The 137,047-nt window shown below is 36.1% G+C and overlaps 4 protein-coding genes across 10 annotated transcripts; all 4 read left to right on the plus strand.

The window, feature by feature from the left end:
- Positions 1 to 416: 416 nt before the first annotated feature.
- LOC100119250 (transmembrane protein 242) lies at positions 417 to 71,693 on the plus strand. 5 transcript variants are annotated; one of them, XM_031928884.2, is made up of 4 exons: positions 898 to 1,047; positions 1,185 to 1,245; positions 1,341 to 1,522; positions 71,338 to 71,693. In XM_031928884.2, exons 3-4 carry the CDS (start codon positions 1,438 to 1,440, stop codon positions 71,649 to 71,651), a joined length of 399 nt encoding a protein of 132 aa, XP_031784744.1. In that variant the 5' UTR covers positions 898 to 1,047; positions 1,185 to 1,245; positions 1,341 to 1,437; the 3' UTR covers positions 71,652 to 71,693. The 5 variants fall into 5 exon arrangements, with proteins under 5 accessions (XP_008210768.1, XP_031784744.1, XP_031784742.1 ...); XM_031928882.2 differs by adding an exon at positions 31,352 to 31,452 and having other exon boundaries at positions 902 to 1,245; XM_031928883.2 differs by adding an exon at positions 31,352 to 31,452 and having other exon boundaries at positions 907 to 1,047; positions 1,185 to 1,522.
- Positions 71,694 to 81,249: 9,556 nt separating this feature from the next.
- Positions 81,250 to 84,468, plus strand: LOC107981020 (vitellogenin-1-like). 2 transcript variants are annotated; one of them, XM_031929180.1, is made up of 4 exons: positions 81,250 to 83,129; positions 83,270 to 83,629; positions 83,713 to 83,792; positions 83,888 to 84,187. In XM_031929180.1, the coding sequence occupies exons 1-3, from the start codon at positions 82,970 to 82,972 to the stop codon at positions 83,784 to 83,786; spliced, it is 594 nt and encodes a 197-aa protein (XP_031785040.1). In that variant the 5' UTR covers positions 81,250 to 82,969; the 3' UTR covers positions 83,787 to 83,792; positions 83,888 to 84,187. The 2 variants fall into 2 exon arrangements, with proteins under 2 accessions (XP_031785040.1, XP_016840361.1); XM_016984872.3 differs by having other exon boundaries at positions 81,255 to 83,129; positions 83,885 to 84,468.
- Positions 84,469 to 86,456: 1,988 nt separating this feature from the next.
- Positions 86,457 to 90,459, plus strand: LOC116417230. Of its 2 annotated transcripts, none has more exons than XM_031929286.2 (2): positions 86,457 to 90,027; positions 90,112 to 90,459. In XM_031929286.2, exons 1-2 carry the CDS (start codon positions 89,774 to 89,776, stop codon positions 90,359 to 90,361), a joined length of 504 nt encoding a protein of 167 aa, XP_031785146.1. In that variant the 5' UTR covers positions 86,457 to 89,773; the 3' UTR covers positions 90,362 to 90,459. Both variants share the same exon structure in this region; 1 of them encodes a protein (XP_031785146.1).
- Positions 90,460 to 120,509: 30,050 nt separating this feature from the next.
- LOC116417199 lies at positions 120,510 to 121,284 on the plus strand. The gene is made up of 3 exons (XM_031929124.1): positions 120,510 to 120,838; positions 120,926 to 121,112; positions 121,175 to 121,284. The coding sequence occupies exons 1-3, from the start codon at positions 120,681 to 120,683 to the stop codon at positions 121,280 to 121,282; spliced, it is 453 nt and encodes a 150-aa protein (XP_031784984.1). The 5' UTR covers positions 120,510 to 120,680; the 3' UTR covers positions 121,283 to 121,284.
- Positions 121,285 to 137,047: the final 15,763 nt, after the last annotated feature.

Consider the following 137,047-nt stretch of genomic DNA (forward strand, 5'->3'; position numbering starts at 1 on the left):
CTAACTCTTGCGCAATAGACTATAATGTTCTGCTGTTAAGGTCGGTGCGGTCTGAAGCTAGCCACTGGGTGCGTTTTCTGCACTTCTGGTCGCCAACCCTATTGAACAGACGGAACGGAACGCATTGTGTAGAAAGGCTCCTAGCGATCTTTGACCGAACAAGTTAAAGCCACTTTTGAAACTCGGAGTTTGGTCTCCTTCCCTATCTTACTCCGTGTAGTATGGGCCCCCGCACGCTAAAAATTTAATTTTAGGGGAATAGGAAATAAGGAGGAATAAGGGGGAATAAGGCGGAACAAGTTACTTATTCCCCTTATTCCTGCTTATTTCCAAGCTCGACGTAACCTAACCTGAAGGAGATTATTCATCAAGAAATTATTTGAAATTGAATTGGTTTATATTTTTCAATTAAAAAAAAATAATAATATAAAAAGCAGTAGTATTTATTCTCTTGTTTGAAGAAATCAGTTATTAAATTAATTATAAAACTACTTATTATATATATTTTGTTGAATTCGTTAAAAAAAAAATTACGTATAATTTACTTAACTGATTTCTTCAAACAAGAGAATAAATACTACTGCTTTTTATATTATTATTTTTTTTTTTAATTGAAAAATATAAACCAATTTAGTTTACAATCAGAGTTTAGAGAAACTGTCTATGCATGAAAATATTAATTAATAAAATTAATTGTAAAAGTGTGCGGTATACTCAAGGGTATACAGCTGTAGATTTATCCTCTTGTTTGTTGAAATCAATTAAATTAATTATAAAATTACTCATCATATCTCGTATCATAATATATATTTTGTTGAATTTATTAAAAAAAAATTATGTTTAATTTACTTAATTCAATTTCAAATAATTTCTTGATGAATAATCTCCTTCAGGTTAGGTTACGCCGAGCTTGGAAATAAGCGGGAACAAGGGGAATATAAGTAACTTGTTCCGCCTTATTTTCTATTATTACCCTGAAGTTAAGTTTTTAGCGTGCGGGGGCCGGGGGCCCTATAGCAACGAATATAGACTTGGTATAGAAGGAAGGTCAGTATTGGCGCCGGGGTCCCATTTTTAAATACACGGAGAGCCTATACTACACTATAGCTGTCCCCCAAGTTTTCGTCCCTTCAATTTAACCCGTGACCGTTCTTCTATACCAAGTCTATATTCGTTGCCTATAGTCAGGGACGTATAGTATACAAAATACCATTTCCAAACAAAAAACAATGAATTAAAGATAAGGTACAATTGATAAACTGCATTTCAAATGTTAATTTAAAAAATAATGATTTATAATGCAAATTACAATATATAGCCTATAATGTCATAATTTGCAGGCTACATTTTAAATTTAATAACAATAGCAGATACAAATATAAGTTATATAATAGCTGAAAAAACTATCAATGTTCATAATCACAACTATATTAAAACATGAGTAATAAAGAACGAGAAAATATTATTACTTTAAACAAAAACGTTTCTAATGAATCAAATCCAAATGATCATGATATAACAGGTGAGTTTTATCTTTAAAATAATTTTATTAAAAAACATTTTTTATCTATAAGTAGATTTTAGTTTTCAGTTCAAACACAATAGATGTCACACCTGTATTCAAAGTACCTCTTTTTATTGCAATCGTATCAATAAGATTATTTGTGTTTTTGATATTAATATGAGAACATAGTACATTGTGCAACTAGGGGAAAAATTGTATACACGGAAGTTACAATTTTCCTCCCAGCTGCCTGGAAAGAAATATGTATTTTCTGTGCTTAATGGTGTGAGCAAAAGTAGTATACATACCATGGGAGAAGATTTGGACAGCCCATATCTCTTGTTTGCCACTTTTGTCCTTGGCTCAGGTGGCAATTTTCATGAGATATGGACTGTCCAAGGTTTCTCCGCTCTAAACATGTAATATCCTATTCCTTTTTGTATGCGCTATTACACCTCACATTACTCAAATCTCCTTACACTTCTTGTAGTTAACAATTAAATGTTTTTATATTTCAAACTCTTTCTTGCATAACATACACATTCTTTCATTATCTTTTAACCAATACTTATTATTATTCTCAAAATGTTTCTATATAAGTCTCACTATAATATCTATCTCTATATTCTTTCTGTAATTTCTTAAACAAAACAATGTTTTGTCAATTACAATCTCACAATGTTTCATATTGTATTTTGCCTTGCATCATTTGATACCAACTTTTGTTTTATAATACATTTATCTCTTACAATCGTTTATTCATAAATCAATTCTTTCCTATCTCAACTTTTCAATTTGTAACTCACTAAAACCCAATCTATAAAAATACGCTTTTTACGTTTTTTTTCCTGCTTGGTCAAAATCTTTTAGTTTTTTTAACCAACATGTCCTTGTTAATCTTTCATTATCTAGTTTCCTAATCTGTAAAAAAGGCTATTGCACATTTTTTTTATATCAAACAAAAACATTATTGATACCTATTTTGTAATACTATTGACATTTAGCGTGCTCCACATGTGCAATATTATTATCTAACTATATAAGAGATAAATATTAAATATTAAATACGTAAATTTAAAATAATTCAATTCTGATAAAAATCAGCATCTGGATTATAAGATACAATCATTCTTCCTTAGTTACAAGTAAGGTAGAAAAGCTAAAATAATAGTATATTACGATACTAGCGCAGTAAAGTAGTTTCACCCTTGTGGGGACAATATCGCCCGAGCGAAGCAAGGGTGATAAGTCCCTACGAGGGTGAAATCTCTTTATCCCCCTAGTATTATACGATATTTTATGAAACAACGTGTATAAACCGAGATTTCGCGAGTGCGTGTTTGCACAAGCGTAACTTGATTCGAGGTTTATGCCACGGCGTGTCATAAACATGTTTATAGCACTGTGTGACATAAACATGTTTATAGCACTGTGTGACATAAACATGTTTATAGCACTGTGTGACATAAACATGTTTATAGCACTGTGTGACATAAACATGTTTATAGCACTGTGTGGCATAAACATGTTTATAGCACTGTGTGACATAAACATGTTTATAGCACTGTGTGACAAAAACATGTTTATACCACTGTGTGACATAAACATGTTTATACCACTGTGTGACATAAACATGTTTATACCACTGTGTGACATAAACATGCCACTAGTATTGTAATGTACTAAAAGGTAAATTTGGGTCGATCAGTGTATATTGATTTTAATTAATGTCTTATATTGGACATTGAAATTGGATTTAACCTTTTACCAAAAGGTAAATTTGGACCGATCAGTGTATATTGATTTTAATTAATGTCTTCAATTGGACATTAAAATTGGATTTAACCTTTTACTACTTTAGCCAAATTTTCAATTTCTATTGTAACGGATTCTAAATCATTTTGAATGGGTGCAAAGTAATATTTTTTTGTAAAGCTGTTATAAAAAATCAATTTGTTCTCAAATAGTACATGTGTATACACCAAAACAAGGACACAAATTTATTTAAACAACTATAATTTTATATCTTACATTATTTCTTACGTTTTTTCAATAGCCTGTAGAGACTACGGCGCCCTTGACTCCCACTCGTGCTCAAGACATCATCCTCGTTAGAAAAAGCCAATTTTCCTCCTTAGTTGCACAATATACTATTTAATAAAGACAATAGTGAAATTTATGTTTCTGCAGTATAGTAAATCTAATGCAGTGTTTTGACTTTAAAAATTTTCTTTTCTGTAAACTTATGTGTGTGTTAGGATTTTAACAACAAAAGGCTGGTATTGAAGTCCCTACCCTACCAAATAACTAGCAATTTGATTGTTCCATCAATAGACTATAAGACAATGGCACAGCTAGTCTGCATTATTTTCTGATAACCACTTAGCTGATTCAAACTCAATAGCTAAACTTGAATGCTTGACATTTTTCAATTGATTTCATTACATTAACTAACGTTCATTTATAAGCATAGAGATAAGCTTTTGTAATTTGTAACGATTGACAATTTTTTCAATTATTTTATAATTTAAAGGAGAAATTTCAATCATAATATAAAGTTACAGATTTATGAAGGTAGAAACAAAATTTATAGTTGCTAATATTTTACATCGTAAAATGTGTGTTTCAAACCGATTTCGTACCTGTTTAAGGTAGATCACTTGTATTGGCCCAGTGCTCAATTCGAGCCCGAATAGAAATTTAAATCGTACGTTTTCGTTATATTACGGGACGCTGCTGTAGATTTTTGTACGATGCCCGGCTGGGAATCATCATATGAGAGCTCATATGAGTACTGATATGACAATCATATGAGTACTCATATAAGTCCTCATATGATAATCATATGATACTTTATCGCCCGAATTCTCATATGAGAGTCATGAAAGACATCTTATAAATATCAGAGAGCAATAGAGTACATAGTATGATTATTTTTATGAAAATTCGTGATATATCATGACTCTCATATGAGAATTCGTATAAAGAAAGACATCTTATAAATATCAGAGAGCAATAGAGTACATAGTATGATTATTTTTATGAAAATTCGTGATATATCATGACTCTCATATGAGAATTCGTATAAAGAAAGACATCTTATAAATATCAGAGAGCAATAGAGTACATAATATGATTATTTTTATGAAAATTCGTGATATATCTTTATACTGGTAATTTGTAAGTTGCTTAAATAATTTATTTTTAGATGAATATTGCAATGAAAAAAATCCACTCTTGTAGAGATTTGAATCATGAACCTCAAGATTATGAAGCAAGCGTTTTACCACCGAGCTATTGTGATTTTTGATGTCCATCACTTTAGTAAAATCAAATTGTCATTATAACTTACACATGCTTGTATGCTTTATTTATTATTAATCAATTACAATTAGTTTATATTATTAAGCATACTAATTGTAATTTATTATTACTAAATTACAATTAGTATGCTTAATAATATAAACTAATTGTAATTGATTATTATTACTAAATTACAATTAGTATGCTTAATAATATAAACTAATTGTAATTGATTAATAATAAATAAAGCATACAAGGACGTGTAAGTTATAATGACTATTTGATTTTACTAAAGTGATCGACGTCAAAGTTTTTTCATTGTTATATTTATGTAAAAATAAATTCTTTAAGCAACTTACAAATTACTAGTATGAAGAAAGACATCTAATAAATATCTGAGAGCGATAGAGTACTTAGTACGATTATTTAGTTTCATGAGAATTTGCGATTTATCGTATGACAATCATATGATTCTCATACGAAAAATCGGTCGAATGTATCATATAATTATCATATGAGGACTCTTATAAGTACTCATATGATTGTCATATCAGTACTCATATGAGCTCTCATATGATAATTTTCAGCTGGGTGTCGTATGTTCACGTACGTTTTGGTTGATATTCGAACATTTCATACAGCATTATACAGAAACGTACGCAAACGTACGCAGGCGTAGGTAAAAGTGTGAAAATGTAGTAAACTAAGAAAAATAATTATCGTTACAGACCCTCCTAGCTGGCGTTTTTTATCGCAAATTTTCTTGCAAGCGCTAAGTTTTTATATTGATAAGTATATACTTAACATTAGTAGCAACTTCTGGGGAAGCGTCATCTCGCTTCGCTTGTGCAAAAAGCATCACATGAGGTCAATAATCACCTTCTTCCACACCCGTATCGAAATATACAATCGCAAGGTTATAAAAAATCGCTGCTAATTCATTAGCACGTAGCTTCCTTCAACATTATGTATTGCTTTAATGTCAGAATTGTTTTTACTTAATATATAATCCTATAAAATTCTGGTACTTTTTCGTTTGATAGATAACATTATTTCGAATCAATAACATACACAATCAATTATAATTCTCTTATATCTTATCATAATTTTATAACCTTCGATAACCATTTTTTTTTAAAGTTCAATATTTAGTTTCCGAGTTATAATGGTTAGGATAGTTCGCGAAACGCGTCTAAAATTACTAGTCATCGAAAAATCGCCATGAAAAAAACGTACATACGTAACTGAAAATCTTATTTTTGTAACACCTTAAGGTAGTTTACCGGAATATTTATTTTCTTAGGATATCGCTCAAACTTTGTTTACATGTTCAATTAAGTGTCCTCTACAACGCGGTATTTTTTTTACCCTTCAAGTGACATTATTTTTAGAGATATTGAACCTTGAAATTTTGTATTTTAACCTGGGAAGCCTATACCAAGTCCGAATTTTGAGGACGTTTAGTTGAATTGCGAATTAAGTTTTTTTAGAATATTTTTAAAAAACTAGCCTGGTGTAAAATAGCAATACAAATCATACAGAAAAAGTTGAATAGGGCAAACGAATAGGAAGACCTACTTTTGACTCCGGATTTGAAAAGTGCAGAAAATTTTACGTTCAAAATGATATTTTGAACAAGGTCACGGAAGGTCATATGAAGGTCAAATTTACGAAAATTGTTAAATAATGTATGTTAGCTCGGAATAACGGTTGGAAACATCAAAATGTTTTTAAAAAACGTTGTCAAGGGTGGAGAGTTTCACTCTCTGGTTGCAATAACCTTGACCTTGAATTTGGTTCTCAAGGTTATGTCAAGATCAAAGTGATTTTTCAAGCGAGCACCCCTGCTTATGATCTCCGATTTGGTGACCTTGAACATCTGTCTAATTTTGAGGTAAAATTGGCCTAAAATATAAAAAAATTACATGAAATCCATTAATTTTTTTAAGACAAATCTTTCTCACTTGGTATTTTACATTTTTTAAAAGATAGAAAATCATCCTATTTAAAAAATGATCTTGACCTTGAAATGACCTTCAAAACCGCGTTCAAGGGCAAAGTTGTTGGTACCAAAAGTTGACCCCCTTTGACCTCTACAACTTTTGTCTAAAACATTTTTCTGTATCCAACCATAAATCTGAGATATTTCCCATAATAGATTAAAATGGTCCACCCTGTATATAGGTGCGCAGTGTTCCTCCCTCTTACAAGTTTTGAGAATATTTTATACTCTAAACAATTTATATCACCATTCTAATGTTTGATACTATGAATTGTAAAGTTTTGACATTAGATAACGCTGTATAATATCTTAAAAAAGGAATTTTCTAATAAAAATCCTAATTGAGCACCACTCCAGCCGGTGAGCTACCTTAAGTAAAAGTGCCACATTCTCTCCCGGCGCCGTAAATCGAATGTGGTACTTTTACTCAAGGTGTTACAACAAATAGCATATTGCCCTTGGGAGGTAAAATGGTGAGCCCATAGCAAGTATTTGCCACTTGCACAATTTACACTTGCTATGGACTTACCAGTTCTTTACCTACCTCGTGGCATAATATACTATTTTCACGAGTTGGTAAAAAAAAGAAAAAATAAGCATAGGTAGAAGAAAATCCATTAAATAGAAGCTAAGATCTAAACGATCCATTTTTCACTTATACAGAGTATACAGGGGAGAACAAAAAAATTTGAAGCGTACTATTTTTGAAACTAACTGGTTTTATGAACAGCCAAAAGATAGGGATCAAGGTGCTATATAATGCTAATTAAATCGAAAATTAGAACTTGATTATTTTTATTCCTTTTTACTCCAGTTATCGCGTCACGTAAAAAAGCGACTTTTTTTAGTTTTTGATATTTTTCTCAGGATCTGCCTCATGAAATAACTTGAAATTAAAGCGGTGTATAGTTCTAATAACCTTTAATAATCACTTTTTAGGCACTTGCCCCGTATAAAGAGTTTCGAAGAAACGTCTTAAACCCAGGGCGAACGCCTATTGGATTTGACAAAAAATGTGTTTTTTTTTCAATTCTTTTTAAGCCATTTTTTATAAAAAGGTTTTTTCTAGTTTATTCTAGTTATTTTGTAGAAAATTAAATTCTGAACAAATTCACAGTATTCAAAAATTCTAAATACCCAATTCAAAAAAGTCTTTCTAGTAGCGAAGGCTCATTCTCCAAAAATTGGATTCCCGTCCGTGCGCAGGACCTGATCTTCATAAGAAGTGACCTTATATTACACAACATACTTGCTCAAAACAACTTTTTTCAATCAAATTCACTATGTATATTAAATATACCATATTCTACATGATCACTATGTATATGCAACTTTCTAGACATACTTTTGTAGACTCAGGTGAGATTTTAGATGAGATATTTTTAAAAATCGAAAAAATGTCTAAAATGCTTTGAAACTTAGTTTTTTGAACTTATTTGGGGGGAGGCTCCTCCTTATAGGCGACTACCAATATTAAAAAACTCATTTTTGAATAAATAAGAAGATCCGGCAGCTTCCGAACCAAAATAACAGATGAGATTTTGACAGATCATTTGACATACACTCACTATATATAATGAATATACAATATTCTATACTACGCCTGGCCTAAATTTCTTAAAAAACCTTATATTACATGTCATACTTGCTTGAATCAACTTTTTTCACTCAAACTCACTATATATACTAAATATATACGATATTCTGCACAACGCCTAGACTAAATTTTCAAAATAATCTTATATTACACTTCATACATTCTTGAACGAACTTTTTGCACTCAAAGTCACTATATCCTAGTGAAAATAAAAAATGTAATAAAGTGTAATAAAATATAAGAATATGTAACAAATCGTACCATTTTGTACGTTTTTGTTGGATTTCGGACCTTTTTTACGTTTTATTACAGTTTGCTACATTTTATTACATTTTGTTACGTTTTATTACAATTTATTACAAATCCATTGATCCAGGATTTCATAGGGGTCTCTTCTTTGATAGGGCAAATGTAACAATACGTAAAAATGTATAACAATATGTAAAAAATTGTCTGTAAGCGTAATATTATATAAGAAAATGGCGACTTTTTAATTTTCTTACTTCTGCTTACATTCTTTTACTTTTTCTTACAATTTCTTATGCATTGTTACATTTTATTATAAAATTAATATTAAAAAAATATATTGACTATATTAGGCGGTAAAATAACATATGTAATAAAATGTAATAAAATGTAAAAAAAAGTTAACAAATCTGAAAATGTAAGAAAGTGTGCAGAAACGTATGAGAAAAAGGTCCGAAATCCAACAAAAGACTACAGTTTCTTACATTTTCTTACATTTTTTTTTTTTATTACAATTTATTACAATTTATTACACTTTTTTCCACTAGGATATATATTGAATATAATATACCTATTCTACACTACGCCTAGCCTAAATTTTTTTAAGAAGCTTATATTACATGTCATACTTGCTTGACTAAACTTTTTTCACTTAAACTCTACATCATGCCTACACTAAATTTTTAGAGTTTTCTCTTCTACTTTCTTTTACCTCTCTTCTAAATAAACCTTCTCTTTCTTCTGTCTTCGTGAATCTTGTAATCCTGTTACTTTCTTATCACTCCATTTATAGGTACGACCGCGACACGGAAGTGCCTTATCGTTTCGTGTGCGAAAAATGTGTGAGATGCGATATCTCACGCAATTTTCGACCGATCGGGCTGAAATTTTAGGAGAAGTCTCCTTTTGCAAAAGTTAAAAAAATATTTTTTTTATCCCGATCCTCTACGTCGTTTTGAAATGCGGGTACAATTTGTTCGATTTTAAGCGTTTTTTTAATAAATTTTCCTTTGATGCGATTATCTCGGAAAGACTTTAATCAATCGGGCTAAAAATTTGTGTGCGAACTCCCCTCGTAATACTAAGCTGACAGATTTATTTTGGGCTTGATCCTGCACGTATACGCAGAATGCGGTCACCTCCAAAAATCGCTAAAAACGTTTTTTTAGCTCTAAGTCGAATTCTAAGCATTCTACAAAAAGAAGTTAAACGGAAAAGTTATAGATCTTTGGAAAATACAACTTTTTCCCATTAACATCAAATCATGAAAATACTTATAACTCGAGTTTACAGTCCAAAATCGATTTTTTACAACTAAAAACCCAATTATTTACCATAAAACATTCCTTTATTTTCCTTTATTATTAAAAGCTGAAAGTTATATTTTGGCCTTTATCTCATACATATATACAAAATTAAACCACTTTTTAAATTAAATTATAAAAAATGCATAATTTAGGAAATACGTAATCGCCGAATAAAATCTGTGTAAATTGGCATTATATAACGACGTACGCTATATTAATTAAATCTTTTAAGCTGAATCAGTACAATTCACTTTCAAAATTGAAGTGTATATACTGAACTAGAAAAACCTAAACTCAATAAAGAAAATTGCTTAGATTGAAGAAAAGCTCTAAGTAACTTACTACATCCCTCTAAACTATGCTAAATACCTAAACAATCAATTTTCTAATATTCTAATTGCAATCCTACAAACGAAATATCATTCTTTTGTTTACTTCCTCTTGAAAACTGCGATACAAAAGTGTTGTATTATTTATCTGAAATTACAATAGAATAAAAATAAAATAAGATATATTTTAAGAATATCTACAAACAAAAATAAATAATTGATACAAATACAAATAAGTTACTAATTTTCCAGTAGTTTTGATGATAGTGTTGATGACCGCCAGAAGAATACCAATCAAAACTTTGTCAACAATATTGAAAAAAAAAACAGGATAACCTTGCGTACTGGCACGGGATTTAACCATATTACCCTGTAAAGACAAATATTCATAACTAAATAATATTATTAAAACAATTATCTACCTATTAGATAGACTTAGGCATCACCAACACTGATACTGCAAACAATTTCTGGTTTGCTGTATGAGTTACCTTAATTTTCTTTGCACCTGTAAACAAGCCAACTTTCAAAAGATTTGCCAAAGGTACAAGATTTATTGTCATCGAATTATTCCATCCTATTTGTTGGTGCGTTTATTTTTGCGCATTTTATAGGTATAAGTACTTGTCTAACTATTTGTAGCCGAGTGCAAGCCACGACTACGCATTAACCAACACCATAGCAAATTGCTCGGCCCGAGAATAATACCCTCCCTTTTTACAGGCTGGAATACGCGCGCGTTAGAAGCGATTCGGATTTAAGCACGCGAGACAACGAATTTGCGTTAATGGATTCGAATAGAAGAGTACACGTTCAAGCGTATGTGTCACTTTTTAAGTGGTGCACAGGCCATAGTGTGAGCTCTAACTGCAAATATTTACAAGAACGCCAGACGAGAAAGAACACTCTGTATCTGAATTAAGTTGCAATCAACGTGACGGTAATGTTAGTGCCTACAATGCAATTTACAAAGTAATAGTTACAGTAACATTAAAAACGCCTCAACGTGTAGAACATCTGATTAGCGAGCACTTCTTACTTATTTTCCCGACATTATGCGAGACGCCACACGTATTTGTCGATGAACGCAACTTAGTCAGCAAGTATACATTTATAAGGAAAAATTCGTTACCTCATGAAATTTTTCTTCAATATTACATTGTGCCAAAATTGCTCAAGTTGAATGAATGAAGAACTTCGCTGTGACCATTGAGTGAATGGAGATGGCTAAACAAATATTATGATTAAAATTCTATAGTAAAATTGCAAACCTTATCAGATTTTAAAATTTATGAATTATAAATCATCACTGATTTGAAAGATAACATTTCTAGACATTTCTCTTGTCATCTATGATGCACACTATTCTCAAAGACAATAGCGTATCAAGATAAAAAATACAACACAAGATGTAGTGTATCAAAATTTCATTCAGTATGATTAATGCATTTTTTATGCACCTTTGTCTCTAAGTCATTCAAACTACTATGCTGCTTATGCTACGTAGTTGAGTCATTTTTGTTTTCAAGACAAAGTTATTTAAATCATGAAATATAAAGCAATTTGCAGTTGTTTTATATTGCTGATTAGACATTGTAACGAGGAACAACGTCCCTCGCCACGCCGGTAATCGAGGCAGAATAGAGTGTGACGAAATAAGGCGGCATTAGCTCGACGTACAGAGCGCGCGCCTAGAGATCTCGGGAGCGCCGGATCGATTCTCGGTCCCGGCGTCTCCTTTTGTGATTTCCTCCACTCACGTCAAAGTCTCACCCCGTTACAACATTATCAATTAAACTAAATAATATAGTTCCTCACCTTATTCAAAAGTACCATCTCCATAGAATTCTTGACACATTTCACACAACAAGATTTGCAGAACTGAATGTTCAGTCATGCTATGCTTCTCTGCTGATGTAGAGTCAATGTGCTCATCGCATCCAGTGCAATACAGCCTAAGAAAACGGACGAAAGCAACATCTAGATAAACAAAGAACAGTTCTCAGTTATAAATCAATGTTACACATTAATTCTTCCTTGGAAAAATTCTGAAAAGAAATGTGCATTAAAAAGCTGCATTGTAAAGAATAATTGTCAGCAGTACGCAATGCTGACTATAAGCCATTAAAGTCAAATTCTCTGCGCCTGAACTTATCGCAGAGCAGATCAGAATCCCATATTTGACTTCGAATCATACATATCATCTTGCATTAGGTATCAATAATATGTAAGAATAAGCTAAGCCAAGCAATATTAAATTAATGCCAATAATAATTATATTACACCAATAAACACCAACTAAGGAACAAGCTACAAATATGATTCGAAGCAACACCTGTAAATAGCATCTACAACAATAAATTTAACTGCAAAATTTTCTCACTTCCAATCTCTGAACCTCACAATAGAATAATGCCAAAAAAAATATAAATCAAAGAATCAAAATTAACAGAGACAAGACTCAAAGCCATTCTCAAAAGCAACAAAAAAAAAAAAATTTCAATAATTTAATTACAGAAGCCAAGAAAAGTCGATTGGAATCAATGGAGTCGATAAATTTCATTACGGAAAACAATAATTGAAATCGATATTCAATACCAGTAATCGACCTTTAGTGACTTTAATAGTCATTTTCCGTATATAATTCTATATACTTATATCGATTCTATCAATTTTAATTAAGTTCGAATGCAAAAAATAGAATTAAGATATAAATTCAAATTCGATTAAAAATTAATCAACCTCTATTAACTGTTTCCAACAGGGATACTATTTTCATTCAGGTTTTTCAGTTGCCTCACCCATCGTCTTTACGTGGGTTATTGGGTTAAGCAACTCGACACTAAAACCGAGTCCAACTCACCCCAAGGGCAGTCATAGGGTGCCAGTCGTTGGGTTACTTTTTACAGCTTGCGAGTTTATCATTTAAACAACTCTGTAACAGAACCAACAGCAATACTGTATAAGCACCGATAAGCATTACGAACGCGAAGAGATGTAAGGCGGAAAGCCAACGCGGCAGTAAGGCCGCGCGTGGCGCGCTAGTTTTAAAAGCACACGCAATATACATAAGTATCTTGTAAGCCTGTGAACGGTAGAGGCTTGTCTTTGTCAACCACTACTTTGTCATGTCGTACACAAAATTTGTGGTGCCCTGCTATGGCTGCCAACAGCAAGTCACTTATATTGCTTTTATCACCATGTATGTACAGGGTGTTTCATTTTAATCCGACCACGACAAAAAACCATGGAAAAACTAATTTTAACGAAAAATGACCTTAACAAAAGTTGAAAGGGGGCCATCGGATGACACAAACACCTATGACCTTGAACTCGATTTTCAAGGTCATTTGGGGGTAATTGTGATTTTTTTAAATGGGAACCTCTATTTTAGACCTTGGAATCGGATAGAGCGGAAAAAATTACGTCGCAAAGGATATTTTAAGTTTGCTTTGGTGACCTTGAGAAGGTCAATTCAAGGTCAAATAGCAAAAAATCTGCTAAACAGCTGTTTGTCTGGTTTTATTTTACTGATGTCGAAAGATGACCTTAACAAAAGTTGAAGGGAGCAAAAGGGGCCATCTAATGTCACCAACACCTTTGATCTTGAACTCGATTTTCAAGGTCATTTGAAGGTCATTGTATTTTTTTAACGGGGACCCCTATTTTTTACCTCGGAATACGGAGCAGCGGAAAAAATTACGTCGGAAATGACATTTCAAGTTTGCCTTAGTGACCTTGAGAAGGTCAATTCAAGGTCAAATAAGAAGTATCAGCCTAAGATTGTTTTCCTTTCAATTTTTTCGTAGAATTATCATTTTGTTATTGTAATAAACATTAAGAGAATAATTGACTTAAAATGTGATTATGCTTTGCTGACTTTAAAGCCATTTTGTAAGGTCAAAAGTGCAAAAATGCAATATCTAATGTTATGTGGAGTCCATATTTATATCCTAACTTTAGCGTTACCCAGGAACAACGACGTGGACGTAATAGGATTGTGTTCCCTTTGGGGTGCTTGATTAGAATGAGTCCCCTTGCCTCTCACTTTTATTATGTACAGATTTGAATGTAGGTGCCCAAAGACACCACCATTTTTTTGGATTCTATTCAGTTCTTGGGATGTTTTCGTAAGCGAATTTTTATCCTATCTTTAGCGTTACTCAGGAACGACGTGGACACAATTGGCTACTAATTTTCCTCATCGAATGCACTGGACGTGGAGATTTGGGTGTTCGATGGCCACCGAGATCTCCAGATATGACATCACCCGATTTCTATTTGTGGGGGTATTTGAAAGATGTTGTTTATGAACATGAAACTACAACAAGGGAAGATATACAACAAGGGACTCACTCTAATCAAGCACCCCGAAAAGTGAGAGGCAAGGAGACTCACTCTAATCAAGCACCCCAAAGGGAACACAATCCTATTACATCCACGTCGTTGTTCCTGGGCAACACTAAAGTTAGGATATAAATATGGACTCCACATAACATTTGATATTGCATTTTTGCACTTTTGACCTTACAAAATGGCTTTGAAGTCAGCAAAGCATAATCACATTTTAAGTCAATTATTCTCTTAATGTTTATTTCAATAACAAAATGATAATTCTACGAAAAAATTGAAAGGAAAACAATCTTAGGCTGATACTTCTTATTTGACCTTGAATTGACCTTCTCAAGGTCACTAAGGCAAACTTGAAATGTCCTTTGCGACATAATTTTTTCCGTTCTATCCGATTCCAAGGTCTAAAATAGAGGTTCCTATTTAAAAAAATCACAATTACCCTCAAATGACCTTGAAAATCGAGTTCAAGGTCATAGGTGTTTGTGTCATTCGATGGCCCCCTTTACCCCCTTCAACTTTTGTTAAGGTCATTTTTCGTTAAAATTAGTTTTTCCATGGTTTTTTGTCGTGGTCGGATTAAAATTAAACACCCTGTATATCCCTTTTAAAAAAGAGATACGAGAAAAGTGAAGCCGACTAAAACGAGATTTGATTGGCTGCTTTTAAAAGGGCACGAAAATACATAATCTAGAAAATATTTACGAACTAAAATAAATTTAAATTGTAAATTTTTACAAAGTTATTTATGATATAAAAGAGAATTGAATAAATAATAAAACAATTAATACGTTAATTAATGAATTTTAATTTGATATTAATTGAAACAATATTTCTAAATTGAGAAAGTATAAACTTAAAACTTAAGACATGTCCAAAAAGCATACAAATAAAAGCAGTTGCTCGCGTGAAGCGCGCAAAATGTCACTAGTATGTATATACATTTAATATTTGCATGTTACTTCAAATCTTAAATTGGTGAATTTTTTATTATACTTTTGCGTCCACTAAACACTTACATATGTTTAGATGTGTATTACATACATATACAACTACCGCATATAAATACAAAGTCTAAAACGATACATCTTTAATCTTGCTTGCTCTGAACGTAACACTATGCCTCATAATTATAAAAATACATATAATTTATAAAAATGTAAATCATTAACTCAATGATATATGGTTACTGCATCACAGAATCGATTTCTTAAACAAATATTGAACAAGATACTTTTACTAAATTGTATTTTATGCATTGTATACATTAATTAAATTGTAACTAGATTATACATAGCAAATTATAACAATCATAAATAATAATCATTATTAATTGAAAAATTAATAATAATAATAATGAAAATTCAAATAAGAACAATATTTTAATTATAATTTTAACCGTAAACAAATTTTTATGCAATTTTTGACTATAATGAAATATTAATGACATTATACTAAAATTAAAAAATCATTTATATACAAGATAAATAATAATTTTAATAATTAAAAAATAATATACTTTACTAGTCAAGAGGATGATAGAAAAATTCATCTGCTAAAAACATCATAAACATTGAAGAACCTGTAACAATAAAATAAATACCACAAAGTAAATGCTCAATAGAAAAAAAAAGTTTTAAACAATAATCTTTGTTTTTAATTTATAATAAATCACATCTAATAATTTCATTGAAGTACTTTATTGAAGGCAGGATACACATACATGGAATACTTGTAAAATTCAACTGATTATATACATACACGCACATATATCACTAATAATTAGAGAAAAATAATATTATTATGCATCAACAATATATGCAATACAATTTATAATTTAAAATTGAAAAGTCAAAACAAACTAAAATCTAAAACAATAACTAAATATGGAGTGTGAACTTCAATATTAAAATTGGACAAACGATCCGAATCATAAACTACGTAAATGTAACCATAGAATAACACTATTAGTAATCAAAGGCAACTTCACTCCTACACAATTTGCTAGCATGACACCATAGCTTTTATGGAAAATCAGAAAATTATTAATTTGCTAAAATACATTAGCTTGTACTTTTAACGCACAGAATGATATAATTTGCTCCATAAATATAAATCTCATTTAATCGTAGTAACTGAATTGAGAACTATTTAGATAAGAACACATCTATTTCAGAAAGAGCACACAGTGGCGCTGTCGTCGTCCAGCAAGTCCCAAACTGTAGGCCTTAACAACACGATATAAACCGTCATAAGTGTCATACAACATGTCGTAGATGGCGGGACTGTCGTACGTTGCAGTGCCATTTCGGTTTCGGTATAGCCGTGGCTGCTAGACAGATAGAAGTTTTGCCACTATCGTGACTGAAGATTAGGCCCGTTACATGCAAAAAGGAACAGAAACAAATAAATACTGACCAACCATATTAAATAAGTATTATCCCGTAGTGCAGCATTTATAAGGAATAGTTTAGTCTGTTTCCTTATCTGGAATGGGCGAAAGGCCTTTTTAGTGTTTTTGTGTGTATATGTATAAATAAACACACCCAAACACACACATATACATATATCTTAAGGGGGCACACCAACTTTGAAATTAAAATCAAAATTTTTATTACTATTCTTAGACATAATTACCTTTATTTTGATGATTTAAGACCTTCTATATACCTCTATAATACCTATGTATAGTAGGGAGTCCATAATTCACTTACCGTAAGATTCCAAAGGAACGAATGGCCCAAATGAGCTCAAACTCTAGGATATTATTTAAAAGTACATTAGTTATGGTATGAATGAGGGAATTTGGTTTAAATTTCATAGAAAAAAGTTACATGATAGTTATGTTAAAATTAATCAAAAATTAATAAAAAATCCTTAATTAATATTAAAATTAATAAATAATATCCTAGAGTTTGAGCTCATTTGGGCCATTCGTTCTTTTGGAATCTTACGGCAAGTGAATTATGGACTCCCTACTATACGTAGGAATTATAGAGGTATAGAAGGTCTAAAACCATCAAAATAAAGGTAATTATGTCTAAGAATAGTAATAAAAATTTGGTTCATTTATATAAGTATTTATACATTTTTAATGAAAAATTTTGATTTTAATTTCAAAGGTGGTGTGCCCCCTTAAGGCGAAAGTGTTTTTTCCCTAGGGGCGAAAGTGAGCACTTTTAAATTTTCAAAATTTTTCTTTTTTAGGCAGGCCAAAAAAAAGGGCTATCGAGGACTTGATTATAAAAAACACGGTACATAACTAGGGGCGAATTGGCTTTCTTAGACTCGGATGATGATTGAGCCCTCGTGTCCGTCTTGGGCGCCTGCGGCGCCTTTGACTCCCACTCGTGCTCAATCATCATCCTCGCTTGAAAAAGCTAACTTCCGTCCCTAGTTGTGCAATGTACTATTATATTTTATTATCCCTGTCAAAAATATTTACATCAAATTTTACATCAAATTTTACATCAAATTTTATGTAAAGATTTTAAACTATTAGATATAAAATTTTACATGCACGAATAAAATTGTAAAACTCTATATTGATATGTCTGCAAAAATTATCTCAAATCCATATACTGTAAACTTTCTTTCTCTACTGAGAAAAGGTGGTGTTTAGAAACTCATGTAGTTACATAGGAATTCCAATCCTATTTAGTCACCGTCTTTATAAGAAAGAGAGTTGAAACAAAACAGCGATAACGTTCATAGGGAGTAGGGCCTTTCGAGCATAAGGCTTTCGACCGATCGCGTCAGTTTGAATCTGGCCGTACTATAGAGCACATAATAAATGGACTTATAAATTTATTTCATTGTGTTCTCTATCTTCACCTTATATCCACGTATTCCAACAGGTTATGGGCCCAGGCACATAGCTAAGGTGTATTAGTGCAAAGTGACAAAAACAATTTTTAGTTAAAAATTAAAGTGCATGTAATAAGTGTATGTGTTAAAATTTTAGTGCGAAAATGAGTGACGACACTAAAAAGAATAAAAGAAACATTAAGCCGTTTGTCGGCGAAAAATATAGCATCTGGAAATACAGAATTCGCTCATTGATAGCAGAATGAAAAAGCTCCGACTGACACTAAATTGTTAGATAATTGGAAAAAATGTGAAAGAATCGCCAAGGGAATCATTATCAAATATTTATCTGACTCAATGCTTAGTTTCTCGACTGAAGTAGATACGGCGAAAAGTGTCATGGAAAAGTTGGATGCAATCTACAACAGAAAAAGCTTAGCAACTCAACTTGCTATTGAGAAAAAGCTTTTGATGCTCAAATTCGACGAAACCACACCGCTGTCCAAACATCTTATCTGCTTCGATGAAATGATGGTCGATTTACAAGCCGCCGGAGCAACTATAAGTGAGATGAGTAAAATCGCAAGACTTTTATTAACACTGCCTAATTCATACGATGCACTTGTCACCGCAATCCAGACTCAAGTTGGCAAAGACTTGACACTTGCGTTTGTAAAGATTAAATTACTTGATTATGAAGTGAAATTACAAACTGAAAAAGGTGAGACAAGCGCAAAAGTGCTGCAAACAGAGACAATAGCCAGTGCTGACAAGAAAAATAAAAACTTCAAAGGAAATTTCAAAAAGAAGAATAACAACGGCTACAAAAATAAAAAGTTTAATAGGAACAATAAAAATAAACCGTGTGATCATTGTGGTAGAAGAAATCACGAACGGAAGGATTGTTATTTCTTAAAAAATAACACTACGGGAGAATACAATCAACGAACGCTGCATACGATTCAAACGCAAAATGAAGAACAAAGATTTGCATTTATGTCAGCCAACCAGTTTGAAAATAACGTATCAAGTGATTTGACAAAAGTTAATTTTGTAATCGATTCTGGAGTCACGGATAATGTAGTCAAAGACATTAACATTTTCAAGACGTTGTCCACGTTGGAAAAACCAATTAAAATATCGATCACAAAAAGAGGAGAAGTCATCAACGCGACGAAGATTGGGACCATTGAATTCAAAACAAATCTAGGCGTGACGGGCGTTCTTGAAAATGTGCTATGCGTGCCAAAGCTGCAACCAATCTCTTATCAGTACGCCGAATCCAGCAGGCCGGAATAAGGATCATTTTTGGTGAATCTGGAGGTGTTGTGGTAAAAATAGGTGGTATGACAATCTTCACTGGTAAGTCAGTAAATAATTTAATATGCGTAGTTTTTACGATAGATAAAAATATGCGTGATAAAGCATATGCAAATAATATCGTAGCTTTAAACGCATATAAAGTGTGGCATGAACGATTAGGCCACATTGAGAAATCTAAATTCATCAAAATGAAACAGCATAATTTAATTGACGACAAAAAATTAATTGAATTAATAAGTCCAACAAAAAATTTGTGTGAGGCTTGTATATTTGGAAAACAAGCACGTCTGCCTTTCTCAAAAGAAAGAGACCGAAGTCATATAACGAGACCTTTGTTCGTTGTACACTCTGATGTGTGCGGTCCAATCAAGCCTAAGACTATTGATAATAAAAATCAATGAATGTAAAAATTTTTTACATTCATTGATGAATTTACCCACTATACGATTGTTTATCTCATTACATATAAGTCTGAAGTATTTAAAATGTTTCAAGACTTTGTGGCTAAAAGTGAAACTCACTTTAATTTAAAAATCGCAAATTTAAATTGCGATAATGGAAATTAATATTTGTCGAAAGAATTCAAAGCATTTTGTGTACAGAAAGGTATCCAGTATAATTTAACTGTTCCATACACGTCACAACAAAATTCCATAGCGGAGCAAGTGAATAGGACGCTATTAGTAAAAGTCCGCGCCATGATTCACGGTGCTAAACTTAAAAAAGAGTTTTGAGGAGAAGCTATCTTAACGGCTACTCATTTAGTAAATATTACACCCACTAAAGGTATTGCAGAGAACAAAACTCCTTTTCAACTTTGGTATAACAGAAAACCAAAATTAAATCGTTGAAAGATTTTTGGTTGCACCGTGTATATTCACAATAAAAATAGACAAAGTAAATTTGATAAAATCTATTAAAAGAATTTTAGTTGGCTATGAGAACAATGAATACAAAATATCAAACGTGGAAACAAATACATTTGTTATAGCACGTGATGTGGTTTTTGACGAGATTAATTTTAAAAACTCGAGACCAGCCTCTGTACACATAAAAGATGACTTTGATAGCCTTCAGATAAAAAGACGTAAAACTGATGAAATAAAAATCAGTGAGAATCAAGAAAGCTAAACAAACGAATCTAATGAAAAGATCGACGCTCAAATTGATTCTCATGAAGGCGAGTTGCGACGAAGTGGAAGAATACAAAATAAACCTCAAATTAATTACGATGAGGAATTTGATCGTCATATTTATGCACTGTCGACAACTACTGACATTCCTAGCTCGCATAGTGAGATCAAAAATCGTACTGATAAAATTAAGTGTGAGAAAGCAGTTAATAGCGAAATCGAATCGCTAATGCAAAATAGAACGTGGAACATAGTGCCGCGTCCGAACAATAAAAATATAGTTGATTGCAAATGGGTTTTTAATATTAAAATTGATGAAAAAGGAAATCCATGTAAATATAAAGCAAGACTTGTCGCAAAGGGTTTTATTCGACAATATTTACAGGACTACAATGAAATTTTGCACCTGTCCCTGGTTTTGCACCTGTTTATTACAAGATTATTCTTTCTGTTGACATACAAGTTTTTTATTTGTATCGTTTTAACTGTTCCTGGGTGGAAATTCAAATTGTAAGTTTTTGTTATATTACGCTGCTGCAGATTTTTGTACATTTGTACAGCATTATACAGGAACGTCCGCGAACGTACGCAGGTGGAGGTAAATGTGCAAAAATGTAGTAATGATACGTCCTGCGACGTATTGCAGTTGAGCAATATTGCGAAGCCGAAAACTCAAAATCGATGAGTCAGAATAATATGTAGAACAGCGAAGTTAATGAGTACATATACTCTGTATACTCCGCGCGATCAGTTGTGTTTGTACATTCAACCTGGACTCTTTGGACGACGCTCCTATCCGTCGCTACCAAAGAGCTACCAGTCTTAAGCCGCGATTTCGGTCTTTATAGAAAACTTTGCCTTGAATAAATCGTAAGAATCAGCCAACTACAAGTGTCCTTTATTCGAATACACCCATCCTGTATAAGCCTGACTACAGCATAGCAGCAGCAATTCAGTCCAAGCAGTTGAACGCAAGTAAGTAAGGATAAATAAATAAAAGATCCATTTTGCGACTTAATAGTAAATTAAAAAAAATACTGATCGTTGCAGATCCGCCTCAAACATTAAGTCGTACAAGTGTGTGTTGAAAATTTCTGCAAACAATCTTTAAAATCTTCTTACACACATAATTATTCCGTCTTATACAGATAGCTTACTATTCTTAAACTGAAAAATCATACCAGTAAATTTTCTAAATGTATGCAGTTTTTAAGAGTTTTATAGTAATAAATATTTTTTAATACGAAAAACATCAACCCTTTAAGCAAATCTACACTATATTAAAACACTAAAATGAGCAATTATGTAAAAATTCACCGGAACTAGTAAATCATTCTAGTAGGATTATGTATTTATGTTTGTACCACATATCTATCGTAAAATAATTAAGAATTAAGTACACTTTTTCTATAAACAATGGTTCACAAAAAGTGACTAGGTCATGAAACATTTCACAAAAATTACATATAGGTATAAAAAAAAAAGATAAATATTTATATTTATGTGATTTCTTTTGGTAGTTAATTAGAAATAAAGTATATGTATACATATATCAAAAACACAGTAAGATTGGTCCAAATGTGTCGGATGCTGTAAATGATAATCTTTTAAAAGAAAAATGGCAAATATGTTTCTTTGTATTTATAATCTAAATTATTTTTTAAATCATATGCGCCACATAGATACATATGTATGTTTTACATATATCATTAGTAGTGATCTTAAGATTCGGTTCCGATGAAAGGGATGCTGCGAATAATCATCTGTGCAGATATGATCTGGTTTTTTGAAGGTATCTGTTTGTAAATGAGAAATGACGACTGCTTTATGTATTCACGCATATTACAAGACGTAATCTGCAAATTTGGTCCAGATGAAAGCGATGCTGCGAATAATCATCTGTGCAGATGTGAGCTGATTTTTCAGAGATATCTGTTTGTGAATAAGAAATGACGACTGATCTATGTATTCACGCATATCACAAGACGTGATCTGCAGATTTAGTCCGGATGAAAGGGATGCTGCGAATAATCATCTGTGCAGATATGACCTGGTTTTTCAAAGATATCTGTTTGTGAATTAGAAATGACGACTGTTCTATGTATTTACACATATTACAAGAGGTGATCTGCAGATTTAGGTCGGATGATGAGGATGCTGCGAATAATCATCTGTGCAAATAAGATGTGGTTTTTTGAAGATATCTTTTTGTGAAAGAAAAATGACGACTGCTCTATATATTCACGCATATCACAAGACGTCATCTGCAGATTTGGTCCGGATGAAAGCGATGCTGCGAATTATCATCTGTGCAGATATGACCTGGTTTTTCAAAGATATGTGTGAATGTCAAATGTTTGTGAATGTCAAATGACAACTGCTCTATGGATTTACGTATTTCACAAGATGTAATCAGCAGATTTGGTCCTTATGAATAGGATGCTGCGAATAATCATTTGTGCAGATATGTTTTTGTTTCATGCCTGTTTTTGTAAAGAAGCCTGGAAATGATACTATTATAAATGATTATTTATATTAATATTAGTTGTAAATTTGCTCTTTGCGTTTCGCAGGGTGAAGACTGTCGTCTTATAGGTATAAGACGATTATCGTATTATAATCGTATAAGCTATTGTTATCCATTGTTACAACAATAGGTTATACGATTGTGTAGAGTTTTACGGTGTAGTTAAATCAAAAATGCGTGTAGAGTTTTTGTGTGTAGTAAATATCTGTGTAGAGTTTTTTTGTGTAGCAAATATGTGTGTAGAGTTATTTTGTGTAGGGTGTAAGGTTATTTTTGTGTAGAGTTTGTACGGTGTCCATGATCAGATCATAATTTTTGTTCGATTAGTAGAGAAAGAATTAATTAATGTTTCTAAATTTTCACTATCTTTACATACTTGTAATTCGTTATTATATTCTTCATCATCGTAATTATTTTTAATACTAGATATATGGAAATCATTTAATCTCAACCCATGTAATAATAAAATACTTTCTATGTTTTTCGAAGCTCTTTGTTCTGCTTGAATCTTTGGTAATTTCGGGTCCATAAAGTGACATTTATATTTATCTTATAATTCTAACAAATTAATAGGTCTTTGAAATACAAGAATGTATGCAAATAATTCACACATGGATTTTGGAAACTTGCATACTGCAGCTCCTGCCAAACATTTATTTCATACTTTATCAGTACTAATAATACCTCTTGATATACAAGCATTTCCATATTTATCATAAATAATTCCATCTATAGTACGTATATCCAAAAATGATTTTGCACTACGTACATGCAATAATAAAAGTCGTAGAAAAAATGCTTCACGCTTATTTGGATTTACAAAATACATTCTACTGAGAGGTTTTATAAATTTTTTTCTTTTATTACAATTTTTTTATTAAAAACGTAATGGTCGGGATTTTCGGGATATAAATATTGCATTGCATTTTTATCTTCTTTCTTTTTTTTTTTACATGGCATTTGGAACTCGAAAGTTCATCGCCTCATCTACGCAAGCCTTCCACGCTGCCCTATCTTGTGTCAACCCCACCCAAGATGCACCTCTCCGATCGACACCCACCCGTCCTATTTCTACTAGATCCGCTTTTACGTTGTCCTCCCATCTACGTCTAGGTCTACCTAGAGGTCGCGTTACCATCGGCCTGCCCTTCATGACACGCGCTGCCGTACGGTCGTCTCCCATTCTCGCTACGTGCCCTGCCCATCCCAATCTGCGCGATTTTATTATTCTGTTAATATTTGGTGACGCGTACAGATTGTGTAACTCATCATTGTGTAGTCTCCTCCATTCCCCGGTTTCCTCATCTTTCTGCGGCCCGTATATTTTTCGCAAGACTTTATTTTCAAATACCCTAAAACGGTTGTCCGACTGCTTAGTGAGAGCCCACGTTTCGCACCCGTACAGAACCACCGGCAGTATTATTGTCCTGTATATTCTTATTTTAACGTTTTTAGACAACAGCCTCGACTTAAGTAAATTACTCACGGCGTAGAAGCAAGCATTACCCGAATGGAGTCTCTTATTTATTTCGACATTAATCTCGTTTCTATCATTTATGGTCGTACCCAGATACCTGAATTCGCTAACCTTTTCAAAAGTAAAATTCCCAACTCTGAGATCTTCCTCCCCTCTGCAGATGCCTAGCTTATCCACAATCATGTACTTTGTTTTCGATTCACTCACTTCTAACCCTGTATACTACACCGCTTTTATGAGGAATTCCGCGTTTCTTGCTACCGTTTCCCTACAATCCCCCAGTATATTCAAATCATCTGCGTAGCCTAGTATCTGCGTTGTTCCATTAAGCGTTGCGCCCAGCTGGCTAACCTACATTTTTCTAACGGCATACTCTAACGTTAAGTTGAACAGCACCGTAGAGAGCCCATCCCCTTGTTTTAAACCATCGCGTATCATGAAGGGTTCTGATACATTACCGCCTACTCGGACCTTTCCCATGCTTCCGTTCAGACATATTTGAATTAATCTCACGAGTTTTTTCGGTACACCGAGAAGTACTAGAATTTGATAGATTTTGCTTCGCTTAATAGAGTTGTACGCTTTTTTAAAATCTATAAATAGTTGGTGTATGGTTTCGCAAAATTCCCACTTTTTCTCTAACAATTGTCTTATGGTAAACATTTGATCGCTCGTCGATCTGTTGCGCCGAAATCCGCACTGATAATCTCCTACTATATCTTCCACGAATGGAGTGAATCTAGCTTGTATTACGTTTGACAGAACTTTGTAGCACGTTGCTAAAAGTGAAATACCCCTATAGTTATTGCAGTCTGTCTTATCCCCCTTTTTAAAAATCGGTATAATGATAGATTCCTTCCAATTTTCGGGTATTGTTTCATTTTTCCAGATGGCACATACTAGTTTATAGATTTTGAAAGTGAGCTCGACGCCCCCATATTTGAGTAACTCAGCTTGTATAGAGTCATTTCCCGCGGCTTTATTGTTTTTTAGTTTTTTAATCGTGGCCTCTACTTCTTGGTAGCTCGGTTCCTCCACGTGGGGTTCAGCAGTGTGAATTTCGTCCCCTAATTCCTCGCTATTTTCGTGCACGTTTAATAATTTATCGAAATAATTTTTCCACAGCGACAGTAATTCGTTGTCATTTGTTACGAGGTCCCCGTTTTCGTCCTTCATCAATTGCGCTCTACTCCTAGAACCCTTTCTGATGGCGTTAATCCCTCTGTACATTTCGCGGGGGTTATTTTCCTTACTGTTAGTTTCTATTCTCCTAATAAGATTCTTTTGATACTCCCACTTCTTATTTCTGTAGATCGCGCTCGTCTGTTTCCTTACGTTAGAATACTCTTTTACTGTCCTATCGCTTCTATTTTGTAAGCTATCTAATTTAGCCTTTTTGCGCCTTTCAAACCAGAGTTCGCACTCTTCGTCAAACCATGGTTTGCTCTTTGGCTTTTTCTTTTTACCCAGTACTTTGTTCGCGGCCTCTTTTACCGTTTTTTCGATGTCCCCCCATAAGCTATTCGGTTCGTCATTCCCCTCCGGCGATGTGTTTGCTTCTTCAAGTGCCTGAAACCTGTTATTAATTTCTATCTGGTACCTAATTCGCTCTGTTCTATCTCGTAGTTTCTCAATATCGAAGCTTTCTACCTTGTTTGCTCGCTTACTATTTTGATTCGCTACTAGTCAAGCTCTTAATTTGGCTACTACTAGGAAGTGGTCCGAGTCGCTATCTGACCCTCTGTAAGCCCTTACGTCAAGAACATTTTTATCTTCTTTATTTAATTTAAACCAAGATGTCAATGATCCTACTTGATAATAAACACATTGTTCATCTTCTTCATGAACAGCTAATCTTTTAATTACATAAGATTGCTCTTGTAGTAAAAATTCCCATATGCGATATATAGCTTCAGGTGCACATACATATCTGGTGAAGAGATATTGTGATATTTCATTAAATTTATATGTATCGTTAGTTTTGTTTACATTGTCTTCATTACCTGGATTATGTTCATTTGCAAATTTCACAAGAGCTGTATCAGGATTTTTATGAAAATATTTAAACAAATATTTTATAGCTTTAATCGTACTACAGATTTCTACATTAATATGACATTCTAAAAGTAATAATAAATATGGATTATATGGTACGACAAAACTGTTATCTGCAATCCTATGTTTTGAAAACGTAATTTTATTATTATTTTTTTTCATCGGTAAGAAAGGTAACCATCAGGATTATAGTGGGTTTAATTGACATAAGGTTATGGAAAATTTTTAGTACAACGTGTTTTACGTTCATTCATACAAACACAATTTTTATTTTGTGATCCACAGGGACCGTGTATCATATTATTTTTTACTATATTGCATAATCTTGGATATTCATTTTCATTTGGTATTTCAGCACTTATGATAGAATCAATTTGAGCAGTATCTCGAAATTTATCATTGATATGCAACCATAATAACATATGAATATGTGGTAATCCCCTTTTTTGAAATTCTATTACGTAAACATAACCTTTAATTTTACCAAAAATATTATTTTTTAGTAGTTCGGTTTTTAAAATTTTAACTTTTTTGTGGAAGACTCTTGAGATTAAATCAGGACGATCTATTATGCTTTCATACGGCAATAAATTCTCTTGAATTTCCTTCCAATTTGGATTACATGTCATTGTTATAAAAATATCTGGTTTTCCGTCGACTTGTAGTTAAGTCATTAAATCTAAATTATTTTGTTGTATTGATTTAGAACTACCTATATAAGATGATGGTAATATTACCATTTTTCCAATTCGAGAATTATCAATATTTGCCCGATTGGAAGCATAATCTATTAATTCTTTATACATTTCATTTCTTAATGAATGCAATAATTGTGCTTGGTGAGTACGTAAGTAATATAATCGACATCCTTCGACCCTTGTCCAAGCAACAACAATGAATTGTTGTGATAAATTTTACAAATTCATATAAGGATTGAAATCACCACGTATGCTTAATCTATATGAATAAAACTGTAGAGTAGATAGATTATTATTTTTATATTCTTTTTTTGAACATTTTATATAAGGTTACCATCCTGGATGACCAAAAGAAAATATCAAAGGATACGTCATTGGGTCAAGATGTTTACTGAGAATATTTATATGTTGTGGTTTTTCAGTTTTTGGATAAATACGTATATCACGGTCAAACAGAGGTTCGCCATAACTTCCTATATATACAACAGCAACTTCATTTTATGTTGCAAAATATTCTTTGTATGATTATCACGTGTTAATGACTATTTCAGGAGATGTTATATTATTATTATGAGCATTAATATTTTCTTCATTTTCTATTTCATACATCATTTTATATGCTTAAGGATTGTTTAAAGACAAAAAAGTATATAAAAATTCTAATATGTTTGAATCGGGTTTATCTATTTTATAGTTTTTTGCTGTATATAAGATACGTATATGCTGTTTTGCGAGTTATATTTATATGTTCACGTTTGATTGAGACAAAAATGTGTGAAGGTTAATTTTACACAGTACGTCAACAAGAATTAGCAGTTTAAAAAATACTTTTCATGCACCGAGTTACATAACCTACAAAAATGTGTGTTCACGGAATACTTATTTTTGTGAGGGTTAAAATACAATATTCGGGTTAAAACATGTTATACATAGTTATTGGGTTTATATAAGCGTTTTTCATTAGTTTCATAAGTTTTTTTTGGATAATTATGGGCCATTTTATAGGTATTTACTTGTTTTTACACTTGGCAGTCCTTGACCAGTGGTATGGGTAAAAATCTGACTCTAAAAATCGCATGGCAACTGGAGAGTCACTGCTGAAGTCACTGGCCAATTCACTTTGAACCGGGCATAGACTGGCGAGTCACTACTGAACATTTCTACCAGGGTAGACAGCGAAGAAACTAACCCTTCTTCACAAAAAAGTAACGTTTCAAATTTTTCCTTATCAGGTCGCTATTATAATAATAAAAACTGTTACGTCGTACGACGTATGCTTACTATTAGTAATATTTCTTTATGATTTGAACAATTCGATATGGCCTAAATTAAATAAAAACTGCTGAATCTCAATTTTCCAATGCGTCAGTGTCGCTTATGAGTTGAGTTCGCAAAATGCAAAATAATCACTTTTGTAATACGATTTCGATTTACCTTGCGAATCAGCGAAATGATAAATCAGCAATTCGTGACGTTGTAAGCGAGCGCTACTTTTTATGTATACATTTTCCGTAATTTTAAGTTTGTAAATATTGCAAAAGTTACGTTACGAACGAAGGTCTTAAAAAGCCTTATACGCACTCAAACGAGCAGTTCGTAGTCAGTCACGGGCTCCGTACGCGTCAGTTCGACAATTGGCGATATATTTGTGAAAGCAGTTTTCACTATAAATATCTATATCGCATTTCATTCCGTTATAAGCGAACAATATTGTAAGAGAATTTTATATAGCTAATTAAATAAACAATAGAGTTACAGTGGAATAGAATTCGTGTTTTGAAAGTTCTTTATAACTAAATCCTATCTATCCAGTACGAGCTTGAATCTGCATTCTGGCAACTAAGCATCACCGTACTCAAAGGTAAGTTTTCTCATTTATTTACTAACAGTGAGAGTGTTAGGTGCGGACTAATATTTATTACAGCCTTTGCCACTACACATATCATTACGTTCCTATCTATTCAATTTAGGATACTCAGGACGTAACATCTCAATGAGAATAAAGTGGCTGCCTTAGATAATTGTAGAGTTTCTCATAGGCCTTAAGTTTATATAATTGGTATGATAGCTGATGCTTTAGGGCATGATATTAACAAATTAGTAGTGAATAAAAGTTCATTTAACAGATTACGAAAAAATATACGTAAAGAGAAATCAGAGAATATAACAAAATTATTTAAAGATCAAAAGATCACTGCTGCTGTGATTCATTGGGATGGGAAAATTATCCCTGATAGTATTTTGTGTAAACAAGTAGACAGGTTACCAATCGTACCAAGCAATGGCAAAACTGAAAAACTCGTAGACGTACCAGCATTAGAAGATGGAAAAGGCCTTACCCAAGCTAATGCTATTTTTAGAGCTCCTGATGATTGGAGCTTGAGCGATAATGTTCAAGCTCTATGTTACGACACAACAAACTCAAATTTAGGCTGTAAAGCTGGTGCAGCAGTCATTTTGGAGACACGTCTAGAAAGAGATCTACTTTATTTGCCATGCCAACATCATATATTTGAAATAATTTTGGCTGCTTCATTTGAAGTGAAACTACCTGGTACAAATCGACCGAATGTTCTCTTGTTTAAGAGGTTTCAGAGCGTTTGGTCAACTCTAAATAAAAAGAATTTTGTAGATGGATTAAAAGACGGAAAGATTGCATCACCATTAATAACCGAAATAAAGAATATAACCATTTTTGCATAAAAATACCTAAATGAACAATTGCATCGAGACGATTACAAACGATTACTTAAGTTGTATTTAATTTTCTTGAGAGCAGTACCATCTACTGAAGTAAAATTTCCAAAGTCTGGTGCATTCCATCACGCACGTTAAATGGCCAAGACCATTTACTCTTTAAAAATATATTTGTTTCGAGAATCTTTTAAATTAACACAAAAAGAAAAAAAGAGAATCTTTGAAATTTGTATATATTAAAGCGTAGTATGCAGCAGCACTTGCTATTAATGCACCAAATAATGATTTAAAACTAATCAAGAAACTCATTGACTGTGAAAATGTTGATTTTGACACTGCAAAAGTAGCGTTGCAAAAACTGCAAAACCATTTATGGTACTTGGCCTCAGAGTGAAGTCTCATTTCATTTTTTAATGAAGAAATATTAATAGAAATAAAACGTAACATGGTCAAGGCTTTAGAGTATATTAAAGAAATAACAGATGAACCACCAAAACGATTTTACAGTAATTCTACAACCAATTCCAGAGACCTAAAAGAAAAAGAGATAGATTACTTTATTAACAATCAGTCTTTCCGTTTTTTGATAGATTTTAAATAAAAACCGATTTCCTAATCGATGATTGCATTACTTGGCAAGAAAATAAAAGTTACAGAGAAGGCCTAAAAATGTTAAAGATATGAGAGTTGTGAATGATACCTCAAAAAGTGCTGTTCATTTGACTGAAGAATATTTGAAAAATTTGACAAAAAAGAAAGATTAAGCTCAATATTCATTACAAATTGTTTCAGAATTTAAAAAGAAATTTACCAATTATAAAAAGGAAACTCTTTTAAAAAAGATTAAAATTTAATTTATTGTTTATTTTTCTATTATTATTGCCGAAAAATTATTACGATCATATTCATTTAAACACGTGAACATAATTGATTTATGTATGCGTACTTAGTTCTATTTTTAATAAGTATCTATATCCACCTATAATGTTGATCTAGCATGAATAACCAAAATTATACTCAATGTGGGTTGAATAGCACAGCAATATCTTCAATTGTTTGGCCTCTGATTAACAATTCGTCTCCACTGTTATTAGAAGGTAAGACAAAATAGTATCAAAAACTTAAAAATATTATAACAAATTCCTTTTTTTAACACGGTAAGCAAAAACATTTCCAGTATGAGATTCAAGTTTTTGCAAGTTTCAATATTAAATATTTAAACGAAAGCGTTTGTGAACGTTACAAATAATATTTTCGAAAAAAAATTTAGCTTTTATATGTTATGATTTTGTGGTTTTAAAGTTGGTATAAGTGGTCTAGTACCTACGATAATTGTATTACTCCATAAATGAGATATTTTCCATATTTTAACTAGTGCGCCATGCGTGGCTTAACGGCTGCGGTGTCTTACCGCCTTGCTTCATGTTTTGCATATAAGGAAAGATCGTACTGAGCTCACACTTAGCGTTCGTTTGACTGTCTAACGCTCGCACTTTGTTCCATTCTTTTATACGTTCATTTATGACAATTCTGCATTTCGCGGTGAAACTTTTATTAAATTATTCGTATCAAAAATCTATTTTAGGACTATGTCTTGCATATAAAGCATTTAAAAACTATATTTGCCACGGTAAATAGTTGTGTTTTAAAAAACTATTTTCGCTGTTCAGTGGCATAAGTGACGCTTTATTACACTGTCTAGATACAATTTTTTTATGTCACAGGCTATTGATACGTGAATAATGAGGACGGAAAATGTGTTTATACGTAAGAATCAATGGAAAATGTGACGAATTACTGTAGAAAGCCAGAAAAATGATAAAAATAACAGTAATCGTGATAACTTTTCTTATTACTTTTAGGTTAATTTTCGAGTTTTAGTTTCAAGTGCCATTAAGGTGGCAGCCTGGTATTTCAAATCCAAATTAAATTGAAATCAGTATTCATTCTAAACTAAAAAATAGTACATTTTAATAAATATGAAATAAATTGTTTATTATTAAGAAAATATTCTTTATTAAAATATTTTACATGTTTAAACACTAGAGCAACTTCACTTTCAAAGTTGAACTCATATAAAAAATCTGTGAAAACTACGAACGAATATTTAATTCTTACATACTTATTAAAACTTTGAAACTCATAAACTTGAACTCATAACTTTGAACTAATGCTTATATTGAATTTTCAATATTTAAAATCTAATATTACACTGATTTAATACGATGGACTTGTGTGAACCCCCTTCTATCTTGACATTAAACACAAGTTGTTGATCATCTCTATTGGCTTAGTTGAGTATAATCCAACATCCGGGTCATAAAATACTGGATAATTTAGCTTGAGTGTCGAATCAGAGTAAGTCTGGTCAGATATAATGTTAGTTATAATAGAATCTCCAGTAACAGTGATGTGTGGTTGTACCGCAATTTCAATGGATGTGGTTTCAGTGTCAACGATAGGATTTCTGCTACTGTTCCTGTTGAGATTGATGCAACGTTGCACTATTCCAATTTCAGTGGATGTGGTTTCAGTGTCAACGATGGAGTTTCTGATAGTGTTCCTGTTGAGATTCTGTAGTCCAACTAGATTTGTATACGGTTGCAGTACTTTTGGATGTTGTGTAGACAGTTTTTGAAGCGAGTAATTGCTAGGTAGATGTGACAAATCACGATAACTATAGGACTTGCATGTTACACCTTGCTGATCTTGTACTTGAACTTCTTGAAACTGGTGAGATATAGATGGTGTTTCGCAAGCAGATAAAACTTCTTCATTTTGAAAAGATGTGGATGGGGTATCATGAGAGGATGCAACTTCTTGAAACTGGAAAGATGTAGATGGTGTCTCGCAACAGACATTTTCATCAGTCAATATCTGATTTGTTTTTGCAACAATTGACTGTGGGCCCACAGAAACTTGTGCTGCATCTTTTTTTTTAGGCAAATGAATACCAGAACTTATTTGTTGAAATATTTTCTTCTTATTGCACACTGAATCAGCTATGTTTCCTCAGCGCCTGTTGTGGATTTCCAGCTACCGCGTTTTTTCAGTTCTGTTATGTCAGCCCCTGCGTTCACTAACAGGGTAGCTGATGTTCTTCGAAAGCTGTGGCCTGTATACCTATCCACATCAGTCAAATTCAAATAAGTTGATACTAGTTTTGGCAGTGCACCAAATATGTTGATACCTATGGGTTGCTGAGTACATCTTCCATTCATATACTTTATAAAATATCTATCTGTTGAACACTGCTGTGGCCTGAGTTGCATATACTTTTTACAGATACCGTATAAATCATCAGTAATCGTAAAAGATCTTGGCACTTTGTTGTTGGTAACATTAATCCTCATAAGTATCAGATTATCTGATTCCGTAATGTCACTGAATTTAATATTGGTAAACTCTTGCCTCCTCAGCGCACCAGAAATTCCAAATATTAGACCAACCTAATAAATTATTGGTAATATTAAGTTGAATAGCCAATCATGTAACGTGTACAAGTTTTTTAATGATGAATTATACATTAACTTTGCTGATAAATATACATCATCTGGTGCTTCGCACAAGAACTTCAATCAATTACATGTCAATCAGATGTATGTATGTATTGATTGTAGCTCTCAGCATGGAATAATATGACTATAGACTAGATGGAGCATATTTCTTTGACAGTTCATCAAAATATGCAAGCATAACGTCTTCGCAAAATGAATTGCTTTCGTTTTCTTTTCGCCATTTCTTAAAATTGTTGTATGTTGTTTTATACAATTGTTTTGATACTTGCGGCAGCAAATTAAACAATATACTATTTGCTGCTTCTCTGATCTTTTCAGACACGATTTCTTCACTCGTTATCACTAGAATCACTCATTTTGGTACCTACTCTTTTTTATAAGATGCGACGTGTAGCCTGTTCGGCTACACGTACACGTTCGCGACACTTGATTTGCGCCGCACAATGTTGTTCCCTGCTGCATTTATGCAGGCAGCAGCGGAATAACAACAATGTTTGTTGCGTCGAGGCAGCTAACCTTACCTGTCAGCCGCATGGAGCACCGCGGCTCTCCTGCAGGCTCGGCAGGTGACTATGCCCGCACTATAGCGCCGCCGTGGATCACCTGTGTCGGACACCACTATGCTGACGCGGCCGACACGCACCTGCTTCTGTTCGCACCAGGAGTCGCACCGCGAAACGAAGCAACGAACTCGAGACGAGCGCGGAGAACGGCATGAGGCGAAATGACGCGTGCGCATCGTTGCCGCGCATACGCGAGCGCGCCGCGGTAGCTCAGCGGAGCGCGCGCGCGCGCGCGAGAGAGAGAGAGAGAGAGAGAGAGAGAGAAGGGCTCGCGTGCGAAGCCCGCATGACGTCGCGGAGTCGGCACGGCTAGTGGGGAAAGCGTGCCGCTGCACTGGCGCAGTCCAGTGCGCCATTGAGAGTCCCGTGCTCCATGACTGCATGGTGACTTATGTTTGACATTCGCGTTAGATGACGCGTCAGAGCAGTCGGACGTATTCGCGCAATCTCTCTCTCTCTCTCTCTCTCTCTCTCTCTCTCTCTCTCTCTCTCTACTAGACGTTGATTGACGCGCGCGTTCGTGCGGTTGACGCTGGTGGTGACGCGCCGCCGGAAACCGATATAGGGGGCGCGGATTAGTGTTTCCGGGTTTGCGCAGGACCTCGAGGACGAGAGAGACTTTCACTTCGTCCAGAATAGTCTCAACCTTTCGAGCGAGTAGACGCCTCTAACCAGCCTAGTGCAACCCCGAGTCCGTAGTCAAGGAGAGAGAAGTAGAGAAGCCATTGCGAAGGAGAGTTGAGGTTTCGAAGAAGGATATAAAGTAAGTCATCGTATACTCGGCACGGTTGCAACTGATTATTGTTTAATTTATGTGCTGGTTGGGGTAAGCGTCGCGTCACGGACATTAATTGTTCTTGGCATCGAGTGAATACTCGTTTCGTCGCGGTGGAGACGCGGTCGATTCAAGAGGATCCCGCCATTGTATGATAAGCCTTTGTGCCGCTGTCGATTGTAAAGCAATCCAGCACCATTATACGGAAAGTCGTTGAACCTCTGTAGATCGCTAAGCAATCCAGCAAATATTGAGTGTATCGCTTTGCGCCGCTGTTGATCGCCAAGCGATCCAACTACCGAACTGAAGAACTGTCGAGCCGCTGTTAATCGAAAGATCTAGCATTTAAGCGTATACTTAGGTTGAGCCGCCGTCGATCTTTAAGATCCGGCAAACAAGATTTCTCCGATTATTATTCTGCGTTGCGTCGTCGCTGATCAAACCGTGATCGAAGCGGCTGTATCAGGAGTAGTACTCGCGTCATCGCACCTTATATATAGCCGTTTTCCGTTACGCCGTAGAAATGCTCCGCGATTGCGGTGGTTTATCGCGACGTCCTATGATTTTCGCGCGTTTCAGCAAGGATCCGTACAGATACGAAGCGGCACCGAGCGTCCGATCACCAGCCCTAATGCAGGAGTAATTCAGAACGGAGAACGCCATCCTGTAAGACGCCGCGGCCTTTGATCACGACGCCGACGCTATTTTGGGCGAGTCGGATAACGAGTCCTAAAGTCGCGAAAGCGCGATTTATTGTTTCGCGTCCGCTGATTTCAAGGAATATTTCGTTATTATGTTTTAGAGTTCGTAATCGGTTATTATCGTGTCGCCAAGTCGATTGTCGGTTGACCAAGGATACAATTTCGAATTGTTTATTGTTAAATCCGTTGCTATTTGCGTAACATCGCGTTTCGATTCGGAGTTGATTCATTACGGGGAAATCTTGTAGTCAGACCAAGGCTGATCCATATTGGGGGTTGAAGAATATATCGTATTGTTATTGTTCCGCATAAACCGTTGTGTATTAAGGTTCAAAAATAAACTGTGAAATCATTGTTGATCAGATATTATGACTTTATTGAAATCCCCAACGATCAGGTCCTGGTGTGACCTTCTCTCACAAGTTGTCGCCGAGAACTGACGCTCTACTCATTAAACGCCGCCGAAAACTCGGGCCCGCTAAAACAAAGACGCTTTCCCGAGGACTACCGAAAGGATTCAAAGCAGTGCGCGCGCTCCTCTATATCTATAGCCATACACACGCAGTCATATCCTCGCGCGAACGCCTCTCGCCACTCGACTCTCTGGCCTGGCAGTCATATATCGGCCCTTTAACCTCTCCGCACTGAAAGTGACCTTCAAAATCCACGGAGTAAACTCCCTACTGAGGTCTTGGTAGTCTAGCAATGATTATAAAACCGCTCCTAACTGTATTGGCCTGAAGCCACGAATCGCCTTATCGATTCGCGCATGTGAGAGCCAAATGACGGAGAAACGTTTGCTAAAACTACTAATAGCTAGGATATATTATTAATAAAGAATAAATACGCCGCACTTGCTATTATTCCTAGTAGCCCTCGGTTATGTCCGGAATAATTAGGCTTTATTTTTAAACCTCTGCCACGCTAGGCTCTCCCGTCCTAAAACCTACACGTTGTCCCCCTCTGTAGATGTAAGAGTCCGCGGTAAGAACATCGAGTAGAAAATAGTGTAATCTGATTGTTTGCGTCATCCAGAAGTCGGTTATAAAAACGCAACATCACAAAGAGTAAACAACATTTATGCAAGCCCAGTTTTCGAACACCTAGCAGACGATCAGCTGAGCCCAACCTCGCTTACAGATAACATGTCCGCTATCATGCAATATTCAAGGTTATGAAGGTGGCAACACTGCGCACGTCGAAATTCTCCTCCGTGCATTCGGGAATGAGATAGTGAATATTTCTTTTTATTTGATTAAAAAATGATTTTCAATTAACATTAATTTTTTTTAATGCAGGGGAGCTTCGCTCCCCCGACCCCCCTCCCTTTTCCGCCCCTCGCGCCTCCCACCCCCGGACTCACCCCGACTCACAAATCCCATATTATTCTTTTTGCAAACAAAATTTAAATAAATTCAGTAAGTGGCGAATTTATATCACACGTGCTATAAAATTGTGTACGATACACGTAGCATAAGTAGTCCTTCATAGCACGGCGTTTAGCGCTAATTACACGCCGTGCTGTAAAGGATCACTTATGCCACTAGTATCGTAATGTACTATTTTACGTTATGGTATCAATAGAAAAAAGTTGTATTTTTTGAAGATCAACAACTTTTATATATAACTTTTTTCGTAAAATGCTTAGATTTCGAGTTACAGCTTAAAACCCGTTTTTAGCGATTGCTGAAACTTACGATACACGGTGGCACGGTTAATAATCATTTATATTAGCTTAAAAAAAAATTTTGTTTCAAGTTTTGGACTACGTGACGTAGGCAGAGCAAGCTCTGCACAAATGGCCCTCTGGCGAAGCGTTTTTCGCGCCTTGCATCGCCGTAAGGCCGCGTGTGGAGAACTATTTAAAATCGTTTTTACTCGAAAACTAAATGTCGAAACCATTTAAAAACATCGCTAAAAGCGAAACGCTTTGCTTTTCACATAAGGCACTCGCCGATATTTAAAGGTTCGCTGATGAACGCACATACATGCATATACATAGACACAGTACATACACACACACAAAGTATGTAGATATTCAAATATTGTTGATAAATTCATTAAACCGTAATGGGGTAAGACTTGACGATGAGAGGAAACATCGTCTTCTTTTTCTGTTCTTATTACCGGTTGTGTTATCGGATAGTTTTTTCAATATACAGACCATGTTTTATAGAAGAAATTCGTATTCTTATGAAACAGATCAATTTTTCAGATTCGTCAATTGCATAGTCTAAATAAAACTAGTCAGTTTCATTCGAATACTTTTAATGATCTGCTGCAGCAAAAAAAAATGTTGAATTTTAATGACCATTGATTTGTGTATAAAACGTTTTAGGAATTGTAATGATATCCTGTTAAAAATATTCACACAAAATTTTACATCAAATTTTATGTAATAATTTAGAACTTTTACGTGTACGATTTTACATAAACCATTAAATTGTAAAACTTTACATAAAATTTTAAATAAAATTGTCTGTAAAGATCAGTATGTAAAATTTTATGTGAAATATTACGTAAAGTTTTACAATTTTATTCGTGCATATGAAATTTTATATCTAATAGTTTAAAATCATTACATAAAATTTTATGTAAATATTTCTGACGACAGCCACCTAGCGCACCACATCAGCCATCAAGAATACTACCGCGTTATTATTTTGCAACTGATATATATTATTCAAACTTGTATCTTTTATTATTTCTACTAGTGTACTGCATTGAGATTATTGTGACTGTTTCTTATAAATAAAGTTCTCTTATAATAAATAAAATCAATAAACTCCAACAGGTTATGGGCCCAGTCCCTAGTGTGAATTAAAAGTGCAAGCCAGTATATTTTTTAAAATACTAAAGAACAGTATCCAGTGAAGTGTAAAGTTGCAAAATGGCAGAAAGCGTAACGCGTTATGGCATCCAGAAGCTTAACGGCCAGAACCATCCAGTGTGGTGTTACAAAATGGAACTTACGATGATTAGGGAAAAATTGTGGAAGGTTATAAGTGAAGCTAAACCATCGACAGCTACTGCTGAATGGACCGAGAAAGATGATGGCGCACGTGCTTTGATTGGTCTTACGGTTGAAGATGACCAGCTGCAGCACATAAGGAGCGCAAAATTGGCGGCAAAAGCTTGGCAGTCCCTAAAGGATTATCATCAAAAATCAACGCTTACAAATAAAGTGCACCTATTAAAAGGTTTGTGTCGATTATTGCTTAAGGAAGGTGGCAATATGGAAGATCACTTGCATAAATTTTCGATGTATGTAAGTCAGTTGTCAGCACTCGAAATGGATTTACCAAACACGCTATTGGCAGCTCTATTGCTCGGGTACCAGATTCATTCGACACTCTCGTTACGGCATTAGAGAGTAGGCCCGATAAAGATTTCACCTTACAGCTTGTAAAGAGTAAACTCATTGATGAGTATAGAAAGCGTAAGGGGGATAAAGAATTGAAAGAAGACTCGTGCGAAAGCGAATCGGCAATGAAGGCAGCGCATCAAGGAGCCGCTAGTGAAAGAACGTGTTTTTTCTGCAAAAATACAGGACATATAAAAGCCAAATGTAAAAAATACGAAAAGTGGAGAGGCAAACAGGAAAAGGCAAATAAAGTGACGTGCGAATCTCCAGCTTTAGATATTTGTAATCTCGTAGTTTCGTCGAATTCAGTTATGGAAAAAGCGTTACTCGGCAAGACATCTGCAAAACCTACAGTGTTGGTTAGTCGACTCAGGAGTGACCAGCCATATGGTCAACAGCCGTGATTTTTTCATCAATCTGGACTCAAGCAGAAAAGGCTGCGTACGCCTTGCAGACGAAGAAAAACTAGCAGAGGTGAAAGGCGTCGGGAAAGGCGTCATAAACTGCGTCGTTCAAGACAATACAATTTCAGAAATGTCTAGTCTGAGTTTAAGTTTATTGTCGGTAAAGAAACTGTCAAAGAGCGGGTTTAAAGTAATCTTCGAGAACGACGAGTGCCTCATCACAAAAAATGGAGAGATTAAAGCAATTGCCAGACTGTCCCCGGATCTGTACCGGATTAGGGCCGCTGATAGGGCCTGCGTGGCCAGCGGAGCAATAAACCCGGGGCACAGAGAGGATTGCCAGCACACGTGGCACAGGCGTTTTGGGCATCGGGATATAGATGCCATAAAGGACTTAGCGCGAAAGGAACTGGCCACAGGTATAGTCATAAAAGACTGCGGAATACAGGAGACATGCGAGTGCTGCGTTCAGGGAAAAATGGCACGCTCGCCCTTTCTGAAATAAGCAATAAATAAATCCCAGGCTATATTAGACCTCGTGCATACAGATGTCTGCGGTCCCCTGCAGACTCCGACGCCGAGGCATAAGAGGTATATACTAACCATCATTGACGACTATTCGAGATACTTTACGACGTTCTTTCTACAGTATAAAAGTGAGGCTCCTACATCCATCAAGAATTTTGTCGAGATGACAAAAACGCGGTACGGCAAGAAGCCTAAAATTATAATATCCGATCGAGGAAGGGAATATGTCAATGAAGATTTACAGAAATATCTTAAGGCATACAGGTATAGTACACAGCTGCATATTCGCCGCAACAGAACGGAGTCGCAGAAAGAAAGAATCGATCCTTGATGGAAATGGCTCGCTGCATGTTATTAGATGCAAATTTAGAGAAAAGATTCTGGGCAGAAGCAGTAAATACGGCAAATTATTTGCAAAATATATTGCCTACTAAAGCAACACAAAAGACGCCATATGAGTTATGGACTTCCAGAAGGCCAGATGTGCAGAATTTGCACATATTCGGTTGTAAAGCCTATGTCTACGTGCATAAAGAGCAGCGAGGAAAGTTAGATGAAAAATTGGAGCACATGATTTTTGTCGGGTATTCGGAAGAATCAAAAGCTTTTAGATTCTTAGACACGGAGAAAAATCGCATAAAGATTAGCCGCGATGCCGTGTTTATTGACAAAGAAAAACCAAATACCGACAGCATCGTATACATCGAATTTCCAAGGAATTAACAGCTGCAAGCAGACAAAGAAATCGTCGAGGACTCGATCAGTATATCCGATGAAGAGTATGAGTCGCTCGACTCAGACAGCTCGGAAGATCTACAGCAAGAATCGGCACTAGATGCAGTCAACATTGAAGAGAATCTACAGCCAGAGCCGGCAGCAGATGAACAGTGCCGCCGCTCGCAGAGGACCAACAGGGGCGTCCTGCCCGACAGATACATGGCTAACTACGCCAGTAGTGAAGAAGAAAAAGAGCCTAGCAGTGTAAAAGAAGCTCTATCTGGACCACATAGAGAAGAGTGGAAACAAGCCATGAACGATGAAGTCGAGTCGCTCATAAAAAACGGTACGTGGAAAGTCGTGTCAAAGCCTCAAGATAGAAAAGTTATTTCCTGCAAATGGGTGTTTAAAATCAAAAGAGATGCGGAAGGGCTTATTGTGCGACGAAAAGCGCGACTCGTAGCGAGAGGATTCTCGCAAAAGTACGGCGTTGATTATGACGAGGTTTTCGCCTCCGTCGTACGACAATCAACGTTTAGAATTTTACTAACCGTCGCAGGTGGAAAAAGTATAGTCATGAAGCACTTCGACGCGAAGACCGCTTTCCTCAACGGAGAACTAGAAGAGACCATTTATATGGCACTACCTGAAGGATAAATCGACGGAAAAAAGAACAACAACGTATGCGAATTAAGAAAAGGCATATACGGACTGAAGCAAGCAGCCAAAATATGGAATAACAAACTCAACAGCCTGCTCAAGTCTTACAGTTTTATTCAGAGCAAGGATGATCCATGTCTCTACGTAAAAAATGATAAGGGGGATATTATGTATCTCATTATTTAGGTAAACGATTTTTTGATTGCTGCAAAAGATGTCAAGTAGATCAAGAATGTAGCCGATTACCTCAAGAGTCATTTTGAATTTGCAGACCTCGGCGAATTAAAGCACTATCTCGGCATTGAGATACGAAGAGATCAAGACGGATTCTTTCTCTTAAAACAGTCGAAGTACATCGACAAGATTCTTTGCAAATTTGGACTGCAAGACGCAAAAGCATCAAATATACCGTTAGACCAAGGATATGTAAAGACTCGAACCGAAGAATCTTTAATGCCAGACAGTGAAAAATACCAACAGATGATTTGCGCTTTATTATATCTCGCAGTGAATACGAGACCAGACATAAGCGCGAGCGTCGCAATCCTAAGCCAGCACAACAAGCAGTCGACAACTACAGATTGGAACGAGACAAAAATAGTCGCTCGCTACCTGAAGGGGACAAAGCTTTATGAGCTGCGTCTAGGTCAACGGGACGGAAAGAAATGCCTTATTGGATACGCCGATACAGATTGGGCGGAAAATAAAGCCGATCGAAAATCCAACAGTGGATACTTATTCCAGTATTACGGTGCCTCAATCAGCTGGAGCAGCAGAAAGCAACCATGTGTGGCTCTGTCATCAACGGAAACCGAATATATCGCTCTAGCAGAAGCTCTCAAGAAGTCGTTTGGATACGAAGTTTGATTCAAGATTTTGAAGAAGCCAAGTTAGATAAAACGACGATCTATGAAGATAATCAAAGTTGCCTCAAGTTAATAACAAATAAGAAAATCGGCAACAGGACCAAACACATAGACACTAAATTCCACTTTATTAGAAATCTACACGAGGATGGAATTATTGAGTACCAGTACTGCCCTACAGAGAAGATGGCAGCAGATATGCTCACCAAGGCTCTTAGAAGGCTAAAATTAAAGAACATGATCGACATGTGCGGATAATCAACAATGAATAGTCATCCGTGTTATATCGTTAAAGAAAGGTTTTGGAGTTCAACGATACTCACACATACACACATAGAGACGCCTACGCACATAGTTCCGGACCCTCCACTAGTCCCGGAAAACTGACCTGGATTTTATGGCCCGGACCCAAAGGGACAGCCGAGTCCGAAAGAAGGAAGAAGCGGTTAGTCTGATGACAGCCACCCTGCGCACCACATCAACCATCAAGAATACTACCGCGTTATTATTTTACAACTGATATATATATATATATATATATATATATATATATATATATATATATATATATATATCCACGTGAAACGTAACAAAGCTCTGCCCAAAATTCCTTTTGATCTAAACATTTTTAAAAATATGGAAAATTTATCATTTTTTATGTACTTTCAATTAGTGAGGGGCGTTTTTTAAAATTTTGTTCCCAGACGGAGCTACGTGTTCCCTAACCTTAACAAATTACTACTTTACGAAATGATTAAGCTGTCAGAAATCACAGGGGCTCAGAAAAATTCTAAGCAACGATTATTTTCATGTATTTTGAGCTGCTGAACAAGAATCCGACGGTATTTTTTACCGATACCTCAAGCGTTCGTCCCTAACCTCAAAAAACACCCCCCAAAATTGCTTTTTCACGCAGTTGAGAGGTTTATCCTGTGATCGACGGGAGGAAAATTATTGACAGAGAGTATTTTTATGTACTTTGTGCTGCTGAACACGAAACCGGCCGTCTTCGTTACCGATACCTCAACCGCTCGTCCCTAACCTCAAAAAACTATCCAAAATGTCTTTTTTACGCGGTTAAGAAATTTACATCTAGAGGAAAATCATTAACGAAGGCTATTTTTATGAATTTTGGTCCACTGAATTTGATCACGAAGCTAAATTTTATTTTTTTACTTTTACTTCAGTGCACTTAAATAATGTAACTGATTACTGATAATATGGTTTATACTGTGCAATTTTTTTTTATTTATTCCTATGAAATCTCTGCGTTTTACAGGGATGAGACTGTCTTTATTACAAAGCCCGCATTACTTTCTTTTTTTTATTTTTTTTAAATTGAAGTAAAGTAAACTAACTTTACTATATGTCATAATATTTAAAATTAAAATCGGTAAAAAATACCGTTGGATTCTGGTTCAGCAGCTCAAAATACATGAAAATAGTAATTGCTTAGAATTTTTCTGAGCCCCTGTGATTTCTGACAGCTTGATCATTTCGTAAAGTAGTAATTATTTAAGGTTAGGGAACGAGTAGCTCCGTCTGGGAACAAAATTTTAAAAAACGCCCCTCACTAATTGGAAGTACATAAAAAATGCTAAATTTTCCATATTTTTAAAAATTTTTAGATCAAAATGAATTTTGGGCAGAGCTTTGTTACGTTTGACGTGGAACGTCCCGTATATATTATTCAAACTTGTATCTTTTATTATTTCTACTAGTGTACTGCATTGAGATTATTGTGACTGTTTCTTATAAATAAAGTTCTGTTTTAATAAATAAAATCAATAAACTCCAACATAATATAACTCAGTTGTAATCTGATGTACAGAAGCTAATCAGTGATTCATCCAGCGACAATATTATGGAGGATCCTTATTCTCTTCTTCGAACCACAAAATCAATAGCAAATAAAGTAAGAAATATCGATGCTAGAAACAATAATGTCATAGTTTTCGGTTTGATGGACAAAGATTCTATGAATGATAATTTATTGTATCAACACAATGTATTACTGTTGATTCAGTGTTAAGATTAACATCAAAAGAATTGGGAAGTTTTCTATTAATAAAAATAGACCTGTATGTATTCCATTATTCTCTCGTAATGATGTTTTTAGAATTATTAACAATGCTAGAAATGGAATAACAGTATCAACGGATAAATCAACTAGGGTCGAAAGTTGGCTTTTTCAAGCGAGGTATTGATTAAGCACGAGTGGGAGTCAAAGGCGCCGCAGGCGGACGGACACGAGAGCTCAATCATCATCCGAGTCTGAAAAAGCCAATTCGGCCCTTGCTGTGTTTTTTATAATCAGGGCCTCAATAGCGCTCTTTTTAGCCTGCCTAAAAAAACAGAATTTTGAAAATTAAAAAATTTTGAAAATTTTGGAGGCGAAAGTGCTGTCTACTTTTGCTCCCGGGTCGGAAATGCTCACTTTCGCGCCTAGGGAAAAAACACTTTCGCCTTAAGATATATGTATATGTGTGTGTTTGGGTGTGTTTATTTATACATGTACACACAAAAACACTAAAAAGGCCTTTCGCCCAGGCTTGACAAAATCGACTTTCGCTCCACTTTTTCGTAGGCAGAAAGCGTGTGTTCGATGCACGTGTTATGACAAATTTATCAGTTAATAATACGCTTAGAAAATAATAATCAACGGGACCTATTTCGCAATAGCATTATTCCAGCTAAGGAAACAGACTAAACTATTCCTGATAAATGCTGCACTACGGGACAATACTTATTTACAACAAATAAATACTGGGTCAGCCATTTACGACATGTTGTATGACACTTATGACGGTTTATATCGTGTACTTAAGGCCTACAGTTTGGGACTTGCTGGACGACGACAGCGCCACTGTGTGCTCTTTCTGAAATAGATGTATTCTTATCTAAATAGTTCTCAATTCTGTTACTACGATTAAATGAGATTTATATTTATGGAGCAAATTATATCATTCTGTGTGCGTTAAAAGTATAAGCTAATGTATTTTAGCAAATTAATAATTTTCTGATTTTCCGTAAGAGCTATGGTGTCATGCTAGCAAATTGTGTAGGAGTGAAGTTGCCTTTGATTACTAATAGTGTTCTTCTATAGTTACATTTATGTAGTTTATGATTCGGATCGTTTGTCCAATTTTAATATTGAACTTCACACTCCATATTTAGTTAGTGTTTTAAATTTTAGTTTGTTTTGACTTTTCAATTTTAAATTGTAAATTGTATTGCATATATTGTTAGTGTATAATAATATTGTTTCATAGTTATTATTTTTCTCTAATTATTAGTAATATATGCGCGTGTATGTATATAATTAGTTGAATTTCACAAGTGTGCCATGTATGTGAATCCTGCCTTTAATAAAGTACTTCAATGAAATTATTAGATGAGATTTATTATAAATTAAAAACAAAAATTATTGTTTAAAACTTTTTCTATTGAGCATTTACTTTGTGGGATTTATTTTATTGTTGCAGGTTCTTCAAGCAGATGAATTTTTCTATCAGCCTCTTGACTAGTAAAGTATATTATTTTTTAATTATTAAAATTATTATTTATCTTGTATATAAATGATTTTGTTTGATTTTATTGCAAAGTATAACGTCATTAATATTTTATTATAGTCAAAAATTGCATAAAAATTTGTTTACGGTTAAAATTATAATTAAAATATTGTTCTTATTTGAATTGTTATCATTATTATTATTAATTTTTCAGTGCAATAACGATTGTTATTTATGATTATTATAATTTGCTATGTATAATGTAGTTACAATTTAATTAATGTATACAATGCATAAAATATAATTTAGTAAAAGTATCTTGTTCAATATTTGTTTAAGAAGTCGATTCTGTGATGCAGTAACCATATATCATTGAGTTAATGATTTAAATTTTTATAATTTATATGTATTTTCATAATTATGAGGTAGTGTTACGTTCAGAGCAAGCAAGATTAAAGATGTATCGTTTTAGACCTTGTGTTTAAATGCGGTAGTTGTATATGTATGTTATACTCATCTACACATATGTAAGTGTTTAGTGGACACAAGAGTATAATCAAAAATTCACCAATTCAAGATTTTAAGTAACATGCAAATATTAAATTTATATACATGTATACATACATGGTAATAAAAGCACAGAAGTGACTTGCCATTGTCAACCATAGCAGAGCAGCACAAATTTTGTGTACGACATGACAAAGTAGTGGTTGTGATATATATTGTAAATAATATATTGTGATGCGTGTGCTTTTTAAAAAAAGGAGTGATAAGAAAGTAACAGGATTACAAGATTCACGAAGACAGGAAAAGAGAAGGTTTAGTCAGAAGAGAGGTAAAAGGAAGTATTAGAAAAAACTCTAAAAATTTAGTGTAGGCATGGTGTAGAGTTTAAGTGAAAAAAGTTGATTCAAGCAAGTATGACATGTAATATAAGATTTTTGAAATTTTAGGCTAGGCGTAGTGTAGAATATAGTATACTCAATATATATAGTGTTACGTCGGAATGTGCTTAACCCACCAATATACTTACGGTGTCGAGTCCCCCTATCTTTGGCTATTATTTATTATTTTTATTTATTCAAAAGAAATACCTTTTGGCTACCGCAGACGCGGTCACTGCCTTCCGGGAAAAGGAGCCGGATAACGAAATCACTTTAAAGCCGTTAGAATTTTAAGAGCAACTACGATTTTATTCACTCGATTAGAAAAGAAAGAGAAAAGTACCTTTTACAATATGTGTGGGTGTGTGTGTGTGTGGATGTATCGATGTCTCAGGAGGAAGCTGCAGCTGTGGGTCCTTGGCGCTCTGGAGCCTGGCGTCGGTGGTTCAGTGCGGTCAGGCTGGTGTGCGTCTCGGTCCTCCTAGCTTGTCCCTCTTTGAAGCAGATGGGCGCTCCGATGTGTCGGCTCTCTTTCCGTGATGAGAGAGGACGGTGAAAGTGGCGCTTGTCTTATTCTTGACACGATCACTTAGTTTTTGTATAAGCTATTCTTTCTCGAACTCTTTAACGTATCCGCACTTTTTAATTGGTTTAGTGCACACTAGTTTTATTTTGGCGACAAAGTTCGTCCGCGCTGTTCTAGCTCGCGACTAACTGATTCGATACTGATTTGAATAGTATAACTGATATCGACTGGATCTGGCGACTAGCAGCGATTCGTTTAGTATGACGAGTTCAAGGAAACTGACCATGTGCACCCTTTTGCTCCCGGCCTTTATATACTGGAAATTCTGTAGCCTCGATTTTCCATATTAGGAGTGCCTAATATTCTCACGACTTTTCTCTTGACTTTGCGTGACCTCGTAAAATTTGTATTGCCTTGAGTTTTTAGGAAAAGCGTCTTGTGACAGCTCTCCTGCTGCTTTTCGTCGCCTGCGTACTGACATGTGTAGCTTTTCCCGATTCGTTTTCGGGAGAGCGTGCTCGACCGATGCTTGCTCGTCGCATAGCTATTTTGATTTTCATCGCTTTTCGTGAGGAATATCGCGACTCGTTCAGTGACATCTTTTTATTTCGTCGCCGTCATTTTTTTTTTCTTGGCGTTAGCCATTCTTTCGGATGATCTTCGCCTAGAGCGCGGTTTGTCGCTACGCCTCTAATCCTATTTTTGTAGGAATACGTTATGGTGGGAAATACTGCTTCTTGCGGCTGCTGCGATGACGATGCTCGCGAGTGTCTCACGTATGTGTGTTTCTTGTTTCGTGCGTAGAAAAATTGTGTGACCTACTTAAATTGGTGTCGTAGGCGCGTAATGGAATCGGGGATTCCATTACAATAGTGAGTGTAAGTGCAAAAAGTTCGTTCAAGAATGTATGAAGTGAGATATAAGGTAATTTCGTATAAAAATTAGTAAAAGTATGCATATATATACATGGTGATGAGTATGATAATATATAGTTACAGTGCAACTGTTTAATATAGTTAGAGTGAAAATAATTCATATTTTCTTAAGATTTAAGGTCATGCAGAAGGATAAAATATCAAATATACGTATATATAGATACATATGCTCAGTGATGGCTTAGAACATATATAATGATTATACAAGTATTTTGTAGAAGCAAGTGTGAAGAGTTTGAATTGAAAAAAAAAAAAAACACATTTTTGGTCAAATCCAATAGGCGTTCGCCCTGGGTATAAGACGATTCTTCGAAACTCTTTAGACCGGGCGAGTGCCTAAAAAGCACATGTAACTATTTGAGCACGATTCTGATGGAAGTACCAAATCAAGTAAGCAAGTACAAAATCTATGTGAAACGTCAAATATGCCCTGTAATTAATATTGACGCTTTGACCACAGTGTCAAAAAATGTACAAATGCAGTGATGTGTCTAAAATGTGCTGAAGCTAATAAATCCAGTTGTTGTGTAAGCAAAACAAAGAAGTGCATTAACTGTGAATATAGTAACACCAAATATAGAACGAAACTTCAAACAAATCACTATCCTATGGATTCTAACCTAGCCTGTTAAAAAAGTTGATAGAAGCCGATAAGGTGTCTTATTGACTTGAATAGTGAATCTGAATGCCATTTTTTGCATTAGGGTTTGATGAAACGCGATATAAGAAAATTACAATTGAAATCAATAGTCTCAAGATCATCTTAAATTTTAACAATGTCAATTGTAATTTTTCGTATAGAGTTTTTATCGGCCTGCATCGACCTATATCGGCCTATATCCACTTATATCGCATCGTATCGTGTCCTAATTCGAACAATGACATTAAGATTCACCATTCAGTCAGATAATAAATCTTATCGACTTTTTTCAGCAGGGTATTCATCGTCTTGAAGAGAAAAATGAATAGATATTTTGATGCGACCGATTACCCTACGAGACCTACCTTACCGATTGTGATTTCCATCAGCAGAAGGTAACAAATGAAACAAACTACAAGTACTACTACAGTTGCACCACTGAAGAAATACGGGGGACTATGTGTGGCGGTTAGCGCTGGGCAACTACGCCGAACTTTCTAGTCGCACTGTAATCTTAGGCCTAATTAGGCACTGTAAATAAAGTTACTTTCTCGATTCGCAACATCCTCGGAGAAGTTATTTTAATCCGGCTCTACCTTCCTCTACGCGCGTCAAAGACAAGAATAGGAACAACAACTTTCAAATATGCACACCAGGACCTAACCCACAAGACCAGCGGTTGACAAGAAACAAGAGTCAGCCAAATCAACAGGCACCAGCTACTCTTGATGATAAAAAGATTAAAGTCATTAAGAATTCAAAGCATTAAAAAAGGTTACTTTTAATTTTCTTGATATAATTCAAAAGGACTCAGTTCTCAAAAAGAAAACATGCATTAGCATAGACAATTTTAACAGGGTTATTCAAAAGACATTGACTTAATCATGCATATTTAATTAACATTAGAAGCATTAATGCAAATTTTAAAAAATTAAAAATTCTTTAAAAAATTCAGTTAACAAACCATAAACAATTATTTGCACTGAAACTTTTGATCAAATCAACCACAATATCTATAAACTAAAGGGTTCAAATTATGAATATAAGAGCTACTATACTTATAGTAACATAAAACGGAATGATAGAGTTATTATTTTTGTAAATATAAATCTTATTCAAAGCACTGAGGTACACTGAAAGTAATACAAGGCTGAAATGGCGGCAAATACTTAGGTGCACATAGCCTTATCCGAGTAAAAAAATCCTAATGCTTCCCTTACGTTACATCAGGGCCTGGCCATGCGTGTAACGCTTATTGGATGAGCACCTTGCGTGTATGTTCAATAACAAATCATGATTATAACTAACATTTATTCCTGTTAAATTATTTCAATAATTTGCAGTAATTGTAACATTTTTTATAAACTATAAGATTAAAATCATTAATATTGTCCCTCTCTTATGTATTTGTTACGATTACTGTGTACGCTAGTCTTCAAGTTCTGCTGCATGTACATTATACCTATACACAATTAGGTTATGCGCACTACACTAACTTAACCTCTGTGGTAAACATATCCTAAAACGTTGTGTAAATTGTAGTTAGAGCAGCATAAAGAATGTGCTTGATAATTGTTTCAGAAAGTACGAGAATGAATGAACAAACTAGAATTCATTTGCGAACAAAATTGCGCGTTCGCAAGTTGATAGTGAAAGTGTCTAGCAGCCAGACAGGCATTATTTCACTGGGAGTATCTATATGCACTCATATTTGTTGGAAGGCCAGGAATCCTGCCCCGACCCTGACCAAAGCTTGAAGATGGTTTCATTAAGCTAAGGCTGAATCATCCGGGCCACATAACCTAAACGTCACTAACCTGGTTATCCCAGGATCCCAGCCAGGGCCTGAACAGGATTTTGGCATCTGATTCAGGTCCTGATCCCATCCTTAGGATTCTTTTTACTCGAGTAAGCGACTACCTTTAATTTAACTGTAGATTCCGGCAGAAACTGCCGGGGTTTTCAGTAATACCTACTTCCATCCTCTCATGCCATATAATTTGTTTCGTCGCCTGCTGCTTTAACACATTTTCTATAAAACTAACTACATTCATAATAACTTTTTGCTTCCTCCTAGAAGAAGCTTTGTAATAGTAAAATTTTGAGTTTCGTCAAAACTTCTAGAAAATACTTTTTGGTGTGTTAGAAGTTCAAATCAAGTGTTTTTAGAAAATGTCCGTATGGATGTGTCTGTATGTATGTATACCGTAATATTTCTGGAACTACTCCGTAAATATCAATACAACTTGACATGCATATCTATTTTTGGATTCTGGATTCGGGAAAAACAGTAATTTTTTTTTTTTCTCAACTATTTTTCTTTTTATGGCTATTTTTTGATTTTTGAAAAACACTATTTTACATTTTTCCAATCATCCCATCGTTACAAACAATTCAGCTATAATGCATTTGAAAGAAAATAAAATAACCTCGTTTGTCCTCGCGATCGACCGCTCTGTTCGGCACATAAAATAAAAAAGGCGATTTAATATATATATATATATATATATATATATATATATATATATATATATATATATATATATTACGGCGCAATTATAATGAGAGTAGGAGTAGAGAGCGAGCGGCGGCGCGGCGTGCGCATTATATTATGAGTGTGTAAATGATTTGTGTATATAGGTGTGAATGAGTTTGTGCAAGTATGAATGTGATAGTTTTTCCGGCGGCTCGATTCCCGCTCTCTCCGTGGCCTATAAAAGGACCCGCACAACCCGTATTAGCTCACTAGCCGAAGCGCAACTTAAGTGCCAGCGCAACTAAAGCGCCTAGTCCCTGCTCTTGAGCAAATTACGCCTTGAGCAGGTAAAAGACTTAAGAATATTTTCGAATATTTCTTGAACTTATAAAATTTCTGTATCTCAAATACTTATAAATTTGTCGAGTCAAAACTGATAACGCAACTAACGCGTATCTGTTGAGAACTTAGAATTATTTCGAATCGTTTATATACTTAGGAAAATCGTGATCCAAAGCCAATAAAGCAAAAGTTAAGCGTATTGTCTTACAAATATATTGTGTAATCAAAGTGAAAATACAAAAATTTTTATTATAAAGAATATTAGCAATTTACGCAATATTCTATCTAAAAAGGATATTGATTGAATATATTTTGTCATTGAAAAAAAATAACATACTATTATTGTTGAAATGACTTTCACTACCTGGTATCCCGGACCTTTCTTATATTATAAAAATACATCAACATAAAATCAAATCTTTATTTGTGATCTGCTGTCAAAATTCAGACGCAGATCAGTAAATGATCATTGCTCTTCTCAAAAATTAAAATCTTCTACGCGCCCAAGACCAAGAAGAGTCGTGACCGTTTCAACGTGTATTGAAAAAGCGGATACATTTAAGAAAGCCGAAGTTATCCTGATACACAAATCAGGTGCAAAAAAGAACTATCGACCGATCTCTCATATCAAATTTTGCAAAGATTTTCAAGAAAATTATCTATAGTAGATAAACGATTTTGTGGAAATACAATATAATTTCAAAACACCAATTCGGTTCATTGAAAAAGATCGGCACACAAAATATGCCTAATAATTTTATCTTATATAATTGATGTATACCGAAAATTGTAACTTCTTAAACTTAGCAAAGGCCTTTCATACGATTGATTAGCATATATTGATTGACAAACCGTTTCATGTAGGAATTATATATATTGGTTTCCTACATGAAACAGTTTGCCAAGCAATATATGCTAATCAATCGTATCACGTATCATCAATCGTAATCAATTGTTCACCGACTGCAGTGCTGCTCAATTAGGGTTTTTATTATAAAATTCCTTTTTTACGATATTTTACAGTGTTATCTAATGTCAAAACCTTATAATTTATAGTATAAAACATTAGAATGATAATATAAATTATTTAGAGTATAAAATACTTACAAAACTTGTAAGAGAGAGGAGCACTGCGTACCTATATAGATATACTGATAGCATGGGATGAAAACTTTGAATTGTTGTATTTTAAAATAAAGCATTGTTTGCCCTATCCAACTTTTTCTCCATGATTTGTATTGCTATTTTACATCGTAAGCTAGTTTTAAAAAAATATATTCTAAGAAAACTCGCTTCGCAATTCAACTACACATCCTCAAAATTCGGACTCGGTATAGGCTTCCCATGTTAAAATACAAAATTTCAAGGTTCAATATCTCAAAAAATAATGTCGTGTGGCGGGTTAAAGAAATACCACGCTGTACAGGACACTTAATTGAACATGTAAACAAAGTTTGAGCGATATCCTAAGACAATAAATATTTCGGTGAACTACCTTAACGAGAAACACGGTGCGGGTAAATCCTGCATTGAAAGAACAATTGAGAGGTCCGGACGATCAAGTGGCAATTGCGAGAAGTAAAAAAACTGTTCGTTCTCCAACAAAGGTAGTAAAAACTGAAAATAAACAAGATATAATAGTTGATCAACAATTACCAGGTAAAAACATTGGAACTAAAAAAAGCCGCTGCCAATTCGTTGGCACGTAGCTTCCTTAAACAAAATTTATAGTTCCAATAGATAAAATATTGTTTAAATATACAATATCCCTGGTAGAAAATAAACCAACCAAAATGGCCTGTGAATTAAGAATTGGCTAAAAATGTTGGCCATCGCTTATCATGAATATTAGCCAACATTTAGCCAACGGTTCGGGAAAATTTAAAATATAGTAATTTAAGGTTATGAAATTTTAATACTATTATAGTGATTTATAATTTTGTTTTGTTATATACCTATAACAAATATATACAATCCCCCAGTATATCGAAATCATCTGCGTTGTTCCATTAAGCGTTGCGCCCAGTTGGCTAACCTGCATTTTTCTAACGACATACTTTAACGTTAAGTTGAACAGCACCGTAGAGAGCCCATCCTCTTGTTTTAAACCATTGCGTATCGTGAAGGGTTCTGATACATTACCGCCTACTCGGGCCTTTCCTGTACTTCCGTTCAGACATATTTGAATTAATCTCACGAGTTTTTTTGGTACACCGAGAAGTACTAGGATTTGATACATTTTGCTTTGTTTAATAGAGTCGTACGCTTTTTTAAAATCTATAAATAGTTGGTGTATAGTTTCGCAAAATTCCCACTTTTTCTCTAGCAACTGTCTAATGGTAAACATTTGATCGCTCGTCGATCTGTTGCGCCGGAATCCGCACTGATAGTCTCCTACTATATTCCGCGAATGGAGTGAGTCTAGCTTGTATTACATTTGACAGAACTTTGTAGCACGTTGCTAAAAGTGATATACCCCTATAGCTATCGCAGTCTGTCTTATCCCCCTTTTTTAAAATCGGTATAATGATAGATTCCTTCCAATTTTCGGGTATTGTTTCATTTTTCCAGATGGCACATACTAGTTTATAGATTTTGAAAGTGAGCTCGACGCCCCCATATTTGAGTAACTCAGCTGGTATAGAGTCATTTCCCGCGGCTTTGTTGTTTTTTAGTTTTTTAATCGCGGCCTCTACTTCTTGGTAGCTCGGTTCCTCCACGTGGGGTTCAGCAGTGTGAATTTCGTCCCCTAATTCTTCGCTATTTTCGTGCACGTTTAATAATTTATCGAAATAATTTTTCTACACCGACAGTAATTCGCTGTCATTTGTTACGAGGTCCCTGTTTTCGTCCTTCATCAATTGCGCTCTACTCCTAAAACCCTTTCTGATGGCGTTAATCCCTCTGTACATTTCGCGGGGGTTATTTTCCTTACTGTTAGTTTCTATTCTCCTAATAAGATTCTTTTGATACTCCGGCTTCTTATTTCGGTAGATCGCGCCCACCTGTTTCTTTACGTTAGAATACTCTTCTACGGTCCTATCGCTTCTATTGTGTAAGCTATCTAATTTAGCCTTTTTGCGCCTTTCAAACCAGAGTTCGCACTCTTCGTCAAACCATGGTTTGCTCTTTGGCTTTTTCTTTTTACCTAGTACTTTGTTCGCTGCCTCTTACCGTTTTTTCGATATCCCCCATAAGCTATTCGGTTCGTCATTCCCCTCTGGCGATGTGTTTACTTCTTCAAGTGCCTGAAACCTGTTATTAATTTCTATCTGGTACCTAATTCGCTCTGTACTATCTCGTAGCTTTTCAATATCGAAGCTTTCTACCCTGTTTATTGAAAATATAAATAATTCGTCCAGTAGCAGAAAAAACCGCGTTTGAAAATAAAATATTGTACAAGCTGGTGCTTTTCCAGGTTTTAAAGAAGGATTAAAGCAAGAAATCAGTATAGAATTGGGAGCAGTAACCGATTTAGCAGAATCCATTAAAAAGGCAATAGAAATAGAATCAAAATTTAATAGAAGAGGATTTTTAAGTAATGAATAATACTAGCAAAAAATGCACGCTTCGCTCGCGATTAACAAATTAATTGTGATGATATTTAAGGGGATGTCGTCCCAAAAAAACACTGTTTTTCTATTACATAAAACTTTTTGAATAAAGTTTGCAAATGAAAAACCGAGTCTGTAGCGCCGTAGTGTTAAGTTTAATGAATCGTTATACCGAAAGAAAATTTCGATCGGACTTTTTGTTTTTCTAAAATCTTGGAAATACGAACAGATGTTTACGCGTACTTCGTCGTACTCATACGAATGCAGCGCCAACCTTAACATCTTATTTTACATAAAACTTTTTAAATAAAGCTTGCAAATGAAAAACCGCGTCTGTAGCGCCGTAGTGTTAAGTTTAATGAATCGTTCTACCGAAACAAAAAATCGATCGGACTTTCTGTTTTTCTAGAAGTTTGAAAATACAAAATACTCCGTGGTGAATTTGCGAAGTTTTTGCGCCGACACCCCCTTAATTATTTGACGTGTCATTATTAAATATACTGTTAAATATTAGATGTACACTTGATGGTAGTTAATTCTTGTGGAACGTTTTTGAAATGCTCCAATCAGATTGATAAATTGATAAATTCTAACGAATCAAAAGCACGACTTCAAAAACGTGTCATAAGAATTAATTACCGTCGAGTATAAATGAATATATTCAATACAGCCAACATTCTATAAAAGTAGTTATAGCTATTAGTACACAGGACCGGCTTTAAAATTATAGAATAAAATAAAAATAAATTTTGAATATTAAAAAATGCTTTTAAACTCTTTGTAATTATTTGATGACAGTATTAATTATATTAACAAAATCTAACAAAGAAATAATATTGACTAAACATTTTTTTATTTATATGCATAAAATAATGTAATTTGTGAGATTATAACAATCATAACACTTATATTCTGTACTAAAATGTAATACATAATACGATATTTACTTTCATATTAAATGATAACGATATCATCAATCCCTAACGAAAAAGAAAAATTAAAACAATTGAAAAAAAAAACGTTATGAACTGCAGATGATAGCAGAAAAATGTCGGAATTGAGACGCAGATAACAGTAATCTTTTGTTTTCTTCAGTTTTATTTAGTTTGCTAGATATTTCAGTTGGATTTATTTTTTTCAAGTGTAAAATTTTACAATTTAGAAAAAAAATGAATACAACAGACAATAACTATTAATAAGTGAAGACAACAGTTTTTTCATAGTTCAAAACAGTTTTCTTCATTTGATAATTGCTGTCTTCTACGTTCACTAGTTTGTTACCAATCAAAACAGCTATCCTCAGATTTCTACACAATTTTCTTAGCTTTTTAAAAAACACGCCTTTAATAACATAAAAAAGAAATTTAACTTTTAAAAAAGTAAAAGGTTATTTTTGGTCAATTTTTTTTTTTGTCAATAAAGGGCTTACTTAACTTAAGGTTAAATTATATACTGATCAATTAGGAACAACTCTCTAGATACTTACTACGTAACTTGCCATGACCGTTTCATTGTAATTACCCGCGTAATAAAACTTTCGGTTTGGCTAAACTTAAGATAAACTTATCCAATGAGACTGTAAAGGTTGTAGAGAAAAATGTATGCAAACTTTGCATAAAGTTTATCATAACTTTGTCAAAAGTTAACATAAATTCACATATCTACGTTAAAGTTTCGAAAAGTTGAGATACACGTTAAACTTTATTTAATGCAGCATTATCAACATTTACGTGAAGATATATTTTTAGATGTAAGTCGCGAAAAGTTTATTATAAGTTAACGCAAACATATGTATTTTTACATGAAGATCTTGCAAAGTTTAAGGGCATATCAAAAGAAATTGGCACAACTTTGTTAAAATTACTCAAATATACATATTTACATAAAAGTCCTCTGTATATTATTAAATGTCATTCTATTTCATGATTATTAGTTTGTTCTACTACATTGTAACGATTATCTACATTGAAGTAGTAACAGACGTTAAGAATGTTCGCAATCCCGATTGCAACAACATCATCTTCTATTTTTTCGCATATATAAATCGTTGGAATAAAGTTATCTGTTGCGGAACAAACAAACGCGTTTTCAAAATACAGTAATATAAAATATTTACTATTTCTAGTGCGTCAGCTCCCTGGTCTGCAATGACAGCGCACGAAATTTTCAAAGTTCGAAATGCACTGAAGTTGTACTTGCATAGAAAAAATCGCACAAATGATCTATACAATTTTACGTGTGAACAACTTCGAATCAATACCGCTTTAATTAACGTACAAAAAACCAACTCGCAATAATCATTATCATAAGTATTTATAGCAAACAAATCGATTTGCGAGAGAGATGCCGATCGCAGAGTTGAAAATCTTGCGTTTTTTCATTATACATCCAACAGGAAAGCGCGCAAGCTCCCCGCTTGAGTCATAGCAATGTTTTGCTTCCACCTAGAGGAAGCTTTGTAACAGTAAAATTTTGAGTTTCGTCAAAACTTCTAGAAAATACTTTTTGGTATGTTAGAAGTTCAAATCACGTGTTTTTAGAAAATGTCCGTATGGATGTGCGTCTGCGTGTGTGTGTGTGTGTATGTGTGGATGTGTCTGTGTGTATGTATACCGTAATATTTCTGAAACTACTTCGTCAATATCATTAAAATTTGACATGCATGTATATGTTTGGGTACTGAATTCAGGAAAAACATATATTTTTTATTTTTCTAACTATTTTTTTTTTTTATGACCAATTGAATACTGAAATTAAATTTCATAACCTCACGAAAAAAATCATGTCGGTGGATCACGTGTCAAACTATACCCCATTAAAATTTCAAGTTATTTGACTACTTATTTTTTCAGTAAAAAATCGATAACTGGGAAAAATGTGTTTTTTGTGCCTCGATTACGGAAGTAAAAAGGCTTTATTGCACTTGAGATTTTGGGAAAAAGTAGATATTTTATGTGTCTTGGCTAAGTTCATTGAGCAGCTTTCAAACCCCTATGGTTCTTAAGATATCAAGGTTTCAATTTTTTTTTTTTAATTTTTTGATTCCTGATATCTCTAAAACAATGCAGTCAAATGCTTCAAAATTTTATGCGGATTCACCATAAAAAAGCTATTTGCTGCTAAAATTTTAAACGATTTCGTCGAGCGGTTCTCAAGTAAAGAGCTGAAATGTAAAAACTAATTTTTCTCAAAACTTTTTCTTCCTCTTATAGGGGTGTCGTTGCACGTCGTTAAAGTTCCTCCCTATGAATTGTCCCTATCCAACATGTTTTGAAAGTAGAATTATACGGCACAATATATATTTGTTTTTTTATAGTAAAATTATACGTAAGTTTTTTTAGATTACAATCTTATTCTCTTAATACGATAACTTTATTTTACAGAGTTATCCTTTCATCAATCTCTTCTTTATCGCGATTTTGATCGGATTTTTCTGATTATTATATATCTTTTGCTATAAGAAAATTGCTCCTACAGCAAAATAATTAAGCTTTGAAATATTTAAAATAGCATTCACATGCTGTATTTTAAAACAACATTTTATTTATTGGAACAATAAATTTCGTTGGAGGAAGCTACGTGCCAATGAATTGGTAGCGGTTTTTTTTTGTAGATAATTAATGGAGTAAATATTTTACTTTTCTGTATTTTGAAAAAGCGTTTGTTTGTTCCGCAACAGATAACTTTATTCCAACGATTTATATATGCGAAAAAATAGAAGATGATGTTGTTGCAATCGAGATTGCATACATTTTTCTCTATAACCTTTACAGTCTTATTGGATAAGTTTATATCAAGTTTAGTCAACCAACAAATTTTTTACGCGGTATATGGTGTTTTTATGACGTTCTAATACATAAAGAGACAATTTTAGTTGTTTACCATAAACAAAATGAAACGGTCATGGCAAGTTACGTAGTAAGTATGTTGAGAGTTTTTCTAATTGATCAGTATATAACTTAACTTAACTTAAGTTACGTAAGCCCTTTATTGACAAAAAAAAAGTTGCTGCTTCATATGATTAAATATAATAAACTGGACTTTTGTTGATCGATCTCAGTTCTTTTATATCTGTTATTTCGTTGCGGAATATATCAAACTCGCCTAACCTTTTACTTTTTTAAAAGTTAATTTTTTGAGATTTTAGTCCTTTTTAGTACATTTTTTAAGGTATTTCATATTTCTCCTAGAAATAAAATATAAGTATCTTTAGCACCTTTTGACCATGGTTTTATTGTAACATTTTTATCACTAACATGAAATCACTGATTGTTGTGTTACACTACCCTCGAATGATTGCTACACCTAGACACTAAAACCAAGTGCGAACTACCTAGACTTCGCCATCGGCCACCCTGTAAATCAAGACGCCGTTCCCGTATTATTCATTTACCTAGACATCAAATACCACGGAGCGCACCACCTAGACCTTGTAATCGGCGACACTATACACCTAGACACCGCTCTCGAATTATTTTTACACCTAGACACAAAAAACCACGAAGCGCACTACCTAGACCTCGTCATCGGCCACCCCGTACACCTAGACACCGCCCTCGAATGATGTATTTACTTATCGCATAAAAAATTACGGAGCGCACTATCTAGACCTCGTCATCGGCCACCCCGTACACCTAAACACCGCCTTTGAATTATTTCTACACTTAGACACAAAAAACCACGAAACGCACCACCTAGACCTCCTCATCAGCCACCCCGTACACCTAGACACCGTCTTCGAATTACTTCTACACCTAGACACCTAAGGATCAATATAAGTATGGAAAATTATGTAATTTTATACAAAATCATATTTTATATCCTCATATAAAGATAAATTCATTTTGTTATTTTTTTATTTAATACTTATCTAAATTATTAAATAAGACAGTATTTAAAATATATTACGATATAGTAAGCGTAAGGAATGAATGCAGAATGTTTCAATGCATCTATTTTCGAATACTATAGTTTTACTATTTAAAAAATAATTTTCAATTATAACAAACTTAGAGTATTTTAGAAGTAAATCTAAAAGAGCAGTAATAGTAGAGATCTCAGTTGAGATTAATCAATAGAAATGACTATAGTATAATTGATAAAAACGTTAAAATATTGAAAATTCACATCAGCTTAAGATGTGCAGTAAATTTGTATAAAATGTATTTGAATATTATAGTAAATATATTCGAATAAAATCGCTCTTGAACACGGACTCTTTATTCGAACGTAAACACAACTGTTCTCAACAGCTGACAGAACCGGACTAAACATAAACAATAACATCCGCGACGTTGTTAATCTCGTTGCTAAGGTCGCTATGCACGATTCTTGGTGTTCGAATCGCGCAACGTTCAGACTCGGTCACAACAATAAGGTGGGGTTATCGTAGTTAAATTTTCTTAAATTTTGTACTCATATTCGGTACAAAAAAGAGGAAGATTTGTAAATTTTGAGCCATATATATATATAGTATATTACTCGAATTATTGCAAAAAATAGTTAAAAATTGGGCTTACTTGCAAAAGTCTCGTGCCCACTTCTTTTCAACTAAAATCAAAATTCTTACAACCAATGTTTGCATTTATTCGAAATTTCATAGTGATCCGATTTTAAAAAAAGACTAATTTTTAACTACTTTTTGCAATAATTTGAGAAATATACTATATATATGGCTCAAAATTTACAAATCTTCCTCTTTTTTGTACCGAATATGAGTACAAAGTTTCAGAAAATGGGACTATGATATAAAAAAATTAGAAAATTCACCAGAACCTCACCTTAAAATATCTATTTGATTTTAAGTTACGATTTATTTGAATAAATTTATATTGTTTAATATTAATTTCTCTTTCTCTACTGATAAACTCATGTAAGTGCTCTTTATATAAAGAAAATAATTACATAACTATTTTTGTCATTTCATATTCACAAACACATAGCTTTGAAAAAAGGTTCATATTTGCAGAAATAATTATACGTAACATTCTTTTGATCTTGACCAAAACTGCAGATTACATTTTGTGATGTGCATGAAACCATTCGGTATTCGTAATTTCATATTCACAAACACATAGTTTTAAAAGAAAGATCATATCGTCGCTCCCTACGAAGAGAAACACTTCCCGTTTTCCCAATTTCCCGTCATAAGTAGCACAACTCATTTCACGCGCGCTAGACTAGCACAAATCAAAATTTCCCGCGAAGACTAGCACAGCTCAAACTTTCTCACAACTTAAACAACGAATTTTTATAAAAATTTCCCGATTTTTGTAAAACTTTTACAATTTACAACTTTGTACCAAATTTAGAATTGTTTTCACAACTACAATAATTTTTTAAAAACATTTTTTTTAATTATTAACATTCTTTAGAAACCTTCTAAATTTTTCGAAACCTTTTTCAACTTTAAGGTTTGTCTGTCTTTGTCCAAGGTTTTCATGAACTTAACCAACAAAATAACCCAATAAAAACGTAAAATACTCACATTTTAAGTAATATAAAGTCGCGAGTTGTGCTACTCTTGACCGCATTTCTGAACTGTGCTACTCTTAGCGGCAAATCGTGAGTTGTGCTAGTTTTTGTTTGAAAATTTGAACTATGCTAGTCTTTGTACGGAGCGACGATATCAGCGCAATAAAATTATTTGCAGCATGCCTTTCATCTGGACCAAATCTGATTCACGAACACATAGCTTTGAGAAAAAGAGCCTATCTGCACGAATAATAGTTTGCAGCCTTCTTTTTTTCTCGACCAAAACCGCAGATTTCATCTTGTGATATGCATGTGCGTCATTTTGTATTCATAAACACAAAGAATTAAAAAAAGATTATACCTGCACAAATAACTATTTGCAGCATCCCTTTGATCTCGACCAAAACTGCAAATTTTATCTTGTGATATGAATGAATACTTACAGCATTCGTCATTATATGTCACGAACACAAAACTTTAAAAAAACGATTATATCTGTACCAGTAATTATTTGCAGCATCCCTTTTATGTAAATCGAATCTGCAGATAACATTTTGTGATATGCATGAATACATAAATCGTCATTTCATATTCATAAACAAATAACTTAAAAAAAATGATATCTGAACAAATATTTAATCGCAGCATCCCTTTTATCTGGAACAAATTTACTGATGACATCTTATGATATGCACAAATACATAAAGGATTCGTCATCTCATATTCGCAAATAGATAGCTTTGAAAAATAACAGCATATCTGCACAAATATTCAATCACAGCATCCCAACATCTGGACCAATTGTAAAATAATCTTTATTCATCAGTGTGTGTGTGTGTGTGTGTATGCGTATGTGTGTGTGTGTGTGTGTAGGTTATACCTATTTTATAAGCCAATTGAACCTTAATATTGGTGAAAGTAGGAGTTCGATCCGGACTACGACCGCCAAAAAATTCATGGAGATACCTTTTTATAGTGCAAAAGTTCCTGTATGGGCCCAGAATGGCAGAGACCCTGTATCTTTAGCTACAAATGAAGATGTCCATAAATTTGTGCTAAAATGATTAAAATTCATATTTAAGCCTGTGGCAAAGGTTATGAATTGCTTGCAGCATTCCTAAAAAAAACCACTGAGGTAGCAAACATCAAAATAAAGAAAGTCAATGTAGCAGAAAATTGTTCCTTAATGTCTATCATTGACTAAAAAATCAAAGTTTAGTGATAAATTATTTAAATACATGTTTGCTTATAGAAATAAATTGCGTCACTTGGATCATCGCTAAAATAATCATAAAAATTGATTTTATTGTTACAAATATTTCTACCGAAGTCGAGGAATCGTAAATATATTAAGTCACTTGCAAAAAATTATAACATAAATCATACATTCGAACATAATTTTTCAAAGTCAGTGGATAATTAAGTTAATTTTTGTAAGAGATATAATATATTTACGATTTCTTGACTTCAGTAAGAATATTTGTAACAATAAATAATATAGTGATATAATGATAAAAATATATAAAATTAGAAAGGATTGCATAAAAAAACATAGTATTGCAAAAGGAGCAAAACTCAGAAAAGATCAATGCCAAAGCGAAAGAATGTGATTTCAAGTAGATATTAACAACAATGAAGGAGACTGGAGAAAAATTGTTAAAAACCGAAGAAAAATTGATGTTAGAAAAATTGATGAAGGAAAAGAATATCAATACGTTTCAATTGACTTTGATTATATACTAGAAAGGGTTCAAGTTGTAGAAGAACTTAATATTGATGAAAAATTAATTCTAAACATACGAAGTAAATTTTTAAATAAAAATCATGAAAATAAAATCGGAAAATCAAGTCGAAAGGAAGTATTACGAAAGAAATTGCAATTAAGGAACGGCGGAAAAAGAAATGATGAAAGAATAGAGCGCATGATAAATAAATATCCAGATGTTTTTTTTTTATAGAAGGCGACAAACTAGGTACATGTAGCGTAGAGCAACACGAAATCAATCTAACCACTGAAAATCCAATATACGTTAAGCAATATCCATTGGCGCTAAATTCTAAAGGAATAGCTCTAACGGAAATGGGTAAACTAATAGAAACTAAAACAATCAGAGAAACAAAAAGTGCGTTCAATGCACCAGCGTTAGTAGTTCCGAAGAAGGAGCTGATTCCAGGAAATAAAAGATATAGATTAGTAATGGATTGTAGAGTATTAAGACTATAGCCGATCTATATTTACTTCTCAATATTAATGAGACTTAATTGGAAAGAGAAAATACTTTGATGTATTAGATTTAAAATCTGACTTTCATCAAGTATGAGACCTTCGGATATTCACAAAACCGCATTCAGCTTACAACCATTAGGAAGATTTAAATTTGTCGTCCTACCATCTGGTCTTAAAAACTCAGCTCGTACTTTTCAGCGGGTTATAAATAAAGTTTTGACCAAATATATCGATAAAATATGTTTTAATTATATTAATGACATTATTATTTTTGGTAACACCGTTGAAAAATTAGAGGACAGATGCGGTCTAATAGCTCAAGCATTAATAGAAGCTGGGCAAAAATGAGAGCCGGAAAAATGTGAATTCAGTAAGACAGAAGTGTGTTTCTTAGGGCATGTTATTAGTAAAGCAGACCTAAAACCAGATAAAAATAAAATACAAGCAGTAAAGAAATTTCCAATTTCTAATATCGTTAAAAAGATTGGACAGTTTTTAGGTTCTGTAAATTACTACAGAAGGTTTATTAAAAATTTAGTAGAAATTACTAAACTATTAACAATATTACTACAAAAGAATAGACCATTTACGTGGGGATCGGAGCAACAAACTGCATTTAATAACTCATAGAATCATTATGTTTAACACCGACTTTACAATATCCACAATTCGATAAACCTTTTAGAATAACGACGGACGCAAGCCAATATGCGTTAGGTTACGTAATTTCTCGAGGCGAGATAGGCTCGAGGCAAAATAGTTTACTCAAGATTTAAGTTTAACCTGAGCGCTTAAGTAAGAGGCTATCAAGTTAATTTAAGGAGATTGATCAGGTACGTCGGAAGTCAAAAGAGAGTTTTCGTAGACTCTCTGTTGAGTAGAGTAGTGAGCGGTTAGATTTGGCAACATCGCCTCCCTTCCATACCCAACAGCTGATCGCGTGCGCTTGGACTGTTCGCAGAATGTTTGCAAAATGTTTGCAGGTATTTTAGCTACGAAGCTTCCGCTAAGTACGGCAAATCATACTTACAAATATTACGATGCCTTATATACTCAAGCTAAAAATAGATATATAAAATCAACAACCAAAGATTTAAAAAAAAACGCCTGCTTTTGAAGAAAAAACTAGCGCGCCGCACGCGGCCTTACGGCCACAAAGCCTTGCGGCCTTACGCAAAGCGATGCAAGGCGCGCAAAACGCTTCGCGATTTGCGTATAAGGCACGACCACTAACGCTCGCGCTGTGCGCTCGCCCGATCCACCGACGCTCAGGCAATCAATTAAAGCTTTTGGGCCAGATAGAGCGTGTCACACCGAAATTGTTATTCAATTATATGTACCAAAAATCGTTTCTAGGGTTGTTGTTTATGTATAAGCATTTTTAATAAATGTTTGTCATACTAAATAGTTGTGTTTTTAAAATATCTACAACTTTTACATTTAAGGTTTTTATGTATAATGTATAGCCTCAAAGTTTTATAATGAATACTGGTTTATTGCTGTAATAAAATCGATTTTGGCCTGTTAACTCGAATTAAAAACATTTTCACGCTTAAGTGTAAATAGAAAAAAGTTGTATTTCTTCGAGATCTACAACTTTTCTATATAACTTTTTTTGTAGAATGCGTAGAATCCGAGTTAGCGATTTTTGGATGTGACCGCATTCTGCGTATACATGCAGGATCGAGCCCAAAATAAATTTGGCACCTTACTGCTACGAGGAGAATTTACACACAAATTTTTAGCCCGATTGATAAAAGTCTCTTAGAGATAATCGTGTAACACCAACATTTTTATTTAAAAAAACGCAAAAATTTAACAAATTGAGCCCGCATTTAAAAAAAACGTAGACGATCGGGATAAAAAAAAAATTAGTTTTTAGGTTTGTGCAAGAGGAGACTCCTCCCAAAACTTCAGCCCGATCGGTCGAAAATTGCGTGAGATATCGCATCTCACACATTTTTCGATAACAAAACTATAAGGCACTTCCGTGTCGCGTTCGTGCCTAAAAACGGAATTGCGAAATAAAAAAGAAGTCATCGAAGGTCCGGAGACTTATCAGTCAGATATAGCTCTTTTAAATGCCGATGTTCCCCGAATTTTGAACATAGTTGATACCGGTAGCAATGAAAAAACGTGTTTTTCGATTTAGAAACTGGCGGATTTTCGAAAACCGATGATATTTTGCAAACCGCTGCAAAATGTGACGATAAATCTTTTTTCATAACACGTGCATAGAAAACGCGCTTTTCGCCTACGAAAAAGTGGAGCGAAAGTCGAATTTTTCAAGCCTGGGCGAAAGGCCTTTTTAGTGTTTTTATGTGTATATGTACATATAAACACACACATATATACATATATCTTAAGGCGAAAATGTATTTTCCCTAGGGGCAAAGGTGTGCACTTTCGACTTCAAAATTTTCAAATTTTTGGAATTTTGAAAATTGTTTAAATTTTGAAAATTTTGATAATTTGGTTTTTCAGGCAGGCTAAAAAGAGCGCTATCGATGCCCTGATCATAAAAAGCACGATACACAACAAGGGGTAAATTGGCTTTTTCAGACTCGGATGATAATTGAACACGAGTGGGAGTCGAGGGCGCCGCAGGCATCATCCTCGCTTGAAAAAGCCAACTTTCGCCCCTAGTTGTGTAATGTACTATTCTATTTATATTACATCAATTTAACGTACTAATCAGACAGCGAGCGATGTTACTGGGTTACGTGTAGTGAAGGAAAAATTGCAATGCTACGGAAATGTTGTTTCCACCGTTGGTTTGTCTTAAGCATTACTAGAATTTTATAACTTTCTGTATGATCTACAAGGGAGATGCATTTTAGTCGCGCATAACTGCAATTTCGATCGTCCTAGATTATTAGCCGCGATCGAAAAAAGCTTTCTTTTAAATCATTTTAAAGCTGTAGTGCAAGGATTTGTAAGCTTACTAAAAAAGGAGACAATAAGTTGGAAAATCTAGCGAATCTTTACAATATACCGACTATGAATGCGAAAAATGCAATGAGTGACTGCATAATGCTCGAGCAAGTGATAGTTAAGCTCGGCATTACATCACAAAAAATGTTAAAAAACATTATCGTGGGAAAAAGCGATTGAATTAAAAAATTATACGAGCAATTTGCCAAATAATTTGAAAAACTTAGAACCTTTGAAGTCATGCTCTTCACTTGCAACTCGTAAAATAATGATTGCTGCCAATATTTCATATGAGACAATAATTGACACCTTTAACACAAATAAACTAGCTGGCCTAGTTGGTCTTTTCGGCGAAGACCAAAATGGAATCATTGCAATAACAAAAAACAGATCAGTTATAAAAAAAATTGCTTTTAGAAAAAGTCTCCACAACGAGTTCTGCAATCTAATTTTATTATTTGCATGTTTTTCGAATTCCAATTATTTATAGATATATTTCTATTGCAATATAGTTTTAATTATGGATCATTCCAAAGACATCCAAAAATAATGTATAAATTACATGCATTGTAAATGCATTATATTTCACAAGTAGCATAAGTTGTTCATTAAATATTTAATAAATTATTGTTCCAGTTTTACTTTTGTTTTTATTGCTAAATAATCGTCAACTCAAATTATATTCCATGTATTCAGGGTAGATGAACGCATTTCAAACAGCGCGCGATACGGCGGGGATTGCGACGTTGCCACTATCTCATGGAATGGAGGTTAAGGTTGTCGAAAACTGCAGTTTCGCAAAAAAAAACTTATTATTTATCAATCTTACAGTTACCTAATTGATGTTTTTTGATCTGTCACTTACTCCTTAGGTATTCATTTACTACTTTTGTATTTCAAGTATAAAGACAGAAAAAATTCGCCTGCATAAGATTCCACGTTAAATCGCGAAAAATTATTTTATTAATATCTCATTGTATAGGTATCCAAACCATCTAAAAATGCATAGTGACTTTTCTAATACTATTAAGCTCATACAAATTTTTTTATTAACATTAAGTTCGTTAATTCTAAATCAGACCAACCTCCTTAACTGAAGTCGCACGCGTAGTTTCTACTGAATGAACAGTTCGGTAGAATCTACTTAAATCTTTCGTTGAATCGACTAAAATGTTACAGTCGCGACTTCCAGTACGAAATAAAATTTGTAAATGAAAATTTCAATGTTCATAATTGAATATAAATTTATCTACATCATTGATTATAATTAGAATAAGGTTAGGAAATAAAATAAGCACATAATATGATGATATCTGGTTAAACTAATTAATAGATATTGAGGTTAGAATAATATCTGTACAAAGTTTATATGATATGCATGCGGTAAACTTCATTTTACTTAAACGAACCAAGTCATCAATTTTTATTTAATCATGTAATACTATCTGATTGAAGAAATTAATAGATATTGTGCATATTATTAGCATGATAATAGCGTAAAATGCCTTGTTCAACAGAACAAAACTAAAAATGAACCCATTGGAACACTCATTGTGGCTTCGAGTACATTATATAAGAATTTCACATTTTTCTTGGCATCTGTGATTTGAACCAAAATCTCAAATCAGTCAATTAAAGTAATGACACAATAAAAATGCTTGAACTTATTAATCACCTTTTGGCATTTCCAAAAAGAGTACATATCAATACCTTTTAATTTGCAGTTCAAAAGTTGGATTCGGTTGGACTTGGTTCGGTTAAGTAAAATGAAGTTCACTGCATGCATATTATATAAACTTTGAAACTTTGGGTATTCATTGAAATATAAAATTGTCTAGGATTGTGATTATTCCCAAACACAGCTGCTTCTTTATTCTAAACAATAGTCTTGTAACGAAAAATTGCACGAAAACCGTGATTGCTGCAAAGACTGGCTCACTAAGAAACCTTTGCATCGAATAATAGCACGTGTTGCGAGCCCGCAACAAAAATGAAAACTCTCTGCCTTCCATGATAACATCCTCTCAAGTATTGTAGCCAAGTGTAATGTTCTCTCTCTCTCTCTCTCTCTCTCTCTCTCTCTCTCTCTCTCTCTCTCTCTCTCTCTCTCTCTCTCTCTCTCTCTCTCTCTCTCTCTCTCTCTCTCTCTCTCTCTCTCTCTCTCTCTCTCTCTCTCTCTCTCTCTTGACCACGATGTAAGATAAAGAGGTGGACCGACTGTCCTTCCCCCACCACCAAACTGCTGTGACGCTTATTGAAGCCCTTTGCTTCGCCTCTGCGCGGCGGCGCCACAGAAACAGTGGACTAGATGATACACACCTGCAGTCAGCGCTTGAACACGTGCGTTTGTGTGAGTGCGCTACTCACCGACGCGGTCCGCCATGCTTGTGTGCGTGAATACACTACAGTTTCTATCCCGCGTGTTGGCGCGCGGCAGAAATGTGTCTGAATTTTGAATGTTTATATTGACATCTTCCACTTTTCAACAATAAAAGATGAATATTATTAATATACTATCTAATGATATGTATATTTAACTACAACACCAATTAGTTTATTAAAATGATGTTACAGCGAACGTGAATAACCAAGAGGTTGACTGATGGATATCATGTAGATACAAATTGTATTAATATTATAATAAAACTACATTTTTTTACTACTGCATTATATTATTAATGCTATTGATACATAGATTTATTATTTACTTTAATTTTAGTTTCAAATATAATTTATAATTATACACGGGTACTTTTTTCGTGGCTGCTCCGTTTCCAACAGTTAGTTTGATGCTATCTAATCCAGTTTTGGTTTGGGCTTTAATGGGTTATGTATGTGAAGATATATAAAGCTATTCCTGAATTTTCATCCTAATTTAAACCACCCAGGGCTCAAATAAAAGCTCTTTTCTTCTGCTCTCGTTTTAAAAATTTAGATTAACATTTCAATTTTACGATCATCTAATATATATATATATATATATATATATGTGTGTGTGTGTGTGTGCGTGTGTGTATGTGTGTGGCTATCAATTATAGTTGTTTTTTGACCTTTTTAATTGCTATATATACATATAGCTAATCGTAAAATGAAAATTTTTATCTAAATTTAAAAAATGAATTTTGGATTACGATTTCAGACACTGGGTGGGTAAAGTTTAATCGTGGCTAAGTTTTCGTTGATTTTCACCGTATTGAGTTCCTTTGAAAAAAAATAATATGACCATTAATCATGAATTAATAAACAAAGGAACAGTCAATAATGCTATACATATTTTCTTTATGATTGTCTTAGATTTTATTAATTGAATGATTAAAATTTTTCTTAGTGATTCACGCAATTTACGTAATTAAAAATAACGAAAGATTCTTACTTGTTGCCCGAAAATCTATTTTAATTACATACATAAATTTAATGAAACGATAGAATTTCATCGCAAGCTTTCTGTATAGAATTTGCACTGGTCCTAACGAGAAAAAAAAGGTTACGATTAGACTCTGATCGCATGTGTAATCACGCATTGTCGCGTCAGGAATTCACGGCCGAGAACATGTAGAGTTCCGTCTTCAGAATGCTTGTTTTTTTCTCTAGACTGATGCTAGAACTTAGTTTTTAGTGATAATTACGGATTTTGCATTATTCTAATAGGAAGTGTCTTCGGATTGTTTGATCGACTTAGACACGCTTACAAAAGCATTGAACGATTGTCGTGATTTTACACAACATACCTTAGATGTACGAAATAAGACGCCACTCTCATACAAGGATCGCACGCAGAAAAGTGTGTCGTTGACCTTCGCAGAAAAGCAGGAAATGCGATTGAGAAATGGACTTGTCACCCTGATCTCGGAGCACCGCTCGTGTCTCGGCTTGTCGCTCGTGGACTGTGTAGTCTCTCGCGCGCTTCGCGTCGACCAACACGCTTTCCCCCTCCTTCATGTGAAGTCCTAGATCTCCTCAAAATTTGTACACATTGTGGCGCCATCCCACGTGGTTTTTCAACCTAATCTTCTACTCTAAATCAGGTAGAACAATATTTGAGAATCACAAAGTACCTGTTAGTTGAATTCAAAATAATTAAGAGATTAGAGAGAGAATATTTGACATTGTGAACCCTATGTAAAATTATTTTTCCCATGTATACATTGTACTTACATCTATACAACATAAGACGTTATGCCTGACGTGTGTGTTGAAAAGTATGGTATATTCAGTAGAAAAGAGGACTTCTACTTTCTTATATTTTTACCTTACTCTCGAGTAAATCCCTCGTTGCCCAATGTACTATAAACTGTCCTAGTTTATATTTGATACGGAACAAATAATTATTTTATATTTTCTATGCTTAATTCTTTTCTGATGTTGTTTTTTTTTGTTTTCAGGTGCTATATTTCTTGTTGGAGTAACTGGTATTTTCTTTTTTAGCGGATTTAGTAGTTCTCTAGCAACTTTAAGAAGAAAAAGTCCAAAATTATTTAGTAAAGGATTATATAAAAATGAACATTATAACGATACAGGAGCAGATTTAGCTTTGCGAGCACTTAAGTGGGGTTCATTTTATTCTGTAATAAGTTGCAGTGCTATATTTTATGGAATATGGAAATTGTCTGGAGCATCAAGTTTTAAGGAATTTCGATGTAAAATGAAAAATATACTACCTCAAATATCAAAAGATCCTTCTCTACATGAAACATAAATTAATCATGTACAAAATAAAAATTGATTATTTTAAATCTTATATACTATCTTTTCTACCTCTATTATTTTGTTTATAAGTAGTCAGTGTAGGTATTCTTATTATATGTAATTTTTTATGATAAAGTAGCATGAGCGCAGACAACTTTCCTTGCAGTACCGTGAGCACCCGATACTGCAAGAAAAGCCAGAGCCAAACAACCGCCAACGAAACGTTTCGTAAGCACACGTGACCGATCCTTCGGATTATCGTCGTGTGCACACGAGATAATCAGGAACCCGGAATAACCGCGAGTGTCGCCCTCCTGAGCACACGTAGACGTCACTCAAAGTCGCCTAATACCACACCGACAGCTCTCGACTCCTTTTACCGCTGTTCGCACACAGGGTTGAGAAAGTAAAAAAAAATCAAAAAATACATCCACTTGATTAAACAGCGAATGCATAAAATTATTCACAGGGCCGACGACTGGTACTGGCGCATCCTTCTCTAATGGCTTCGTCGGTGTTATATTCACATGTAGACTCAGCATTGTATGCGGTAAATCCCAATTACCGTCTGTGTTCACGGCAATTCAAAGAGCGATGAAACTCCGACTTCAACGAGTCACAAGAGTCAGTATGTAGAAAAGCCATATTTTTTCTAGCTGGTGTAGTGAGTAGGTATACCGTTCAAAAAGATAGTTCTAGTTGACAAAGATCCCTGCTGAAAAAAATCACGTGAGATTTTTCGACCAATTTCTCGTGATTTATAATAAAATTTAGGAATATTCTTAAAAATGTTTAAACAATATTTATAAATTAAGAAAATGCATAAATAACAATAAATAAAGACCTAATTAAAAAAGAAAAAATTGTCTCTGATCGAGATTTAAACCCAAAACTTTGGTGTGGAAATTGATTGCTCTACCATCTGAGCTATTTGGTTTCTTTGACGGTTAATGTATAATAGCTATTCACATATATTGAGATACAATTTTTTTTCGTGGTTACTAGTAAAAATTGATTCTCTTCAGTTATTGTTATTAAAATAATATTTAACTAGCGCGATTCACCTCACTCCTAACGTCGCTCGGTTAAAATATATATTGCAATAGTAATGAAATTCAAGTTTCGTTAAGATCTTTTTTCCTACTATTAATTCCTAATAGGAGTAGAAGTGTACAACTTTAAATAATAATGATTTGAAACACGAGATCACGCATTGATTTTTAATGGAAGGTAACATTTTTAAGCTGAAATAATTTTAAAAAATACGACAGTCAAAGAAATAAATTTTAAATTTTGAATTTAAAACAAAAATACTCTCAACTCTTGTTATTTTATATTTCCTAATATTTCAATTCAACTTTTTCGTTTTAGAAATTGTTTAATTTCATAATTTTAGTTTTTTAATTTTTGCCTTTTATGCTTTAATTATTACGAATTTTAATTGATTATCATGAAAATGCAGACGCTAAAATTCTAGTAATCAAATAGAAAAATATGATGTCTTATTATTATCCAGTAAGCAACGTGAAATTTTTATATTATGAAAAAAGTCATCCATGCTTAAAGTTATTTATCACTGGCGAGTTGACGCCAGTGATAAATACAGTAACATTGACGTGATTTTGTTATGTATTAAAATTTTAGAGTTTTATACGTCAATTTGTCACATTCGATGTGGCGTTTGTTCAAAAAAGAGGTAGAAAAACTTATGCTGCAAATCACTTAAAGCAACCCTGGTAGAAAATCACCCATTTAAAATGACCGTGAAGGCAAAAGCTGGTTAAGTAAAATGTGAAAAAACTGAACATTTTAAATTTCCTAAAAGTAGAGATATCTTAGGCATTTTTTATAGCTGAGAATTATATTTCATGAAAATATCAATAATCAATTAATTTTTCGGATGTAAAATACAAAATTATTAATATTTAGGCGTAAGCTGAATAATTTTAATAATTCAAACATATGGCGAAGCTCGTAGGGCTTGTGTGGAACAACGTCTGCGTGGCTCAGTCGGTTAAGGCGCACTGTGTGGGTTAAAGTCTTCGGTCAGACAGAATTTTTTCTAATGCAAAAAATTATTCTATACTTTCCTTTAAACTAAAAACTTGAATTCAAGCCTGCTAGATACCATTTTTCAATTCTAACCTCTAACTGTGATAAACACGTGTAACCCAGCTGTGTTACTCGACCAACTATAATGGGCAGTTTGTACTTAAGAACAAGGTAAGCAGATTTAATCCAAGAACTGCCCATTAAGTTAGAGAAAAAGCGTTACATTCTGCCTAAGAAATGGCAAAGGAAACTGCCTAGTTCTTGGATTCCATTCCAAGAACTGGCCATTAAATTGGTTACCGATTCTACCAGGGAATTAATTGGTGCAGAAATACCTGATAGAAATGAAAATGAAAAATTGATTATTTGCTATTGTACGACAATTTATGATACATTTATGATACTGTAGATGAACTTATTTTAAAAGGAATTGGAAATTATTCTAACTCTAAAAGTCAATTGAATGATAGCCATATAGTTGAATTCAACATTTCAAAATTTTACTCGATTTTTGATTCGCAATCTGCACTTAATTTTCAGAGGTTGTCTAATATTCAACCGATTGATACACATAAAGAATATACTCAAATATTTTTTTCTGGTTTAAGTACAAACGGACACTGGATTTGTTTGAGGTACAAAGGCAATGTAATACAATTTTGCTTCATCCTAGAGGAAGCTTTGTAATAGTAAAACTTTGAGTTTCGTCAAAACTTCTAGAAAATACTTTTTGGTGTGTTAGAGGTTCAAATCAAGTGTTTTTATAAAATGTCCATATAGATGTGTGTGTTTTTTTTTTATGTGGCGTAGGCAGAGTAAGCACAAGTGGCCCTTCGACACTGGATCCCCATAGGTACTATCGTTGAACAATACTTCAACTGGGGGTTCAGGATTAAACTCGTCTTCTTCATTCTGCATCGTCCTGCCGTCTTCTTCCTTCTGCATCGTCCAGCCGTCTGCTTCCTGACGCATCGTCCGGTCGTCTACTTCGAGGAGCATTGACCGGCCATCCTCTGGGCAAACTCAACCCCGACACCTTCGTTCCTCTGCATCGGGCAGGGGAGTGAGAGCTTAACTCTGTGACCTACGTTCCTTTGCATCAGTCCGAGGAGCGTTTTGTATCTATTACCTAGTGGCCTTCGTCTAGCAACAGTTTTACTTAGCTGTTTCGCCATGTCCTTCGCTTCTATTCTCTTCATCATTTCTATCCTTCTTGATAATAATCCTTACGTAGTTGTTTACTGCGCACCAGCCATCTTTCGACGCTAGCATAGCTGTCATCATTGACTCATAGGTCACCCTAGCCCTAAGGTAACGCTCGAGTTCCTCTCGTTCCATTTCGTATCGCGAACAGTTACAGAAGACATGTTCTGCATCTTCGTTTGCTTCCAAACATACTGGGCAATTTGGATTATCCTCTCTCTTGAAACGGTGTAGGTAGGCTCGAAAGCACTCATGTCCGCTCAAAAACTGCGTAAGTTAGTAATTCACTTACCCATGTCAGCAATACCGCCAGCAGCCTCCTTTTGAGTATTGTCACCACGCCGATTTTCTTTGTATATTCTTTCGTTCTGTTGCTAGAAGGTCAATAGCCGGCATACTTATATAACGCACACTGCATCTTCTGATACTGTTCGGTAGGCAGAAGCGACCCGCAATGCACTTCTCCTATGAACTGTTGACAGCTTTCGTGCATAGGACTTCACCAACATAGTGTCCGCTCATATTGGTGCTTATGCCGAGCCGTTGTGAGGGCATATGCACTGTAACAACCTTCTTGAATCTGTTCAACATAAATTAATTCGTTACCTGGCTTACAAGTCCGGCCGGCCCATGGCACCTATCGATCATGATTATTCACTCACGGCGTCTTTGTTGAATAGTCCTTCTGTGCACTAGGTGCATCGTTATCGTGATGGTCTGCTCACGTTTAAACTGCTGCGTGAATTCATGTTTTTTCCGTCGATCTCCGGCCTTTTCTCTGTCAGACACCTATCTTATAATTCGCCAAGTCATAGAGTTCTACATGAGCACCAGGCGCATACGATCTTTGGTTTCTTTTCGACCTTGTCTAGATTAAAACGCACATAGAATTCTCTCCCGCAACTTATCACTGGCATCAACCAATCATCACCAACATAGCGTCCGCCCATATTGGGGCACCGTATAACATAATTGATGTAGTTACACTGGCTAGGAGTAACCTTCGGCCTTCCGTTGGCCCACCTATATTTGGCATTAGTCGCGATAGTGCAGCACCGACTTTTGGCTCGCCCTCTCAAGATGCTGCCTAAACGTTGGTCTGGCGTCTATGGTGATTCCCAGGTATTTAATGGTCGGCTGAGAGTTTGTTTCGTGTCCGTCCACTGGCAGCGTTATTGTCTCTATTTTCTTTCTACTGGATATAAGTATAGCCTCCGTTTTATGGCTAGCAAGCTCAAGTACAGTCTGCTTTAGCCAATCGTGGATTATACTTACTGCCTCGTTAGCGATTTCTGTCACCTCTTCCTTTTGCTTTGCTACTACCACTACTGCAATGTCATCTGCAAACCCTACAACTGTTGCACCTTCGAGTAGCTCTAGCCTAAATACGCCATTGTACATGATGTTCCACAATAGAGGGCCGAGCACTGACCCTTGTGGGACCCCTCCGGTTACTTAATAGGTTTTCGTGCCGCTCTCTGTGTCATACAAAAGGGTTATGTCTTTCAGGTTGTCAGACATAATCCTTCTTATATATGCGGGTACTTCTTTTTTCCGTAGTGCCTCCTGTATCTCGCCCCAGCTGGCTGAGTTGAACGCATTTGTAACATCCAGTGTAATAATAGCACAGTACTTCTTGGATCCTCTTTTCCATCTTTTTCCTTCTGTTGCATTTCTAGCGGTGTCAACTACTAAGCTCATGGCATCAAAAGTGGAGCGTTTTTTCCTGAAACCGTATTGAACAAAAGCTAATGAGTTCAAATTATATATATATATATATATATATATATATATATATATATATATATATATATATATATATATATATATATATATATATATATATATTAAAATGGTGGAATGAGTGAGGGAAGTTTGGGTGAATAAATCAATGCAAAACACAATGAATTTCGCGGGAGAAAAAACTTGCCGCGGCGTAAAAACTCTCACGGAGTAGAGAGAAAAGCCGGGACAAGCCTATAGCTTTATTTTAGAAATAAGGAAATTATACAAGGAAAAGTGACTCTAGGATAGACTAAACAAAAAGAGAGAAACGCAATTACAATGTACGCTTATACAAAAAAAGAGAGACTCTACTATAGACAACAACAGAGAAAGAAACGCAAGTAGCTAGTTCTATCGGCGCGAGGTACCTTTCGCACGTTGGAGAGCTCTCCTACTTTATTCGCAGAACGAAACGTGGACGGCGCGACGTAAAGCCCTGGCCGCACTTTGGTGGGATGCACCTTCCTCGGTCGCAGGACGCCTCGACATCTCGAGGGAACCAATCCTGGACCACGGGCAGGCCTTTTCAGCCCTGCCGCGTAGGTAGCAATCGCCGGGTGGAGATCGACACGGCGAGGAAGCACACACGTGGCCGAAATCCCAACACTCGAAGAATTCACACAATCCGCACACCGCACGCAAAATGCACACACACCACGCAACGCACGGTGATACAATAAAGAGTGTCGATCGTCCTAAAAAGGACGATGATGACGACTCTATTCGCACGCAATTTACAAAGAGGCTTTTGCAATTGCAAGTACAAAGGCGCAAAATGTCAACTGATTACTCGAGAGGAGCTGTCAGAACTGAACTGCACGTGCTCCCGCGCGCCAGAGCCCGCGCAAACGGGAGAGGCCCACATCAGCGCGCGCATGCACTCGACCGCTCTCGCTGCAGCGCTCGCCGCGCTACGGCGCGAAATTCAAAATTCACCCTCCCGCTCTTACATAACCCGAACACGTATTGATATTTCGTAAGTCCGCCTGGTTTTTCAATGACTTGGTCCATTCTAACCCCGATTATGCGCTCTAATATATTACCCGGGGTGTCCAGCATGCAGAGTGGTCTGTATGAGGAAGCTTCTCCAGGTAGCTTGTCTTCTTTTGGTAGTAGTAGCACCAGGCGTTGCTTTTTCCAGTTCTTAGGAAACGTCCCTTCTTCAAGTCATGAGTTGTACAAGTCCACAAAGACATCGGGGCGTGCCTGTATAGCTTGTTTCAATACAATATTGAGTATGCCATCCAGGCCTGGAGCCTTGTTGTCCCCAATTCTTTTGCATGTAGCCAGTAATTCCTCTGTGGTGATTGCTGGAATGGTTTCGTCATTTGCCTCCGCTTCAGAAATAGCTGTTACTTCCAGTTGAAAGGGAAACAGTATGATCACAATACGATCCAGCAATTCCGGGCTTTTAGAAGGGGGGATATACCCTCCCTTTATCTTCTTCATTACCACTTCGTACGGTCGCCCCCAGGGGTCCAGCTCAACCTCGTCCTGTAACTCTTTCAGGCACCGGCGTTTATTCTCTCGGATTTTCTTCTTGAGTATCCGTTTAACATTATTCATTTCTTTATTTAGGGCGTCTACTATTTCTTTACCACGACCAGTCTTGTAGTATTTCTTTCTAGCCCGCTGTTCCCGTCTTCTGGTTCGATGACACTCTTTGCGGGCCGCGTCGATTTCTTTATCCCACTAGTATACTGGCGGTCGTCTATTGTTGGGAGTTCTTTTCGGCATTGTTGCGTCGCGGGCTCAGGTAATATTTCCCTAGAGCCAGCAGGAATGTCTCCTTATCATAATCCTTCGTTTTCCAGCCGACTCTTTTTGTCGTGACCCTCCCGTTGGATCTCTGTTTTGATATTCTTATCTCCATTATTATCGCTTGGTGGTCACTTTTTGTGTAATGATCGCTCACCACCCACGATCTAACTGAGCCAATCAGGTAGCTGCTGACAAACGTGAGATCTATGATGGACCCTACGTCTTCTCTTTGAAATGTGTAAGAATATCCCTGGTTAACTAAGACCAAGTCAAGGAAGGCTAATGCTTCCAATAGCGCTTGTCCTCTGTCGTTCGTCCTTTGGCTGTCCCACTCTACTGCCCAGGCGTTAAAATCGCCTGCTATCAGTACCGGTTTTCTTCCTACAGCATCCTGTACTATTCGGTCCAACAGTTGTCTGAATTGTTCTATTGACTTGTTGGGTGAAGCATAGCAGCTGTAAATGTGTACGTCTGCGACTTTAACACGTACGAATTCTTCATTGCGTCTTTTTTTCCTGGAAAGTGGCGTCTCCGCATGCCCATATCGCCGCTTTACCAGTACTGTCCATATCCCACGATGGTTTGTCCAGGTCTCTGTATTTTTCGCAGACGGTGGCTATGTCGATTCCTGTCTCACGGACATACTGGCTCAGTAGGTCCTGTGCAGTCGCGCAGTAATTCATATTCAACTGCACTATTTTCATTTTCTTCGTCTGTCAGTGGCTTCTACTGTAAACTGGGCATGCATAGCTACCAGCTGCGTGTTCACTCTTTCCCTCTGTGCCTCCAGAGTACACAGTTGGGTTGGTTCTTACACTTCTTTGCTTTGTGCCCATCTTTTCCACATTTAAAGCAAAGCTTACTGCTGTCTTCAGTTACTGTGCACTTTATACCGATATGTTCTAAACCTAGACATTTATAACACCTAAGCAGTTTGTTTTTGTGGTTAACCACCCGGATCCTACAGTTGACCCATCCTATTCTGATCTTCTGTAGCTTAGTGGTCTTCGCCGCTATCTGAGCTGGTACCCGTATCACTGCAATCTGCGTGTCACCATACGTCTTTTGCAGAGAGCTTATCGTAGAGACTTCTATGATGGTCTTCTCGCCAATTTCCTTCTGTAGTGCTTCTAGTACCTCCTCTTCTGAGGTAAGCATGTTCAGATCTCTTACTTCAATGGTTTCTTCTTCCTGGAGTGCTTTTCAGTGTTCAGATGATAAACCTCTGCGGCTTATAGGTGAGTTTGCCCCCTCCCCCCTCCCCCAAATCCATGGGGCCAGCGGGTCTTTCACCCGATCGGAATCGACAGCGCGACTGGGCACTGTTTCTTGACCCGCTTGGGGCAGTAATGTTATTAATTCACTATCCATGTTTGATTTATTTTCGGGGTTTCTTCCCCTAGCCTGTTTGGTCCACGGAGCATATTTTATTTCTGCTCTACCCTTCAGCCGGTTGAGGAGACCTTGACGCGCCGATGAGCTTTCCCCAATCCACCACCCAGGGGACGCGCCACATACGGGATATCGGCATCCCCGCGTGGTGTATGTGTGTGCGGATGTGTGTGTGATGATATGTATACCGTAATATTTCTGGAACTACTCCGTCAATATTAATAAAATTTGACACGCATATATATTTTTAGATTCTGAATTTTGGAAAAACACTTATTTTTTATTCTCTTAACTGTTGGAGTGGTGGATAAATAAAGACACTGTAAGGATAATAATAATTGTAAATATATTGTTGAAAGTAAGTGGGATAAGCCACGAGTCGGCAATAGTCTAACGGCGGAGTCTAACAGGCAACAGTCTGACTTCACGGAGCTTAGTATACAGTATGCGCTTAGAGTATTTACGCGAGGTATGCGCACTATGCTCGCGTTTGCTCGAACTTGTCTCGTTGCACGAAATCCTCGTCAACCAGTAGATGGGGCGACGAGTACCTTTTTTATGTATTACGACTGTATAAATTCACATATTACAACACGACTCCTGAATTTTAGAGTCATGATATTTTTACATTATAATTCGATACATTTGTGTTACATGAGTTCTGATTTCTCATACAATTCGTCATCGCATTTTAGATTAATTGAATTAAGAGCATTTCAAGTGAACTTGACTTTTACAACTGAACTTCGCGATTATTATTTTGAACTTGGATTTTACAGTTGAACTTGGAGATTATTATTTTGAACTTGGGATTTTGTATAAAAGCTTTAGATTAGTCTTAAACCTTTTCTATTGTTTAGGAACTTTGTTTTATCCAGACTCTTTGTGAAGATGTCTGCTAGATTATATTTTGAGTCAACTTTTACAATATCGATTTCGCCCATTTCGTAACTTTCGTTTATATAATGATATTGCACTTCGATGTGCTTTGAATTTGGAGTAAAATTTCCGAATTTAGCGATCGCGATTGCTCCAGAATTATCTTCGTATATAGTTGTAGGATCATATAAATCTATATCAAAAATTCAGTTAACAAGTTTCTTATAAACAATATTTCAGAGACGGCTTCGGATAGAGCAATGTACTCTGCAAATGTCGAACATTTTGTTACCGCACCTTGTCTGTGGGTTTTCCAAAAGATTATATTTCCAAATAATCTAATTACGTATCCGGTTGTGGATTTTCTATCTATATTGTCACCTGCGAAATCGGAATCTACTATACAATCTAGTATTTCGCTTTTTACTTTATCACAATATGTTAGTTTTAAGTCTTTAGTCTTGTACAAATATTTTAAGACTCGCATTGCATAATTTTAGTTTGATCCGCTGTACGATATATTCTTGTGCCTAAGCTTATATATAATAATTCGCCAATCAGATTTCTATACTTAATTGTTTCATCTATTTCGCTAGCTTCACCTAATTTTAAGTTTGTCTCCATTGGAGTATCATATTGTAACTATTGAATTTATATGCTTAAGCTTTAAGCAAAATAAATGCAATTTGGTTTGGCAGAAAAACAAGGATAGAATATTTATTAATTATAACTCAAGTGAATATAATTAGGGAAACTAGAGACGACAACCAAGTAAGCGCAGTTACTCTTGCAAGGGCTGTCGTTCGACTGACTATCCAGCGCATGTCGCAGAAGCTGTCAGATATTCCGAAATGTGGTAAGGATTATCCCTACCCCAGGCCCTTCGGACTTTAACAGCGTCGTCGTCGGGTCCGCCACCGCATCGGCGGCGGGGAGATAGGTTTATAGCCCTCCGTAGGATCCAAACCCTCGGCGCGCAATAAAAGAGAAAACAATAAATGTGCGGCCGGAAATTCGAAGTACATCATTTTTTAACACTCCCACTTACTTTTAATTTCCAATTACATTAGATAGGCTATAGGCATACCAAAACATAGGCATACTAAAACACCCCCTCTCCTCTCAAAGTGTTTTGGTACCCGATGGAAGAGTGGGAAGGACTCTCCCTCTCTGCCGCATACGAAAACACCCCCCACCGCCCTCTCCTCATGTTTTCGTACCCGAAGAAAGAGAGGGATGGTTCTCCCTCTCTCCAAATATGTTTGCAACGCCTATAGCGTCTTTAGTTTTTCCGATGTGGGGGTAAGAGTAGGATTTTCCTCCCTCTAATATATTTTAGCATTTCTCTCTATCCCTTCCCTGTCAAATCAGGCCCCGTAGACGTGACACCGCCCACAAATAAAAGCTATTGGCTACTAAATTTAAGCCAACCTTCACTGTTCCTTTCAAAAGGACCTCACAGAGAGAGAGAGAGAGAGAGAGAGAGAGAGAGAGAGAAAGAGAGAGAGAGAGAGAGAGAGTAGACTTTCTCACACGTAAGAGAAGGGAAAACTTTTGCGGTGAGGGATGAATGCGCGCAATAAATTTTGTTGTAGTAGCGAGCCTCACACGTTTTAGAAAAGTGTACACACAAGCCTTCCTGTTGCCAGCAAAAGAACCTCAGAGAGGGTAGACTTTCAGCGAAAACACTACATAAAATTTGTATTTGAAAAGTGTACACTAGCCGAAGGTTTGATTATGAGTCTACCTTTTCTCGCTGCAGGTACAAAAAGATGGGTCTTTCATAAAAGAAAGGTCTTTCAGAAATATACCACTAAGAGGGTCAAGCGCACTAAAATTTTTTGTAAAGCGTACACAAGCCGAAAATTTCTCGCAGCAGGTACAAAAAGATAAAAGAAGGGATTTTCCAGCGAAAATACTGCTGAGAGAGTTATATGCATGCAATAAATTTTCCCCATCACCAAGCCTCACGTTTTTCGGACAAGTGTGTGTATACTCGCAGTGCTGAAGTGACCAATGGAATGGAAAAGTATACGATCCATTGTGATTTTGAAAATTAGGGAGGAACAAATTTCGCCAATCAGAGGACTTTTTTTTGGAAAGTGGTGGAAAGAGGAAGATCTTTCCAGGAGAGTTGTAGAACGAGGGAGGTTCCAATTTTGGCTACAAATAGCCTAGTGCGAGCCGTAAACCGTCAGTTCAGTCATCGAGACCATAGTCAGTCACCGATTTTCATACAAACTGAAAAAGCTAAAAATGTCTTCTAAGAAGCCGAGTTCCATGCAATCTTCTCGAAGCCGAAGCCGAAGGGATCTGCAAGCCGCCCAGGAGCGCATAAGATGGCTGGTCACCAACGCATCAACGCTCCTGTCCATGCTCGACTTCGTCTCCTGGGCAATGGAGGTGGTAGAAAGACGTGAGTAATTTTTGAATGTTTTTAATAGCACAGAATTGACTTAAGTAGTCCTTTTTTTGCATCATGTTTTTTAAACTCGCTATCCTGTTTTCTAACTCGCTATGCTGTTTTCTAATTTATTTCTATTCCTTATATAACAGTGCCACCACTGCCAAATGATGCTTTGCGGCAATTGTATGACGGAAGGAGATCTTCAACGGACGAGGAATCACGTAGATCGCCGATGGTAGCTCAGCAGCCCCGACGATCCCCGGCGGCGGTAGAGCAGCCCCGTCGATCCCTAGTGGCGGCGGAGCAGCCCCGTCGACCCCCGGCGGTAGCTGAGGAGCCCCATCGATCCTCGCAGCGATCCTCGACGGCTTCCCAGCCCCGTCGGAACCGCTCTAGATCAAGCTCGAGCAGCTCCAGCAGTTCGAGCAGTTCGAGCGGAACGTCATCGAGCTGCATGTCATGCAGGAGTATCCATGATCTTGGGGCGATTCCCAAGAGAAAGTTGAATGGTAAAAATCAATAATTTTTTCTTAAAGTAATAAAATAACATTGATTTATTGCAAAAATAATAATATTAATTCTTTTTTTACAGAAGACAATGGAGGGAATGCCCAGAAAAAAAGGCAACTGGCGAGATGTCTCCTAAACGAGGAACATCAAGAATGAACTCTGGTAAGAAAAATGATTTTTAAATCTTAAATTAAGTTTATTTTAATAAATTTCTTTCAATTTCTTAATTTATATCTTTTTGCTTTAATTTTCAGAAGCTGCGAGATCTGAGCCAAGACGCGGCAAGTTGCAATTAAAGAGGAGAAGCAGCACTCAACAACAACCGCAACAACAACCGCAACAACAACCGCAACAACAACAGCAACAACAACAGCAGCAGCCGCCTAATCAACAGCAGCCGCCTAATCATCGTAATCTACCAAGGATTATAGACGATGAGGTATTGATAGATCGTGTGAAAATTGTAAAAAAAAAATAAAATGTAAAAAGTGATTAATTTTTGTAATTTAATGTAAAAATGTAATGTAATTTTTTACTATTTAATGATAATAAATAAATGTACAAAATGTAATTTTTTACTATTCAATGATAATAAATAAATAAATTAACAAAATTAAGTGAAAATAAAAACAAAGGTGAGTAGATTTATTGGAACGCCTTTCCCATATCATCGGTCCCTACGGAAACTATCACAACTCAGTTTTCCGACGAAGACTAGCACAACTTCAATTTTTGCTCTTATTTTTTTTAGTATAGTCATTTTTGTAGTAAAAAGGCAAAAAATTCAAGTTGTGCTAGTCTTCGTTGGAAATCTGAGTTGTACTACTTTTTCGTACCGACCGGCGATATAATCTTAAGAATTTTCATATATTTTTTATTAAATAAATAATTTGTTACTATTTAATGTTAATAAATAAACAAGAAATTGTGTGTAAATAAAATATGACTAGATTTATTTGAACGCCTTTCTCATGTAATCTTAAGAATTTTTCACATATTTTTTAAAAATCTTTTTTATTCAATAAAATTTTTTAGTACAAGTACATTTTATAAAATTATCGATTTCGTCTTGACCAAATTTTCCAGCGAAAAAATTTAGTAGCCATTCTCTTATTGAAAGGGCGTTATAGACGGCGCATGTAGGTTTTCTTCTGTTAGAAAGATGATGGTGGAAGCAAAAGTAATGTTCATTACTTTTGATGTTCTCGAGTGGTGGACATCCGAGATCTTCCACATTTGAAATTATACTGAAAAAGAAGATAAATTTAAGTATAAAAAATAGTATGAGAAAGTATGTGAATATAAATACTTACATATTTGACAAATAATTATTTAACCACTGTGCTTTCTGTTCTCCCTTAACATATAGCTTTTGTACACCTTGCGTGCAGATTTCTAAAACACGCTTAAGTCGATGGTATGGCATATCACCAGAATTCCATTCGATTCCATGGTAACTTCTTTCTAGTCAGTGCATCATACATTTTTCTTCTTTGGTTAGTTCTTCCCACGGCATTGGCGACTTGAAGAGGTAAGCAGTCGGTAAAGCAGTTTTTTTCAAGTTGAGAAAGCTGATTTCCTTAAATATAAAAGTATCCACAGCTATTCTTTGAAAATCTTGAATGTCGCAAATATAAACGTTTTCTTCTGGACATTGTAGTATGTTATTTTTAAACATCGTTTCGTATACACACTCTATAGTCATCTTGAAGAGTCAGTTCAGTAAGAAGTATGTATTGAAAATGCACACATCAATTCTCTCACCTTGGATATATAAGAAGAAACTCCGCCTTATACACTTTTCAATTGGATGCTAAAAAAAAGCACAGACCTGATTGGATGGACTTAAAAGACGACTTCTCATTGGACCAAAAAAAAAAAAAGGAAATTCATCCCTTTCCAAGAAAATTCATTCCTTTCCCAAGAAAATTCATTCCCTTCCCAAGAAAATTCATCCCTTCCCCTCGACATATCTTGCTCCTCCGCTTTTCTATTTGGAAGATGATGCTTTTCATTGGACCAAACGTAGAAAATCTATCCCTTCCCAGTCACTAAATTTGCCCCCTCTTCTTCCATGGTCTTGTCTATATAAAGGGAAAATTTTACTTTGAGGAGCAGTCCTTTTTGTATACGAGTCTGTGCATTTCTAGTTTGTGAGTGTTTAGTTTAAGTAAGAAGTAAATATGGCTTCAATTCAATTTTGCGAACGTCATGTCAATTTAGTGCGTGATACTTTATGGAATATACACGAAATGAGCAATCAGGATATTTATTATTGGCTAGAAATGTGCACTTCCACAATACGGGAATTGAATGAAAAAATTGAGAAATCTAACCTTGCAAGAGGAGAAAAGCAGAAATATCAAACTTGTATGACACATCTTTCATGTGTGCAAGTTCAACTCGAACAACATCTTCAGCAAGGAAGCGGTCTACAATCGGAAGAAACTGAAGCTAGAGTTGAGTGGCGAGATGTAGAATCGGCTTTTCAAAATCGAATTAGAACAAGTGTAGTTGTAAACATAAAGCATGTAGACATTCTAAGTTTTTTTAACGATGCGCAAAAGCTCTTCAAGGTTAAAGTAGCAGATTGCTTGAAGGAATATAACGCTGTAAAAATAAATTCTGACTTTATCGCAGAATTTTCTATGCAGAAAAATGGTGAGGAAACGACTGACATTAAATACTTTACAAGTGAAAGTGTTACAGCATTCATGTCAACGAATTTGGAAGAATGGTTTAAGGATCTTATCAAAGAACCTATTCTCACCCAGCTTGAAAATTTCAGGAGAAAGATTCTGGCTGGACCTTGACGAGTATTATCAGTTTGTGTATCAATATGAAAAAATATTCTCCAATCAAGGGGAGTTCCTTCATTCCACTTCCAAAGTTTATAGAAAAGAAAAAGGCATGTGTTAATATTCGTAATAATGATAATCGGTGTTTCAAGTATGCTATACTTTCAGCATTGCATCCTAGTGAAACTAATCCCAATAGAGTTAATCAATATCATTTGTATGAGAACGAGCTAAACTTTGGTGATATAGAATTTCCAGTCAAACTTAAAGATGTTCCAAAATTCGAAAAATTAAATGATATTCCAGTAAATGTATACATGTTAAAAAAGTATAATGCAAAGTTTGAAGTATCGCCATGCCATATTACAAAAGAAAAGAAAGAAAAACATGTTAATCTACTCCTCATTCAAGATTTTTACATAAATGAAAATGAAGAAAATAATCATGATGTTGGCGGAAGCTTGCCTAAATACCACTACGTTTGGATTAAGTATCTGTCTCGACTTTTAAGCTCTCAATTAAGCAAATCACATGTAAAATCATACCACTGGGAAAGGTGTTTACAAATTTTTTACTGTGAAGAAAGGCTGGAAATGCACGAAAATGATTGCAAAAATTTAAATAAATGTCGAATTAATTTGCCCGACTTTAAGAATAACATTCTTAAATTTGAAGATTATAATATAAAAGTAAAAAAGTTCCTTTTGTTATTTATGCAGATTTTGAATGTTTGTTAAAGCCTACTGAAAATGAAAATGCTTTTCAGCTTCATGAAGCATATAGCATAGGCTATTATATAAAGTGCAGCTTCGATGACAGTTTATGTGTTTATAAATCATACAGACAAAAAAATGAAGATGAAGAGACACCGGCAAAATGGTTTGTTCGAGAACTGAAAGGAATTAGTGAAAAGATTGATCTACTCTACAAAAATCCAAAACCAATAAGACTTACAGATCTAGAAGAATTATCTTTTCGGAGGTCAACTGTTTGCCGTATATGCTGAAAGCCTATCAAAAGTGAAGAACTCACAGTAGACCATTGTCATCTAACAGGGCGGTACGTTAGTTTTTAATGTATACAAATATTTGACTTTAATGGTGTACATCATGTAAGACATTTTTTTCTATTTAGTTTTAGAGGTGCAGCTCACAATTCATGCAATTTAAATTACAAGGATTCGAGGTTTGTGCCGGTTATCTTTCATAACCTCAATTATGACACACACTTCATTTTGAAAGGGATTGCTACTTCTACAATAATGAGTGGACGAGTATCTCTGATACTTCACAACAAAGAAAAATATATTTCATTTACGAAGTATATAGATGACTGTGACATCAGTTTTAGATTTATAGATTCATGGCGTTTTTTACCATCATCGTTGGAAAAGCTTGCATCATATTTGGAAACCGTGCCGATAGCAGTAAATGAGTTCAAAACTGATGAATTTACAGATGAGCAAATCAATCTTCTGAGACGAAAAGGTATATTTCCATATGATTTCGTAGATGGATTGGACAAGTTGATTACTACAATACTGCCAGAGAAGAATGAGTTTTACAAAAACTAACAGATTCTCATATTATTGACGAAGACTATCACCATGCTGTTACAGTATGGAATATGTTTACTATAAAAACTTTGGGTGAATATTCAGATTTGTACTTGAAAACAGATGTTTTATTATTAGCTGACGTCTTCGAAAGTTTTCGAGAGACATCTCTGAAAGCGTAGACTCCAGGTCTCACATTTTCAGCAGCTCTAAAAATGACAAAAGTGGAATTGGAGCTTCTTACAGATATAGATATGCTGATGTTTGTTGAAGCAGGCATTCGAGGAGGAATAAGTCAATGTTGCAATCGGTATGCTAAGGCGAACAATCCGTACATGGGACCATCATACAATAAGAATCAGAAAACGAAGACACTCTTATATTTTGATATTAATAATCTTTATGGATGGGCCATGGTGCAGTATTTACCAGTGGGAAAATTCAAATGGATTAAATATGAAACGAATTCAAATTTTTTCAATGCATCACCAGACTCTGATACAGACTACTTTGCTGAAGTAGATTTAGAGTATCCTGAAGAAATACATGATGATCATCAAGATTTGCCTTTTTGTGCAGAGCATCGTACACCCCCTGGCTCAAAGCAAAAGAAACTGTTGACTACTTTGAACGATAAGAAAAGGTATGTCATTCATTATCTTGCATTAAAACAGGTATTAGATAATGGACTTCGACTAAAAAAAGTGCATAGGATTCTGAGTTTTGAGCAGAAGCCTTGGCTCAAACCATATGTTGAATTTAATACAGAGAAGAGAAAGCAGGCCAAGCATGAGTTTGAGAAGCTTTTCTACAAGTTATTAATTAATGTAGTATATTGTAAGTGCATCGAGCGAGAACGATCTCGCGTTGATGTGCGATTAGTGAATAAATTCACTGGTCGATATGGAGCAGAAGCACGTATAGCTCAACCAAATTTTCATAGTTGTGCTATCTTTGATGAAAATTTGATTGCTATACAGCTAAAGAGAACGAGTATTACAATTAAAAATCCCAATATACGTTGGTCTCAGCATTCTCGATTTGTCTAAAACATTGTTATACGATTTTCATTATTCATATATGAAGCGTCGACTTGGGGACAAATGTAAACTCCTTTACACCGACACAGATAGTCTAATATATGAAGTTGTTGACGTGGATATGTATAAAATAATGAAAGAAGACTTGCACAAATTTGATACTTCTGATTACAAAGAGAACAATCAATTTGGAATCCCGCGTGTCAATAAAAAAGTGCCTGGATTAATGAAAGATGAATGCTGTGGCAAGATTATGACGGAATTTATTGGTTTACGTAGCAAAATGTATTTTGATAGATGTATCTGAGACTGTGAAGAAAGCCAAAGGCATAAAATCGAGTGTTGTGAAGACAACAATCACGTTCGAAGATTATCGAAAATGTCTTGAAGAACAAATTATTGTTAAACGTGAGCAGTGCAACATTCGCTCTAAATTGCATGTAGTGCATACTGAAAAACAGAATAAAATAGCACTAAGTCCGCATGATGATAAAAGATACTTATTACCTCATAGCACAGACACTTTGCCTTGGAGTCATTACCGAATTATTGAGGAACAAATGGCGCTGGCTGTAATTCAAATGGAGGGGGATGAAAAAATGGCTGATACAAGAGAAGAAAGAGTGGGGGAGATGGAAGTGGAGAAAGAGTATGAAGCGACCAATACTGAAGAAGAAAGCGAGAGAGCAATGGAGAGGGGGAACGAAGTGACCAGTGAAAACAGTGCAGCACGAGTGGGAATGACACTTTATGGCGATACAGGCGAACAAATCATTATCGAATACGATGTTTGTGAGGAGTATATGCACGAATGGAATCCATCGATGGAGGCGGCATCTTCCGATAGAAGGGATATTCTACAAGAGGCGATGGAAGGGGCAGACATCATGGTGGGGAATGGGCTATATCAACCGACACAGCACGGTGAAGAGCACATTCGAGCAGTCGAGCTTGAAAATTACCTGCCTTTGGAGAAGAAACCAAGACTCACTTAACATTTCCAAGTAAGTTCATAGCTGATTCTCACTATTTTTCTTCTCAAAGAAAGTATTTTCTCTAACACAAATTCTTATATTTTTACTTTTCAGAATGGATCTATCTGCACTTAACAAAATTGCTGAGCGGGAGTTCTTGCCCAAGAAGAAAGCCATGGACTTAGAAAAAGATCATGCATACATGGTGACTGCGCTCAAGGAAGTAAAGACGAGATTCGGCACGAAGATCGTGGCAATGTTGAAAGATCAAGAACTTTTCAATAATCTCTGTAATACAGCAAATAAACTTAGTTTATTTATAACATATCAGGGTGGAACTTCTTTTAAGTTCACCACATGCTAAAATAATGAAATACAAAGACTGATAATTGTTAAATACTATTTATTTATTTGTTCAAACTTGTGTGCAATTTACATGAATAAATACATTATTAAATATAATAACAATTGCTTTCTTATTTATTTGAATCTTGAATAATTCATACAATCTCATTTTTATCTATCCAACATTATGCTTGTCACTAAATCCTAACCATTTAACATATACGCGTTTACCACTTTTCTTTAAAACTTTTTCTACTAAATAAATTTCCGGATACATAGTTTTATGAATTTCCGTTTCATAAAAGCCGCCAGAGACGGGTTTATCATAATAATCTTTGAGATGGTAATTTACTGGATCTGTTTTTACAACTCGCGTTATTGTGAAAATTTCCGTTGACCAGTTTGGCGTGTAACCTTTTTCAAAAACATTTTTTATCCTACTTATTCGTACTTTATCTCCTACTTTAAATTTCGGTTTTTTCACTGGCGACTTTTCATTTAGAAAACGTCTCTTGACTTCTCGCTCATTTGCCAGTGTAACATTTTCAGGCTCGATTCCTGTTGTCCGATGTTTTCTCGAATTGTATGCTTTGAGCAAGTTAGGTAGAATATCCAACCATTTATAGCTTCCTTGTTTGCTGAATTCTGTCCACATTGCATTTTTTAAATTTCTATTGAATCGTTCGCATATACTTGCATGAAGATTACTATGTGAAGAGTATAAGTGTATATTGTGCTTCTTCATAAGTTTTTGAAAAATTGAATTGTAAAATTCTTTTCCTTGGTCAGTTTGTAGATTCTTCGGTACTCGTCCTTCTTTTAGTATTAACTTTATAGCTGTAGTAACATCATTACCACTCTTTGACTTGACTGGCACGGCCCATGCATACTTTGAAAATATATCTATGACAGTGAGTAAGTAATGAAAACCTTTGTTTTCTTTAGAATATGGTATCATTTCTACAAGATCCGCTTGCCAAGTCTCGTCTATTCCACGTATGTCATATTTTCTTCTCTTGTATCGCCGACGTGCTGGCTTGTGCAGCTCTTCAGCTACTCTATGACGTTCCATCTTCCTTTACAGTAGATGAAAATCCATCTGGAAATTCGTCTATACGAACTTTTAATTGTTTATTCACTTCTTCAATGATATAATCAACACCAGAGTAATTGCGAAGAGTCGTACTATAAAGATAACGCAATTTTGCATTCACTTCCAATTGATGTTTTTCAACTTGCTGCTTATATTCTTCTATAACTTCACCAATTCCAGCAATTTTAGCAGCTATATAATTTATTTCAGTTTGTAGAATAACTTTCAGTGAATGCAATGTGATTGCATCGTTTGGATGATTGGGCGGTCCTAGGTTGCAAAGTCGCTTGTTTTCTAAATCAAAATCACCGTCCGGTGTAAAATTGAAACCAATGCCTGGAGAACCACGACTTACTTGCGAGCCCTCAAGTTTTCTTCCAAACACATCGAGACTCATGGTAGGATGCAAAGAAAGTTGCGTATCAATATATATATGCACAGCTTCACGTAATTCCTCAATAATCGACTGGATTTCATTGACGTGATTATTATTTCCAGCTGATCGTTCGGCAATCAATAATCGAAGTCTCTCAGTAAGCTCGTTTGGATCATCCCAGTAGACGAGATCAATGGAAGAATTTTTCTTAGCTATTTTATATTTAGGTATGAGTTCTCCTCCGCTGCTGCTGTTCTTTTTACGTGGAGTGCTGCGGAACATTGGTGCTAAAATATTCTTATATTTATTACTTTTCGACATTCGTGTAGATTCATCTTTCCTGAATTTTTTCCGATGAGCATTTGTTGCTTCCAGAATCTTGCGATAATTTGCACGAGCTGATGAGCTCAGAAGAAGATCATCCGGATATTTTTTAAATAGCAATTCCATCAGTCCACTCGTTTTAGGATAACTTTCATTTCTGACGTTGACATATTTATCATCAAATTCAATTTCTGAATCACCAATCATATACACTTCATCAACCTTTCGCACTCCGTATATATTATCAATCGTTCTACGGCTTTTATCTAGCAATGATACAAAGTCTTCAGCTGATTCATTTTTTCCACTCGCGGATCTAATTGTAGAATTGGTTATTGTGTCATCATCATCATCATCATCATCATAAACAGTATAATCCAATATACTTGATTTATTGTTCTTATTTTGATCGTTGAGCAAACTCGATCGATCGATTCTCATTCGTTTTTTCATTTTTTTACTGTTGTTTTGATCCAAAATGTGATTGGATGGTTGCTGTAGTGGGCTTTCACTTTTCATCTCAACAAGTTTCTCAAGTGGTGTGATGACTGGTTTTAGAGTATCACCGATGACTTTTTCAAAATCATCTTTCTCTTGTTTTAATAAAGTGTTTTTTTTTTAATAGCCTCACGAGCCCGCAAGAGCTCACTAAGAACATTCTTCTCTTTCGTGAAGTCTGACATGCTGACGTGGCGATGTTTACAACTGAACTGTAAGTTTGAGACTCATAATTCCTTTTTATTGCAAAACAGTCAAATTCTTTTCTGTATCTACCCTCATTCATCGGTCTATCTTTGTCAATAACGATGAATCCATATCTATCATTCTTCCAACATTCAGAACAAAGATTCCGAAATTCGTTGAAAGTTAAATCGGTATTCACATGATCTTCATAGATATGTTTAAGATTTACATCATCTTGTCAATAAATTACTAACAAATTGACATTATCTCTAATGAGATGTTTTCCTATATGAGCATAAGATTGACATAGATAGAAGCTATCTACACTCTTATGTCTCCCCATACAGAAGAATGCTCTGACGTTATCCTGCTTCTCACATGCCACATCATCAAAAATCACTATTGAATTTGGAAAGGCATCATCTGGAGATACTACTGATTCATGCTCACTGAACGGAAGATTTGATACTCCTTCAATCGGATCCAAGACATTTTTGAGAAATTGATACTTTGGCTGATTCAAGGATTTAGAGTATACATACAATTTCTCAAACCTAAGACCATTGGGGTGTGTAATTAAAGCCAATAAACTATTTGTTTTTCCACAGTTTGATGGACCACAGAATACTGCTCGTATACTATCTGGTAGTAATTCCCCATGACGCTTCTTTCTCTTCTCTTTTCCAAAATCAAAATTCGTGACAGGGAGTTTGACGTTCTCTTCGGTAAAATCCATGTTCACTCAACAGAGTCAAATATAACATTGAGCTCTCGAAATATAAACGCTCGTTTTATACCATGAACGTCAATTGTGAATCAACACTCGAAGAGAGATGATCATACACACATCTCAGAAACAGCCGAAAGGCTACGGATTGCTTGATAAAGTTATCAATAACTTACCTGTTGAAATGCATCTTCCTGGATATCAATACTGCAGCCCCGGAACTAAATTGAAAAAGCGAATGAAAAGAGGAGATCCTGGTATTAATCCGCTTGATCAGGCTTGTAAAAAACACAACATAACTTACTCCGATAAAAACGGAGATCCTAAAGCTGCTGACAAGATGCTTGCTGAGGAAGCTATGCAACGTGTCAGAGCTAAGGATGCTAGTCTTGGCGAAAAAGCTTTTGCTTTTGCTGTTAGCAATGCTATGAAATTAAAAGGAAAAACTGGACTGGCACTGAAATTTAATAAGTTAGTGACTGCGGCTAAAAAATCAATGTCAACAAGTAAAAGTTCTCGCAAGGTTATTCAATCAGCCTTGAAGGGTGCACGTCAAGCTGTTAAAAGTGTAGGTGGAAAGAAAAAAGTTATCATTCCACGTGTTCTGCCGCTTCCATCAAAAATTGGTGGAGTTCTTCCTTTTCTCATTCCATTGTTCGCAGGACTAAGTGCAACTGGTGCTCTAGCAGGAGGCGCTGCTGGAATAGCTAAAGCAGTTAATGATGCTAAAGCTGCGCAGAAAAATCATGAAGAAAGTAAGAGGCATAATAGGACCATGGAAGCTATTGCTTTAGGCAAAGGTCTTCATCTTAAGCCCTATAAAACTGAAATGGGATTATTTATGAAACCTCATATCGGTCGTGGTCATCAAATCAGTAGAAAAAAAAAACTTCGATTTAACTTTGCCAAATCGTGCACTGACTGACTACGATCTAAAAAAATATGCTCATATGATGAAAATCTCAGATTTCAGAGGTGTTTTCATGAGAAATAATCTACCACCCGATGGTCCATAGCATAATGAAACAGCAGTTGTAAACTTGGACGACTTTCAAAATAGAGGCACTCACTGGGTTTGCTATCGCAAACGTGGTCCTCAAGTGATTTATTTTGATAGTTTTGACGCTCTTAAACCTCCTAAAGATCTCATGTTGTATTTTAACGTGAAAGAAGTGAAATACAACTATAAAAGATATCAAAATTTTGACTCATTTATATGTGGCCATCTTTGTCTCTTTTTCGTAGCTGGGAGACTATAAAAGAGGTGCTTACTGACGAATAGAATCATTATTTTCCGATCAGTCATGGAAGATAGCTTCACTCTGAGTCTCTCAGGAAACTCATCTGTCTTAGAAGCGCAATATTTTCCTTCGATTGAACTACCGAAGCATGAAAATGTTGTCTTTTGAACTTTTATCATTTAACTCTATTCCCAATGTTGACTATTCAAATAATAAACTGCATTTAAACGGAGATATTATTATTAATATTCCTACTGTCAGTTATGAGATTGATGCTATTAATCAATTTTTACAAGCAAATTTGAAATCCAAAGGAATCGAATTCGCGTTGAAAGCTAACAACAATACTCTTAGAAGTGAAATTCTCTGCAGTCATCCGATAGATCTCACACCTCACGATTCCATAGGCCGTCTCCTTGGCTTTGCTCCTCGCACTCTCGAAGAAAACATTCAATACAGCTCTGATTTACCAGTGAAAATATTGAGAATCAATGCACTCAGAGTTGAGTGCAATATTACTGGAGGTGCTTATATCAATAATAAGAAAGTTCATACAATCCATGAGTTCTTTTCCAGAGTGCCTCCGGGATATAAAATCATAGAAGTTCCGTCACACGTCATATATCTACCGGTCAGTGTCAAGTGCATAGATCATCTACACATTCAAATTGTTGATCAGGATGGAAATTTAGTGAATTTTCGAGGAGAGGAAATAACTATTAGACTTCACATCAAATCTGTATAATGGGCATCGTTTACAATTCTGGATCATATATAAATCAGTCATCATGACAACCAGTCATCAGTCGACCGAAGAAACTCAAACCGTTAACACGCAAGAGCATTCAGTTTCTGAAAAGTCTAGGACTAAAAGTTCGTGGAAAAAATTCACGTGTATAATTTTTATACACGTGAATTTTTTCCACGAACTATAATTTTTATAATTCTTTGCTGTTTCCAGAAAAATGGACGAAATTCTAAGCATTCGATCAGGTGTCGTATTCGATGAGTCTATTGCTCATTACGAAGTACACGCACACCAACCATACTCATCATTAAGCTTTGACAAGTGATGAAATTCGTATTTCTATCCAACATCAAGATCTATGTCTCTTACCATCGCGCAGCTCTATCCATATATGTGGAAAGTTGCAAGTAAAAGGTGGATCAGCAGCACTTGCTAAAACTAAATTTGTCAACAAGGGCATTTGTCATCTGTTTGATGAAATTCGTTATGAGATTAATGATGTGGAGATAGATAAAAGTAAAAATGTTGGTCTGAGCAGTGTTATGAAAGGATTGATTTCATTTAATTTGAATCAGAATGATATGCTGGAGAATGCAGACTGGCTTGGTATTCAAGACAATATCAAATCGGTCGTAGATGACAAGGGAAATTTTGACGTTGCGATTCCACTGGGTATGATCTTGGGTTTTGCAGAAGACTATAAAAAGATTATAGTTAATATGAAGCATGATATTCTCACAAGATCGAGAAGCGACTTGAACGTAATTATCCAGGAAGGTACTGTAGCATTTAGTGTAACTACTTATGAAGATTACGAAGTAAAAGTATCAAAGATAGAGTGGTTGATACCATATGTTGTTGCATCTGATAAACAAAAAATCCAGCTATTGAATTTCATTGGTAAAGATAATCCTATCTCCATGTGTTTCCGTTCTTGGGAATTATTTTAATATCCTCTTCTCCCAAGCACTACTAAACACGTCTGGACGGTGAAAACATCAAATCAATTGGAAAAACCTCGTTTTGTGATTCTTGGACTGCAAACAAAGAGAAAATCATTGAGAACTGCAAACGCCAGTCGATTTGAACATTGTGAGTTGAGTAATGTGAAACTTTTCTTGAATTCACAATATTATCCATACAACAATATGTATCTCGACATAGCTAAAAATCAGTTTGCCATTCTCTATGATATGTACGCTAATTTTCAAAAATCCTACTATGGAAGAGATCCGCAACCGCTGCTGACAAAGTCTTCGTTTCTCAACTTTGCACCACTCGTAGTTATTGACTGTTCACGACAAAACGAATCTCTCAAGAGCGCTCCTGTCGATGTACGTCTGGAGTTTGAGGCTAAAAAAGATTTTCCTGCTAACACTTCAGCGATCGTGTAAGATCAGCCTACTGTCTGATCTTACACGATCGCATCGTTCAGTACAATCCTATTAGTGGAGATGTCAAGAAGCTCGTCTAAGCTGCACCGGAAAATGGAGTATACAGTAGACATGACTGGTTTCAAGCAAACCGAAGAAGATTATATTCTAAAGGAATTAGCAATCATACCTCTCAAGGAAAATAGTGCATATCCTATTGTTCTAACATTCAAAAATCCCTTCTCATGGAAAAAACTCTCAGACAAAATGCAAAGGGAATGGCAATCATGGCATCAGGTGGAAAACGGATGGACATGACTACTCTCAAATCGGAAACTTGCTTCGTGACGCTTTACATGATGCATCAAAAATTGTTGTCATGGGTGCATTAAAACAGAAATGGCTTCAACGATTCAAATTTCCTGTTCACAATATTGAACAGTATGGCTATCCGTCAAAACCATCTTTTAAGTGCGTCACAGTATGCACAAATCATAATCCATGCTATAAGACGACCTGTGCATTGCACAACGTCAAACTCATGAAATTGTTCTATCAGCATAAACTGTAAAGTAAAATAAAAAAAAATTAAAAAAAAGTAGAGAACGTTATAGGCATTCCAAAACATAATAGAGAGAGAGAGAGAGGAAAAATTATTCCCACTCTCTCATCGGGTACTAAAACACTCTGAGAGGAGAGAGGGTGTTTTAGTATCTTCGAGAGAGAGAGGGGATCCCTCCTCTTCCATCGGGTACCAAAACACTCTGAGAGGAGAGGGGGTGTTTTAGTATGCCTACGTTTTGGTATGCCTATAGCCTATCTACTAATTACATTTAGTTTTTCTCTCAAATACACAAATTGTTGTTTCGGGAGAGGTTTCGTAAAAATATCGGCCAGTTGCTCTTTAGATGGCACGTACGTAATTTCTACTTCACCGCGATTAGCTACATCGCGAGTAAAATGATAATTAACGTCGATATGCTTCGAGCGTTGATGATCGTTAGCATTGCTCGCGATATTTATAGCTGCCTGATTATCGACAAATATTGTAATCATTTTACATTTAACATCCAGTTCATTAAGTATACGGCGTAACCAGGCAGCTTCTTTTGCACCGTGAAATAAAGCAATATACTCTGATTCGGCCGTTGATGCAGCAACAATCTTCTGCAATTTGCTAGACCACGAAATTGGTGCACCGTTCAAGGTAAATACAAAACCGCTTCTAGACTTTCGCGTATCTATACACCCGGCAAAATCCGCATCTGTAAATCCGATCGCGTTAGTCGAACTCCCACTGTTTCCGTAAATTATTCGATAATCACGCGTGCCATTTAAGTAGCGCATTATTTTCTTTACCGCTTGCCAATGGCTTTCATCGTAGTAGCTTAAGAATTGGCTTGCATAGTTTACGGCGTACTCTACATCAGGACGACTTACTCGCGCGGCGAAAAGTAATGAGCCTATTGCTTCTCGATACGGTATTTTCATATTAGGTGCGTTCGTTTACTTTTGTAAAGATAAGCCTGGCTCTGCGGGTACACCCAAGACATTCGCATTATGCATATTAAAATTTTCCAAAATCTTTTTAATATATTCGGGCTGGCTTATCTTTAGCAATCGCTTCTCGCGGTTGCGCTTAATTTCGAAACCTAGGAATTCTTCGGCACGGTCTACAGTGATTTTAAAATTGCATTTTAAGTATTCTAATACACTCTATTGTATTCATACTCTTACTCATAATCAAACCATCGTCTACATACACAGCCAAATATACTTTATATTTTTGCACTTCACCACTAAACACGCACTTGTCACTGGCGATGTTCACGAGGTTAAACTCCTTTAGAAACCTCGTGAATTTCTCGTTCCAGCATCTCGGTGACTGCTTCAATCCATATAGACTGCGGTGTAGCTTCAAGACTGCGTTCGGTTGATTCTCGTCTGTGTATCCCGGTAGCTGATCTAGATAAATTTCTTCTTGAAGTTCTCCGTACAAAAACGCCGTTTTGACATCGAACTTCATAATCTCATAATTTTCTTTTGCTGCTATTGCTAGTAGGATTCTGATTGACTCGTAGCGTACAACCGGTGCGAAAGTTTCGAAGAAATCTATTCCAGGTCGTTGTCGGAATCCTTTGGCCACTAGTCTGGCTTTATATCTTTTCAGATTCCCTGCAGCATCTCGTTTCATTGCAAAAATCCATCTGCATTTGATTGCTCGTTTGACTTTAGGTAAATCACATAAAGTCCACGTGTGATTTTCTGTGAGGGCTTGCACTTCCTCATCCATGGCATTTTTCCAATTTTTGGCGTTATCACTCACTACAGCCTCATAATAACTCATCGGTACGGCATCAACTAAATATGCAATAGAAATGCCGTATCTATCAGGTGATCACAATCGGTTTCTGTCGCGTAATTGTCGACCAGCGTGAGCGTTTACACCATTTTGTACCTGTTCAACATTTTCAGCAGCGGGTGCAGGTTCATCTTGGTTAGTCTCTTCTCGTTGATCCTCAATCTACTCTTCCAGCTGTGGCTCCTGCTGCTCGATCGGAGAGTGTCGCTCGTTTCTTTTTTCCGGATCAAATTCAATTGCGAACGTTGTAGGTTCGGCACTGGCATCAGTGCTCGGCATGGCGTTTTCATTAAACGTTACATCACTGCCGATCTGAATTTTTTGCGATGCACTGTTCCACAGTCTGTAGTTGGTCGACTCGCCGTCATAACCGACGAGGATTATTGGCTTGCTTTTCGGGTCGAACTTGTGCTGCTTTTCCTTTGGCACGTTCAGGTAAGCTTGAGCCCCGAAAATTTTTAAGTGCTTTATGGTGGTCTAAACCATTTCTCGAACGGAGTGGTCGTGTCTCCTGGCTTGATGGTTCGATTCAGAATGTAACACGCGGTGTTTACTGCTTCAGACCATAATTTTTTATCGACCTTCTTAGCATGAAGCATCGAGCGCGCACTTTCTACAAGGGTGCAAATTTCGCGTTCGGCACGTCCGTTGTGTACATGAATGTACGGTGACGACAATTCATGGATAATCCCTCGCTCCTTCAGGAAGGTTTGGAACTGACCGCAGGTATATTCCGTCCCGTTGTCCGAGCGCAGGACCTTTATTTGTGTCCCTATCTAGGTACGCACGAACGCTTCAAACTCCTTGAATCTGTTTATGACTTCAGATTTGTGGGCCATAAAATATACTTTCCTGAATCCCGTGCTCTCATCTTTCAGGACCAGAAAAAATCGTGTGCCGCTCGGCGTGCTTATGTTTACAGGCCCGCAAACATCTGTGTGGATTTTTTCTCCGGGGCCGTAATTGCTCTCTAATCCGACGCTCGGTTGAGGCTTTCGGGACTGCTTGCCCAGAACGCATCCTTCACAGAAAAAATCTTCACCCTCGACTTCGTCGATTTCGAGCTGTTCGCACGTATGCTTCACGGCGCGCACATTTACGTGACCCATCCGCTCATGCCAGAGCTTAATTTTATTGCTGTCTCCAGCTTGAGCTGCATTGCAATCGGTAGGCACTTTCACTTTGAACAGCATTTTGAACAGCGGCCCATGTGGGACCACTCGCAGGGCTAGCTTGCCGTTCTTTTCTCGAATCTCACATCTGTCTTCAAAGGAGTGGAAAGAGAAGCCTCTCTTGTTTACGGATCCAATCGATAAAAGGTTGCATCTTAATTCAGGGACGTAGAGTACACCATGTACTTCACGTTCATATGTAATTCCCTCAAACGTCTCTTGGATCGTGATTATACCGATGCCGCTCGCTGCGATGATTCGATCATCAGCTACTCTCACCATGTGGCCATTCGTATTCGGCTGCATAGATGTGAAGTAGTCCTTGCAGAAACTCATGTGCATTCCGGCGCCAGTATCAGCAATCCATAAATCCGTTTTCGTATCACTCGCATTTGTATGTTTCAACAATATCGCATATCAACACCGATGATTTCACTGCGTTTTTAGAAGATTCATTGTCGGCTGCTTTGTTCGGACATTCGCGCGCCCAGTGACCTTTCTCTTTGCAGATTCCACATCGCATTCGCTTCTTTAATTCCTCGATGTCCTTTTTCGAGTTCTTTTTGCGTGTGCCTTTTATTGAAGATTTTTTCACGTAAAGCGCGAGCGTCGACACTTCATCTTCAGAAAGGCGCTTGTCTTCTCTGATTAACCGAGAAATCAGATTTTCAGTTTTTCGTTCGGCCTCGGGAGTGCACTCCCACGCAACGCGAAAATATGAAAACTTCGCAGGCAAACTGCTCAGTAATTTATTCAGCAACCACGTATCAGACGGTTTGTCACTCGCGTCACTTAGCTTCTGAATAATGCACTGAAACTGTTCCAACTGCCCGGCTACTGGTTCTTGTTCGTTGATTCTAAACGTATAGAACTTCTCCCAGGCGTCTTGCTTCGCATCTACACTTGAGTCACCGTATAGAGTCTGGATTCATATAGCATAATCGATGTGGTTACACTGGCTATGAGTAACCTTCGCTTCTGAGTTGAGCCTCCTGCATTTAGCATCAATCGTGATAGAGCAGCGCCGACTTTTGCTGCTTTATCGCTGACTATTTCCAGATGTTGTTTGAAAGTTAGTCTTGCATTGATGGTGATGCCCAAGTACTTGATGGTTGGTTGAGAAGCTATCTCAAATCCATCTACCGTTAGTTTAATTTCCTCCATCTTCTTCCTACTAGAGATAAGAATAACTTCCGTTTCGTGGCTGGCTAGTTCCAGACCCGTCTCCGTTAGCCATTTGTGTATTATACGGGTCGCCTCTTCCGCTATTGCTGTCACCTCTTCTTTCTGTTTCGCTACTACCACTACTGCTATGTTTTCAGCGAAGCCCACGACTGTTGCTCCTTCAGGTAATTGTAGTCTTAGTACCCTATCGTACATGATGTTCCACGTCAGTGGGCCAAGCACTGATCCTTGGGGTACGCCTCCTGTAACTATATAGGTCTTAGTACCGTCCTCTGTGTCATATAATAGGATTCGGTCCTTCAAATAGTCGGACATCATTCTTCTTATATACAGGGTGAGTCATTTTAATCTTTAATCTCAATTATGTCGTTGGCAAAGCATGCCAGCGAAAAAAGTTTCGAGTAAAAGTTTTAGGATTTTTCCCTGGCTATCTGATGATGACCTTGATAATGACATTGAGCATGACTTTCAAGGTCATTTGAAGGTCAAGTCGATTTTTTCAAATAGAAACCCCTACTTTTGGCACCAGAGATGGAAAGAGCGGGAAATTTTACGTTCGAACATGTGATTTTGGAAACAAATCATCTTTTGTGCGGAAATTACCTTTGACATCAGCCGAACCCAGGATGCACCATCAAGAAGGTTGTCAAAAGGATTTAGCATCCCATTTTTTGTTTTATTTTTTTTTTGTATTTATTTTTATTTGTTTTTTTTTTGTTTTTTCCCTTTTTGTTATTTTTTGGTATTTTTATGGAATGTTAACTGGAGTTAACCATTGATTAATTGTTCGAAATTACCGCCGTTTTGTTGGATGCAAAGATCAAGTCGAGCTCTGAATTGTCTTATGGTTCTAAGTAGAACATCTCGAGGGATTGCTGCACAAGCTGTACGAATGCGTTCGATCATATTATCTCGCATTGTTGGCCGTTGAGCATAAACAACATTCTTAATATATCCCCATAAGTAAAAATCGGGAGGGGTTAAATCAGGTGAACGAGGGGGCCAGGCAACTGGGCCACCTCGCCCAATCCACCTGCCATTGTAGCGGGTGTTTAAATAATCACGAACAATGCGTGCATAATGTGGTGGTGCTCCATCTAATTGGATCAACATTCTTAGCCTTGTGGCTAGGTCTACATTTTCTAGTAATTCAGGTAAAATGTCTCGAAGTAATCTCAAAAAGTTTACCCCATTCACGTTCTCTTCAAAGAAATAAGGACCAATCAAATAGCCATTGATGATTCCACACCAGACCATAACACTCCAGCGGTGTTGATTGTCTATCGTCCTGAACCAATGAGGATTTTCATCTGACCAATAATGGCAATTATGTCTATTCAATTCTCCAGTGTTTCTGAATGTTGATTCATATGAAAAAAGAACGTGCCTGAAAAAGTCTTGATCTTGTTGAATCATTCGTATTGCCCATCGACAAAAACGTACTCGCAAAATCATATCATTTGGAGTTAACTGTTGTGTTAATGTTATGTGATAAGGATGATATCTTCTCGCTCTCAATATTCGGGATGCTGTTGATTGAGGTATACCTATTTCTCTTTCTATTTGTCGAGTACTAATGTGAGGATCAAGATGAATAATCGCTAGAATGGTAATAACACGAGGATCGTTTTCGTCGTATTCATGATGACGGCGTTGACGAACAAAAAGCTCCATTTCGAGCTCTCTGAGTTAAGGTTTGAATAGTAACATTACTTGGGTGTCTCCTATTGGGATAGCGTTCAGCATAAAGTCTGGCAGCTGCTGCATAATTATTTCGACTTTCTCCCAAAATCATGATCAAATCAACGATTTCGTTGGGACCATAATCAGCCATGATCAAAATCAAAATAATTTGTTACAGACCAGTAAACAGGGAAACAGATTTTTTTCAATAATAATTATCGATTTACAAGAAGTAAAAAACACGATTAAGCATTTCTGCACTAATTTGCTATCTACATAACTGTTAAGAGTAGTTCACTCTGAAAAATTGACACTAATACAAAATAATGGCATGACTTAACTACATCAAGAATTTTGAAAATTGACACTAATACAAAATAATGGAATGACTTTGAAAATTTTTGAAAACTGAAAAAATTACGAAAATTTTGGAAAATATTGAAAATTTCTGGAAATATTGAAAATTTTTTCATTTTTGAACGCATGTCACTCTCTTTTCATTTATGGGGCTAAAAGTAGGGGTTTCCATTTCAAAAAATCAACTTGACCTTGAAATGCCCTTGAAGATCCTGTTTAACGACAGGGTCAAGATGACAATTCGTCAGCCGGGGAGAAAACTGAAAACTTTTGTGGGTAACATTTTCTCCTTGAATGCATTCGAGTTCAGCTAACCAGTTGTACTGTTCTCGGCATGACCAATGACCTTGACCATTTAATTCAAGGTCAAGGCAAGGTCATATTCAAACGTAAAATTTCCCGCTCTTTCCATTTCTGGTGCCAAAAGTAGGGGTTTCTATTTGAAAAAATCGACTTGACCTTCAAATGACCTTGAAGGCCACGCTCAATGACATTGTCAAGGTCATCATCAGATAGCCAGGGAAAAATCCTAAAACTTTTATCCGAAACTTTTTGGCTGGTATGCTTTGCCAACGAGATAATTGAGATTAAAGATTAAAATGACTCACCCTGTATAAGGGCACATCCTGTTTCCGGAGTGCTTCGTGTATTTTACTCCATTTGGCTGAATTGAAAGCATTTTGACATCCAATTTAACTATGGCGCAGTACTTCTTTTTTCCTCCCTTCCATCTTTTCCCCTCTATCGCTGTTTGCGCAGTGTCGATCACTAGGCTAACTGCGTCCAGGGTTGAACGATTCTTCCTAAAGCCATATTGGTGTTCCGCTAATCCACCTTTTTCTTCTATAAAATGATCCATTCTGGCAGATTATGCGTTCCAAGATCTTACCCGGGGTATCCAACATGCAGAGCGGTCTGTATGATGAGGAATCCTGGGGTGGCTTCTTACCTTTTGGCAGTAACACATGACGCTGTTTCTTCCAGTTTGTGGGGAATGTTCCCTCTTCCAGACATGCATTGTACAAGTCTACGAAGACCTCTGGATGAGCATGGATGGCATGCTTCAATGCAATATTGGGAATGCCATCCAGCCCTGGGGCCTTGTTGTTGCCTACCCTTCTGCAGGCAGCTAACAATTCCTTAATCGGGATCGATGAAACAGCCTCTTCATTCGCACCTCTTTCGATGACACTTGGCTCTTATAGTTGCCTGGGGAACAGTGTGGTCACTACCGGGTGTAATAGTTCCGGGCATTTTGGAGGGGGTACGTAGCGTCCTTTAATCTTCTTCATTACTATTTTGTAAGGTCGACCCCAAGGGTCCTGTTCGACCTCATCCGGTAGTTCTTTAAGGCACCGTCGCTTCTTTTCGCGGATTGTATTCTTAAGCTTCCTCTTAGCGTCCTACATTTCTTGTCCGCGGATATCTACTATTTCCTGGCCTCTTCTGATTTTATATTATTTCTTTCTTGCCCGTTGTTCTCTTCTTTTGGTCCGGTGACACTCGCTGCGTGCACTCTCAACTTCTTTGTCCCACCAATATACTGGTGGTCGTCTACAATTGGGCACTCTTCTCGGCATGGCCGCGTCACAGGCTCGTGTAATATTACCCATTACCTGTTCCGCCTTGCTGTTCGCCGTTCCCGTGAGTTGCAATTCTTCCAGTGCTAGTAGGAACATCTCCTTATCATAATCCTTCGTTTTCCAACTGATTCTGTTGGTCCTTGTACTCGCGCTGGGTCTCTGCTCTGATTTTCTTACCTCTATTATTATGGACTGGTGATCACTATTTGTGTAGTGTTCACTCACGGTCCACTTGTCAATTGAGCCAATAAGGCAACTACTAACAAAGGTCAGGTCTACAATAGATCCTGCGTCTCCTCTTCTAAAGGTGTTAGTGCTACCCTGATGAACTAACACCAAGTCCAGGAGAGCAGATGCTTCTAGCAGTACTCGTCCTCTTTGGTTAGTCCTTTGACTGCCCCACTCTACGGCCCATGCGTTAAAATCGTCTGCAATAATTACTGGCTTTCTTCCCGCAATATCCTGCACGAGTCGATCTAACTGCCGCTCGAACTATTCGATCAATGCGTTAGGCGAAGCATAGCAGCTGTATACGTGTATTCCTGCTATCTTTGCACAAACAAATCCTTCTTCGCTGGTCAACATTTTTCCTGGAATGTCACGTTCCCACATGCCCAGATCGCTGCTCTGCCAGTGTCGTCTGTTTCCCACGATGTCTCGTCCAGAGCCCTGTATGGTTCACATATAATGGCTACGTCGACCTCCGTCTCATGAACGTACTGGTTAAGTAAATCCTGTGCTATCTCGCAGTGATTTAAGTTCAACTGCACTATCTTCATTATCTTCGTTTCTTCAACTTCTCTACTGCCGCTCAGTATACTGGGCATGTGTAGCTACCAGCAGCATGGTCACTTTTCTCTGTTGCTCCTCTTTCTTGGCAGAGAATGCAGCTCGGTTTGTTTTTACAATCTCTTGCATGATGCCCTTCGACTCCACACTTCTCTCGTATTCTGCATACTACCCAGCCTATCCTAATTTTCTGCTTTCCGATCATCTGCTGAGCCATTTTTGCTGGCATTTGAATGACCGCCGTCTGCATATCGCCATATGCCTTGCGCACAGACTTTACTGCCGTTTCCTCCACTGCATTTGAGCCGCTATCTTGAAACTCCCTCTGTAGCGATTCCACGATGTCCTCCTTAGCGGTTAGAACATCAAGATCCTTTACTTCAAAGACCTCTACATCTTGTAGGGTTCATACGGTGACACCCTCTTCTAGCATTTCTTGCACCGCTTGTCGAAGTTTCGTTGCCTTCCCTTCCGATGTGCGTTGGAGTTCCAAAAGTAGATCACCAACCGCCGTTTTGCGTATCCTACTTACGCTATCCCTTAGCATCTTCAGTTTTGGGTCTGCTTTCATCTTTCGCAAGATATCAGCGTAGGACTTACCGTCGGTAGCTTTTATGATTAGAGCCTCCGGTCGGGTTGGTCTTGCCCTTGGCGGCTTAGATTTTCTAGTGCCTTTCTGATCTACAACACCATTGTTAATCTTATCGTCTTCTTTTTCCTTTTTCTTCTTTTTCTTTCTTGTTTCCACCCTCTGCCAGGGTGGTAATGTTTCTGTTGTGGGCGGTGGGCACTGAGTAATGCTGGAAGTCGTCGCTAGTGGCGCACTCTGGCCATGCTTTGGCGTCTTGTCCTCTTCTTTTCTTTTCTTATTGGTCTCGTTTTGTGTAGGAGACCGTTCCTTTCTCTTCCTTGGCGTTTCTACCTCCCGTTTTTCTTCTGAGGTCAGCGAGGTCCGTAAGCTATTTGACATCATCAGTCCAAAGCTAGACTTGGACTTGCTCGACGCTTCTTTTACGCTGATGAGCCGTTTCCAGCAAGACATGATCTTCCTCATGTCATCCTTAACACTCTTGTGAATGTTTTTAGCTGGACCTACTACAGCATCCATCTTGTCCAGATGGTTCTGAATCTTGTCCATCAACTCTTCTTCCGCACGATCTGCTGTCTGAATTTAAGACCATACCTCGTGCATTCCCCTGTTTATGACCCCATCACATCCTGATGCGTCACTTGAGGCTAATCTTCCTTTGAGGGCCGAGTGACCCACCTCTATAACCTCCTGTCTTGTTTAAGTTAATTGGATCCCCCCAACATCCATGGAGCCTGCGTCGGCCACCAGGGTTTTCACCCCATCGAAATCAACGCCGGGTGTGGGCTGTAAAGCTTGACCTGCTTGATGCAGTGTTATAATTAACTCACTGTCCATGATTGATTTATATTCGGGGTTTCTTCCCCTATCCTGTATCCTAGGAAGGAGCCCTTTAACAAGGTGCTGTCATCCGGGCCAGATGAGCCTTGGTTATTTTAACGAGGTTGCTACTCCTCCCCCGCCTCCTTCCCCACCTTTTGTGTGGTGGGGCCCCGGGCTTAGGACCGGTCAAGCGGAGTTGTGTGTGTGTGTATTTCTACATTTGTGTAAGTGCGAGTGTAAGTGCGCGTTGTGTGGCCTTCTCCACCACTGCCAGGTATAGCTGACTGTTGCGAACATTACACAGCTCCCGCGATACAGGTGCATATGCATTTCTACAAATATATATATATATATATATATATATATATATTTGTCAAACGGTTATTTCCGGGACTTTTTTCAGTTATAACAGTTATTTCCGGAAATGCATTATACAGGTAACAGAACGCAGTATAAGTGTAAAATGAATTGTATAAACATATTCTTACAAGTGACTGGAGGGTAACAAAATTTTTCTTAACCATCCCTATTAATAAAAATAGTGAAACATAATTTTGGATATTGAATATTAATTTTCATGCGATGTTAACTGCAGGTTTACAATGACACGGAAATAGTTACATAAGACTTATGGCGAAAATTTAATTTGTAATTTCAATATGTTCTAAATAAATAAACATGTTAAAATCTATTATCTCAACAGGATTACAACGACAATGTCGTGATCACCATCGCTTACGGCACCCTAGAGTTTAAAGTAAGCTAAACAAGTGTCAAAAAGTTTAGGTAAACATAATTTGAAGTTAATTTTTAATTATGAATACTTATTTTTATGGAATGTAAACTGTAGGTTTAGAATGACACAAGATTAATTACTTCAGTGTTATAGCAACATTTTAATAAGTAATGCCCATATATTGTAAATAATGCGTTGGAAAAGCTATAAAGTCAACAGGATTACAAAAACACTGTTATGATTACTACCTATTATGGCACCATGCTGCGTACAAGACGCAGTACAAATTTAAAAGAGTTTAACTAAACTATTTCTATACTAATAAAGTGTATGAAAACATTTTCTCACTTTTCTCGTTATCGAGATCAGATAAACGTAACTTTAACAGGATTACAACGACACTGACGTGATCACTACCAGCTTATAGCACCATGCTGATTAGGGGCTACTGTACTAGTTTATAAGTGTTAAGACTAACATAATTCCGAGTTTCTGAAGTGTATCAGAACTTTTTCTTACATTTTCTGTGATGAAAATCACATAATCGTAAAGTATTTAGGACATTAATTTTTGTGCACTGGCACAGCAACTTCTCATATGGTGATACAGCGTCAATATAGTAATACCTTAATAATGGTATTAAGGAACTAAAAATTTTGAAAACTCGAACGGATTACAACGAGACTGTCATGATAACTACAGTTTATAGCAACATGCTCTATGAAGGACGCTGTACAAGCTCAAGAAATTTTAGATGAATATATTTATTTATATGCAAAAAATCTGCAGGTTAACAACGACATAACAATAGTTAGTCGGGAATTATATTTGTAATGCTTATATGATGCGAATGATTAAACATTGAAAAACCTATGAATTCAACAGGATTACAACGACACTTTTATGATAACTATACTATTTATAGCAACATTCTGTATATAAGGTTGCTGTAAAAGCCGAATAAAGTTTAGATAGATATGCAGTCACAAGAAATAAAAGTATAACAGGACACATAATTTAATTATTCCTTTCAAAAAAAGATCGACCCAATTTCTCCTCCTTTTTTTAAGCAAATCTATCTGAAGGTTTACAACGATAAGGCTATAGTTTCGTCAGAGTTATCGCATGAATTTACTCTGTAATACCTTCATGTTGTAAATAAGCGAACATGTAAATACCTATGATATCATCAGGATTACAGCGATACTGACTTTATCACTACTGATCACAGCACCATGCTGATATGGGGCTACTGTACAAGTGTAAACATGTTCAGACTAACATATTTCCATGTAACTGAAGTGTATCAGGTATATTTATTAACAAGCTTCGTAAAAACATCGATAGAAACGTAACATATTTAGGACATTCTCTTGTAATCTTATTTCATAAGATGGGAGACTCTTTGACTTCTTTTAATATGGCTGATGCTGTCGCCCTAAACCGTTACCTCCGAGCTACTAAATATAAAAGTGGCAGCATGACCTTGTTCAATGTAAATACCAAACGTATTATAATATAATAAATCTTATGTAATATCAATTTTAGATGTTTCCGTACAATATCCTAGCGAGGAGTTTATTAATTTAGTTGTGTTATTTAGCTACTTCTTGACTTCTGTCATTATCGCTCATGCTTGGAAGTTTTTTTGGCTGACTAAAAGTAAAAGTTTAAGTGGAAAAGTAATTTATATCTTTTGAATAAGTTTCTGTATCTCAAATAAAAACATGTTGTTTCCTTCAACAAAATTTATAGCTCAAATAGATAAAATATTGTTCAAATATACAGTATATTAATGATTTTTAAAATACTTTTAATCCTAATTATTTTACCTAGAGAGCACCCGTCACAATATGTGCCATATAGTTTTGTCATCTAAAAATGTGTGAGATGCGATATCTCACGCAATTTTCGACCGATCGGGCTGAAATTTTGGGAGGAGTTTGCTCCCGCATAAACATAAGAACTAATTTTTTTTATCTCGATCGTTTACGTTTTTTTTTAAATGCAGGCACAATTTGTTCAATTTTTGCGTGTTTTTTGAATAAAAATTTTGGTGTTACACGATTATCTCTGAGAAACTTTTATTAATCGGGCTAAACATTTGTGTGCGAACTTCTGTCGTAATATTCAGGTGCCAAATTAATTTTGCGCTTGATTCTGCATGTATACGCAGAATGCGGTCACATCCAAAAATCGCTAAAAACGGTTTTATTGCTCCAACTCGAATTCTATGCATTCTACAAAACGAGTTAAATAAAAACGTTGTAGATCTCTAGAAAATACAACTTATGCCTCATGACACCTAAGCGTAAAAATGCTTTTAATTCGAGTTAACAGGCCAAAATCGATTTTTTTATAGCAATAAACCAGTATTTATCATAAAACTTTGAGGCTATACATTTTACATAAAAACCTTAAATATAAAAGTTGTAGATATTTTGAAAACACAACTTTTTACTGTGACAAACATTTTTTCAAAACGCTTATACATAAACAACAGCCCTAGAAACGATTTTTGGTACATCTAATTGAATAAAAATTTCGGTGTGACACGCCCTATCTGGCCCAAAAGCTTTAATTGATTGCCTGACGAAGCGCGAGCGTCAGCGGTCGTGCCTTACACGCAAAATGCGAAGCGTAAGGCCGTGTGTAGCGCACTAGTTTATCATAAAAATTGAACGGAACAGTCAATCTTGAAAATCTTGCGGGAAAAAGTAGGCAATTTTATGCTCTTTTAGATACAGAATTGTTAAATATATTTTATAAATCATATTATCAAAAGAAAGCAAATATAATTTTTCAAAAATCAAAAAATGGTTGTAACATGGCCATAAAATAGTCAGAATCAAAAAAAAGAATTTTCCCGAATTCAGAATCAGAAAACATATATGCATACCAAATTTTATTACGATCGATCGCGTGGTTCCAGAATTATGACGGTATACGTACATACACAGGCACCCACACACACACACAGCCATCCGCACGGACATTTTCTAAAAACGCATGATTTGTACTCCAAACAACTCCAAATGCGTTTCTACGAAGTTTCAGCAAAATTGAAACTTTTACTTTTACAAAGCTTCCTATTAGGAGGAAGCAAAATTCGACGTGTCACCGTACGAACTATTTACAAATTACTAAATAATTTTCTTAAAAAATATGATGATATTATTTCATTAAGATAGAATCTAATAGCAGAGAATGGTTAAATAACACAAAATTGGACAATACTGTCGCCGTAATCTTGCTTTTAAATAGTCGTAGTGCTTAATTTATCAGTGAGTGTAATTACAAAGGAGCATCGTATTAACATAAAGGAGCCAATATGCTATCGTTGTGATCCTGTTCTCCGTTGCTATGTGAGTAGATTGAAGGCTCTTTGACTGATCTTACTATTACTATCGATGACGTCCGAATCCGGTATCTGTAAGCTACTAAGCATTTTGCTATTTTTAGATAAAAGTGAAAGCACGGTACGGTATGAATGCTGATCATAACAAAATGAACATATCCTATGTAATAGCAATTTTGTAAGTTTTTGTAAAATATCCTAGCAGCACATTATAAGTCATAGTTGTTGAGTTTCCAATGTTTTTGGCTTTGCAAAATTCTCAAGTACGACGCAATTATTAAAGGCATAAGAAAATATGCTTACATTGTAAGCCTATTTCATAAGATGGGAGACTTTTGTACTGCTGTTATTATTGCTAATGTTGCCACCTTAATCCGTTACCTCTGAGCTACTGAACATTTTCCTCCTTATGTATAAAAGAAGCCTTATGTATTAAATGGCAATCGTATCATTATATGACAAATCCTATGTAATATAAGATACTCATATGTAACTAATGCATGAAATGACGCTTTGCATGACCCGGCCACTCAAGGGACAAGTCTGTACAGCCGACGTCGAGAACGTAGGGGGCCTTCCGGCTCCATTTCTTTGGCCCTGAAAAGGGCCGATTTGTGTTCGTGTAGCTCTGAAAAGAGCTAGCCAATGGAGTAATTATACCCCTCAAACATTTGTTGTTTTCGGCACCAAACTCACTAGTTTTTGATGTACAAACAGAAACCGATTTCTTAACCTTAAAAACAAAACTTTTTACATTTAGACTGCACAGATCGATAGAGAGCGTCGACACGAATCTGCAACAGATTTTACTGTTTCCATGTGTAGCATCGTTTTCCAGATATCAGCGAAGGACGAAAGCTAACCTTAAAATTTATAATCAACTACACTATTCTGTAGGGAAGGCCAAAATGAAGGTACCCTAGTACCCCTAGTAACCAGTCATCATAAGTAATTTTCTAGCAGTTTTGTTTAAGTAAAATTAGATTGGCTGTATTAAAACGTAATCGTCGACTACCGTCGGATTTGGTTTCGAGAGCATAACATATTTTGATACGTATACCTGAAACTGTCTTTAATAAGCATACTTCATACAAAAAAAAATGACTTCAGTAAGTTCTAATGGTTTCCATCGGACTGGATTTTTGGTAGGAACTTAGTTAAAGTCGATGTAGTGTCATATTCTTAATTTGCTTTAAAGTGAATCATAATTTTTTGCAGTCAGTCTGTAAGCTTTATGCATTTTTTTGAATATTTGTAAACCAGCATTAACTAATCTAATAAAATTCTTGTCAGTAAAATGGCAAATTATACGCCTAATGAAGTAGTCGACATTCTTATAACCTTGGATGAATGTGGTAGAAATTACAGACTTACTGCCCGTACTTATGTGGAGCGATTTCTAAATCGCTGCCATCCTAATGATCGACAAGTGATAAACATTGAGAGGAGATCTCGCAATAACCCACTACATCGCCAACGACGAAGGAACAGACTTCAGAATAATAATGATCCTAGATTGCTTGCAGTTTTAGCTATGGTACACTTAAATCCCCATATTAGTACACGTCAAATACAACGGGAATTGGGAGTTCCTCGATCTACGGCTCATAGATAGTTACAATCAGTCAATTACCATCCTTATCACATTACTCTAGTACAGGAATTAAGCGAAGCAGATTACGTACTCAGAGTACAATTTTGTAGATGGGCTCTTGAGATGTTAAATTTGAACCCAAATTTCTTTTGAGAGGTTTGTTTTAGCGATGAAGCTACATTCATCAGCAATGGTAGTCTCAATAGGCATTATTATTGGTCACCAGAAAATCCACATTGGTATCGTGAGGTGCTAAATCAACATCGTTGGAGCGGCCACGTATGGGTTGGTATTTGTAACGGTCAAGTGATTGGACCACATTTTTTTGAACGTACCATTAATGGTCCAATGTACTTAGAATTTCTTGAAAATGATTTGCCAAGATACCTAGAGAATGTTCCACTTGGAGTCCGACTACGTTTGTGGTATCAACAAGATGGTGCCCCCGCTCATTATGCTCGTGACTTACGAACATTTTTGAATCAACGATTCCCAAATCGATGGATAGGGTGGGCTGGGCCATTCTTGTGGCCTCCTAGATCACCGGATCTGAAACCACTAGATTTCTTTTTGTGGCGATACGTAAAAGATGCTGTGTATGTCCAAGCTCCTACAACAATATTAAATATAATGGATAGAATAAGAAGAGCCTGTGAAGCAATAACACCCGAAACACTTGGAAATGTTCAACGTAACTTTCGTCGTCGGTTGCTGTTGTGCTTGGAAAATAATGGTGCTCACTTTGAGCATTTAATTCGCACGGAGAGAGCTGAAAACAATGATTAGAATATTATTGATTTTTTTTAATTGGCCAGACTGAACAATTATCTTGTATTGTGTAATTCTCTTGCCTTCATTGGCTGGACTGCTGCACAATCTTGCGTTAACTGGCTGGATCACGGAACGATCTAACCTTCATTAGTTGGATCTTTTCAGAGCTACACGAACACAAATCGGCCCTTTTCAGGGCCAAAGAAATGGAGCCGGAATGCCCCCCACGTTCTCGTCGTCGGCTCCGGGGGTGCTTATACGCGGCATGAAAAATGCACGAGTAAGCATCGCGGAGAGGGGGTCTAGTTATTGATAAATTTTTGACTCTGTACTGACTTGTCCCTTGAGTGGCCGGGTCATGCAAAGCGTCATTTCATGCATGAGTTACATATTATTGTCGAAGTCACCGATCTATGGCATTCTTTCACTTAAACAGCAATATCATGATTAACCAGCTTATCTGTACCAAGCGGGAATTTGACCTTGAAATGACCTTCAGGGATCACTTTGACCCCTAACATGAATACTTATCCGAACGTAGAATTTTGTGCTCTTTCGGAATCCGAGGTCAAAAATAGCGGTTTTCATTTAAAAAACTAAAGTTGACCTTCAAATAACCTTGAGAATGTAGGTCAAGGTCATGGCTAAGGTCATGGCTGGATCAGCCCTTCGATACCCACCAACTTTTATTTGAAACATTTTTTAAATGACTTGCAATTTTTTGAGTTATTCAGCTGTGTAGTTTTTATTAATTGTCATAGTCAAAGTTTTAATTAGAATTATACGTCAAAAATTGTGTATTAGAAGATTCTCAAATCACGAAAATAAAGGCCATAGAAAGAAGATCCACCGCGTTGAGTTTTAATCAATATGACGTCTCGTCTAACTGTTTTGCCAAACCCAACCCCAACTGGTTTTTAGAGAACGAGTCATTCTAATTTTGGAGATATTTTGGTATTGTTTTGAATCAAGTCAACAATCACCTCCGTCTACGAAACAAAGTAAGTGACATATAGTAAATATATTCAAACATCGTCATTAATACTCAAATTCAACCAAGCAGTCAAACCGCGGCAGCTAACAGGTTGTGTTAGCGTCTCCTGTATAGGGGGTTAGTTAGTTCGTATTCCCGGGGATCATTTATTAAAAGGCAGTAAAAACCCACTTAACAGTCTTCCATGAAAAGGTTAAAATTTTTAAAACCGAACTACTAAAAATAATATTTATGGTAAAGTTAAAGGTTATGTTTAAGTAATAGAATTTTAAAAAACGGGATTACCACATATTCATATGTTATTATGGTTGCATTTTTTTTTATGTGGCATTTGGAACTCGAAAGTTCATCGCCTCATCTACGCAAGCCTTCCACGCTGCCCTGTCTTGTATCAATCCCACCCAAGATGCACCCCTCCGATCGACACCCACCCGTCCTATTTCTACTAGATCCGCTTTTACGTTGTCCTCCCATCTACGTCTAGGTCTACCTAGAGGTCGCGTTACCATCGGCCTGCCCTTCATGACACGCGCTGCCGTACGGTCGTCTCCCATTCTCGCTACGTGACCTGCCCATCCCAATCTGCGCGATTTTATTATTCTGTTAATATTTGGTGACGCGTACAGATTGTGTAACTCATCATTGTGTAGTCTCCTCCATTCCCCGGTTTCCTCATCTTTCTTCGGCCCGTATATTTTTCGCAAGACTTTATTTTCAAATACCCTAAAACGATTGTCCGCCTGCTTAGTGAGAGCCCACGTTTCGCACCCGTACAGAACCACCGGCAGTATTATTGTCCTGTATATTCTTATTTTAACGTTTTTAGACAACAGCCTCGACTTAAGTAAATTACTCACGGCGTAGAAGCAAGCATTACACGAATGGAGTCTCTTATTAATTTCGACATTAATCTCGTTTCTATCATTTATGGTCGTACCCAGATACCTGAATTTGCTAACCTTTTCAAAAGTAAAATTCCCAACTCTGAGATCTTCCTCCCCTCTGCAGATGCCTAGCTTATCCACAATCATGTACTTTGTTTTTGATTCACTCACTTCTAACCTTGTATACTCCACCGCTTTTATGAGGATTTCCGCGTTTCTTGCTACTGTTTCCCTACAATCCCCCAGTATATCCAAATCATCTGCGTAGCCTAGTATCTGCATTGTTCCATTAAGCTTTGCGCCCAGCTGGCTAACCTGCATTTTTCTAATGGCATACTCTAACGTTAAGTTGAACAGCACCGTAGAGAGCCCTTCCCCTTGTTTTAAACCATCGCGTATCGTGAAGGGTTCTGATACATTACCGCCTACTCGGACCTTTCCTATGCTTCCGTTCAGACATATTTGAATTAATCTCACGAGTTTTTTCGGTACACCGAGAAGTACTAGAATTTGATACATTTTGCTTCGCTTAATAGAGTCGTACGCTTTTTTAAAATCTATAAATAGTTGGTGTATGGTTTTGCAAAATTCACACTTTTTCTCTAACAACTGTCTTATGGTAAACATTTGATCGCTCGTCGATCTGTTGCACCGAAATCCGCACTGATAATCTCCTACTATATCTTCCGCGAATGGAGTGAGTCTAGCTTGTATTACGTTTGACAGAACTTTGTAGCACGTTGCTAAAAGTGAAATACCCCTATAGTTATTGCAGTCTGTCTTATCTCCCTTTTTAAAAATCGGTATAATGATAGATTCCTTCCAATTTTCGGGTATTGTTTCATTTTTCCAGATGGCACATACTAGTTTATAGATTTTGAAAGTGAGCTCGACGCCCCCATATTTGAGTAACTCAGCTGGTATAGAGTCATTTCCCGCGGCTTTGTTGTTTTTTAGTTTTTTAATCGCGGCCTCTACTTCTTGGTAGCTCGGTTCCTCCACGTGGGGTTCAGCAGTGTGAATTTCGTCCCCTAATTCTTCGCTATTTTCGTGCACGTTTAATAATTTATCGAAATAATTTTTCCACAGCGACAGTAATTCTTTTTGATGGCGTTAATCCCTCTGTACATTTCGCGGGGGTTATTTTCCTTACTGTTAGTTTCTATTCTCCTAATAAGATTCTTTTGATACTCCCGCTTCTTATTTCTGTAGATCGCGCTCGTCTGTTTCCTTACGTTAGAATACTCTTCTACGGTCCTATCGCTTCTATTTTGTAAGCTATCTAATTTAGTCTTTTTGCGCCTTTCAAACCAGAGTTCGCACTCTTCGTCAAACCATGGTTTGCTCTTTGGCTTTTTCTTTTTACCCAGTACTTTGTTCGCGACCCCTTTTTAACCGTTTTTTTCGATGTCCCCCCATAAGCTATTCGGTTCGTCATTCCCCTCCGGCGATGTGTTTGCTTCTTCAAGTGCCTGAAACCTGTTATTAATTTCTATTAGTTTATTCTAGTTCTATCTCGTAGCTTCTCAATATCGAAGCTTTCTACCTTGTTTGCTCGCTTACTATTTTGATTCGCTACTAGTCTAGCTCTTAATTTGGCTACTACTAGGAAGTGGTCCGAGTCGCTATCTGCCCCTCTGTAAGCCCTTACGTCAAGAACATTAGTATGACGTCTTTTTTGACTGAGGAAATGATCAATTTGGTTCTGTGTGGCCCCGTCCGGCGATGTCCACGTTGCCTTGTGTATGTCCTTGTGCTTAAAATACGTAGTTTTGATTATAAGATCTTTTGCAGCCGCGAAATTTATGACCCTAATACCGTTATCATTGCTGGCTTCGTGCAGGCTTTCCTTCCCTATAGTAGGCCTAAACATTTCCTCCCTACCTATTTTAGCATTGAAATCGCCTAATACTATCCTTGTGTCGTAAGACGCGAACTGGTCGATTACCTGCTCTAAAGTTTCGTAATAGAGATCCTTAGCTTCTTCTTCTTTGTCCTCCGTAGGACAGTGTACATTAATAAATACATATCTATACCATTCACCTTCGATAATGATGTACCAGAGCCTATCATTGACGGATTTGAAACTTTTAACCGAATGTATGATGCTTTTGCTTACGAGAAATCCGGTGCCTAGAGATCCCCCACTCCCGGCCCCATACAGGTACGTGAAGTTACCCGATGCTAGTACTCCGCCATCTGGCCACCGCGATTCCTGTATTGCTACCAAATCTAGATTGTACCTATCAGCTTCCTTTACGAGTTCTTTAAACGCACCTGCTCTGTATAGACTGCGAACATTCCAAGTTCCGACCCTCAAGTCCCTTTTGGTTCGGATTTGATTTTTTTGAGCCATGATGTTATGTTAAATCCGCGCGCTTCGGATCCTGTTCCGATCGCAGGTGAGTCCACCGTTCTAGAAGTGATAACCCCCATACCTCTCTAGAACTAAGTATGAGAGCTTTCCGACTTTGACGAGGACAGTGTCAATTCGTCGTCAGACACACTACGGTTTCATTCTCGCATCCTAACGCCCCCCTGCAAGGCAGCGCGCCTTCGCTGGCATCGTTACCGCGTAAGACCAGGTGACGAATTATTCTACACATCCCCTTTCGGGGCAGTTGTCATCGCTCCCGCATCCTCCTTGGCTGTAGGATTTTTACCCATTTTTTGTAATGTGTGATGAAAGAGATAGATTGAGAGATAAGAGATAATGTGAAGTGTTTTTTTGTTGTGGTGCTTGCGTAGTGTTTCTAGATGAATGCGTTCGACAGTGTGGGCTCATCACACCCACGCCGTGTAGTGGTGATAGGCACCCACTCGTCCGATCTGGACGACAACGCCCAAGACCCGCTTAGGGTAGCGGCATTGTAACAGGTTATTATGGTTGTATACCAATGATAAATTTCAAGATACTGATCAAATTGATTCTATCATAAGGGCTGAAATATAAAATAAAAATGAATATCCAAGATTATACAATATAGTGAAAAATAATATGGTACACAGTCCCTGTGGATCACAAAATAAAAATTGTGTTTGTATGAATAAAGATAAAACACGTTGTACTAAAAATTTTCCTAAACCTTATGTCAATCAAACCCATTATAATCCTGATGGTTACCCTTCTTACCGATGAAGAAAAAATAATAATAAAATTATGTTTTCAAAACATAAAATTGCAGATAATAGTTTTGTCGTACCGTATATCAAGTGGCGCGGGAGCGCCACGAAGGCGAGTTTGAGAAGCAGACGACGCCGCGGCGCCCGTGAAACTATTTACTTCTATATTGGTCTCTCGAATTTTCAATTAAGGAAATAAATTATTTATCATTCATGTAACCAGCTAATTTTGATAAATGTTTATACTGGTATGCCAAACTATGATTTTAAACCAAAATATCAGCAATAAACCAGCTTTAACATAATAAACAAGTATGCAGGTGAACAAAAATGCTGAAATCACTTGCTTAATTTTTCTTCAGCCCAAAAAGTGGTAAGACCGTTAAGTTAGCTGCGTGCAGTTTGACCGAGTGGTTAGACTGTGAAGTTGGCCGCACAAGCTATTGAGCCTACATTGTCTGCTCCTCTGCTTGAATTATAAATGTGTGCTCCGTAGTATTCGGTGTTTTGGTGTAAAAATCTTTCAAGGAAGGTGTCTAGATAAATAGGGTAGCTGATGACGACGTCTAGGTGGTGCGCTCCGTGATTTTTGGTGTTTAGATAAATAAATCATACGAGGACGGCATCTAGGTGTACAGGGCGGCCGATGGCGAGGACTAGGTAGTTCGCACCGTGGTTTTTGGTGTCTAGGTGTTGAAATAATTCGAGGGCGGTACCTAGGTGTACAGGGTGGCCGATGACGAGGTCTAGGTAGTTCGCTCCGTGGCTTTTGGTGTTGAAATAATTCGAGGGCGGTGTCTAGGTGTACAGGGTGGCCGATGACGAGTTCTAGGTAGTTCGCTCCGTGGTTTTTGGTGTCTAGGTGTAAAAATCATTTGAACGCGGTGTCCAGGTGTACAGGGTGGCCGATAACGAGGTCTAGGTCGTGCGCTCCGTGGCTTTTGGTGTTGAAATAATTCGAGGGCGGTGTCTAGGTGTACAGGGTGGCCGATGACGAGGTCTAGGTAGTTTGCTCCGTGGTTTTTGGTGTCTAGGTGTAAAAATCACTTGAACGCGGTGTCCAGGTGTACAGGGTGGCCGATGACGAGGTCTAGGTCGTGCGCTTCGTGGTTTTTGGTATCTAGGTAAATAAATCATACGATGACGGCGTCTAGGTGTACAGGGTGTCCGATAACGAGGTCTGGATAGTTCGCGCCGTGGGTTTTGGTGTCTTGGCGTAGAAATAATTCAAGGGTGGTGTATATCAACAATCAGTGATCTCATGTTAGTGATAAAAATGTTACAAAAAAGCTTTGATCTAAAGGTGCTAAATATGCTTATATTTTATTTCTACGACGTCGAATATGAAATACTCAAAAAATTTTACTAAAAAGGATTGAAATCTCTAAAAAAAATAACTTTTAAAAAAGTAAAAAGTTAGGCAAGTTTAATATATTTCGCAACAAAATTACAGATTGAAAAGTACTAAGATCAATCAAACAAAGTCAAGTTTATTATATTTAATCGTGATGAAGCAAGGAAAATGTCACATATGTAATTTTCGACACGTCGAAAATTACATTTTATACACCGCCATTTTTATACCCGAGCGTAATATTATACGCCGCTGCTGAACTTGCAGTATCTTTACGTATTTACTCGTTCCCGTCTTTACTGCCGCGATACATTTCGATATAGCCAGAACTGCCATAAGAATTATAGTGCTTTGCTTTGAATCCTTTTTATATAAGACTTGGACACTTAAAGTAATTGATATAAGTACACACTGCAATGGATGTTGGCAGGCCGAAACATTCGGAGTGGTCTAGGTTAGGCTTCGAAGTAAAAACAGAGTATAATGAAAGTGGGAAAAAGGTTAATGTTGTATATTGTTTACAGTGCGAAAATTGCCTTAAAAATACAGCTGCTAGACGATTGAAATCACACAGGTAGGTACTAGACAAATATATATTACTATTCTGCAAATAAAGAACTTTATAAAGACACACAATCTTTACTAAATATGTTCATTACAGGAATGTGTGCAAACTTGACATTAATAAATTGAAGAACTGTGTTAGCGAATGCGTCGATAACGATGACATTCAAAGTGATCACGTAAATCTTAATGAAGAGTCGGAGAAACACCATGGTGTAAAAAGGAAAGCGAGCACTAGATTAAGTGACATTGATATGAACGTCATCAATAATTCTACTGAGAACGTTAGTGTTAAAAAGTCATTTTTTATTCTCGTCTTGCAATTGAATACTTAAAAATATTTCAGGCAAAAGAAGACAAGATTGAAAAGAACTCTAGCAAACCTATTCGGAGGATTGATAAGAACAAGATGGCCAATTTTTTCGATCAGATAAATGATCAAGAACCCTGGTAAAAATAACTTATTAAATCTGATTCAAAAGGTAATAGGTTGTAATTGGATTTCTTAATCGGAAATTATTCAATTAAAACCAATTTAATCGATTAAAATCTTGTATTTTTCAACAAATATAACATTTTATTTAAAAACACAACTGTTTAAATCCGATTAAGACCGACTAAAACTTATAATCAGATTAAATAGATTTTAATCGATTAAATAGGTTTTAATTCGATAATTTCCGATTAAGAAATCCAATTAAACCCTATTATCTTTCGAATCGGATTTAATAAGTTATTTTTACCAGGGAACGTAAAAAAATTGATGAAGCTTTGATAGAATTGTTCATCGCACTTGACATTCAGTTCGACCAGGTTAACTCTCGCTACTTTAAAAATTTCATTCAGCTATTGCGGCCAGCATACTGATTATTATTACCTGCGAGAGAAAAATTGTCTGGAGAGCTATTATCTCAAGTATACGAAAAGCACATCGATAACAAAACAATGGTTTCGAGTGGGATCTTGTTGATAAACAAAGGCGACCAACGATTTAGTGTAACGTTTGATAAAAGCGAACAATTAATGTATGTGAAAACGCAAGATTCCATAAGTGAAACCATAGATATTTTCGTTAAAAATTCGATTAAAATGGCCGAGAAAAAATATGGCACTAACGTTTATATCGTTATTCTTGATTCAAAAGAGACCCGAGAATGTTGTACTGAAAATGAAAATTATCTTTTATTAACTTGTCTATCTACAGAATTACAATCACTTGTGGAATCACTAATCAATTTAGAATTATTAAATGAAGTAGATACTGTGTTAAAAGAGTTTTTCGTACCAGCTCTGCAAGATCAATTTCATACTGAGAATGGGATGTCAATAATCCAATGGAAATTGACGACTTCAAAACATATTACGATGGTTTTTTATCCTGTTCGAAAAATTTAAAAACTATGCGTAAGTTGGTAGGAAATGAAACTTATTCTTTTAATCCGAGTATTCTCTTTTTGATTTTTAACAATGATTTTGAAAAGAAACTTGATGATGCGTTGGGAATCTTAAAATTGGTTCATAAAATTGCTCAGGATCAAGGACTACACTACACATTGGCTGATGCCGTTGAAGATTGGCACATGCTATTAAATGCTACGGCGATAAATGAATGTCAAAAAGTTAGAATTCTCGAGTTTAGCAAATCCATTTTTGAACCAATTTCATTAACAGCAAATTATTTGCACCCAAGATATCAGGGCAAATGTTTTAGTAAAAATGATGGATTAACAAATAAGATGCTGCAGTTTATTTTAGAGCATTTAAATGAAGATGGCATGGAAAGTTTTTTCAATATCAAGAAAAAACTAGTATATTCCAAACGTTGTTTTTAAAACAATACGAGTCTGCCGAAATATTTTGGCGTATTGTGGGAACACAAAATCAAAGTTTATAAAAATTTGCGTTGCAAATGTTAAAAATTCCTGCATTTACAATAAACAAAAACATTTCTTTAATAACACGATGTTCTGAGAACTCTGCACAACAAAGTAAAATAACTGAACTGTATCATTTGCTAAAAATGAATGAATAATTTATTATATCAATACAAATAAATAAATGCGTTTTCATATGTAAAATAATTCAAACATATTTTTGAACAGTAAAACATAAAATTTAACATTATAATATTTTCCATAAACATTAGTCGCCTTTTATAATTTTTATTGTAAAACTATATTCTCAAGAAACACATAAGTAATTTTGATTTCATTATTTCTTGATTTTATTCATCTAAAATATCATTTTCTAAATGAGCATTGCGAATATTATCTCTCATTCGCAACGAATAATACAAACAAACAAATTTGGCTGATCGATGAGGCCTCAATCGATTGCGTTTCGTATCATGGACATATGACCAGTGCGAGAACAATCGCTCCAATTCACGCGTTGATGCGCACATGTTGAATAATTTTAACGCAAGATGACTGAGTTTGGGTAAGAAATTTCTCGCAGCCTTCCAAAAAGTTTCCCAGGATTGATAATTTCTATCAAAAAGAATTCTAAAGACTCCAGCTCTATTGCGGTAACTTTCAAGTTCTGTTAAGCCATCAGCTGTTAAATTTTGTGAAAAAAATTCATTCATTTTATTTAGATTTTGCTCTGAATTAGAAAATCTTCTTCCCTGGTATACTGGATATAAATAATTTGCAGCCAATCCATATTTGTTTATAACTTTAACTAATCGATTCTCTATTAAAACTTCAAAATCATCATTGATTGCTGGCAAATTTATTTGCAACCAGTATTCCGTAGAGTCAGCTATAGTTGCAGTATTTTTCTCGAAATTACGTATTAGTTCGCAAACAGGATCAAGCATAACTAAACTTTCTTGTAACCTTAACTCAAAATTATCGTCAAATAATAAGTTTCTATTATCATCTTTTATAATAGCGCCATTATTTACTACTAACCGGATAAAAGGAGCATTTCGTAAAGCTCGACGAAACACATCTCTGTAACTACACCAACGGGTATCTCCTGCCAAAATTATTCGATTTCCGCCTGCTTCAACTAATAAATGTTCTAAATTGGGATTCTTAAACTCTTTTAAGAGTGTATTAATTTGTTGCGCAAATGGCACGTCGACCATTGCTTTACAAAGCAAGTTTCCGCTGTGACTATTGCATGTCGTATGCCATATCTCACACATTCATCCCATTGACATCATATTAGATTCATTGTCCGTTACAACCCCATGTAAATTTACATTGAAACGATCTCTCGCTAAAACTATTGACTGCTGAACAACCTCAATCAAGTTTTGTGCAGTTTCTTGTTTGCTACTAAAATTGAAGGATTCTAAAAATACGTAATTGTCGTGATTTAAACGTATCATTGACACAACATTTTTAGTATTGGCCGAGGAATTTTTCCAACCATCCATCAGTAGCACTCCATCAGTTGGTTCTTCTTTCCTTACAGAATTAAGAAAAATCTCGTACCTTCTTTCTAAAATAGACGTAGCCAATGTTTTTCTTGTAGGAGTCTTGTAATTAGGGTTAAGAGCTTGCACAAAATTTTTAAAATAAGTTGACTCTACAATCACAAATGGTATATTACAACCGAAAAAAAAATCGGCTAAAAGCATATCTATTGCTCTTGCGTCAATTGGAGGATGCTAATTTCTATGAATATTAACAAACAATTTATTTTAGTTTTATATAATTGCAAACATTATAAGGAAATGCGTTGTCGACTGTGACTATAAGCTGTTTTTTATTTCTTACCTTTCAGCCATTTGTAAAGTGCCTACTTTAAACAACCCAATTTAATAATAAAGACTGAGTATGTTCCACAAATTACTAAAATTTGAACTGACTTGAAAGCTTGCGATAATGCGTACAGACGGAGACAAGTGGAGTGGAGAACATTCTCACTATTATACAAGTATAAAATGAGGTTAAGAATTTCAAAATATTTTACGACATTTTTGACGGTATAATATACATATTTTACATTTTCGACATTTTCTACGCATGACGCATCGAAAATATCCATTTCGTGTCGTAAACCTACCACTGCTGACAATGTATTCTGCAATCCCCATTCCCCAGCCTACGAATTTTGGATATATATATATATATATATATATATATATATATATATATCTATATATATATATATATATATATATATATATATATATATATATATATAAATAAAAATACGTATAGATGTATTTTTAATAGCACTTCTCAAAAATATTAATTATATAAATAGCATCCCCGTAGTTTATAAATAAAAAATAGGTAAAGATCGCGCATCTTATAACCTCGATATCTCTTCAGATACCTACAATTCGTTACTTCTTATAGTCTAAAAAAACAGCACCATGCGTCAATCTAATTACACCATAGCTAAAAATCCATAAAATGCAATATTAATTGCGAAAAGTTAATAAAACCCAATTTATCCATCGCCGAACTGCACGGCGTCTTGGCGCAGATATTCTAGGGCAGTGTAGCCAAACGGGACAGAATAGAAGGAGGGAAAAATAAAAATTTAAAATCGATGAAAAATAAATATCGCGGAAAAAATAATCAAAGTTTTACGTATAACAATGTTAATTAATGCAAAAAAATTATTTTGTTACAGTAAATTTTCTTATAATCCCTCGTAAATAATTATCCAATATTTTAAATATTTTTTCGGAATTTTTCGCAACAGCGTTACAGCGCGTACGATCGCGAGCTTACCGCCGTTTACGAAGCCATCAAGTATTTTGCACACATCGTTGAAGGTTGCGATTTCTATGTTCTAACAGATCACAAACCACTTGTATATGCGTTCTTACAAAAAACTGATAAAGCTCCACCTCGTCGTGTGCGGCAGCTAAACTACATTTCGCAATTCACTACACGCATCGAGCACGTTAGGGGTGTCGACAACACCGTAGCTGATTCTCTTTCAAGAATCGAATCAGTCCGTTTCCCTCTAGAGTTCGATCTACATTCGATAAATTTTGACCATGATTGACAGGTTTTCCAGGTGGATCGAGGATGTTCCTCTCCCCGAAACCTCTGCTCAAACGGTCGCACGAGCTTTCTTCGACACTTGGGTTGCGAGGTATGGCGCACCCAAGGTCATCACATCCGATCAAGGTTCGCAATTTGAATCTCGGCTTTTTTCTCTCTCTCTCTCTCTCTCTCTATCTCTCTCTCTCTCTCTCTCTCTCTCTCTCTCTCTCTCTCTCTCTCTCTCTCTCTCTCTCATAGGATGCGAACGGATTCGCACCACCGCCTATCATCCCGCCGCTAACGGCATGATAGAGCGTTGGCACCGCTGTATGAAGGCTGCAATCATGTGCCACAACGACACAGATTGGCCTCGCACGCTGTCCATGGTCCTTCTCGGACTACGTTGTCATCTTCGGGCTGATACCAAGGCTTCCCCTGCGGAATTCTTGTTTGGTACGACCTTACGCTTACCGGGTGAATTTTTCATACCCGAAGATCAGACACCTGATCCCAATTTCTTCTTAGAAGAATATCGGGAATATATGCGTCAAATTCGACCTATACCCGTCGCTCATAATTATAAGAAGCGCGCATTTTATTATAAGGATTTATATACATGTACCCACGTATTCATGCCCAACATGGCAAAAAATAGCGTTAGAAAGGCCTTATTCAGGACCGTTTAAGATTGTTAAGCGAGTTTCCGATCGCGTCTTTGACATTGATGTAAACGGTACCATGAAAAGCGTCACAGCTGAGTTATTGAAACCAGCTTATCATATACCAGATGCTCTCGACAAACTAGTCCCTTTAGATAGTACTAATGGCAATCAGCCACTATCTAGTCCCAGTGATACACCTAGTTGTAACCCTTCCGATACTAATCGTCCAGCTTTAAAAACGTATTCACGTAAAAAAGTATCTTTCGTTTTTAGTTCTTAAGGAATATATTTTTTTCATATACCTACTGTTCTCCGTTTGAGGCTGCTTCTCAGCCAGAAAAAAAGTTTAAAATTTGTTGTTAAAAAAAAATAATAATTTGCGTTAACACTCGGGGGGGGGGGGGAGTGTGTGGGGACTCTCCCCTCCACCCGCCGAGTGGGGGTAAGCCGCCATTTTGGCGAGGGGAACTCGCCGCCTGCGCACGGCCAGATAGTCGTTGACTCTCGAGTCGTACACATGTGCCTACCTCAGCTCTGACTAATAAAATTGTATCTTCTAGAAGTCCTGGCTTCATCATTTGCCTCTCCGAACATCTCCTAGAGGAAGTGGGCCTCTACCCAGGTCCAGCAGGACCCTGCATCTCCCACAATGAATTTGGATAAAGCGCCATCTGTCAGAGATTTCTGAAAGAAGAGAGGCTTAAATAATTTATATGACGATTTTCGCGCCAATATAAATACTACGATCGGTATAAAGTTATATTGTCTCGAATCTCGATATACACGTTTCAAAGTATTTCTGTGAAATGCCATCAGAGAAAGAAAACAGACGTTGAAACAAAGCTAAAATACTATGGTGTTCTGGCTCAATATACAATTTCAGAATCAAGATTATTTATTTTTTAGAATGTAAATATAGTTGAATGAAAAATGGTTGGTCGTAAACCCGGTGCTTCACCTGAAGAAATTTTGGAAAAATTACTGTCTTGTGATATTTACGATAACAACAAAAATTTGAAAAGTAGAAAAGATAATGTGTGGCAGTTAATATGTGATGATTTGAACAATAACATAAAACCAGTTAATATATATTTTCAAGTATCCCAAGACAGACACAACATTCTAAGTAGCTATAGAAAATCAAAAGGTTTAAACATTTATTCAGACGATGATTGATGCCATTGAAGTTATTAAGGCAGAGCACAGCAATTCAGATGAAGATGAATCTGATCTCATTCAAGAAGACATACCAAAAAAAAGGAGAAAACTAATTAACCCAAATAAGAAAGACCGTATAGATTTTGATTTTATCATATCATATGAGCAATATGAACAAATTAGACCTGTAAAAACAGTATATAAATTTAATGAGAGGTTTAATGAGAAAAAACATTTATCAAAACGAAAAATTGCCTTGTGCATTCTATTTTGAAAGGTATACCATTGATAAGTTTGATGCATATATCAGAATCAATGGCTATTGTCGTTATCCTAATTGTAATTCAGAAATTACCATTGTGTGTGTAGATAAACCTATGCTAGGTGCATCTATCACATTTAATGTTAATACTACTGATACAAAAGGTGTACCTCACACAGCTAGGAACTGATTACAAGGATCTGAACGCACTTAAGTTCTAGAGGAACTAAGAAATAAAAAGCCCAAGCAATGGCGTAGAGATAAGGCTGTGCAATTGATGAAACATGGAGATTGTGAACCACCTTTCTTGTACAATTTGCCTAGTTTACAAAAAGCCTCACAAGAAATAAAAAATAAAGATTTAGGAATTAAAACAGGTTTATCGCTATTCAAATCCTTGTCAGAGATGAAAATGTCTGTTGAATTTAATAAATTCATTAGAAACATTGGATAAGACAAATTTTATGTAACTTACTGGTCTCCTGATTAAGTAAGCCTACACAATGACATCCAAAGAAAATTAAATAATGAGCTCGCTTTAGATTCTACAAGTTTAATTGGACTCAAAATAAATAGACCAGATGGAAAGAGCAGTGATTTATATTTAACTATACTAAGTAGTTATGTAAATAACTTAATTATCCCATTATGCTAAACCATATCAAAAATTAATGACACTAATTTTTTTAATTATTGGCTTAATGATTTCAAAAAGTCTGAAGCCACAGATCCAAAATTGTTAGTCACTGATATGGGTAAAGCTCTGCAAAATGGTGCCTGTTTAACTTTTAATAAAATGACATTGAGCGACTATAACGACCACTGTCTGCAAATTCTTCAAACAAATGACACTGATAGGAAACTATCTACACAGTTACGAATTGATATTGCTCAATTCCAACACGTAATTTCGATCTGGCCTTGTATTAGGAAGGGTCCAAAAAAAGTTAAAGAATTGTACCTCCGGTGCACTGGATTCATGACAAGCATTTCTAATCTGGATCATTTTGTAGAGTTTTTAGAATTTCTATTGTATGTTGCAACGATTAAAGTATACAGTAGTAAATGTGCAGATGCCTTACAGTACTTAGCTAAGAAGATAAAAACTTATAAATTTGACGAAGAACTATCAGAAACAACTGCTGTAGAAGGAAAAATAGAAGATGAAATTTTGGACACATATACAGAGAAAAAAGTCGAGTTAAATATTTATTGTCAACATTCATTCTAAAGTAGACAATACTATTAAAAATGATACAAATCATTCTTCTATAGTTTTGATCAAACCAATGATTATTATTTGCCAGATTTTGTGAAAAGATTTGTTGATCTCTGCAAAGAATTCCCTTGCTGGTCCAATGTAATGACATTGCATTTCAAAAATGAAAAAGACATTGCCACTTCAGCTAGAGGTGAAGCATTATTTAATGAATTTAAAAATTCGATTTTAGAAAATCGTAAACCATTAAGATGTGACAAGAGCAAGAGCAGCTATAAATGACATACAACCTAAAAAAAGGCTGTAGAAAAAAAAGTAAGCAAGGATGAGAATGAACATCTGCACCAAGCTGAAAGGTGGAAAAATAAAATTTTTATAACACGTGCATAAAAAAGACCATTTTCGGCGCCTATAAACTGGGCCGAAAATGGGATTTTCCGAGCGTCACACAAAAAGTAGAGCGAGAGTCCCTGATCACAATACATGTATCAATTAATCCATTTTCGCCCCCTATATAGGTAGAACGAGCCTACAATAATCGGAGAATCGGAAATCGAGCGGCGAAAACGACCATTTTCGGTCCGCTCGATTCATTTTTTTTTTTGTTCATCTCCTTACTAAAGCTTTAAATCGTTAAAAACTGTTGAAACAATTTCCAAAATATCAAAATTTTCTAAAATTTTCAAAATTTCTCAAAATTTTTCAAAATTTGCAGTTTATTAAAATTTTGATTTACTAAATTTTAAAAGCTATTTATATATATATACACACACATATATATGAATCTATACACGACCACCGTAGTGGACGACTCGAAAAACTCCATTCTCGATCCACTTCATAGGCGACCCAAATCGTCTTCCTTATACACTTGTTATAAAAAGCACGGTGAACAACGAGGAGCGAAAATGGGCTTTTCCAGACTCGGATGATGTTTGAACACTCGTGTCCGTCTCGGGCGCCTACGGCGCCCTCGACTACCACTCGTGCTCAATGGGAAAAGCCCATTTTCGCCCCTTGTTGTATAATGTACTATTCTTTGCAGTTAATTGATGAAGAATCAAGTGTTACTGGAAATGTGTTTTATTTATTATGTGTGTTATAATACGTGTTTTATTTATTATTACTCGAATAAAATTTTGTTTATTTCATTATAAAATAAACTAATTGTAATTATAATAGAGTATAATAATAAGAAAAACATACAAGGACGTGTAAATCATAATGACGATTAGAATCTAAAGATATCAAAGATGATGATGGCTGAGCGGTTAGGACGCTTGCTTCGTAATCTTAAGGTTCCGGGTTCAACTCTCCTCGAGTCTAATTTTTTTTCAATATAATATTTATTTAAAATTAAATTCTAGAAGTATCTTACAAAGCTGTGGTAATAAAAAAGAATCTAATAAAAGTCAGAATGCGCGGTAAAGTAAGTAATGTGGTTATTTATGTTTATAAAAAATCGCGATATATCATATGAGAGCTCATATGAGAGCTCATATGAGAATCCGGTCGAAAATCTCATATGATCGCTCATATGATTATTTTCAGCCGGGCTATTCAAACTATTGTAAGCAATCAAAGACATCAGCACTAGCAATAAAGATTATAAAATATCTTAAAAATTAGAAGTTATCTTCTAGCAAAAATTACTTTGCTTAATATATCAGAAAAAAAATTACTTTGTTTAATATATCAGATATTTTAGCAAAAGTGATTGTTGCTGGTGCAACAATATTGACAAATGCCTCAAAAGTTCAGAAAATGAGTTCCATCGAGATTTTAAGAGTATTTGAATTGTTGTAGAGTTAATATACTTGTGTCAGGTGGCAAAAGGCTGTAAAAAGAGCGGTAAGAACCTATCATACCATCCGCACCTTTGTGCCACGAGGCCAGGACCCGAGGTGCCATCGAGAGGAAGCCTGGACGAGACCAGCATCATGCAGCAACTTGCAGCGACAGGCTCTTCGTTCAGTAAGTAATACAAAATTAATACCGATAAAAAAAGTGTAAGGCCGTGAAAAGTTCGCGTTGTTAAAATCTAGAATAACGTACAAAGAACGTAGAGTCGCGAAAAGTGCTACGAATGAAAAATGCATGACGAAAGTGTAGAATAATCTCAGAAGTGCCGAATCGCAGTGAAATTTGTGTAAAAAGCCGAGAGCAAAAACGCGAAAATTAGAAGTATTTCGTGAAAATACGGAAAGTTTAGCAAAACTTGTGTAAAAGCCGAGAACAAAAACCCGAAAAGCAAGGCGTGACAAGCTTTGTGATTCCGAGAATTCAAAGCAAAACGCAACAAGTCCCGCGTTTCCAAGAAGCCGAGCATGAGTTCGCGAGAAGAGGGGAGAACAGAGGCACGACGCTAAGATGGCGGCCGTCGATGTTGTGTTGTGATTCTTTGTCTCTCTCTCTCTCTCTCTCTCTCTCTCTCTCTCTCTCTCTCTCTCTCTCTCTCTCTCTCTCTAAAGCCACCGGTTGCTGGCCGCGTGGTCTGAAGGGGGGCACACGCTGTGCCCGCATGTTCGCGAGAGGAGGGAGCCAGCGTCTTCTATCGCGGTGAGAGCGGTAGCGCCGGCTCGCGCGGCAGCGATTCCAGGGGCGCCTCTCTCTCTCTCTCTCTCTCTCTCCGCCTGGCTTCTCTCTCGCACTCACGGCGTGAGTGGCGAGTGTGTGCATGCATGTTAGAGCGCGACGGCCGGTCAGCGGCGCGTTGTGTATACGCTCTTTACAACGATAATCGGAAATAGAAAATGCTTCGAAGCAAGAGATTTAAAACTCTCATATCAGTAACCGTTGAGTAGCATGTTTAATAGTGTTCCTTAAAAACCTGTGTTGCAAAATAAATACGGACTGCAGTTCATGAAAAATCGCATTTTGTGAGGGCCCCACATAATACGTAACCGACTTTCGCTTAAACTCAAGCAAGCTGTAATAAATCAATTCAAAAGTCAACACAGTAGCTAGAACAAGAAAGATAGACTCAGAAAAGAACATCGACCAAAGAAACAGGTTAATCTTACAATATGCCAAGACCGCGCGATTAGAATCGCCCCACTTGATTGGGAGAGCAAGAGCATGCGACAAGAGTCGCTCCTCAAGAGAGGAAACTCAAAAGATATTTGCTGATAGAAACTCCTAGTCAAAGTCGTAATTGAACAATTATTTTTATTGCTTTAACTATCTAATACATGGATATCTGGAATTATATTTTGTATATACATACAAACACAGCACTTATATGCTAATTAACTCAACAGGTGCTCCCTGCTAAAAATAGTCAATAGGAATCGATCGGGATCGATTAAATTATCAACAGATTCTATGCTAATTCTGAATACCATTTTTTGTACAAGGACTCGATTAAAATCGATTAGAATCAACTGGAGTCAATAGATTTTAATACGCAAAACAACAATTGAAGTAGATAGTTAATACCAAACGTTGGTTTCTATTAACTTTACTAGCCCTTTTTTGTATAGAATTTTATCGATTCCTATTGATTCCTATCGATTCTATCTATTTTAATCGATTTCTTATGCAATTAATGGAATTCAGATATAGCTTAGAATTCAATTAATAATTTAATTGATCTCTATAGACTATTTTTAACAGGGCTGATCAAGAGGAATTCTGTCGCATCATCTTCCGGGAATGGGCGAGGTTGGAAGCCAACGAGGCGTATGGTGACAAATACCACCGAGACACCGTCATCCTGCTAAGGAAGAAGGACGGCTCCTTGTATTTTTTAAGGAGCGAACTCCAGCTGCGCAGGTTCGACGAGGTCCTGTCGGAAATCGAGAGAGAGGTCATTAACCGCGTGTGGCCGGCTGCAGAGAAGCAACTCGTGTTCCAGCTGAGGTACTCGGTCGACTCCATCACCAGGAGTGAGGTCATGTGGATGATGCAGGAACAAAACAAGATGTTCTTAACCGGGATTGAGACGCTGGTGAAGGGTCTCATCATGCCGGGCTTTGGAAAGCAGCTGCCCTACTTCGATAAAAACACTCCTGCGATCAAGGGCATTGAAAACTTCCCGAAGGCAGCCTCGACCCCGTTCGGCAGGCCGCAGACGGTGCGGTGTACAGAACTGATTGATATGAGTATCAATATGAGCGAGCCTGGGAAAAGGTCGGCAGAAAGAAGGCGGGAGCCTTCCGAGGACGGAGAACTCTCCAACAACTCGGAGGACGAGGCTCAGGAGACTCGGGAGTCGAACAAGAGTGACACGCCGGTGGAAATTCCCATGTTCGACCCCTACAGGGCTTCTGGGTCGCAGCAGATGCAGCCGCCACCTGATCAAGAACACAGGTCAAAATTTTCCCGGGAATCGGTAAGACAAAATAATTGTTCTCAGTTTGTAGAACAGTCAAATAACGTTCCCTTGAACGTAGTTAACGAACTAGTAGAAAACAAAATAAAAGTCTTGCTTCTCGAAAGAGATAAAGAGTTTGAGAAATCATCGAATGATAGAAGTTTTTTGAATTTGTCGGAACAATTGAAAAATAAATTTATAGACAGAGAAAATTTAGGTTCTAGAACTTATAAACTCACGGTAAAAACTAACTTCGAATTGTTTGAAGACTACTTGAAGTCCGAACTAAGAAACAAGAAACTGCACTACATTCTGGATGAGAGTGTAAGTATGAACTCTACTGTAAATGAGTCAAAAAGATTGGATGATGAATTTAAAGTTAGGGAAATTATAATCAATAGAATAGACGCAATTTATTACAACAAGATTGTTAATTTGACTGATCCGAAACTGATTCTTAGAAAGCTGAAGGATGTAAAAAGATACGAAACTGGAACAACTAGAATCACAGCTAGACAAGACTTGATGAATATTTACCTTCAAAAGAGACTGCGTCTGATTTCTACGATAGGTTCCAGGAGACAGTCAGAATATTTGAAAATATTTCAGACGCGGGAAAACTTCCGGAAAACGAGTTAAAAGATTATTTCCTTCAAGCAGTTGCTGAAGCAGTTCCGGAAATTATTACTGCAGATCAATTGTTTAAAGAAGCTACGTCTACGGAAATGACATGCGAGAGACTAAAAAATTATTTATTGCAGGTTGAATCCAGCATGAGTCGGAAGATGCCCTCCCAACCGCCAGTAAGAGCGTTCGTGCACTCGAGTTAAGGCACTGGCCGGCTGATCTGCAGAGGTTGTGGAATGGAGGGTCACACCAAGACCAACTGTCCCAACGAAGGCTTGAGGCAGTGTTATTACTGCCTCAAACTCGGTACTCATCTTGCACATGAGTGCAACAAGCGTAAAGCAGATGCGGAGAAGGGACAGACAACTGCGACCAGCTACGGTCCACCCTCAAAGAGAGGGAGGTGGACAGGCCAAGGGAGCCGGACTACTGCGAGCAGAGGCCGGACATCTGAGACGGCAGCGTCTGGCAGAGCCTCAATGGCCCCTGCCAACCGTGGAGCGAGAGGCGCCAGAGGCGCATCAACCCGAGGCAGAGACCGTGGACGTGGGGGACCACAGAGGGGTGCAGGCTACTCTAGGCATCAGCAGGGGACATCGCTTCAAGCCATCGCCGAGGAATACCAAGGTAACAAAGCGAACTGCGGTAATAAAGAATTGCTAGAATTTATAGCGGGCTCAGGTGCAACCGAGCACTTGAGCAGATCAAAGTTGTACTTCGACAAATTTGACTCTCGAGCGATTACTAAGGTAGATTGTGCGCACAAAGATAGCACCTTTAGGACTGACGGTAGTGGGTCAACTGTAGTTGTTACAGAGGATAAGAATACCTTTACCTTAAACAACATTTTGTATTCAAAAGATCTGTCATACAATCTGTTATCGTTGAGACGTTTCGTAGATCAGAGACTTGAGATTTACTTGAATAACAAAATAATTGATATTTATAATCCAGAACTAGATAAAAGCATTTTGACAGGAGAGTACAAGAAACCATTTTGGACTATTAAATTGATTTTAAGTAAAGATACAGCAACTAAAACTAATCCTAAAATCATGTATAACACAAGAAGTAAAAAGAACTCTGTTAAAATAAACGACTCCGATGTAAACAAATCGGTATCGGGCAGGTCCAGTGTAGACAAGACTAGGGAACCTAATGATGTGGAAACAGATTTTTTACAAACATCTAGTAACAGAAAAACACACAAAACAGAGACTAGTCAGGTCGATAAAATAGATGTGAATAAAAATCACAATAAACCTAGAGAGGAAATTTCAGAAGCCATGTTATGGCATATCAGACTAGGACATGTATCTAAGAAATATTTACTTGTGTTAGCCAAGCAAAATGACAAATTAATAAATATTGAAAATATAAACAAAGATAAGACCATACAAGATTGTCAAATTTGCATGCAAGCGAACAGTGTCAACTTTCCGTTTAACAGGATCAGAGATAGGGCAATGAGACCGTTACATATACTTCATGGAGATACTATGGGTCCCATCAGCCTAGAATCACACCCAGGAAAATGTAAATTTGTTCTTGTTTTAATCGATGATGCAATTATAGCTGCTTTAACTTATCCAATGCAAAGTAAAACTGAAGTGCCAGAGCACATAGAATCATTTGTTAAAAGCCTTCGCAATTTGGTGGGTGTTGACGAAAAATTTTGTTATCTAAGATGCGACAGGGGGACAGAGTTTGTTTGTCAGGCTACTAGAGAGATCTTAGGAAAATACGGTGCAGAATTGCAACTGGCTTGTCCAGATACACCACAACACAACGGTGTTGCTGAAAAGTTTAATCGAACGCTAGAGAAGTAAGAGCCATGATGCTGGACTCTGGCTTACCGCATTCATATTGGGATCTATCTGTTAAAACAGCTGTCTATATGTATAACAGGACACCACACAAGTCAGTAGACATGGTGGCACCTTTGAGTAAAATCTTATCAAATCAGTCAGAATGCATGAGTCAGGTCAAGCGTTTTGGATACGCAGCATATTTTAAGATAGCCCGCAGCACAGAAACCAAGTTTTCGTCCCAAGCAAAGCAGGGATTTTTAGTTGGATATCTGAGTATAGGATACACGATACTGGTACAGAGTGAAAATAAATTATATGATTGTAAACATGTTAGGTTTGTAGAAAATTTAACGTATAAAGACTTTCGAAGTAAAATTATAGAAAACAATCAATCAGAATTAACATTTGAAAAGGAATCAGACTCCGAGATTGAGAAAGAGTTGACATTCGAAACAGTAGAATCAGTAGGAGAAGTCAAAGAGACAGTAGTTGAAGTAAAATCGAAAAGAGGTAGACCGAAAAAGAATCCCGTAGCAATGTTCTTTTTAACTGAAGATCCTGAGATACAAGAATTTGATTTGGATAGAGAATTTAGCGATCTTAAATATCATGCTCTTCTAGCGAAAATCATAGGTGATCCACAAACGTTTAAACAGGCTGTAAACTCTCCAGAGAGAGAACACTGGTTGGAAGCAATTAAATCAGAACTAGATTCTATTAAAGAAAAACAAGTATACACCGTAGTAGAAAGATCTAAAGTATCTATGAATAACTCAGGACCAAATATAATCGACTCCAGATGGGTCTTTAAGCGAAAAACAAATGAACAGGGCGAAACTAAATTCAAAGGTCGATTAGTTATTCGGGGGTTTAAAGATAAAAATGTGTATGACTTACGTGAAACATACGCACCAGTATCCAGGATGTCACTGATAAGAGCCTTCTTCTCGATAGCGAATAAATTAAATTACACGATTAGACAACTTGATGTTGAAACTGCGTTCTTGAACGGTGACCTGTCAGAGGACATTTATATGGAATTTCCAGAGGGAGTACCGATTACCAGTGATACCAGAAAAAGATTTCTATGGAAACTAAACAAGTCACTTTATGGATTAAAGATAAGTCCCAAGAAGTGGAATGATAAATTTTCAAGTGTAATGACTAAGCTAGGCTTTACATCAAATGATATAGATCCGTGCTT

This window comes from Nasonia vitripennis, chromosome 4 (assembly GCF_009193385.2).
Source record: "Nasonia vitripennis strain AsymCx chromosome 4, Nvit_psr_1.1, whole genome shotgun sequence".
In the NCBI taxonomy this organism is placed as follows: Eukaryota; Metazoa; Arthropoda; class Insecta; order Hymenoptera; family Pteromalidae; genus Nasonia; species Nasonia vitripennis.

What these genes read in the sequence shown, in the direction of transcription:
- LOC100119250 (XM_031928882.2), top strand. Translation starts at nt 31,353, where the DNA reads ATGAATAACCAAAATTATACTCAATGTGGGTTGAATAGCACAGCAATA. An exon ending in GTCTCCACTGTTATTAGAAG is followed by an intron (nt 31,453 to 71,337) that starts GTAAGACAAAAT and finishes TTTTGTTTTCAG; the next exon opens with GTGCTATATTTCTTGTTGGA.
- LOC107981020 (XM_031929180.1), top strand. Translation starts at nt 82,970, where the DNA reads ATGTCTTCTAAGAAGCCGAGTTCCATGCAATCTTCTCGAAGCCGAAGC. An exon ending in AATGGAGGTGGTAGAAAGAC is followed by an intron (nt 83,130 to 83,269) that starts GTGAGTAATTTT and finishes CTTATATAACAG; the next exon opens with TGCCACCACTGCCAAATGAT. An exon ending in TCCCAAGAGAAAGTTGAATG is followed by an intron (nt 83,630 to 83,712) that starts GTAAAAATCAAT and finishes CTTTTTTTACAG; the next exon opens with AAGACAATGGAGGGAATGCC.
- LOC116417230 (XM_031929286.2), top strand. Translation starts at nt 89,774, where the DNA reads ATGGCGATACAGGCGAACAAATCATTATCGAATACGATGTTTGTGAGG. An exon ending in GACTCACTTAACATTTCCAA is followed by an intron (nt 90,028 to 90,111) that starts GTAAGTTCATAG and finishes TTTACTTTTCAG; the next exon opens with AATGGATCTATCTGCACTTA.
- LOC116417199 (XM_031929124.1), top strand. Translation starts at nt 120,681, where the DNA reads ATGGATGTTGGCAGGCCGAAACATTCGGAGTGGTCTAGGTTAGGCTTC. An exon ending in AGACGATTGAAATCACACAG is followed by an intron (nt 120,839 to 120,925) that starts GTAGGTACTAGA and finishes TGTTCATTACAG; the next exon opens with GAATGTGTGCAAACTTGACA. An exon ending in TCAATAATTCTACTGAGAAC is followed by an intron (nt 121,113 to 121,174) that starts GTTAGTGTTAAA and finishes AAAATATTTCAG; the next exon opens with GCAAAAGAAGACAAGATTGA.